Raw genomic sequence first — 144,179 nt, forward strand, 5'->3', positions numbered from 1 at the left:
TGCTGCTTTTTACACCTGTTAAGCAATGGGTTTGCCCAAGAGAAACAGAGGTTATAACTTGACATTCAGCATCTTTACTTGTGATGATTTCAAAAGAAAAGAGCCCAGCTTGACTTTACAGATCCCTGGTTACGCTCACAGGCTGGCAGTTATAAAACGCATCATTTTGACTCAACAGAGCAAGAAACAAATCTGGAACCCCACGTTGCCATTTTTATCAAAATTGTGTATGTGCTATAAAATGGTATTTGGGTATTAATGACTCTTGCACCAATGACTTAAACACGAAAAAAAAATCTTATTATTGAATTAATCTGTATCTCTGGTAACCAAAGCGTACTCATTGCTGCTATAGACTTTTCGGTATTTGTTGATCTGAAACTTGCTTGTTCATTTTGTCAGGAAAGAAAACACAACCAATAGCGATCTAGACACTCCTGCTTTTGCATATCAAATATAATATTTATTTGTGTCATTGACTGTCCTACAGTACAATACTGGCAAAGGAAATGTAAGTACACAATTATTCTTAGGAAGAAATTTTTTCATGAGAGCTGTATAGTTTTTGATGATTAATCAGAGCAATGGTTTTAACCTGAAATGAAAACATCTCTTGAGATAAAGAAACTAGAGCAAAAATGTTTATGCTGACAGCTTTGGGAAGTGACTTGGATCACAACTAATAACAATACAAATCATCACTATGCCCATTCCCCTCCTTCCAAGTCTATAACATTTATTAACGAAGAGATCTGATTTACATGGGAACACTTACAAAAATATGTCAGTTTCAAGGGAAATGCAGTTAACTTTGGTACATGGTATATAAGGGAAAGGTTTTATTCTCCAGTGATTAAAACCAGAAAACTGGTGGCCAGAACTTTGGGGGCCAGATCCTCAACTGATATAAACTGTCAGTCAATGGAGCTCTGGTATTTATGCCATCTGAGGATTGGGCCCTGGGAGTCTACTTCCAGCTCTGTCACTGATTCTTGGTACAACCTTGGGCAAGTCATTTAACCTCTCTTGCCTCATTTTAGCCATCTGTAACACAAGTATAAAAATATATATGTCCTGGAGGTATTAGGGGAATTTTATTAACTAGCAATTGTAATACACTTAAGATTCTTAGACCATGAGAGGTATATAAGAATTATTACTCTGCAAAGTGAAAGATTTAGCTGCAATATATAGCGATGGATGACAGACAAATAATGTAGCTAGATTATCATTTTCTTATTAAACGTACACATGGCAAAGTAAATTCCACAAGTGCACAGACCAGCCATAAACATTAATGCAAAGATATTGAATTCAAAGGATTTACAACAGATGGAGCTATATATTTCACTTTGATCAACTTTCACATTGCGTTTAAAGGTAGCATGTATATCGAGGCAGGGAAAAATAATCGGTGGATAATAGCACTACCCACTCACGGATTGCATATAGTCACTAGGAAGGCATTTTAGAAATGATTGTAATAAGCTCTCTTGAAGATTATCTTTGCAAGTTAATACCCGTAGCAATGCTACAGGAAGAAAGGTTTGATAATCTGTAAATTACCTACATACATGTTAATAATATCTAAGGACAGAGGCGTTGGTCAAGTCTGAGACTGTTGCAAATGTACAAGCAATTACATGTGGCATTACTTTCAGCTCCTAGTAGTCCAAGTCCACCCACTCATACATTCACAGTGCTCAAATCCTGCACTTCATACTCGCATGACTCCTAAGGCCTGTAGAACTTTGGACCTACATTTTTGGGCCTCAATTCCACAGTTAGATTCACCTGATGTCAGGACCCTGCCAAGTCTGCTAAGTACTTAGGCAGTATCCTTATCCACTGCACCACAACAGTGTACTGAAATGCTACCTCAACCTTAGTGCTAAAGGCCTACAGACCCACAGCAGCCATACCGCAGGCCCCTCATTGGATGGACTGGCAGCACGCTCATTAGGTACCAGGACTATTTAAAGACCCCAACAGGAAGAGGATGGAAGCTATCTGAGCAACAGACCATTGCCTGCTGGTTGCTGCCTAGATCGCCTTGCCTGACTCTGCCTTGCCAAACCTCACCTCCCCAGCCAGCTGATCTAGCCCCTTGGATTGGATCTTCTGGGTACAGACTCTTGTGAGAATGCCAACCATTGCCCCAGACTGCCTCTGATACCGATTGACCTACTGGCAACCTGACCACCCCCACACACTTGACTGGTGCTTTGGACTGACCCTAGTCCACCTTGGCCACCAGGCATTACACCTGAACAGTCCTAAATGCAGGATCAGGGCCACATACTGCAATAAATGTTGCAATTTTTTTTTTTGTTCCTAACTCTATCCTTATCTACTGTACTATTAAAAACCACAGGCTGAGTTCCATTGCTGCCAGCATTATATCATATCTAGGGACCAGATCCTGCACTGTTGAAGTCAGTGGAAGTTTTGCACTTACACCACTGGAAGCAGGATTGGGCCAGTATTAGTGACAGATCCCTAGAGATACTTACTACCTGCAGGATTTAGGTGGAAAAGGATGGTCCAATGGTTAAGTACTTCCCTACCTCAGTGGGGTATTGTGGAGGATAACTACATTAAAGAGTGTGAGTTGTGCAGATTCTGCTGTAAGGGGGGCCATTTAAAAGTACCCAAGATAGATAGCCCATTAAACTTTCTGCTCTGATTCCATCTATCACACATTTATTGAAAGATAACCCACAGTTCTCTCTTCCCTATCACCTTCCTTTGTTTATGTGCATGTCTAAGTTTGTCCATTTTAGATTGTAAACTCTTGGGGACAGAGATCCAGGCCCTGGTTCTCTGTGTTTCATTGTGCTTCTGCTACTTCCCCATCGCTGATGTTCTGCAAGAGAAGTGACTGGGGAACACTGTAAAATGGATCCATGCATCAGCTATTCACCTGTTGAGCCACCAGTTCAAATGCTTAAAATCATAAGTGAAAAGGAGCTCGATAAATCTTATTGTAAAACTGACATTTATCCACCTCTGAAAATGCATGATTCAGCAAAATTATTTCTGGAAGCTTACATAAGGCTTGTTGCCCCAATATACCTGATTCTACATGCTGGTAAACCTTCACCTTCCTAAACTCAACATCTACTCCTTTTTAAAAGTGACTGGGAGAGAAAAGTAGGCTCCTGTTTTCTAACAATCACTGTCTGTATGTTTTCGGCTTGTCAAACTGTCTCTTAAGATTTCTTTATAACAAGCAAATACAGTCTCTTAGCATGAAAATAACATTATTCGAAACAGAATGGTTTCTCCTGAAAAAGTAAATGTAGCACAGAAATTTCTCAGCATGGGAAAATATGCAGACAACAGATACGTACAGAAATTTTGTCAGTTTATTTCAAAATTGGAGGTTTTATAAAATAAAATTTTAAACTATTCACTCTTGCATCCTAGTCTGATTACAGAGCAAATTTCCAAAAGTAATCTCTTTTTGCTATTTGTAGCAACTATACACAAAACATTTTAATTTCTCTTAATTTTTCCTTCACAAAAATCAGCTTTGAACGATAATTGCAAACATTCAGGGTGGAGCACTGACCAAGAAAATATTCAGAAGTATTTATATATAAACTTCATTGTCTTTTAAATACATATGTCCTTTTTAATACCATTTATAGTTTCAAATTCTCCTCGCTATTCAATAAAATGCAAGTGTGTGTGTGTCTATAAAACAAACAGGGCCAAGTTGTGCACTCAGTTATCTCCCTGGAACAAGTCAATGGGGAGACGGGTCTAGCAATCAGATCAGTGGAGTTGCATTAATGTAACCAAATTAAAGAATTTGACACAGTGATGCTGCATAAGCTTTGTTATTAGGGGATATAGTTAAGACTTCTCCACAAATACAAACTGGATAATTTATTTATGAGGATCTCCAGCAAAGTATGATCAGGGCCATATATTTGAACAACTTACACAGAGTTGGTTTGATGGTGAGGCAGCAAACACATTTAAATAACCAGCATCCTTGACAATTAGCCAAAGAAAGGGAGCTAATTAAAAATAAATGTACATTCATTTAAGTTTGCTGATGCATGTTTACTTCTGGCACAAAAGTCCCTCTAACTCCTTCAGCAACCTAGCACTTTACATATTAAAATTTAAACTGGAAAACAGTAACAAAGGTAAGTTAAGTAAGTTCATCCTCATTTTACAGGTAAGAGTAAGATAGCTGAAAGTGTTGGCATATCTGAAGCACCAGTTAAGTTATGGCCCGTCAATTATAATGAGATCACAAAAGAAAGAAGATGGTCTGATTCTTATAATTAAAAACAGAAGGGTTTGACTAAACAAAAATACATTATTCCATGTTCAAAAAAAAAAAAAAAAGTGAAGAGACTGGATCACTGATTTCTAAGGATGGATTTAGTCATCGGGATGAGATTCTCCACCCGTCATCGTTTTGAGGGCACCTAACCAGACATCATTATTATTTATTTGTTACCATAGCACCAAGGAGTCCCAGTCATGGACTAGAACCTCATTGGGCTAGGCCCTGTACAAACACAAAACAATGAGTTGGGCCCCTCCCCAAAGAATTTACAAGAAGTCCCACTAAAACTAATGAGGCTACTTGTGGAGTAAGGTACCACAGAACATGAGCAAGGTTATCAGAATCTGGTCCTTGTTCAATGGGCATGTTTTTGTATTCTCGTGAGGTGAAATTGTTTCCCATTCCCCGGCAGTAAAACCACAAATCAGGCTCTTAGTGCCATTTTATTTCCTTCTCATATAGAAGTTAAAAATATAGTAACCACCACTTAAAGGGTGATTTCATATCCCTTAAGCAGAGATAGCTATTGCTAACGTAAGCCTAATGTTTCCTTCAGAGTGTGAAAATAAAGTGTAATTCTCATTTTCTTTTACCAGCAATAACCATTGGCTGGAAAGGGGACAGCAGAAATTCTACAGAAGAAGAAGGACGCTTTTTCTGACAAAGAGTTCAGAGTGAAAGAACAATGCTTTGATGGTCACTCAAGAAATGAACATGGCTTTAGCTCTTGAGAGTAAAGGGATCATCCAAGGTTCCTAAAAATAAGAAGCATGATTCCATTTCCCTCCCATGCCTTATTGTTGGGTTCTGTTTAAAATATGTGGGAAAGTATCATCAGAATGCCTAATTCATTTATATCAAATTAATACCTAAAGATCCACCCCTTCACTATACAGCTTTGGCAGTTTTGCGCTGTTAAAAAAAAAGAAAACAAAACAAAACAAAATTGCAACTCGTATTCTTATTGAAGAGAGGATTATAACAATTAAAAATTAGATGTCATTGAAGTAGCATTATCACTGACACACAGTATTGCTTCTTGAAAAAAAATCGTTTTTACTGCAGTGTTAAGGTGGCAAAGTAAATAAATAAGGACATTAGGAAATGGAAAATGTAAGGTTCCTACAGCAATGCTAACCTGTCCCACCTTCACTCCTGCATTTTGTGGGCTTTCAGATACCCACATAAACTGTGCAATCTTAATATTGCATTTGCACATTTTTGCATTTAATTTCCCTGTTTTTCTTCTCTTGTGGCTGGGGGGCGGAGGGGAGAGAAGAGGTAAAAAGTCTCCATTAACTTGCTTGAAAGACTAAGGTTCTGATCCTGCAACTCTTATTCATGCAAACAAATCATCTTGTTCACACCGGGAGACTCACTGAACTGAGTGAGACTATTAAGTGAATAAGGACCTCAGTGAACTGGCTCTTAAAGTGGCAGGTGCTCTTATTCTGCATTATGGTATATGTACTTAAAATTGATTTAAAGCCACCATAAAGTTCTGATCTTGCAAGCTGCTGAATGCCAACATGTCCTATTGACTTCAATGGAAGTTGAGGACACTTAGATCTCATAGGACACACTCAGTGCCTTGGCAGGATTTAGCCCTAAATCCTTAAAGCTGTCACAGATTAATCGACTATTAGATTACATTGCTAAGTGCTCACTTATAAAAGACCCCCATTTCTTTAAGGTCCTGGTCCTGCAATTGGATCAGTGGAGGTGAACTCCTGCACCTGCGTGAAGTCCCACTGAAATCAATGGGGCACTGTACATCTGTATAAAATCAGAATAAATTCATTGACATCAATAGAGTTATTCCGGATTTACATTTCTTTAGATGAGAGCAGTGTTTTGAGCAATGCATGGAAAATTTCAGCCCCAAAAATGATTATTTTAAAAAGCTAAGGATGCAGTGAAGAAAAGTGGGTCATCACTTAGCCTATTTTGCAACCTTAACAACAAGTTTTACCACAAAACAAAAACTGTAAAGCATCTGTTTTAAAGATTGTATTGTATACAGTTTTATATGCTCATTCACCATATTTTTCAAGACTACTATTCATTGACTCACCTGACTCATATTTGCAGTTATTTTGTCATGTCTGTAAATTATGCATGAAATTGCATTACTTTTTTAATATTAATTTTCATGATTTACAATGATTAATAAGTATAACATTCATACAATTATACAGATACTCAAAATGTTTTTACAGCTTTCAAATATAGATAAAATAAATCACTGTGATACAAAATAATATTTCATCTTTAAAACAGTTTTTCTTAGCTGAACTTTTAAGCTTTCAATAAGATTCTGTAGACACTTCAATTACACTGTAGAAATTCCACTAAAATAAGTTTTAGAGCTCAATCCATCAAAAATATTGATGGTATTTAAAATGGGACTGTATTTTTTAAGGCTACACAAATGAAACTATTATGCATCACACCCATGTTGCTGACCCATTATTATCTATTTGGTGAGGGGTGAATTAATTTTCAGTTTGATAATGTGTATGCCTAATTTTGCAGCTGAAAATGGAGTAAGAATCTGCCAGATAATTTGTATGAAATTTCCTCCTTAAATATCAAAACCTTTTTTATATAGGCCCAGATTATTAAAGGTAATTAGGCATTGCTGCACTCAGCGTCACAATGCCTAATTGATTTAGAGCCTACATATCATTTTCAAAAAGGATTTAGGCATACATGAATCAAAATCTGAGGCCCCAATTCAGGAACACATCCCTGTTCAGGAAGGGCACTTAAGTAAGTACATGCCTAGGTTTAAGCGTATGCTTAAATGGTTCCCTGAATCAGGGCTTAGTTAAGTGCCTAAATATGGATTTGTGTGTCTAACTTTAGACACTCAGATTGATAACTTTGGCATCAGTGACTAGATCAATGTTACACACCTAGGAACAGAATTGAAGAATCCTAGTCCTCTGCTTTAATCACCCACTTTTAATCTCTCCTCATTTCTGCCAACCTACATTCTTACTGTTGCTGACATTGCCCACCAGGTATTAAAACATCATATACCCCTGGCTAGTCCTGCATTCTTCAGGCAAAACTCTCATGAACTTAAATGGGAGTTTTTCCAAAGTAAAGACTTCAAGATCAGCCTCCCAGGTTGCAACATACCAATAGAGTACACAACATCTAATTACAGGTAAAATGCCTTGGTACATTTTAAGTATGCTGCATGTGGAATGATCGGTCAGATAAGGAGTTCCTTAAGGAGTTCATCAGAGGTTAATCACACCAGTAAGAATCACCTTTTGTTCTTTACTCTTGGTCCCCTTATTTAACAGCTGAATAATTTTGTAGCAGTGAAAACAGCTCAATAAATCCTGGGTCCATCTAGAACTGTACACATCCTATTAACACAAAGGGACATAACCCAAGCCCCACCTCTGTTCATGGGATAGCTTTGATAGCATTGTTTAATCTGAATGATCTGTTATTAACTGTATGATGTTTAAGACAACAGCTGCAGACTATATGAGGTTTAATCTGCATGATCTGTTGCTTGAGTAGATATCAATCAGTAGGGTGGAATGGAAAATAATATAGCTGTCCTTGTGGCCATGTATTTCCTGGCAAGGATGAAAGCTTATGTCCAAATAAATGTTAGTCTCTAAGGTGCCACAAGAACTCCTTGTTGTTTTTGCTTATACCGACTAACACGGCTACCACTACGAAAACAGACACTACTGGCATTAAGCTGTGTTATATAGTTTCTGAGTTATCATAATGATCTTTATGGATGACATTGTTTATTTCCTTGAGACATCCAATGAGCTCCTCAAGGTGAGATGAGGTTTTTGGGGAGGGATGTTTGGTTTCTTTGTTATAACAATGCCAGCTTTCTGAATATTTGGGAAACAGGAGATTATATCCAAGTTCCAAGCGATTTCTCTTGACGCTCAAGAGTCTTGGAAGAACCAGAAAGAGCATGATAAAATAACCTATTCAAGAATTTGTCATGAAGAGAAGGAGTCTCCCTGTAGCATTAACCAAATGTTACAGAGAAGTGAAGTCTTTTGCCCTAAATTACTGTATAGTGTTACTGTGTGTGTTAAACAGCTGCTATACTCTACCTCAGAGTTGACTGCACTTCAGAAGTGGGTGCAGTGATTCTCATTGTGCAAAGGGATCCTCTGGGAGAAAATGTACTAGTTCAACACAAGATATTTATCTAAATATGAAGATTCCAGAATTGTAATTGTGTGGGTCACTGAAACCTAAAATGTTTGAGTCAGTGCGAAGTGATGGAAACATATGCAAGCATGGCTATGAGTTTTTCTTCTTCAGACTATCACCAGGTTCAACCATCACTGGAATTCGTGGCCTCTTACTGTCTATTTTTTAAGTATTCAGCCATTTTGACTTCACAAATTACATCTGTTCAGCATACAACTATAGTAAGGCATGTACCTATGCCATGCCCAGAGTCCTAGTCCATTGTGATATCAGAGGTGACTCAACCAATCACTGCCCTTACACTACTGCTAACTTGCATCCAACAATTTGATTGGTTGTATAGGGAGACTGCACAGATGATGGATTACTTGGCCCAGCTGCCATACCCGTGCAACAGCACAGGCTTTTGGCCACCAGTTATTAAATAACCCATCAGACTTCAGGGATAGCTGCATGAAGTAAATGTCACAATACAAAAATCAGTTATTGTCCAATTGTTCAATCAACAAAAAGCGTACTCAGCTCACTGTCTGGTTTGTGGTACTTTTTTTTTCTTTTTTAACAAAGGCAGTGAGACTTTATCCATGATCCCCAGAGTTCCTCCAGAGAAGTGCCAGTTATGCGGGGACTTTTCTCAATTCTGTCATCTCTCTTCTAGAAATAGGCCTGAACCAAAAACTTTGGACCTACTTCCCCTCAAACTTTGGGTGAAGTCCAGATCTGAATCTGCTTCTCAAATTTATGGCTTGGACCCATCTCTACTCTCGTCTGATGTTGGCAAAGGACTAGAAGATCCTTATAATAGACAGACGGGAAGAGCCCAAGGGTGAAATCCTGGCTTCAGTGATATCAGTGGCAATATTCTTATTGACTTAAATGGGCCAGGATTTCACCCCAAGTGTTTAAACTATCATCCTATGCAGCATTATCCTCTAATCCCAATTGCACCTCCAAGATGAGGTGTTACTGAAAGAGGTAACAACAAGCTAATATCAAGAACCTATACAATAGTTTAGTGCAATATGCAACTAAGGAAATACTCAGCAGACAGCAAGCCTTTAACAACTTCAAAGCATATGCAAATGAAGTGCTTAACATTCAAGTACATATATATGCCCTGTCCCCAAAGAGCTTTTATTTAAGATGAGCACTAAAAATAGCATACTGAAAGGGAATCTTAAACATACAGCCTCTAATTATAAATACCTTTTATTCTAACAAAGTTGACTGCATGCCCATGAAACACCTTTTTTTTTTTTATGAGGCACTCTGTGGTCTGATGTATGGATGTTCAGACTGAACCAGCAGCATTACACGTCCTCATCAGGGCATCGTGAAGTCAAAATGTGCCTGTGGTGGCAGATGACTACACCAGAAATACCATGGGTAGAAGTTATTGCTACTGCCAAGTAGGCGACCCCAAGCTTATACCTGATTCCCATTCTGGCTAAAAAGCTCAGTATAAGCTATAAAGGAATCACTGATGTCTTCACACGTTTACTGTCCCATTTCTATGCTGTTTTTGATCAAAAGAATAAGACCAAATGCAAGCCAGGATTTTTGCTTTTTGTCTGGCGATAGGAGTCCCTTCATATGTACTCGAGATTTTCAGAGAGAAGAAATATAGACTGCTGACATTTTTCTGGATCTATTTCTCGAGTAGTCATTTCCCCCATTGATCTCAGTGCTTATAATCCTCATGAGTTGCACTTTCACCTCAGAAGGTGACAAGCTGGGTTTTTTTTTTATTATTTTTGGTGTCTTCACAGGCAGGGTCTTCACATGATCTGATAAGTGCAATTCATTGATGCAGCTGATCCAGAGGCTGAATGTAAAGGACAAGGAAGTAGATAAATCAGCAGAAGAGGCAAGAGATCCAAACTGATGTTTTCCTTCTGCTTTGGAGTGAATGATGAATCCTTTATTTTAGAGAGATGCTCCTTGAAAGATATTTTAGAGGGTGGCCTCTTTGTCCGTAGTGTATAAAAAGAAGAAATGTCAATAATCAAATATCCTCTATCAAAGTCTCTCCTTTCCTCCCTTTAAATCTCTTCTGGTAAGCAGCTACCTTGATCGTTCTTTTTTCACAGCCAATTTGCTAATATAGAGGGTACAATATCAAAAGATGAGAAGACAGCAATAAATCTGAATTCAAAAGAAAACTTGCAGAAAAGACAAACTTCATAATCATCACTTCATCTGTACCAAGGCTCAGAATAATGTTTCCTTGTACTTCGTTAATGGAAATGTATTAGCTCTCCTTCACCTTCATTCCAGACTTGGGGCAAGTTTTTCTGTTGTATATAGAATCTTATTCCTTGCTCATCACCACAGATTCTGAGTGCCTTCCAGTAATGCATGACTATACACCTATCATGTACTGTTTGTTCTCTCATATTATTCCCAGGAGAAGTGTGTGCAACAGAGTATCTTGTTTTGGTAGCATTTTAGGTTTTTAATAAATATAGCAAGATTTATATTTGCAATTCCTCTACCCAGACACAGTAACAATATGGGCCAAATTCTGATCTCAGTTACGCTGGTGTAATTCTGATGCAATTTCACTGAAGTCAATGAAGTTATAGGTGCAACTGAGATCAGCATCTGCTCCCATGTGTTTGAAAAGTCCTTTCAATTGAAAACAAAACACATGATGGAAGAATAATTGATGGAGGAAGGTTAAGCTTCTTCTACCAAAGTATTTCCACTGGAAATACAGAAAAGATCTTATTTCAAGCCCTGCCCATGTGGATGACCAAGCTTTGACACGAAGTCACACATTACCCTTCTTTCACAGCTACATGGCCCTAGGTAAATAAGTGTAGCCAGAGGAACAATTTTTGAAGAACCATTTTTGAAGAGTGGAGCTCTAAATCATCTGTGTCTCTAATAATAATTATCCATTTTATTTAGCATTTTATAAAGCAAGGCACAAATGTACAAAATTTTCATATATATCTATATCTATATATATATCTACACAATGTCACAATATAAAATGTGCTACAACGTTATAAATAGCACAATAGTAAGTTAAGACTAATCTTTGTATCAGCTTTAAAATCAGGCCCTATATTTGTCTGTGCTTCACCTGAAGGAACCGATTTATATGCATACACATGAAAAAATCAAGCCACTGTCTTTTATTATTCCCACACTCACAGAGATCAAAGTTTGTTGCTAACAAGATGCGGAAGGAGCAACAGGCAGTAGACCAGCACCCAGAGGAAAACAATGAAGTAAAATAACTCGGGTTGCTCTACACATGGAGGTTCAGAAGGTGGAATAGCATTCTCTGGAGCCTCTAAGTCTTTTTTCTTCCTACAAAAATAGAAGAGAGAGAGGTTGGGTTGGGGGAGGAAAACAACTGTAAATGTGCAGTAGATTGACTGCAGTTGTTGATGGAAAGATGGGCAGAACTGTAAGGCAGTAGTTCAATTAATCTTACAGTCCAGCCAGCTAAAGAGTGAATCAGAACTGTGAGGCACACAAGGGGGTTGTGCAGTATCACTTCTTAGGAGCCAATGCACACTACTGTTTTAAGCCTCTGACAACTTCGGGCTGATTCTCAGGTAGCATCAATCAGTGCAACTCCCACTGAAGTCACTGGAGTTATGCCAATTTATGTCAGTTGAGGTTCCACCCCTAATTGTAAACACCTATGAATATTGGGCAATGTTCAAATACGGATTTTTAATTGAAACAAAGCTAAGATTTTCAGAAATTGTGAATGACATTGGGTGTCCAACTTGAGACATCTTAAAGGGACTTCATTTTCACAGGGTAGAACCACAACTGATTTTGAAAATCAGATCCCGTTCCGGTTTCTGAAGAAGGGCACTCACAAATCACTAGTCACTTCTGAAAATGCCCTCTGAAAAGGGTCTCAAACACTTGAGTAATGAAGCCATTTATTTTGAAAGTTCTTGCCCACGTAGGTTTTGAAGAATTTAAATATACATTGATAACATACATTGGAAATCTTTTCTTGAGGGCGGGTGGATTCTCTGATGCTATTTGGTCAAAGTTCTCAAAAGTCTGAAATGAAATTTAAAGACTAACAAGAGAAACTCCAACACAGGAGCCAGCAAACAGAGCTGTAAACACGGGAGTTTGAGTGGGAGTTTGCAAGGAAGAATAAGAGAGGCAGACAGAGGAACAGACAGGCTACTGAAGGGTGTGTGGTGTTCTGGCACTCGTTGGGGGTTTGTTTTTGCTCTGGGTGGTGGTGGTTTGGTTTGGTCTGTGTTCCTTGGACTAACAGGACTTAGATGGGAAGGCTATGACAGATACAGAGGCAGCAGTGGTAGTGACCCAAGCAGTGGAAGACACAATGAAGATGACTAGATGTAGAAGCTGCGGCATATACATGATCCTGGAGGGGGTACCTGAAAAGAGTTTCGTCTGCATGAAGTGCTGCCTGGTAGAGCTGATGGAGGAAGAGATCAGAGGATTGGAGATGCAGGTGGAAACTCTGATTGAGTTTAGAAGGAGGTTCGAACAGATATTGGAGCAAAGACATGAGGAGGCTGAAGGGAAAAGCTCAGACTTGCAGATGGAAGCAGGACCAAAGAACTCTGAGGGGAGACTGCTGGGTGAGGAAAGTGGACAGTGGAAGCGTGTGACTAAGAGAAGCAGGCAGAGGAAAAGATGGGCTAGTGAAGGAGAAATAAAGCTCAGGAACAGGTTTGCAGAGTTGGAAAATGAATAAGGGGCACAGCAGGTGCTCACTGAAGGTGAGAGGGCAAGGAAGAAGAGAAGAGCAGATAGTCTTATAGGAAGAGGGGAAGAGTCAATGGAGAAAACACCACCAAATATGAGCCCGAGGAGGATACGGGATGGGTTGCAGAGGATTGCAAGGGAGAATAGAAATCGAGAGGACTTGCAGCCAGAGAGAACAGGGGATAGACCAGAGAATCGCAGCATCACCAGGAAAAGGCAGATCTACATGACTGGGGACTCCTTACTGAGAAGGACAGGCCTGTAACCAGAGCTGATCCAGAGAACAGAAGGGTGTGCTGTCTGCCGGGTGCTAAGATACAGGACGTGGACCTGAGGCTGAAGAGGATTCTAATGGGAGTAGGAAAGAATCCACTGATTGTCCTTCATGTGGGAACAAATGATACGGGTAGATTCTCGCTGGAACGTATCAAGGGAGACTATGCCCAGGCTGGGGAAGACTCTTAAGGAAATGGAGGCTCAAGTGATCTTCAGTGGGATTCTGCCTGTTTCTAGAGAAGGGCAACAAAGGTGTGACAAGATTATGATGACCAACAGATGGCTCAGGCAGTGGTGCTATAAGGAGGGCTTTGGGATGTATGGCCACTGGGAGGCATTCATGGACAGAGGACTGTTCTCTCGGGATGGACTTCACCTGAATAGGGAGGGAAATAGACTTCTAGGATGGAGACTGGCACAACTGATTAAGAGAGCATTAAACTAGAAATTTGGGGGAAATGGTTGGGAGATGTTCAGGTAATCTCCATGCTGGATTTTAACATTGAGAGGGAAGAAAATGAAGTAAGAAAGGATACAGCCGTGGGTAGGAGAATGGACGTAAGGAGGAAGGGTAGTGTAGTGTAGATACCAGTCTAATAGGTGATACTGGCCGTAGAATGTCTGTACCTAATTGGGTAAAGAATGTGAGTGAGGCCAAACAGCAAAAATGAAGATGTTTGTACATCAATGCGAGGAGCCTAAGTAACAAAATGGAGGAACTAGAGCTACTGGTGCAGGAAGTGAAACCAGATATTGTAGGGATAACAGAGACCTGGTGGAATAGTCGTCATGACTGGAGTACAGGTATTGAGGGGTCTGTGCTGTTTAGGAAAGACAGAAATAAAGGTAAAGGTGGTAGAGTAGCATTGTATATCAATGATGAGGTAGACTGTAAAGAAATAAGAAGTCATGAAATGGATAAGACAGAGTCTGTCTAGGCAAAAATCACATTGAAGAAGAAAGCTACTAGAGCCTCCCCTGGGATAGTGCTTGGGGTGTGCTATAGACCACCGGGATCTGATTTGGATATTGATAGAGACCTCTTTAATGTTTGTAATGAAGTAAATACTAATGGGAATTGTGTGATCATGGGAGACCTTAACTTCCCAGATATAGACTGGAGGACAAGTACTAGTAATAATAATAGGGCTCAGATTTCCCTAGATGCGATAGCTGATGGATTCCTTCGTCCAGTAGTTGTTGAACCAATGAGAGGAGATGCAATTTTAGATTTGGTTTTGGTGAGTAGTGAGGACCTCATAGAAAAAATGGTTGTAGGGGACAACCTTGGTTCAAGCGATCCTGAGCTAATTCAGTTCAAACTAAATGGAAGGATAAACAAAAAGAGATCTTCGACTAGGATTTTTGATTTCAAAAGGGCTAACTTTAAAAAATTAAGGAAATTAGTTGGGGAAGTGGATTGGACTAAAGAACTTGTGGATCTAAAGGCAGGAGGAGGCCTGGAATTACTTCAAGTCAAAGTTGCAGAAACTATCAGAAGCCTGCATCCCAAGAAAGGGGGAAAAATTCATAGGCAGGAGTTGTAGACCAACCTGGATGAGCAGGCATCTCAGAGAGGTGATTAAGAAAAAGCAGAAAGCCTACAAGGAGTGGAAGATGGGAGGGATCAGCAAGGAAAGCTACCTTATTGAGGTCAGAATATGTAGGAATAAAGTGAGAAAGGTCAAAAGCCATGTAGAGTTGGACCTTGCAAAAGGAATTAAAACCAATAGTAAAAGGTTCTATAGCCATATAAATAAGAAGAAAACAAAGAAAGAAGAAGTGGGACCACTAAACACTGAGGATGGAGTTGAGGTTAAGGCTAATCTATGCATGGCCCAATATCTAAACAAATACTTTACCTCAGTCTTTAATGAGGCTAATGAGGAGCTTAGGGATAATGGTAGGATGACAAATGGGAATGAGGATATGGAGGTAGATATTACCACATCCGAGGTAGAAGCCAAACTCAAATAGCTTAATGGGACTAAATCGGGGGGCCCAGATAATCTTCATCCAAGAATATTAAAGAAACTGGCACATGAAATTGCAAGCCCATTAGCAAGAATTTTTAATGAATCTGTAAACTCAGGGGTTGTACTGTATGACTGGAGAATTGCTAACATAGTTCCTATTTTTAAGAAAGGGAAAAAAAGTAATCCAGGTAACTTCCTCTGCAGCATGGGACTCGGGTCACTTGCTGGAGGATTTTCTGCACCTTGAAGGCTTTAAACCACGATTTGAGGACTTCAATAGCTCAGACATAGATTAGGGGTTTGTTACAGGAGTGGGTGGGTGTGATTCTGTGGCCTGCGATCATAATGGTCCCTTCTGACCTTAAAGTCTATGATTTGCAAACTGGGAGATTTCACTGGGTCCTGTAATTCAAAACACCACCACCACTTGCAACTTAGATGGAGCTTTTCATCTTCAAAGTGCCATAATTAAATCAGCAGAGACAGCAAACCATCCACATTTTACTAATGTGAACACAGCATCTTCTTCAGTGTGGTTCTTTTTAAATTTTAACTTTGAATAAATTTGCCAGTTTTTCAATGAAATATATCCCTATGTTCTCTTTTGTTTTTGAAGTAATTCTGCAGATTGGCTTTCATTCTTCTTACTGAAAATCTGACTGGATATCAAAGGCAGTAAGTTTCATGCTAGTTTTGCAAACAGTCATAATGTGGTATGTTGTTTACACCATTTTCAGAAGGTCTGGCGCTATCAATCATGTAAGTGAGAACTGGACACTTCTGTTTCCAATAGCATTTTTGCGTGTTTTCCGTAATTAACTCCTGTAACCACTAATTATGAGCCAAATTCTGGCTCCACTCAAGTCAATGCAAAACCCCCTTTGGCCTCAAGTAGAGGCCTTATCTACACTGTAGCTGCACTCCTGCAAAGTCGTCCCAGGACAGACAAGGCCATGCACTGGCTGTAACAGTCTCCTAGGGACCACTGGCCCAGGATCATTGGAGCACATCACATTTTAACTCTACCCTCTCCCATTCTTTCCTTGCCCTGGAATGTCCCCTCCACCAAATGTGGTATTCTGTTGGCTCATGGGGGAATCCTCAGCTGCCCAATTAACACAGCTCTAAGTCTCCCTTGCTATGTGTAAAGATCTAGCCAAGGCTGACAATCTGCTACCATATATCTATCCTGACCAAAGTTTGTACTTCAGACCTGTGAGGAGTTGTGTTGAATCCTATTCCCTGCCAGTGCCTATAATTTTCTAAAGTGTACATCAGTCTCAACCACTGCAGAATAGTTCTGAATCTCACTTTAGAACGCATGTACAAGATTCTAGAAGTCTTGGATGCATTGAAAAAGACACTACCCACCTGATAATTAACAGATTTGTGCTTTCATTCACATCTGTGTTCTTCTGTTTGTTTTCACTAATGTATTCCTAAAATTACATATTTATAAACAAAAATACAATGAAAAAAGTCAAATGGCTCTTAAACAAACATCAAAGACAGCGACAAAGACAGCAGCTGATTTTAAGTTATGTACAAAAATCTTTCTAAATTTTACTCCAACAAAATGAGATTTGGCTTCTAATACATTCCCGTTGCAAAATATTGGAAGCAACAATGCCTGTGATATCAACAATAGTGAAACACAAACAGTCACAGACATTGCTGTTTCCAATATTTTGTATTCACAGTGGGTGAAATCCTCTTTGCTTGCACACACTTTGAGTCGCTGAGTTTTATGGATGAAGTGTGTGCATTAAATCCTGGCTCCACTGAAATCAATGACAAAATTCCTATTGACTTCAGGAAGTTCTGGATTTCACCTTGTGTTTGGGAGAGCCACAGTCCCAGCCCAAAAACGTGAAATGCAGCTACAACACCACCTATTGCCTCTCTGTGCCACAGACATCAATCTAGGGCCCAGTGAGGTAATGAACATCTCTTGAGAGAACAAGACAAACCATGTCTACCACTGTGTTCTACTGTGCTATTAATTTCAGTGGCGTAGGACTGAGCCATCAGTCAAGTGGCATGATGCAACAAGCAATGCAGGTTTGAACCAATAAACCCAATCCTGTGAGGTACTTATGAAATGCTCAGCAATTTGCAGGATGGGTCATAAATGAGGTATTGGGAGGCTACTGCACATAAGATACAGAGCATACATCATGTTCCTTGCTATTTACTGAAAGCAGAAAGTGTCACTGCAGAATTAAAGAAAACTCACTATGCAAAGAATTGCAACCTCAGTGAAGTGTCGAGTCACTGACTGCTTCAGAAATATTGAAATTACAATGTAGTCCCCAAATTATAATTTGTATAATTGCATGATTAGACATTCCTTTGTGGATATTCTTAATGACACAAGGTTTGATTAAAAACAACGAGGAGTACTTGTGGCACCTTAGAGACTTAAATTTATTTGGGCATAAGCTTTCGTGGGCTAAAACCCACTTCATCAGATGCATGGAGTGGAAAATACAGTAGGCAGGTATATATACACAGTACATGAAAAGATGGGATAGGTTCCTGGGTAGTGTTTTTGTTGTGTGGTGTGTAGTTGCTGGTAACAAACCCCTGCAACAAACCCAGTTGCCAACTCTGTCCAAATACTATTCAAGGGACACCATCATAGGACCGAACCACATCAGCCACACCATCAGGGGCTCGTTCACCTGCACATCTACCAATGTGATATATGCCATCATGTGCCAGCAATGCCCCTCTGCCATGTACATTGGCCAAACTGGACAGTCTCTATGCAAAAGAATAAATGGACACAAATCAGATGTCACAAATTATAACATTCAAAAAACAGTTGGAGAACACTTCAATCTCCCTGGACTTCAAAGACAGACAGATTCCAATGAGAAACTGCAGAACTGGAATTAATTTGCAAACTGGACACCATCAAATTAGGCCTGAATAAAGACTGGGAGTAGGTGAGTCACTACAAAAAATAATTTCCCCATACTAATTTCCCCCTACTGTTACTCACACCTTCTTGTCAACTGTTTGAAACAGGCCATCCTGATTACATTGCCCTCATTACCACTACAAAAGTGATTTTTCCTCCCTTGGTATTCTACAGTTGAGAATAGCCCACTTCCACTTTAATTGAATTGTCTCGTTAGCACTGAACCCCCGCTTGGTAAGGCAACTCCCATCTTTTCATGTACTGTGTATATATACCTGCCTACTGTATTTTCCACTCCATGCATCTGATGAAAGCCATGAAAGCTTATGCCCAAATACATTTGTTAGTCTCTAAGGTGCCACAAAGTACTCCTACTTGTTTTTGCTGATACAGACTAACACGGCTACCACTCTGAAAGGTTTGATTAAAAATTGTTTGTGTTTTCCTTTAAAGCTTTTATTTATTCCTAATGTCTTAGTTCTTAAACCAGAAATTCTATGACTTTCATTTAATCAACAGGTTTATATTTGGTTGTGTTTGAGCAATCACATATAATTACTTTTTATAATTAGCAGTCTACCATTTACGAGGCCTGTGATTTTAGGAGATAATTAGAAGTAGTGAATGGGAGACACTACATTTTTCCTCATACTAACCTTTTCAGTGGGATTAGGAATCCTTTTTCGGAGGTAAACATTGGAGTCGCTGTAGCTAACCCTGCAAAGTAAATAAAAATAAACTTTAATTTCACAGAGCCAAATTTTCACAGGGGCTTTTACCTCAACAGATGCTCCTGCAATTTTATGTACGTCATCTTCAGGATATGCAAAACTTCAAATACACATTCAAATCCATGTTTTTATGCGCACAAAATGTTCAGGTGCAATTTCAGAGGCTGCTTTGGAAAATCTGGCCATGATATGAAAAACTAGCGACATTCCCACTTTGAATTATTTCTGAAAAGCAATATCTTGATAGATGTTGAAGGTGCACAAACCCCATTAGCTTGAAGTGAGACTATATCCCTAAACTGTTACCATTTGTGCTCTGTTTTCTTTTTTGAACTTATTTTATCATGAAAGGTACTAGAATGGTGGTTAAAAAGCTTGGAGAAACTGAGTTAATGGGATTCTGGAAGTGGATTTCTATTGAGTTTGTTGCAGCTCTGATTAAACTGTTCACCAAAACGAGCACAAATCCATTTTTGTTCAAATATATTCCCTTGCACCTAAACTAATACTCAAAAGAAACAGGAGTGAGAGTTAGCTGAATGTTTCAATCATATATGTATAGATATAATTTGGGACATCAACCATTAAAGTAGTACAGTGGTCACAGTGTCAGTGGTTTTCTCTCCACTGTAAGTACAGCACAGTTGTGTGTTAAACATGTTTAGGAATCTCTTTGCATGTGTAGACAAATCCAGTTGTGTAATGACAACGTCACATTGTTACTGGTTCCCCCAACACATTTGTGACTGTAACATAGACAAGCCCAGTGGGGATAACATGTACTAGCTAAATGAGATTTGTTCAGAAACATACTACCGAAAAACAATTTCACATCAAGGCATATTGAAGACTCTATAAAAGTTAATTAGTTACCTGGAAAACTCCTGATAACCAGTGATTTCTTCTTTTTGTTTATCAGGTAACTGTGGAGTCCCCGTTTCTAAAGTCTGAAAGTTTTCTGCTTGGATCACATTTTTCTTTTTTTCCTTCCTTTTATTGCTTATTTCTGATCTCAACATTGCTGACGATGTATCCTCCAACTGGTTTACCGTGACCTGTTTTAAAAGAGAGAGATTTTCCATTAGACAATGACAAAAATAAATACAGCTCTGCTATGATCCAGCTTTCAGATGTCTAATGTCTAGTCTGCTCTCCATAGCAATGAATTGCATTTAATGCATAAAGATCTCACTCAACAGGATAAAAAATATAGTGCTTCTTAGTAAGCAAGTTGTTGCTTAAATGTTGAATGGGGCACATAGGGCTACATCATGCTACCAGTTCTTAAATAAAACTCCTCATTTCTTTCAAAGTGGAATTTTGTATAAGAAATCATGGCACAACATGGCCCCTGGAAAGGATCACTTCAGAATAAGTGTGTCCACATCGTGAATTAGATTGGTGTATCACTTTAACTATACCAGTGTAATTATAACAGTATAGCTGGTACAAGCCTTAACTTTACTCGTGTGATTAGTCCCACTCAAGTTAATATGACTACTTGTGTGAGTAAAGTTACTCAAGTGTGAGAGTGTTTGCAGGTGCAGGCCCTTAGATTTATGCGTTTTAGGGCAGGAATTGTCTTCACTTGTATGTTGTATATAGCAAGCATGCCGTTGCCCCTCAACAGCAACAGCTGTAATACCTAGGAGCCATCCCAATGACAGAAGGTTTATAAGCCAATATGATCACAATGTCAGCTAGACAGACACATTAGACAGTTATTTTAAATGCTGGCGGTATCCCATGAAAAATTCTCAATTCGCTAGTAGTATTAGGGCTCATATTATATGGCCTGCAGCTGTTACGAGAACATCACACATGAGCCAATCTGACATTCCATCCAGCAGAGGGCAGTGGTAAACAATGTTTTGGGAGAACAGACATAGCATATTTACTACAATTATTCCAAAGTCTTGTAGTAAAATTAAGGTGTTGGGGCCAACTTATACAAGCAAGTAGATGGCTGAAATTTAAAAATCAAGATGAGTACCTCAGGATTTTCTGGATTTGTAGAATCTTGAGAGTTTGTGGATATACTGGTGTCTTCCTTGAGTTCCACATTCGTTCCTGTTAGGGCAGCCTGTACTTTTTCAGAGAAGGACTTAGTGGGACTCTCAGGATCCGCTTTCTCCTCTTCCGTGTCCTCAGCATCCATTTCTGCTGGAGAGACACTCAGGTTGGTTTGCAGACGTGGCTCCAGAATGCCTCCTTCATTGTTTAGTACCAATGGCTCCCCTTCATGCAAATAATTCATTGATAGCTCACCACAGATTTTGCTGTTTTCAGAAACATAAGAGGCAGGACTAGGCTTAGCAAAAGCTTCCAAAACTGCTGATATGGGAACATTGTAATGTGGATAGTAGAAAAGATCGTGTGGAATTACAGAAACTTTCAAAGAATTTGGTGACATTTTAGCTGAAGATCCACCTTCACTATGAATATCAAGATTCTCAGGAATTTTTGTAACTGGTGGGGTTGAATTTTCAGATTTGCAGGACAAAGATATTTCCATTTGACCTTTGAGATCAGAATCCTTGGGTAAACAACTGGTATCTTGTACTGTCTGAAAAACAGGTGATTGTTTTAGATGTTCATACCCATCTGGAAGTTTAGATATTTCTTCATCTAGTAGACACAAAACATATTTACGTATATCCTCTTCTTTGGAAGCATTTTCCTGTAGAAAAGTTGAAGTTATGGGTTCAGTGTTTTCTACTAGATTTGTTGGTTCATTTGTATGTGCATCTGAAGTGTGAGATAATGGGCTCAAAGAACAACTATCCCATGTTTCGTTGACTAGTGAGTCCTTAATTTCATTGTTGCATTCAGGAGACATCTTTATGGTAAATTCTTTTTTAGAAAATGATTCTGAATCAACTGTGTCAGCAGCATTTTTCTGATCAGTCAAAACAGTTGCTGAAAGGTCATCATTCTGTTTCAGTTGATCATCAGATATGCTCCCTTCATTCTGAATCAGTTTATCACTAAGAACTTCCCAAGAGGAACTGGAGTCAAAACTGACAGATCCTGTAATCTGCAAAGAGGTAGGCCTCTGAAGTTCTTCTGCAGACAACAAAACCAATGACTCCTCTGAGACTCCCTGTGAATGACCTGGTAATGGTTGATTCAATTGGTCATTAACTTCTTCATGTGCAATTTCTGACTGGAGTTCCTCGGGCAAATCGTGGACACAAACCTTTGTAGGAGGAGAGTGGCTCCTTTCATGGTTAATAGTGTACGTACATTCTCCATTTTCATTCAATATCAAGATCTTGCCCTCTTGTTCTGAAGGTGTGTCTTTGATATGGACATATGTGGCTTCAACTGGGATTTTCTTATCAGGATCCGAAAAATCCTCCTGTAAAGGATGATATAGCATTAAACAGTAATTTACATATCACTTTACATTTTCAAATTGCTATAGAAAGAGTCATTAATCAACCCTTGTATCATCCTTTGAACTAGTCAAGTAATGATTGTCCCATTTTGTAAGTCAGGAAACTGAATTAACAAAGTTAAAGTGTACAAGGCCACAGAGCAAGTCCCTGGCACAGCCAGATTAGAATTCGGAGATCCCAGTTCTCAATCATTATTTCAATTCACCTCTCCATGCGGCCTCTATGGGGATAGCTGCTTTAAATATATATTAAATACAGAAACTGGAGTAAAATAAACCCAAGAGTCCACTAAATCTATTGTAGACCATATTGATCTGCTAGTCTGATTTTTTTTATTTACCGTCTGAGCTGGGCAGTTTATCTGAAAAGTAGGAAGAAATTTGAGTTTTTTTTCCCCTCACGCATAAAATACAATTAACGAACCTTAAAAATTGATGGTGTAAAACATAAGTAGCATGAATAATGCAACTGGAGACTTTATTAAACATAAATCTGAAGAAAACTAGTAGCAAAGTAACTTGAATGTGTAAGAGCTGCATTTTTATCTGTATGCTACTTGAGGAAAAACAAGAAAACTATCATCCTGCTTCTCATGGGGAACAAACGTCCTTGGAATCTCCTTTTCATACCAAAAAGGTGTAATTTAAATTAGTGATGACCAACCTCAAGAGGTCTGAGGTTCGGATAAGCCCTGAAATGTCTGGCTGCTTATACAGATCTAAATGTGATCTCCCCAGTTCCTACTTCGCTCTCATTCTTTTCAGCTCTTTGAATGACTCCCATCCTTTAATTTCCTTTCCTCTGTTCCACTACAAACTCCTCTACCAGAGCCCCAGAAGGCCCTCTCCATCCCACACATGAAATGTGCTTATCTACCAGCTCTGTCCCATAAATTCCAAACGGGCCCCTTTATCAAAGGTAAGGTCTGTAGTGAAATCATGGTCCCACTGAAGTCAATTGAAGTTTTTTCCACTGACTTCAGTGGGACCATTATTTCACCTCTGCGGTCTTGAATCTGGCACTATGTCTTTTGAGCAAGATCACCAATCTGAGCTCAGATCTCATGAGATTTGAAGACAGAAACCAGTCCAACAAAGTCTGCCAAATTGTCTAAAATCCGGGGGTAGATTTTAGCACAAGGATAAAGCCTATTAAGGTTCAGGGATGAGAAAGGAGTGGGGTAGTACTTATTTGAATTGATCCTAACTTTTGTAAAACAGCTTTGGGTTTAATGTTTGGATTGAGTCTTATTTTCTCCAAAGCAGTTTAATGGCCCCAACTTAAAACCTAAGGTATCGGATCAGACAAACAGAACAGGAATCATTAAAATATGATATGGCTTTTAAACCACTTGAAATAAATTGTTTGTAATAGTTCTGAAGGTAAAAATGAGAACATATATTTGACTTCAAGGATGCCATGACAAATTATGAAAATGTACTTTATGAAAGAAAAGCGTACCCCTTCTGTCTCTTGGAAATGCTCCAGAAATTGTGCCACATACGTCATAATTGATTGTTCATCAGGTGACTCAACCATTATATCTGTGGAGAAAAAACACAAAGCACTGGACTCTTAAATACTGAAAGAGGACTTGCACAGAAATGGGCCTTCAGAGGCATATCCTACTTTTAGGATTCAAGGTAGAAACATTCTTATGAAAACCCAGACTTATTATTTTATTTTTGAGGGGAGAAGGCAGAATCCTCTTAATTGTTGATGGAACCCAGAGGATGCCTCAGTGTCCTCCACTTTAATACCCTTCCCCCGCTCCCCAAACTCAAACGAGTCCTAGGTCAGGGTCACCCTTCTTAGGATATTCCCATCGTAGCCTGAAAGTGCTGCTCTTTCACCAGCAAGAGGTTTTGTTGAGTGACAGGCAGTGATTTGTTTCCAGTGAGAAAGCCAGGGATATTCTATTCCTCTAAATGGGTACCACTTGCACGCAGGCATCTGTCCACTTGCCATCAATTGCAGGATCGAGGTCCAGCTTCAATTTAGGCTTGAATCAGACAGAATAGGGACAGGTATTACAGTAGAAGTTTCATTTACTCAAGTAGAAAAAAAAATGGAAGAGGCAAGGAAAATTTAAAACTAAATTTAAGACCATTCAAAATAGGCAAAAAGGAAAAAAGGGAATTTTAGAATAAGCAAGGACAATTTAAAAGAAGGAACAGAGAGAAAATAACTGGAGCTAGCAAGACGTATGCCTACCATCCTCCTGATCATTTTGCTCATGTACTGGATCCCTTTATCCCGCCCTTTGCTCATTTTGTCTTTTTAGATTGTAAGTACTTTGGGAAAAGGACTGCTTTTGTACAGTACCCAGCAAAATGGGGACCCAATACTGACTAAAGCTAATGGGAACTATTGCAATAAAAATAAAGAGTCATAAGTTTTTAATTATTTGACAGATGCACCAAGGAAGGCAGCTGCGAATGTGTTACCTTCTGGCTCCAGAAGTCTAGGAACACCAAGTTTATCTTGTGCTATGCTGAAAGCATCCTCTAAGTTTTCCCGGGCTGATTTCTCCAAAGCTCGCTTCATGTCTACCAAGTTGGAATTGATTGCTTTTATTATAGCTAAGAAAGCAAGGCCACTCCGCCAACTGCTGGCAAAATCTTGAACTGCAACACCATATCTACATTTTAAAAAAACGAAACAAATACATATTGTAGAAATATATATTAAAAACAACAACCACCACCACCACCACCCCACAACAAAAGCAGTGCCACCTTCTAAAACTCCTGAATTATAAATAAAGTTGTCTGGCTGTAGTCATTACAGGAGAGAGTTTCTTAGCTTTAGGACAGTAGGAAACGCTTTCATACAATATAAAGATTCACTGTAAGTTGAGCCAACAGTTTGGCTACCAACTTAGATCAACCTGCTTATAGGAAGTAGTTAACAAAAACAAAACCCACAAGTACTTAGCAACCGTATTTAACATTTACAAAACCAAATGTCTGAGTAATTACTGATTTTACTTTGCGATAGTGTTTTAATGCCATAGTATGGGAAAGGGGCCAACACATAAGCATGTTAAAACCTATCATAAATGAGTCACATTTTGTGTATACTTGGCCTTAAGTATAGAAATTTATGCCATGCAGGATAAAAAAAAATCCAGACTTGACAACTTTTGCATTTTCACAAGAACAAAAATGAAATACCACAAAGACAGAGAGTTCTGAAAGATTCACTGTTTAAAATGCTACAACCAAGTTTTCACTATCATTGTACTTTGCTGTTTCTTTCTATGGAAGCTATAAATGATTCATTTCCCAACCACTGATTTCTTTCCAAACTGTATTTCTGAGGAGGCACTGAAAACACTATAGCCTTTGATTGCCTTGTTTATCGTTTCCTCATTGGTACTCCACAGTTATCAATGGTATTGGTCAGCGTCTTAGTTCTAGAAATAGGATTTATTCATTAACTTGTTCTTTCTTTGCTGTCTGGATTGGCAGCAGCTGATCACGAAACAACAGGCCAAATTCATCCCTGGTTCAATTCCACTGACTTCACTGGTCCAAGGGAGAAGATTTTTAGAACTGACCTTTTAATTTTGCATTTGCAATGTGGGCCCAAGTGTTCCCTTGTGTACAGCAAAGATTTGTACATGTCAGTCCCTAATACCCAAATTAATGTAAGTGAATTTTGACCCATATGCCTTATATAAACTCTGGCTTTTTCTTTACCATTTCTTTATGACTCAGTGGGACTATATGAAAAATCCAGAAGAGACCTCTGTACTATAACAATTTTACACTAATTAATATTTTTGGCCTAAACTACTTGACATTGTCCCTGTCAGTAATATTTCATTTTAAATCATGACCTAGTTTTATTACAGAGTATCTTGAGATGCTAAAGTCAGATTAAGATGCAAATGTCACCAAAGTTCAAGGGAGTTTTTAATCCTTCATTTATATCTAATCTTTTGATTTACACAAAACACTCAATAGATTGCAAGCACCTCAGGACAGGGAATGAGTCTGCATCTGTGTCTTGCATACTGCCAAGCATACTGATTGCAGTTGACATATAATGCACAATATCGTGAAATCAGTGGTGGATTAGCTACTGGGCCAACGGGGCCCATGCCCAGGGGCCCGGCCAATTCGGGGGGCCCTGAAAAATGGGAGCCCCTGAGCTCTGCCCCCTCCAACGCTCCAGCCGGGGAGCGGATACAGGACTTGGGGGCTTGCCCCGCTTTACCCCTCCCTGCTGCTCCAGCCAGGGAGCAGGGTTGGGACACGGGCTTGCCCCACTCCATCCCCCCACCCGGTGCTTCGGAGGGAGTGCAGGGTCAGGACGCAGAGGCTTGCCCTGCTCCGCCCACCTGGAGCTCCTGCCAGGGAGTGGCAGGAGCGTTGGGCAGGCAGAGCGGGGCAAGTCCCCGCACCCCAACCCAACTTCCTGGCTGGAGGGTGGGAGAGATGCGGGAGGACTGCAGGTAGAAGGGGTGGGGAGGGGCCCCCACTTGCTCTGGTTCGGGGCCCCATAACATCCTAATCCGTCCCTGCGTGAAATAAGGAAGATACAGGGCCTGATATTCTGCCAGTTTAAGTCAGTCAGTCAGTCAATTTAAACCAGTCAGTCAGTCAATTTAAACCACTGAAGATCTCACCCAAAATATAAAGTGCTCACTCTAAACCTGAACACACTAAAACAAGGAAGATCCTACAGCATGTGTTATTGTCATAGATTCCTCCCATGGACTAGAGGGAAATTAGTTTCAACCTCAGAAACAAACCCATTTGCAGCTGGTAAAACGGAGACTCTTCTAAGCTACCAAAAGGAGGTTGGCTTACTTTCTGGTTTTCCTTTGAACCCAGGTTAAAAGGGCTCTGATTGCTTTTCGCTGATCCTTCACTGAAACAGACATGCTTCTCTCTATATTAGGAGTGCTCGGGTGAGATGTGTCTGAGTCAGCCCCACTGGGCCCAGATGACAGGCTGGACGAGGAGGAGTTCCTATTGAGGTTGCCTGTCAGTTCTTTAATCTGCATTGAAAAAGGTAAACCACAAGGTATTTCAATTCGATACAGACATTCAATCATCCATAAATCCTGCTTTCAGGAAAAGTAACTCTTTTGTTTCCTCTGAAATTCAGTTAACAGTCTAATTATAGGTCTGTGCATTAAAGAATTCAGCAACAACTACACCGACCAGAATAGACCTAACTAGCAGCACCCTTGTTGGCAGTCTCAACAGAGATGTTAAGACTAATGGGCAAGGATTCATGCAGTGTTGTTGTAGCCATGTCGGTATTAGAGAGAAAGTGGGTGAGGTAATATCTTTTATTTGACCAACTTCTGTTGGTCCAAGAAACAAGCTTTCAAGGTTACACAGAGCTCAGGTCTGGCAAGGATACAGATATTAGTTTACAGGCCTGGTTGAAAATTTTAAAACAAAAAAATTGTCCTGTGGGAAAATGCGTTTTCATTGAAATAAAAGATTTCTGTTGGAAAAGATAGATTTTGGTAGAATTTCCTGTTGAGAAAATCTAAATGAAATGCTAACCAGAGGGGATGGGTTACTTTGCTTTTTAATAATGAGTTCTTCAAGATGTGCTGTCCATATGCATAATAGTGCACTTCAGGTTGTGCATGTGCTTCATGCATCCAGAGACAGAAATTTTTCTCTAGCAGTGTTCATCTGGGCCATGCATGGTCTCCCCACACTCCACACCATGGAGATAAAGGAGGCAGCCAGACCACTGCCATCTTAGTTCCCTCTCTGCCACCAGTTCCAGTAGAGGGTGAACAGGCAGTGGGGAAAGAGGGTGGGTAGTACACTGCAAATGCCAAAGAACTCAAGTGGCAACAAGGTGAGTAACTGGTCCTTCAAGTGATTGTTCCTATGTGCAGTGCACAAAGAATGTCTCTTTCACGGAGATGGGTGCCTGAAATCCTATGACACAACAGATTGCAGACTGAACTGCCCTGCCCAAAGTAGTATCAGAAACAGCTGCTTCCACCAGTGCATATTGTCTAGCAAAGGTGTGAATAGAACTCCAGGCTGCTGCTCTTTAGATGTCAGTAGTAGGGACAACTTTAAGGGAAACTACTCATGCTGCCTGAGCTCTTGTCAAATGTGTTCTCACATTGCCTTTGAGAGGGATATTGTTCATCTCATAGCAGAGTAGGATGCATCCGGAGATCCATTATGCCAGCCTCAGGGAGAAAATGGCCTCTCTTTTCATTTGTTCCACCAATGATACAGAGAGCCTAGGAGACTTTTGAAATGATTTTGTCCTTTGGGAGGTAAAAGGCAAGAATTCTAGGCATATCCATTGAGAGTCACACCACTTCTTCCCTGTTACAGTGAGTTTTAGGATAAAGCACCAGTAGCTGGATACTTTGGTTAAGATGAAAGTCCAACACCACCTTCAGAAAGAACATTGGATGCAGTCTCATGGATACTTCACCCTTGAGAAAAACTGTATTGAGAGGGGGGTCTGCCAGGAGCCCCTGATATTCCCTAACTCTCCTGGCCAAAGTGATAGCAACTGAAAATTCTACCTTCATAGAGAGAAGTAGCAGACAGGAATCTAGAGGCTTGAATGGCAACTTAGTCAGGGATGATAAAAAAAGTTAAAGTCCCAGGCTGGTACAGGTTTAGCCACTCTTGAAGAAATGAAAAAATTACGGGGTGAGAAAAAACAGAATAGGTAACTACCAGTGGATGAAAGGTGCTGAGGGCTGGCAGGTGTAATCTCAGGGGAACTTATAGTCATCAGCCAAATAGGCTTTTCGAACTACAACTTCCATCCAAACACCATGCCCTCAGATGAAGCGTGAGTGGGTTGGTGTGGTAAATCCTTCCCTAATTCTCAGTTAAAAGGTGAAATATGCTGAAGATTCCTGACATATTGTTTAATGATTTCTAGGAACCCTTCAGGGCATATTCTGGAGATGGGCATCAGTCATAGTCATTTCCAACTCGAGGATTTGGATTGCAGATCCAGTGGAGGAGCTCTAGATACTGGAGGAGATGGCCACAACCTGCCTCTGCTAGTTGATGGTACCGGTGCAAGTCTGGCTTAACTGCTACTCAAGGTTGGGGGTGAAGAGAGATACCATAGGGAGCTCAGTACTAGCTGAGGTCTCAGTACTTGGTGCTGGGCTCTGGAAAGCTGAAGGGATTCTGGTTCCAGGAACAGCAAGAGATCATCTGGAGCCAAGAAACAAGCCAAAGTTGATTAAGTCATTTCTGTAACCCAAGTCACTGCGGCAGATGGCACCAGCAGCACTGATTTTGTAGATTTTGGTGCCCAAGTTCCAACCCTGGTACTGGAAGGTGCTGCAGTCTTGCCCTTCAAAGAAATCCCAGTATGATCCTTCCCAGTACCAGACCATCCCGCTGTGGAGCATGAAGCTCCAATGACTTGGTTTGGAATGTGGACTTCTGCCTCTTCTCAGAGGGCTTGGAAGGAGAACCTTCCCTCTCGCTGTTGGGGAAGCCCCTGTTTTCCTTCCCACTTGTCTATCCTGACTCTGCTCTCCAGAGTCTCTCTGAGCCAAAAGAGGGGTGGAAGTCTCGGAACCACCCTGGACTGAAGAAGTGGGGCCTCTCCTGCCTTCTTCAGGCCAATACACAGGCAATCTATATGTTCAGAGGGAACCAAACTCCTAAAACTATCCTAAATAAGTATATTAAAAAACAAAACTAAACAGACATTTTTTAAAAGAAACTATTTGCAGAGAGAACCTGAAGAAATCAGCATGGGCACGGATGCTCCATCTCAAATCACAAGAGGTGAGAAGGAACTAAGATGGCAGTACTCCGGCAGCCCCCGTTGTCCCTACATTGTAGAGGAGGAGGAAAGTGGGGGTGCATGTGTGGACCAGATGAATACTGCTAGGGAAAAATGTCCAGTTCTGGGTGCTCGGAGCACATGCATGACCTGAAGTGCACTACACAGAGAAAAATCATTCAAGCAGAACAAAGTGTTTCATTTTGGGTCAACATTAACTTTACCATCTGCCTTAGGCCTGGTCTACACTAAAAATTTAGATCAATAAAGCTACGTCACTCAGGGCCGTGAATCACAATGCTGAGTACTGCAGCTGTGTTGATCTAATCCCTGGTATAGACAAGGCTAGGTTGATGGAAGAATGTTGGCATTGACCTAGTTACTGTCACTCAGAGAGGTGCAGTTCCTACAGTGACGGAGTATGCCATTGTAGCCCCCGTCATGTAGACAAGTCCTTAGCAACTGTGTTGCTTCACTGTACTTGTAGTTCTAGGTCCCTCAACCCCCATTCTCCCCTCTGGGCCCTGCCCCCTGGTTAGGCTACACCTTCTGTGATGCACCAGTTCCCCTCTGTAGCGGAGCTGCTGCAATGCATCCCACAATGCTCAGCCTCAGGGAGAGACCATGGTGCATCTTGGAAGATGAAGTCGGGCTTCTAGACTTGTAGATCACTACTACAGGGGATACCTCTCGATCAGGGTTGTGATACTAGGTATAAAACTGATGTAAGTTAGAGGAGAATCAATCCCCCTGTGCTTTATTTCTGGTCTGTATGGATATAGGTCAGTATTCTGCTGGAACTGAATGATTTTATAGTTGTAGTTTTCTTGTCATTACAGCATATAAATGGTTTTACCTGAAAAAACAGGATTATATTCCATATTAGTCCAAGTACCAGAGAAGAGTTTCCATCCGCTATTTCTGCTGCATCAATGCTAACCAGTTTTACCTACAGAAAAATAGGTTATAAGCTTAAGGGGATGTGTATATACGGATTACATAAGAAACACACTTTAAATGTAGAAAATGCATCAGCTCAAAACCCAAGACAGTCACAGAACCCTTCTACATCCCAAGAAAGAGTCAGTTCTTGGAATGTGCTAACAAAAAATTGTTCTTGACTCGGTAACGTTTTTTTAAAACCAGTCCATAAAGGCATCAAAAACTGCACACAGTCTCCAGAGCTGTTTTGGACACTCTTCGGAGGGGTCTGCCCTAAAGTCATTACAAGGAAAATTACTGCAAAAGTTAGACATCATAAGGAATTTATATTTACTGGCCTACTCCTTTCTTTAAAGGCCAGCTGGGCTGCCAGATTTCTCTCATCTGCAGGGAAGATGCTGTTTTTATACACTCCCTATTTCCCAGCAAGCTATACCAGGAATTAGGGTTATAAATATGGCTGCTGTGAGGGACTACAGGTCCCAGCCCCACCCTGTTTTCATGGAGCTCAGAGAGGAGAGGAGAGCTTGGAACTACCAAGAGCCAACCTTGTCTCTTACCATGAAGGAGATGGGTAAGCCCTAGTCCACACTGCTCATTTCCAGCCTCAGTCCCTATAGCCAGGGTCAGCAGAGCAAGTGTAAACCCAGTACCACTTCCCTGAGACTTTACTTCCTCCCCACCAGTGCCAGCATCTCCTTCCCTCTCATACTGGTATTTCTTCCATACAAACTTGCAACAGGCTTGTTCTGGCTCAGAAGGATTCTATTTATAAGCCTCAAATGATTTGCATATCTCATTAGGCTTTCTACACTTACAGTGAGGAATGAGACCACTTCAAAATTCAGACAGTTTGGATTAAATACAGTATAAACTTGAGGGGAGGGTAATGTGAACTGAAATCACTTTCTGTGCAAAGGAAAATAAAGCTTCCCAAGACTTCACTTTTCTTTTTAACATGCATCTCCCTTCCTCACACTTTACCATATGGCTTCTTAGAGTTTAATCACTGATCTCCGACAAGATCAAATAGAATAATTGCTGGGTTTGCCTTATCCTAGGAGATCCCAAAGTTCCCACATTGTGGTTACTTTCACATGATAACACCAGGATATTATTCATTTAGACAACACTGCCTTGTTGTAGGCAAAGTAGCATAGCAGGAAGCAAGGAAGTTGTCAATATTGCAAATGACCCTCCGACTGAGTTAAAGCCGAATATATAGTCTGTATTTATCACTCAGAAATGTCATTCATATGAATCACTTTATCCCACTATCCTACAGAATTGCAGACTGTGACAGGTTCCACCCCATTTGTGGTTTAATAAATAAACTTCTAGTTCCATATAGCCAAGACATTTTGCCAACATTTTCATCACCACCCTTCACTCCCAGTTTGGTTTAAGCTGAAATAAGATTAAAATAGCATTTTAACCTGTGGTATACAGAATAGTTTGCTATCCCAGTAAGAGGACTCCTCTAGCTGTCATACTTCAAGATTCAGATTTGCTTGCAAGCCACAAAATAGATGGTATGGGACAATTTTTTAGACCTATTGCATTTTTTAAATGTCAGTTTGTCTCAGCTGGGATCTCTCAACTGGCGTTTACTGTTGGACTGCTTCCAGTATCAGCTGCTGTCTATCACTGCTGCTTACCTTTGCCAACCCATCCCTATACAGATGGCATTCAGTTGTAAAGTTTTAGCCACCTACGCTCTTATGGAAACAATCAACATAGATTGGACTGTCAAATTGGTACTCAGTTAAAAAGGCAAATTGTGCCTCAGGAAAGCTCTCCCCACTCTGCTCTGCCTTTAGATTCTGTACGTGGGTTACAGACTATGACATAGAATGACCCTTAGCAACAGGGAGAGTGTAGAATGTGACGACAGCAGCACACGTAGAATTTAGTGCTATCAATGGGTGGAGCAACATGGGAAGAGGGGTGTTTTCAGTCCGCCCCTGGCTGCTGACTGGGTTTGTGACTGAATTGTAGGGCTTGTGGGGGTGGACATTAGAAAATGTGTGTCTGAAACTGCTGCCCAAGAGTGTACAGTTTCATAGAAATCCCAACATTTCTCAGTGTTTCAACATCTGAGATGTGGAGCAGTATATTTATTTTAGGGCCAGACCACCCCCTGATGCAGGGTTTTCCTCTGTAGGGGACTGGAACACCAGTGAATTCAGACACAGTTTCTGCCTGACAGTCCCCCCTCACATCCTATGGAGTAAGATGGAGGTTTGCCCACCAAACCCACAGATCTTGGGAAATCCACTGAAAGCTATGTGCCTCCACCCCCAACCCAGGTCTCCACTGTAGCTCCTCTCCCCCGCCCATTTCTCCATCTGGAGCGGTTTTGGAGCACAGAGGAGAAAGCAAGCAAGATACTGTTGTTAGCCAGGATGGGCTTACTTGTGTATTTATTGCAAAGCTGGAGAGGGATGACTTCACAAAGATGGGTAATCTCACCAGCCACCCCTCTTTGTATCCGCAAAGCTTAAAACCCTGAAGAGACATCACCGAGGAGCTGCCATGGGGTCAGTGGCAAAGGAGTATACTGCAGAAACAATGTTTTCTCCCACAGCCCAGATCCTCTCTGTTCATGGAAGTGGAGGTGACGGTCTGCAGATCTAGCAGTCCTTACTGAGGCAAAATACTCATGGGCAACAAATCCCACTAAAGGCAATAGGATTTTGCCTTAATAAGAACTAAGGACTGCATGATTTGGCCTTTCACTTTCTCAATCTAATCACATTCTGTGGTCTGAATAACGTACATTAAACACAGAAGAATTAGGGCACTGAATTTACTGTTTAAAAACGGTGTTTGTTTTAAGAAACCTGTTGTACAGGCTTCTATTATCTCACTCTTCTTGTATACACACTGATTGTCAAGAGCTCTTTCCTTTCACCCAATGGCCTGTGATGGGATGTTAGATGGGGTGGGATCTGAGTTACTACAGAAAATTCTTTCCTGGGTATCCGGCTGGTGAATTTTGCCCATATGCTCAGGGTTTAGCTGATTGCCATATTTGGGGTTGAGAAGGAATTTTCCTCCAGGGCAGATTGGAAGAGGCCCTAGAGTTTTTTCGCCTTCCTCTGTAGCATGGGACACGGGTCACTTGCTGGAGGATTCTCTGCTCCTTGAAGTCTTTAAACCATGATTTGTGGACTTCAATAGCTCAGACAGAGGTGAGAGGTTTTTCGCAGGAGTGGGTGGGTGAGATTCTGTGGCCTGTGTTGTGCAGGAGGTCAGACTAGATGATCCTAATGGTCCCTTCTGGCGTTAATATGTATGAATCTATAATCCTCTGAGTTCCATCACTTAATAGGAGGCCACATAACTCCATATTAATTTGTCTAATCTCATGCCTACTACTCTGTGCGTATAGCCACTGGAAGAGAGTAACATGGGGCTCAGGGTGACAAGGTGATTCCTGTTTAATTTCTTTTTTTTTTTAATGAAACCTATTGCGCATGCTACTAATGTGTTGTCTTTAAATATACAGAGCCTGATCCTGGTCTCAGTTACACTGCTCTAAATCTGGAGTAGAATATATTTTTCAAACCAATCGGGTTACACTAGCATAAATGACAGCAAAATTTGGCCCAATATTCAGGAGTGGGAGATTTAGGGAAATGGCTCCTGGGCAGCAGTGGAGTGGAACAGAAGAGACACAGTGTCTGGGAGAGCAGAGGCACAGAACAGCAAGGTGAATTAGGATGGTGGTTGTCATAAATATAAAGGGAAGGGTAAACCCCTTTGAAATCCTTCCTGGCCAGGGGAAAGCTCCTCTCACCTGTAAAGGGTTAAGAAGCTAAAGGTAACCTCGCTGGCACCTGACCAAAATGACCAATGAGGAGACAAGATACTTTCAAAAGCTGGGAGGAGGGAGAGAAACAAAGGGTCTGTGTGTCTGTCTATATGCTGGTCTTTACCAGGGATAGACCAGGAATGGAGCCTTAGAACTTTTAGTAAGTAATCTAGCTAGGTATGTGTTAGATTATGATTTCTTTAAATGGCTGAGAAAAGAATTGTGCTGAATAGAATAACTATTTCTGTCTGTGTATCTTTTTTGTAACTTAAGGTTTTGCCTAGAGGGGTTCTCTATGTTTTTGAATCTAATTACCCTGTACGGTATCTACCATCCTGATTTTACAGGGGGGATTTCTTTATTTCTATTTACTTCTATTTTTATTAAAACTCTTCTTGTAAGAAAACTGAATGCTTTTTCATTGTTCTCAGATCCAAGGATTTGGGTCTGTGGTCACCTATGCAAATTGGTGAGGCTTTTTATCCAACATTTCCCAGGAAAGGGGGGGTGCAAGTGTTGGGAGGATTGTTCATTGTTCTTAAGATCCAAGGGTCTGGGTCTGTAGTCACCTAGGCAAATTGGTGAGGCTTTTTACCAAACCTTGTCCAGGAAGTGGGGTACAAGGTTTTGGGAAGTATTTTGGGGGGAAGGACGCGTCCAAACAGCTCTTCCCCAGTAACCAGTATTAGTTTGGTGGTGGTAGCGACCAGTCCAAGGACAACGGGTGGAATATTTTGTACCTTGGGGAAGTTTTGACCTAAGCTGGTAAAGATAAGCTTAGGAGGTTTTTCATTCAGGTCCCCACATCTGTACCCTAGAGTTCAGAGTGGGGGAGGAACCTTGACAGTGGTAGACCAGTAGCAGCTGGCTTCTAGCATAAAGTTAGCAGCTGTAAATTAGTAGCTCCACTTAAATTAGTGACATTGCACTAGTGTACGAGTGGCATGAGAAGAAAGTCTGCTCTTATACTGTTTTGATTGCAAAAGTTATGTATTTATTATCTAATTTTTCCAGATTTAATTTTCTCCTGCCTTGGACTCATGATCAGCTGCGGCTGCAATTTAGTAGAGAAAGGCAGAACTTGTGATACTTAAATACTTTTAATCAAAGAAAAAAAGAAAGAAGTCAATTATTACCTTCAAAGTAACTGAAATCAAGGCACTTAGAATCAATTCAGTAAAGCTTACTTGAATTTCTAGTTATTTTCTTTTAATATTGGTCTCCTGATCCTTTAATCCTATTGAACTTTTACGTTATAAAATGAAAACATAATCCTTGTTTTTTAGACTCTGTAGGTGTTCTTCTGCATTTTTGTGTGGTATTTTAGCCTCGCTGTTGAAAAAAGCCACAACTTTTTTCAGTCAGTGCACTCCTCCTATGGACATGCTGCATAGAAAATTAGGTGCAATTATATTTACAACAGATACTGAGGAAAGTACGAAATTGAGACCAAGCTTTGGAAATACTTACATTACTATCCTCCAAAAACTTCAGTGCTTTAGCTATGTTGTTCAACCGAAAAATACGATGGGTTGAGGACTTATATTCATGAAGCTAGAAAACAGAAATACACTTTGTTTTAAAATGCAGACTAGTGATGAACACTTCGGATTATTTAAGTGATTTGTTTAACATGGAGAAACAAAGCACAGAGCCGATCACAATGGTCCCTTCTGGTCTCAGAATCTAAGAATCTCTAAGACATTGTGCATGTATAAAAACCAACCACCGCCGCCACTTTCCCCCACCCCACTGTCTTCACTTCAGTGGCTGGCAAAGTGATAGAATCAGTCATGAAAAAAGGCCAGTGCATAGCTTAGTGGGTTAATCATTTAGGCTTTGTCTGCACCAGTGTTTCTCCATGACTGGTTAGTGGACTAGCGCCAGACCCTGCAATCTCCCTGACACAGTTTAGGAACGCAGTGAGTCAGTCCCCGGTATCAAAAACGTTGAGAAAAACTGGTCTACACTATATCTTTTAACCAAGTTTATAATTAGTTAGTGGCATGACTGGTTCTAAACAGGTTTTGTCTGAACATGACATGGTTAAGACTTAGTTAATAATCATCGCAACTAACAGCATTTCACCCTTGCCCGAGACCTATGGCTTGTTTTCACTGCTAAAAAAATCCCTAACTTTTACCTTGAGGTAACTAATGAGCAGGAGCCCAAGGTAAAACACATGAAGCCCAGGCACGGTAGTTTTACCATGAGGTAAACAGCCAGGGGTTGACCTTGGCACGTTTATCTCATGACAAAACTAAATGCCTTGTCTTCACTGTATTTTTACCACACACACATCAGTTACCTCAAGGTAAAAAACCCACCTTTGATAGCAGCGAAGCATGAAGGCAAGTCACTACCTGCCCCATGGCCTTGTAACTCCAGTCTGGTGCACTGTTTTTTGTTATGTGGATAGACTTCTGCCTGTGTAACCAGTTTGGCCAATTCTCTTTTCTCCAGGCTATCTGTGCAGTAGGACATCCGAGGATGCATTGCCACACAGGTTGCTCACGCCATTCTGTGTGCATGCCCTGAGGACCCCTGTCCCCTGCTGAGTCAGTGTGAGAGAGCGGCACACATTTCCCCAGGCTGCACTAATACATACTCAGTTAGACAGGCTGGTAGGTGTGGACACACAAAACTGGTGATGCACAAACTTCAGTGTGCAGACAACTCTCATGCTTCTGTACCCAATTCAGATGGAAGTTTCACCAGCTGATTATGAGAACACAATTACACCTGTAATGTGGAGTGGATCATGGGGCCAATTTCTACTCTCACTTACGAAGCAGGGTTTTATCCACATAAGAGGGGCAAATCTGGTACTTAGCAAGTATGAACAAAAAGACCTACCAAGCAGTTAAAATGGGCAGAGGATTATCATCTGTTATTGAATAGAGACTGGGAGTAGATGGGTCATTACACAAAGTAAAACTATTTCTGCATGTTTATTCCCCCCCTCCACCCCCCACTGTTCCTCAGATGTTCTTGTCAACTGCTGGAAATGGCCCATCTTGATTATCACTACAAAAGGCTCCCCCTCCCCCACCCCGCAGTTTTCCTGCTGGTAATAGCTCACCTTAAGTGATCACTCTCTTGTTACAGTGCGTATGGTAACACCCATTGTTTCATGTTCTCTATGTATATGAATCTCCCCACTGTATTTTCCACTGAATGCATCTGATGAAGTGAGCTGTAGCTCACGAAAGCTTATGCTCAAAGAAATTTGTTAGTCTCTAAGGTGCCACAAGTCCTCCTTTTCCTTTTGCGAATACAGACTAACACGGCTGCTACTCTGAAACCATCTGTTATTGATTGCTCATGTCTATAGCAGATGTTTCTATTTTCCAGGCACTGGGAACTTTGTACACAGTTTTTCAAGGGAATAAATGCCAGCAAGGTCAAAATCTGGAAACACGTAGCTCCACATACCAGATGGATTGAACTAATCTGAACCAAGGTATCAGGGCTGAAACCAAGGGCTACTTCAGAAAATAAATCACATGCATTAAGCCACAGATCTTTTGGTTTAGTGAAATCTACAAAAAAATAAAACCGTAATTTATAAATTAAAAAATACAGCTCTACCAAAAATACTTTGCCCCTTCCACAGTACCCTCCATTTGAAGATGATCTCAAGGCACTTTACAAACATTAATAAAAGCTTCACAAAACTCCCGTGAGGTAAAGGAGTTTATGCTGGTCCCTTAGCAGTAGGGGTAAGTTAGACCACAGGAGGCCAACCCACAGATAAGGGAACTGTATTGGGTTCACTGATGTGACCCTCTCCCCCACTCTGTTGTGCAAGGAAGAATCTGGCCTATTATACGTTCACACATGTACCCACACAAGGATAATTCCATACTATGAACAGGTTTTTCACCCTTGTATACATACCAGATTTTGCCCTGACAGGACCTCCAGCAAAGCCATCAAGATTTTCCCATCTTGAATATCAACAAACAAATCTTTCACTTCCAGAGGAGGATTGCACTGTGAGGAAAGGAAGCAGTGTTACCTGGACAGTGCTGGATAATCTTTTAAGAACAGCACTTGGTAAATCATCATTATTTTTGAAGGAAATATGTGGCACTTTACAAAACAGGATGGTTCTTCTTCTTTACTATTTGTATTACTGTAGCACAAGGAGGCTTCTTATAGAATCACAGAATCGTAGGACTGGAAGGGACCTCAAGAGGTCATCTAGTCCAGTCCCCTGCACTCAAGGCAGGACTAAGTATTATCCATCCCTGACAAGTGTTTGTCTAACCTGCCCTTAAAAATCTCCAATGATGGAGATCCCACAACCTCTCTAGGTAATTTATTCCAGTGCTTAACTTCCCTCGCAGTTAGGAAGTTTTTCCTAATGCCCAATCTAAACAGCCCTGCAATTTAAGCCCATTGCTTCTTGTCCTATCCTGAGAGCTTAACGAGAACAATTTTTCTCCCTCCTTGTAAGAACCTTTTATGTACTTAAAACTGTTACCATGTCTCAGTCTTCTCTTCTCCAGTCTAAACAAACCCAATTTTTTTAATCTTCCCTCATAGGTCATGTTTTCTAGACCTTTAATCATTTTTGTTGCTCTTCTCTGGACTTTCTCCAATTTCTCCACATCTTTCCTGAAATGTGGCACCCAGACCTGAACACAATATTCCAGCTGAGTCCTAATCAGCGCAGAGTACAGCGGAAGAATTACTTCTTGTGTCTTACTTACAACGCTCTTGCTGATACGTCCCAGAATGATGTCTGCTTTTTCTGCAAAGTGTTACACTGCTGACTCATATTTAGCTTGTGATCCACTATGACTCCCAGATCCCTTTCTGCAGTACTCCTACCTAGCCAGTCATTTCCCATTTTGTATGTGTGCAACTGCTTGTTCCTTCCTAAGTGGAGTGCTTTACATTTGCCCTTATTGAATTAATCCTATTTACTTCAGACCATTTCTCCAGTTTGTCCAGATCATTTTGAATTTTAATCCTGTCCTTCGAAGCACCTGCAACCACTCCCAGCTTGATATCGTCTGTAAACTTATAAATAGGATATATTTCTACCCACTGTGGGCTCTGCTCTGAAGTTCTTCCTACACTTCAGTCAAAACTCTTATTAGCATCTATGGAAGTTTTACCCAAGTAAGGACTGAGCTAAAACTGAGGGCCAGATTCTGATCTCATTACACCAGTATGTTGGAGTCAATAGAGTTATTCCAGATTTACATCAGTGTAACAGAGACCAGACTCTAGCCATATAGACTTCTGGGCTCGGCCCTACATAAGTACTGGATAGGCCAAGGGCCAGATTCTGATCTCTTATGCTTGTGTCACTCTAATAGTCATCAGTGCTGTTACTCCTGCTTTACTTGGGATAAGGAAGATTACAGTCCAGGCCAATGACAGTATTAGGTTGCTTATGCTGTAAAGTTTCCCTCGGTGCCATTATATTTCCCAGTATACGGAATATATTTAAAATGACATGGCAACTTCATATATAGCAGCTCTCCTTTTCCTGTAAAGCCCTCCAAAGGGAACCAGCTATTCCACCCTCAGAGGTGTCTCATGATGTGTGCACTGTGAGGCACACAGCCAAATCTGCTCACTCCTTCAGAGTCAGTCCCAGCTGCAGAAATTACCCTCTGTTTGGGCGTCACTTTCTCATTCATCCCTAAGGAGCCACTTCTTTGGTTGGCCTGCATACTACTGTTTGATTAAGCATGGCTTCTGGCAATTTGGAACTGGGTCTTTTTGTGAATAGTCTTCCTCCCATGCAGCCAAAAAATACTATTCAACTCTACCCATGGGTCAGAGAAAGATATTAGTTTTTAAAGCAATAACCCACTTTGAACCAAAACCTTCTTTTATAACTTCCAACACAAGAAGGATCAAAACCTGCAATGTGCGGAGCATCCACAACTCCTCCACTACGGGGGTTGTGAGTAACCAGCTGCTCCCAAAACTGGGCACATACCAAGGGGAGCAGTGGGGGGAAAAATGTTTAACTGGCTTCAAGACTGAGCTTGCTAAGTTTATGGAGGGGATGGTACGATGAGACGGATTACAATGGCATATAGCTGATCTGCAACTGATAGCAGTGAATATCTCCAACGGCCAGTGATGGGACACTAGATGGGAAGGGCTCTGAGTTACTACAGAGAATTATTTCCCAGGTGACTAGCTGGTGGGTCTTGCCCACATGTGCAGGGTCTAACTGATTGCCATAGTTGGGGCTGGGAAGGAATTTTTCCCTGAGTCAGATTTTTCAGAGACCTTGTTGTTTTTTTTTGCCTTCCTCTGCAACATTGCTCATGGGTCACTTGCAGGTTTAAACTAGTGTAAATGGTGGGTTCTCTGTAACAAAGTCTTTAAACCATGATTTCAAGACTTCAGTAACTCAGCCAGAGGTTAGGTGTCTGGAGTGGTAGGGTGAGGTTCTGTGGCCTGCAATGTGCAGGAGATCAGACAAGATGATCATGATGGTCCCTTCTGACCTTAAAGTCTATGAATCTGCACAGTGGAAAATAAGGACACAACAAGTCACAGAAGACACTTGAAAGAAGTTTTTTGTATCTGTAAATGCAAAGCAACAAAATATCCATCCTTTAGTGATAATCCCAGTTTCAGGAAATCTCACCATCATCATGAAGTGTTCTGGCAATGCTATCATTCAGTTAAATATGTTTACTTTGACAGTTTCAGCAAACCTAGCATCATCAACAGCAGACATTGGCTGTTGTCAAAGAGCATTTTGCTCTGTTGCAGCAGGGGAGAAAAAAATTGTAAGTAATCCAGAGAAAACACTCCACGTGCCTGTAACGTTCCTAAGACTTCATGTGCTTGGTATGGCAGAATTAACAGCACCCCGCAGCCTTTTCATGATCTAATTCCTTTTGTAAATTAAAGAACTTTTTCAGAAGCCAGATGCTCAGCAAGCGATTCTGACAGCCTTCAAATTGCAGTTAGTTAAACTCCTAAAGTCTAATTCACAAAGGAATTACACATTTTCTATTTATAATGTGGATTGTTCCCAAAGATCTTTCGGTCAAAACATCACTGCTAATCTTATTCTGTATTTCCAATGAGATTTAAGAAGATCCTTTCATTTCTTCAGTAACATACACTGCAAAACTCTTAAAAAATAATATATTTAGTGACTTATCTGAAAACTCTTTACAAATCACATACCTACACCACCATTGAAATGCAGCCACCTCTGTCAGGAATTGTGGCAGCTGGACCAAAAACTGCACAAAAATACAGCACAATCCCGCACTTCCTGAAGTTTGGCCATTGACTCCAATGGGGGTAGGATTAGCCCCCTCAGATAGACTCTTCAGGGCAAAGACTTAGTTGTGTGTCTTGTGCTGCACTGAGCACATTGTTGCCACATCAGTAATAATAAATTCCTTTTCTGCAACCTTCCCACATTGAGTAGCGCTTACTCCTGAGAGTAGTCTGACTCTCAGTGAGACTACTCAAGTAAGAAACTACTATTTAAATGTGAGTAGGAATTGCAGAATCAGATCCAAAGCACAGTGTGCGTGTCGGGGGGCGGGGAGGGGGGGCGTGAAGAGACACAGAGGAGACTGAGACAAAGGGCTTAATTATGAAAAATACCATGGGGTCTTTAATATCTACAGAGCACAGAAAAGACTTCATTTTAAGGTCTCATCTTACCAACCCTCAAATAATAAAATATGAGGAACTTAAATTATCAACCTGAGATGAAGGGTTAAGCCATGTTCCAAGGAACGCATGTATCTTAAACCTGGCATTTAGAACTCTGATTTGCTAATCCAATTTGAAAAGGACACTGTCAAATTCCTATTTTGTATTTCCCAATGTGATGCCCAGAGCAACCAAACCACACACATTTATTTCTCCGTTATTTCTTTAGATTTAAAAAGACAATAAAAATCTCCCACAAAGAAATTTCCGTGTGCCCGAACGCTAACAATTAATTACATTTAATCACATAATGACCACCCCGCAGCATTAAATAATCATACACATGTAACAAATAAACTCAGTCAGCCAATGAATCAAAGCACCAGAAAAGTGCCTTTTACCCACACAGGAACATGCCCTCAACTTTCCCCACAAAATAAAGAAAAATTTCAACTTTGCTATTTATTTTCTTTTAAAATCAGAATAATCCTGAATTTCCAGAGTCTTTAATCTGACACCTTTTAAACTCTTTTTGCACTGTGTTGTTCTTACATATCAGTATACAGCCAGTTTCCACTTTTCCTTCGCACCACAGATGTGTAATTTTAGCTTTAACTCTTCTTTTGTTGACAACCATTTTCTTTTCCGGAGAATCATTCTTTTCAGGGCTCCAATAAAGTATAACCTAAGGAACCAGTCCCGCAAAAGGAATGTAGTAGGATCAGGCCTATATTTTATAGAGGCACACGCTATCCTAAAGCTCTTTACAGTAATAGCATATATAAATAACACCAGGAGGTACATGAAATCAAGAAATATGCCTGGGTAAGGCAGAAGTTACGTTTTCAGCAAACGGGTGTGTATATATCTTAGCATGGAGATATTTATGGAAGATATATGAACAGTTTTTATTTTTACAAATGGACAAAAGTATTTGTTGGCCTTACCTTCTCCAAATGTAGATTTATCCACCTGGTAAAGGTTCTCTTCTGCACGTTTTCCCTCTCCACTACAAATAAGAAAGTAGGCGATTTATTTTTCAGAAGAGGAAAAATTCACAGCAGTTTCTAATTCATTAAAAAATAATAATCAAACCCCATATAATAAAGAAGTTGTGTGGCCAGTGGATCACACACAGTACTGTGAGTCAGGAAACCTTAGTTTGATTCCTGGCTCTGACATGGGGTATGTCTACACTTTTAGTTGGGGGTGTAATTCCCAGCTCAAGGAGGCATACCTGTGCTAGCTCTGATCCAAATAGCGTGCTAAAAATAGTGTCACTACAGTGGCATGAGGGGCCAGCCGCTGTGAATACAAAGCCATTTGAGACAGTAGGCATGTACATAGGAAAGCTACAGCTCTTAGGGTGACTAGACAGCAAATGTGAAAAATCGGGACGGGGGTGAGGATTAATAGGAGCCTATATAAGAAAAAGACCCAAAAATCAGGACTGTCCCTATAAAATCAGGACATCTGGTCACCCTAACCCCTTTTGCCACTCAGAATGAATCCCATGGACTCGGCATGTGACCCTGGGCAAACCACTTACGCCTACATTTCGAAGCATATGGGTGCAAAACCACATAGACCCAGATTCTAGCAGCTGATTCATAAAGGTAAACCCTTCTGTGTGCACAGAGCTCCATTTCAGTTAATGGGGCTCTGCACAAGCACAGTTCCACTCACACAGATCAACTTGTAGGATAATCAGGACCCAGACACACTCAGGGTGGCATATGCTCCAAGGTGTTTGCATGCGCAATTTGAAAATAGCAGCATAAAAACCTCTCTCTGTCTTCCCATCAATAAAAAGTGTAAGGATAATTATATTTAGATCTATGGATGAAAAACACTACAGCCTATGATGACGATGATATTTTTTTCTATTATTGCCATGATGAGATGTTGCCTGCTGCTGGAAGTACAATGTCAGCCTAAAATGGGTGCAGTGAATATAGGCTGTCTAGACACTTTATATGAGTGACAAATGGGAGTTGTTGACATGGTTCCAAGATGGGGAATATTGCAGTTTCTCTCCATTTTAAGCTTTCATGCCTGGGGTTAAGTGAAAGACTAGCCATTGCTACTTCAGTTATGAGCTAAACGGCTTTAAAAATAAGAATACATGCAACTGCTATGAAGAGGGAATTTTTGGTTTTGGTGAATGAAAGAATTAGAATGAAGCCTTTTCCCCTTTAAATATACTTTAGAGACAGGCTTTTGGCTAAGATCTACTGTAGTATGAGTTTATTATCTGACATTGGGATACTAAATCCTGCATGCAGTGAGAGATGTTCTTGATTACCTAACAAGTGTTTTCCATTTCTAAATACTAGAAGACTAAGTAGTCTGAAGGTTATTAACTTTAAATATTTAAAACCTAAATTAACAACATGAACTAAATCTATTTCCATTAGGATAAAAGCAAATTTTAGTGGCTAAATTTAGCAGGAATAAAGATAAAGAGCCAGCTGGTGTGAATCAGCATAGCACCACTGGCTTCAACTGAGCTATACTAATTGACATCAGCCCTGGGTTTGGCCAAAAACTAACAGTAGTAGTAGAACCTAGCAGCCCGAGCCATGGACCAGGACTCCATTGTGCTCAGCAATGTAGAAACAGAACAAAATGATGGTCCTCGCCCCATCTCATAATTTAAAGTATAAAACCAGAGACAACAGATGGGGGAGTATAAAGAAACAATGAGACAATATCGGTCACCATGATAGGCTATGGTAGGAGTCTCATTATAAAAAGTTTGATTTACACATCTTTTAGGGAAATGTTCACATCTTGATTTATGCCATTGGATAAGACTCCTCTTCCTAACCTCTGAACTATTGTATTTTGCATCGAAATGCCAACTTCCCTCAAAGAATTAATTACTATTTGTATTGTACTAGCACCAACAGGCTCCAATTAGGATTAGTGTCCCATTATGTTAGGCGCTGTATAAGTACTTAGGAAGACACAGTCCTCGCCACAAAAAGAATTTACAACCTAATGTAAAAGGACTCAGCAAATAGTACATTTCCATATTGAACTAAAGGGACAGCATAAAAAAAAAAGTTATACTTTTGCCTGATTTCTATTTACCTACATTTCATTTAACTGAAAGAGATGAAAGAAAATATTTTCATTTCAGACATACCGTTATTCTCAAGTGGTTCTCAGCTTTCACTTAAATTAAGGAAATTTGACAACTTGATAACAAAAATGCCATATTAAAACTAGTTATGCTGTGTTTCAACTTACTTGAAGAGCATATCACAAATGTATTTAAATTATTTTATTTCTTTATGAATAAGAAAATAATAGCTAACCTACCTCCTGGGTAATCATGTCCTGTAGAAGTCTGAATTGTTTTTATTGGTCAGCCTAATTATGGGTTAAGAAATAGCTTCCATAAATCACATTTAAATATTGACCTTTTTGATCATTATAATTCAAGGGTCAGCAACCTCTAATGATACATACATTTGTTTTATTTTGATGTATAGGAATTGAGCTTTCAGTGAATTGTTTCTGTCACTGCCAGCCATTCAAGCCTTTTAAATCAGCTTATTTCTGTAAAAACTGATTTTATGTAGGACTGAATAAAAGAAATTCATTACCCTTTAAGTGCTTTAGAAATCACAAAAAATGCCAAACCAATTATTGTTATTGGCTTTTTTTCCCAAAAAAATATTTCACAAAGTATGTGCACAGATTTTAAACAGCTCCTTACACATGAAACTGAAGGGTCACATTTATGGATTTAGAATATCAAAATACCATTTACTACCTGCATGTCTCAATATAAAGTAGGGACAATGGCACATGCTTCCAGTGCCTTCCCCGCCTTTTGACAGCTAGTCAAGCACCAGAAATGGCATTATATATGGTCAGGAAAATTAGTCAACCCAGGCTATGTGCTGTCTGTCCTACATAGCGAGGGATGTGTATCTTTTTGGTTTAGAAAAGAACTGGAGATATCAGGAGACTAGATTAGTATTTTTCAATTCTAGTTAGGAAGACAACACTGTCAGAACAGTATTCCAGAATTTCTGCCCCAGGAAGTCCAGAAGCATACAAAAAGTCAGAGATGGGAAAAGGGCAGTTAACATTTTCTAACTCAGAAGAGGTTTCATTTAGGTCAGTTTCTATTTTATCCCAATCAGTTTGGGAGTCACTATTTCTAGGGTAAATAAAAGGTATTCTGCAGGCTGTATGTTACAAATGGGTACCTGCAAAAGTGAGCGTACAGTATGGTATACACCTAATTTAGCTATATAAATCCTGCGATGCATGCAAGTCTGGGTTACACATATACATGCAGGTGTGTGCACACAAATCCAGCTCATACATCAGATGATTTACATACTTAGGCATGCTCATGCTTTTGCCCACAACCATATGAAAATTCAGGACATAATTTCTACAGAGAATAATCAATGGGCACAGAACTGCTACGAGGAAGAACAGTGACCCTGACAGAGACACACTAATCGCCTATGTGATATTCCAGTGCTACAGCGTAGCAGTAATTGGACTGGGAAAAGAATATAACAGCTTATGCAGTCCATATGCTGATCTGGAGAATTAATGGGGGAAAGTTCCATGCAGGTATTTACGGACATGTGCCTTAGCTGTTTTTCTCCTTTAGTTTTGTGGACCTCCCAGTTTTGGTGCAACCTCCCCTCTATGAGCCTTCTTCATTTGTGAGGGTTGTAGAGACTCTATAAACTTTATACAGTTTCCATAAATCAAATGGAATCTTTTTTCTTTGCACCTACCATTGCGTAAAGGTGCAGAAAATCAGCCAAGTCTAAGATTTCTGCCCTGATGTATACAGTTTACTGAAATTGTGCTGGGTTTACTGGGCAACTAGAGAGCAATAACAGCATTATAAAAGAATAATTACACACACCATATGGCCAGCCTGCACACAAATCGAGTGCAAGTGCTGGAAAGGAAGAATGCCTGCTGTGAGGGCTGAATTTAGGGATATAATGTTAGATGGTAGTAAAGCTATAACATTCTGGTTTTGGTTTAACATTTGAGTTTCAGGGGTCAAGCTCAGCTTTGACCTTATCATAAAAGACAAACAAAAATTCAAGATGTGAAACTTTGACCCGCACAAGGCAGTGCTTGTGTTTTCAGAGAGCCAAATCTTGAGTCCTTTCTCAGGCAAGACCTCTATTCACCTCAGTGGGAAATGTGCCCAAATGAGTACTGACAGACAAATGCTGTACTCTAATACCATGTCCCAGTACACAGACTCAGTGCAAATATTATGTGCAATAACTGAAAGGGTAGGAAAGTCCCTAGAGGCTACAGAGAAACAGTGGTGTTATTGTAACCTTGGGAATTCCTCCCTGGCCTACAGCTACATCCTAGAGGATGGCAGGAATTTGATCAGAGATATTAAGTGTATGTTAATTATTTAAAACGTGTTGTATCTCCTGCTACTATGAGCCAGAAAACACATGCTACTATGGTGATATCTGTCAGATTGCCATCTTCCTTTTGCTAAACTGCATTCTGGGGTTTAAATCTTGATTCCAGTAGGAATCAATCAATGCAATTTTTCTGGTTCCCCTTGTCTATTAATGGCAGCGCCCCCATCCCCATCTTCTCCATCTAGGATTCCAGCCTTGAATCTATTCCTGTACTAATGTTTAAGGCCACTACTTTCTCCTCCTTCAAATCCCTCTTCAGAATCCACCTGTGCTGTGATGCCTACAAGAAATTCGCCCACTAATGGTGGCAACTGGAGATAGCTGTTTTGATTTGTTTTAAGTCCTCTTCTGTGTGGTAAAGCCAGCTATAAAACAGTCCTCTGATATATGGTATCAATGAGTTGGGCACATTGATGAGTTGTGAAACATGGAGAAATACCAGACCCTCTGATTTGAGAGCTAAATGCTTTTAGGTGTAATTAAAAATCATATTCTTCTATAAGACTAATTACATGTCCAATTGTAAATTAGGAAGCCCATAGGACCAAGTGAGAAAGTCACTAAGAACAGGACTGATGGCACCAATCAGCCATCAGGTGACAACTACCGATCTGAGCTGTAGCTGAATCAGCAAACTAGAGGTGAAAGGATCCCACTATCAGTCTCCTGCACCACCCACTCCCCCAAGCTCCGCTGAGGTATACTTTCATTTTGTGGATTTTATACTGTTTCACGTGAGAAATAAAATTAAAAAATGCAAATGGCTGTGCTAATGAAAGAGGCTTTGCTTTTTTTGGTATAAACAGAGAATACCCTACACAAGGAGGTCTGGTTAAGGGGACTGTGGGAGCTTTAACCTTTAATGGATTTAAGGTAGAGTTGTAACATGTTTTTAATACACTCTAGTTGCATGTATTTAATTTCCTTTGTTTTGTTTTTTTGAATGGCAGCATGACGACCACGGATTGACATCATGTCATGACCTGGCCTTGATTATTTTCACCCTAATGACATATTTTAATATCATATGAACTCTCCATTCAGGTGAGGTAGTCAGGGATGGGGTGATGGCTGTATAAGCATTAAACACAAAGCAACAACACTGAATCCTACTCACCCTCAGTAGCTATTTCTGTTTCTTTGAAACTCTTTTCTTTCCTGTGTTTTGTAATGTCTGTGAGTGACCTTCCAACTAAGACCTGGCTTCAGTAAACTTCCCCTGTGCAGAGCACTCAGCACACCTGACTCCTAACTTGTTACACCCCTTGCAGTTCTAATCTAGGGCTTCTTTCCATGTTTTGTCATCTGGGCAAATGAGGACTAGAAGCAACACTTAAAGTGGTCTGCAAAAAGCATATGTATGGGCGGAATTGATCTTGATCTGGGAGCAGCAGCCTAGGTAAGGCCGTGCTTAAAATCTCAGAGACATGGCTCAATTTTTTAAAAATTTTGTGTCGTGTCTGCAACCCCTTCCCGCACATGTACACACCCCCACACACTTGTGTGTGTGTTGACTCGGATTATTGTTTGTTTAGGTGGTGGTGTCTTACAATGATGCTTTACGGAACTAAAATGCATGTGCAAGAACTATAAGATCGGTGTGGGAAGGATCCATGAAAAAGTAGCTTTTCAGAAAGGATTTAAAGGAAAAGAGAAGGCGGGAACATGGAGAGTGGAAGATTGATAAAAGCTGTACAAGACACCGTGAAAGAAGTTACAAAGGCAAGTGTGGGAGGAGCTGATGAAGAGAGCGATGAAGAAAGATTGGATGGGGGAGGGTAAAGCAGCGACTAGGCCTAGGATTATTACATTTGTTTTCCCTTGTGATCCAATCACATTTGAACTCCATGCTCTTGATCTACAGATTATTGCACTAACACACTGGCACTCTCCACCCCTGGATTGCAGCTGTTATATATAGTCTTTAAAATCGCTGTCAACAACTAACTCACATGACAATATATAGGTAAAGTTCTCCTCTCCAATCTGCTTGGTGGAGTCCAACCCTAATATTCTGCCCTCCTTCAATTTGTAGCTCTCTCATGGACATGAACAGCAGCTCCATATACAGTACGTAGGAGTGCAGATTTGAGCAGCGGAGCCAAAACCCCAGGGAAGAGTTTTATTCAAACTGCCCACAGAATTCATTTTTATAGGCTTCAGAATTCCTGAGAATTGTATTTTTTGTGTGCGTGTTTGAGAACTCACAACCGCTTAAAGCATTAATATCAATTTTCTTTTTGAAATACATCTGGGCTAGAAACTTTCAGCTTGATGAGATTTGGAGCACATGAAATATTAAATCCTTAAAATACAGGTTTATAAAGGAAACATTAACTTCAGCATATAAATGTAGAAACCAATCTCAAATTACCTACTCTGAAATAGTGCCACTGAACTTCCAGATGAAGTCGTTAATTTAATTGTTTGTTGAAAATGACCCACTTACAGGGCTACTTATTAAACTTCTATGGCAGGTGTTGAACATTTGAGGCTCTTTTGTTTCAAGGAAAGTTGCAGAGTTAAAACCTTACTGCAGAAATTCTTAATGCTCAGGCTGGTATTACTGTTGTACAGAGTACAGACACCCAGAGGTCTCACACAACACCAGATTTTCATTATATGACAGGACATTTTTTAGACAGAGTGCAGATTTTGGTTAGGACCGAATTTGCAAATCAGTAATCAAACGTTCTTTTTAGCTGCTGAAGGATGAATCTGAGATTCCCAGACAATTTTACTTCACATTTTTGGGAGTCCTCAGTACATCCGAGGCTCATATCTTCTCACCAGCTCCCATGAAATAGCGCTGCATGCGCCTTTGGAGGACAAAGCTAAACTCTTCTACTCCAGGACTCCCCCTGAACTTTTTCTACCTATTCAAAGATATGGGGCCTGATTCTCCTCTCACTTACTCCAGGGTAGATCAGGAGTCATTCAGCTGAAGGCAATGGAATTATGTCAGTCTATATGAATGTTCCATCAGGCCCATGCTGTACAGTCACCAGGGAGAAACTTATTACCCCCAACTTCTGATAGTTAAAACAATGGCACTGGACCCACCTCAGCCTAAACACTTCTATTCTATTGTCCCATGAGGCAATAGGCTTCATTTCACTTTCCCTCCTGTTCACACCTCTATGCCTCCTTGCATGGACATACATTCCAACACCTCTATACCAAACCACCACCTGCTCTTCATTCAGAGCTCACCTAAACTCACTTTCAGTGCTATGAGTTTAAAAAGATTACAAAAACTTCAAGATGTTCACTGTCAACTCTTCAGAGCAGGGACTTGTCTTTAATTTGTTCTGCAAAGCGCAGACCATATTTATGCACTCTGAAAAATATATACAATACCACCATCCCATGGGGGTGGGAAAAAAAATCTTTTCGCTGACCAAGGTTGTAGACACACACTAAAACCTGAAAAGTAATAAGATACTCTCCTGAATATTGTGCATCAGCTCTCTGAGAAGGAACGCAGTGACAACCATGTTAAAAACTGAACAATTGGAGACAAAGAAGCAAAATCAGAGAGGCTAACAGAAGGATAACAAAGACAAAAAGCTGAATATTGAAGTTGCTTGGATTAAATAAAGCATTTTAAAAGAAACTCTGCTCTCTCAATCAAGCATGATATTGCTGGGCTTTCAAATCCCAGACCTTAATAAAAGCAAGCCACAAATTTAAGAAGGAAAAAAGAACTGCTGATTAAAAAAAAATAGGGACATTTCTCTTGACATTAAAAGACAGTTGAGAATTATTCTGCGTGCTTATGTTTGCTACAGCTCTTATCTTAGCAAAACTGATGAAATAGTGACTAGATGCATTTTTATATATAAATACGCACTATAAATGATACAGTTCAATAACATGAGCGAGAGTGTGCGTGTGCCCAGCACATATCTGATATGATTAAAAAAATAAAACTACATTACAGCTTTCTGAGGTGAATTTCAGATGTTAGTACAAAGCCCAGATTTAAACAAATTCTGCTTTTGACCTCTTTTGCCTAGAGCAGTAGCTTCAAGAGACAATGCAAGGTTTATGGGACGCTTGCCAAAGAGGCATAAAATATAGCTAGGTCTTTGCCTTTTGTGTATAGGAATCCTGTGCTCAAGAAACTGCAGTTCTGACTTACTGTGTAGTCAGAAAACAGGTAAAGTACCCACAGGATGGGAGTGATACGGAGTTACTTTTCTGAGCCTGTCAAACAAGCTAAGGTTTCCCTGCCAGAACTATTTTTCACTATGAAAGACAGCAGAAACAAAAAGCATCACCCAGCTTATATATAAGGCAGATAAAAGATTTATGCTACAACTTTGAACCACAACATCCCAACACCAGAGGAAATGTACAGAAATGAAAGGAGCAAGCTAAAGCCAAGTCATAGATGTACACTATTGTAGGTCCAGTATTAAAAGCTGGCTGTCTAAACTCATTAATTGCCTAGGTCCCCGACGTGGAGCTGCCACTGCTAATGTGCTCGGTCAATAAACTTAAGGAAGAGGCTTCAAAGCTATGACTGCACTCCATGATGGCTGAGTCACAAATCACAGTGGGTTCCAATTTTTTTCTCCTGCCTCTTGAACTGAGTTTAATGGCCTCTCTAAACTACTAAACAGTTCAGAGGAAGGAGAAAAAAGCGTGAAGACAAATGAACATTAAAAGCATGTAAAAAGTACATGCAATTCTAAAATAAAAGCTTGAGAGATTTACTGAGATTAGTATTAACTGGAACAAAATCCTGCAGCTTTAGAGAATAAGCAGATGTTTTGTGCATCATGGGTTAAACATGTGATATGAGATAATGGGTTGCAGATCATTACAGAAAGAGAAAAATCAAGTGCTCTAAGACTTGAGCTACAGTCTGATCTGCAATGGGAGAAAGGGCAGGCCAACAGAATCAACAACAATTGCAAGTACCATTTTAAAACTTATGAAACTGTACTGTACACTGGAGTGATATCACTGCAATTACCACCACAAGCTGAACTATAACAGTGGCCCATCATCAGATGTATTCATGCACAGGCTAAAATCTAATGGAACCCAGTGGTTATTCTTTAAAAATCTGCCAGTTTCCTTAAATGACGTGATCTGATTTTTTGCAGTATTCCCAAGCATACATTCAGAGAATACTGCAAATACTAGGATTAGTAGACACTGTAGAAGAAGCTGCATACAATAGAAAAAAGAACAGTTACTTAGTGGACAGAGCATGGAACTGGGGAGTCAGTAATCCCGACTATTATTCTCAGCTGAGCGACTGATTTGTCAGAGGTGACACAGCAAATCATTTATTTTCTCTGGACCTCAACTTATTTTTCTGCAAAATAGATACACTTGTTAGGATATAGATATTCAGGCCGGTCTGTAAAGGCCTGTTCTCTAAGAATTTAGGTGTATTCTTATCACTTAGCTAGTTATAGAGGTATAAAAGAAAGAATCAAAATCACTGTCTGCCGGTGTAAGGGCCTTTTCTTACTGTGACAGTCTGAGGCCCCGTTCTTTGGCTAAGGCCTTTGGCTAGGCAGCAGAGGCAGCCATAAGCTGGGAAGCGACCGGTCACATCCTCACCTTCCAAACTAGTCACACTGAAATAAGGTTTGTGAGAGTACAGAGCAGATGAGCAAATTGATTAACAAATATTGTATTACAAAACGTGAGGCCATTGGCAGAATAAAGGATCATCAAATCACTATTATATGCTATGGAAAATGCAATTTTTGTTTAAATCAAAACATTCTGAAAAAAAGTGTGTCAATTTCAATAACCATTCCCACAGGAAAAATATATTTCTGAAAAAAAAAATCAGAGTAAAAATATATTTATTCCATGTGCAGGCTTAGGCACAAAGTACTGCATAAGCAAAGAGGAACAGAGGTAACTGTTGGGAACAAATCATAATTATTTAGGGTTAGGTTTAATTTAAAGAGACGTGTGTCTCAGTCCACAGGCCACTTCAGTTCTTTGGCTGACATGCTAATGCAGGGGTGGCCAACCTGTGGCTCTGGAACCACATGCGGCTCTTCAGAAGTTAGTAAGTGCCTCCTTGTATAGGCACCGACCCTGGGGCTGGAGCTACCAGTGCCAACTTTCCAGTGTGCTGGGGGGTGCTCACTGCTCAACCCCTGGGTCTGCCACAGGCCCTGCCCCCACTCTACCCCTCCCCTGAGCCTGCCATGCCCTTGCTCCTCCCCGACCCCCATCACCTCCTGCACGCCATGAAACAGCTGATCAGGAGGTGTGGGGAGGGAGGGCGAGGCGCTGATCAGTGGGGCTACCAGTGGGCAGGGGGGAGCTGATGCAGGGCTACTGATGTATTAGTGGTTTCAGAGTAGCAGCCGTGTTAGTCTGTATTCGCAAAAAGAAAATGAATACTTGTGGCACCTTAGAGGCTAACAAATTTATTTGAGCATGAGCTTTCGTGAGCTACAGCTCACTTCATCGGATGCATTCCTGTGGCAATGTACATTGGTAAATTCTGGCTCCTTCTCAGGCTCAGGTCAGCCACCCCTGTGCTAATGAATGAAGAGAAGTTGAAGAAAACTACTACCAAGGAGACTTTATGCAGAAGTAGGAAAATCAGTGAATTCACAGACAACATTGTGTAGCAGTCTAGAAACAGACATTGTTAGAGAGAGGGGGCAAGGGTTCAGATCTCAGAATACAGCAAAACTCCAAAAGCATGTCATCTGCTGCAAGAAAGGTATATAATCAGTCCCCAGCTGGGCAGAAAGGGAAAGCATGAAAGTATTTAGGGGGAAAACAAATTTAATTTAGGAGTAGATTTAGAATAAATCTATGCTAGTGATAACAGAGGGCGTGACTGTACGAACTTGTAGATCTACCAGTTAAAATATTATTATCAGGCCCCATGAGCCTTCCTCTATGGAAAATAAATACTAGTATCATGATCAGTGCAGACAGCACCTCTACTAATAGGTAGTTCTAGGTCTTTATCTGAGTGTTAAGTTGTCTCGTTTTGCTATGCTGTAGACTTGGTTCAGGGGTAGAAGGCTAGGAAGAAGTTCACTCCTTCCTTTGGGTGCTGGACTTATTTCTTGCAGTGTTCCATAAATCTCTGTGGTTCTATAATGACTTATTACAACTGGTGGCAGCAGCTTCAAGATGTAAAAAGCCCTTTTTCCTGAGAAGTTTACTGGTCACGCTGATGAGACTGAAATCAGTGTGTACTTGGCAGACTTTGAGCTGTTGCTCTCTGTGACCGAGTTGTCTGGAGAGAAAGCAGCACAGTACCGAATAGTGTTTTTGGAGTATAATGCCAAAGCCTTTTTCCAGTAGCTTCCCAACCCAATGTGGACCATGGATTTTACAAAGAGGGGCCCATGCTCAGTGTCAAACCATGAGAGAATCCTTTGTAAAAAGTAAGTTTATCAACAATTTAACAGAGGAACTTTGAGTATTATTATAATAATCTGAGAGCATTAGGATACAAGGGGCCATGCTACCAGTTAAACCGTATACCCAACTGAATGCAGAAGTTACATGGGTAAAATGTGAACAGAATATAGTTCATAAAAAATATAGTTACATTTTAGTGCAGTGCTAAAGACTAAAAAGAGATCTAATTAAGTCTCTCTCAATGCAAATGCGACCTACAGAAGAGGTAGCTGATCTTTGCCAAAAGCCAAAACCAAACCCAAAGCACGCTCATTCAGATTTTGGACAAGAACAGTTAAGGCTTCAGACTCAGCAGCAAGCTGTACCTAAAAATCTGAGGTATGGTCCCGGGAAATTCAGAAACGTCTTATTTAAGTTAAAACAGAGGTTTTTTAATGAGTTAAATGTGAAAATGAATAATCCAGATATTACTGGTATTATGTTGATGTTAAACTGCATTTGCATCATGATGTCATAGACTAAGGTCAGAAGAGATTATTGTGATCTAGTCTGACCTTCTGTATAACCAGTATCCATAGACCTTACCCAAAAAGATTCCTAGAGTGGATCTTTTAGAAAAAGATCTCTTGATTTAAAAATTGTCAGTGATGGAGAATCCACCATGATAACTTGCTCTAATGGTTAATTACTCAGTGTTAAAAATTTATGCCTTATTTGCAGTCTGAATTTGTCTAGTTTCAACTTCTAGCCACTGGATTGTGTTAAACCTTTCTCTGCCAGACTAATGAGCCCATTAGTAAATATTTGTTGCCCCATATAGTTACTTACTGACTGTAATCAAGTCACCCATTAACCTTCTCTTTCAAAGAGCTCAATATATTGAGCTCTTTGAGTCTATCCTTTAATCATTCTTGTGGCTCCTCTCTGAACCCTCTCCAATTTAATCAGCATCCTTCTTGAATTGTGCACATCAATACCAACATGGTATTCCAGCAGCAGTCTCACCAATGCCATATACAGTTGTAAAAGAATTTCTCTATCCCTATTCAAGATTCCCCTGTTTATGCATCCTAGAATGGCATTAGCTCTTTGGCCACAGAGTCACATTGGGAGCTCATGTCATCTGAGTATCCACCACAACTCCCAAACCTTTTTCAGAGTCTTCCATCCTGTAAGTATAGCCTACATTCTTTGTTCCCAGATGTATAGATGTACGTTTAGCCATATTAAAATGTATATTGTTTGCTTATGCCCACTTTACAAATCTATCCTCTTAATTATTTACAAATCCCACAAATTGTGTCATCTGCAAACTTTATCAGTGATGATTTTAGGTTTTCTTCCAGATCATTGATAAAAATATTAAATACCATAGGGCCAAGAACCAATCCTTGTGAGACCCCACTTGATGACAATTCCCCATTTACAGTTACATTTGGAGACCTATTAGTTAACCAGTTTAATCCATTTAATGTGTATCATGTTGGTTTTACATCATTGAAGTTTTTTTTTTAAATCAGATCATGCTGTATAAATCGAATACGTTACAGAAATCCAAGTATGTTACATCAACACTATCATCTTTATCAACTAAACTTGTAATCTTATAAAAATATATATCAAGTTAATTTGACAGGATCAATTTTCAATAAACCCATATTGATTTGCATTAATTACACTACCCCCTTTTGTTCTTTATTACTAGAGTCCTGTAACATCTGCTCCATTATCTCGCCTAGGATTAATGTCAGGCTGACAGGCCTACAATTACCTGTGTCATCCCATTTCCCTTTTTAAAAATTGGAAAAGCATTAGCTTTCTTCCAGTCTTCAGGAACTGCCCCAGTTTTCCAAGACTTACTGAAAAAATCAACATTAAATAGGCTAGTGACCTCCTCAGCCAGCTCTTTTAAAACTTTTGGATGCAAGTTATGTGGACCTGCTGATTTTAAAAATGTCTAGTGTTAGCAGCTTCTGTTTAACATCCTCCTGAGATACTAACGGAATGGAAAGAGTGTTATCAGATAATGAGACTTCATCCCAAATATTGGACAGAAATATTTATTGACTATTGCTGCCTTTTCTGCATTATTATTGATAATTCTAACATTTCCATATAGTAATGGATCAATACCACTGTATGGAGTATTTTTGTTCGTAATGTACAAAAAAAAAACCAACACCCCTTCCCCCCCCCCCCCCAAACCTTCTTATTGTCCTTAATGCTACTGGCCATAGATTATGCCTTGTGCCCCTTGGTTTCCCTTATCAATTTTCTACAATTCTTAACTTCTGATTTAAATTCATTAGTCTCAACTTCACCTTTCTTACATTTGTTTATTTATTTTTGACACCTGCCTTCACTTCCTCTCTTATCCAGACTGTGCTGGTTTAAATGACTGACATATATACATACATTAAAAAAAAAAAAATGTCAGTCTTCTTCCTCAGTTGTGGGAGTGTGGCAACTAGTAAGGTACTCTTAAATGATTCCCAATCATCATTCATATTTTTCTGATTAAATTTTTCCTCCAAGCTGATGTGTCATAATTGTTTTCATCTTTGTGAAACTGGCCCTTTTAAAGCACTAAGTTTTTATTTTATTAAATGTCTGGACCTTATTCTGATCACACATTGTAAACGTGATCAAGTCATGATCACTTATTCCTGAGCTAACATTAACTTTTATTTCTGTTATCAGTTCCTCTGTTAGGACAAGGCCGTATACAAAATTCCCTCATATTGGCTGCAACTCTTTTTGTGTTAAAAAATTGTTATCTATAATGTTTAGAAATTCCAAGGATGTTTTAGTACTGGCAGCATTAGATCTCCAGCATGTGTCACTCAAATTGACCTCACCCACGATCACACAGTATTTTCCCCCTACACATTAGAGACAGGTCTGTAAGGAGGTGGTCATCCTATTACATAGTGTGATTTGGTGGTCTGTAGCAGACACCAACTAATACCCCATCTTGCGCTTTGTTTGTTAGGACATTGATCCATAAGCATTCAGGATTATTTTCTTCCAAGTTATCAGTGACTTGGAAACAGGTAATGCCATTTTTTAACATGGCGCACCACTCCCTCTCTCCTTTCACTCACACAGACCTTCCTAAATAGTTTATAAACATTGACTTTAACATTCCCGTTGAGTGAATCATCTCATCAGGTTTCAGTAATACCAACTAGATCAAATGTATGCTCATAAATGAGCAATTCTCTTGTTTGTTAACCAGGCTCCTAGAATGCCCCAAGGGTCGAGTGCCCCAAGGGTCGGTCCTGGGGCCGGTTTTGTTCAATATCTTCATAAATGATCTGGAGGATGGTGTGGATTGCACTCTCAGCAAATTTGCGGATGATACTAAACTGGGAGGAGTGGTAGATACGCTGGAGGGGAGGGATAGGATACAGAAGGACCTAGACAAATTGGAGGATTGGGCCAAAAGAAATCTGATGAGGTTCAATAAGGATAAGTGCAGGGTCCTGCACTTAGGACGGAAGAATCCAATGCACCGCTACAGACTAGGGGCCGAATGGCTAGGCAGCAGTTCTGCGGAAAAGGACCTAGGGGTGACAGTGGATGAGAAGCTGGATATGAGTCAGCAGTGTGCCCTTGTTGCCAAGAAGGCCAATGGCATTTTGGGATGTATAAGTAGGGGCATAGCGAGCAGATCGAGGGACGTGATCGTTCCCCTCTATTCGACATTGGTGAGGCCTCATCTGGAGTACTGTGTCCAGTTTTGGGCCCCACACTACAAGAAGGATGTGGATAAATTGGAGAGAGTCCAGCGAAGGGCAACAAAAATGATTAGGGGTCTGGAACACATGAGTTATGAGGAGAGGCTGAGGGAGCTGAGATTGTTTAGCCTGCAGAAGAGAAGAATGAGGGGGGATTTGATAGCTGCTTTCAACTACCTGAAAGGGGGTTCCAAAGAGGTTGGCTCTAGACTGTTCTCAATGGTAGCAGATGACAGAACGAGGAGTAATGGTCTCAAGTTGCAGTGGGGGAGGTTTAGATTGGATATTAGGAAAAACTTTTTCACTAAGAGGGTGGTGAAACACTGGAATGCGTTACCTAGGGAGGTGGTAGAATCTCCTTCCTTAGAGGTTTTTAAGGTCAGGCTTGACAAAGCCCTGGCTGGGATGATTTAACTGGGAATTGGTCCTGCTTTGAGCAGGGGGTTGGACTAGATGACCTTCTGGGGTCCCTTCCAACCCTGATATTCTATGATTCTAATTAGTATATAGGAAATTCAAGCATTTCATGCCCTTTGGTTCCTTGATTGATTTTGTTCTCAACATCTCGATTTTGTGGTAAATGAGTACTCATATTGTCCCCCCTTTTAACCCTCCCCTTTTGCTAGTAGTTTTATCCCCGACTGACTACTCTAGTCAGTCTGTCCACAAGGAGATTGGTCCCTCTTCTACTGAGGTGGAGGCCATCCAAACTATACAGCTCCCTCTCCCCATAGGAGAGGTGGGCCAATGTTCCACAAAACCAAAGCCCTACATCCTATGCCACTTACCTACTCAGTGACTCACTTCCAGAATCTTCTGCATTCCTTTGGTCATGGGATGGGACAGATCTCAGAGAAGATCACTTGGACATTATTCTTCTTCTCCATGATTCCGAGTTCCCTGAATTCATCTAGTATCTGAGATAGCACTAATGACACTGTGTTATGGGATGATATGAACCATCACCAATGGATCCTGGCCTGTAGACTTCAGAAGTCTATCCAATCCTAGACAGACATCTGGAGTTTTGGCTCCAGAACGGCAGCACACTGTCCTGTTGTCCACCTTTCCCTGGCAGGATGTTCTTTTGGTTCTTCCGAGTACTGAATCTCCCACAAGGGTCTGACTTCCTTGGATAGTTAGAGAACTCTTTTCAAAGGTAAGCTTGATTTTCTTACACGTTAGACCAAGCTGCCATCCATGTGTGTGTCCTGTACATCTCTCCATTCCCTTGGACCTGGTGGATCTTGAAAGGCCTCTTCCATAGTTTCCACATTGAGGACCTGGTATTGATTTGAAAGGTCTAGAGCTGTGTGGAATTCCTCCTGTTTCTCTTCTTTCTGGTGGCCATAGTCTACCTATCCTCATCTGTCTCCAACCATGAAGAATGTTGCCATGACCTCTTTCCTCTAGTGGTTATAAACTGCTAGGCCTTCTCTTTGACTCCCCCTCTCTCCCCAGTTCCCTTGTGGCCGGCTCCATTCTTCCTGAGACCTGGGGTACTGGTGTTTCCTGAATCTGGTTGTCTAAGAACTCCTCCAGTTCTCTTATTAGAGTCTTAACTTGCCCCTCTAATCCAAGAATCTTTTCCTCCAACAGTCACCAACTTGCACTTCATGCACAGAAAATCCTTTCTGTCCTCATGCAGGAAAGAAAGCATGGCACATCCATTGCAGGTCACCACCACTGTTCTGTCACAGGCCATCTTATCACATATAGTGCTGAACCAGGAAGGAAAGCTTCTCATACTCCTTCTGTTAACTCCCTCTGTTCACAGCTCTCAAGTTCACCTAGCAAGTGATTTTTTATATTAAGTCTTCCTTGCTTAGCTCAGTTCTGCTTTGCCCCTCACCACCAGAGAGGTGATTAATCACTCAGAAACTTCAAACAGCTGATCAAAGCTCTAAGAGCTAGAGCCTCATAGTCTTTAGAAAAGTACTAATCAAAGTTCTAAGAGCTTACTTAGGGGCCCATGACCTGGCTACATAGTCTGTACCCAGAGAACAAACAAACAACCCACAGATGGGCCAAACACACCACTCACCAAGTCCTGCTACCTCAAAACACAGTCTGGAGCTACTCCCTCCTGTTCACTACCTTTGTTCACTGCTCTTGAGTTCATCTAGCAAGTGACTTTTTATACCACGTCTTCCCTGCTTTGCTTAGCTCAGCTCTGCCTCTTAACACCAGGGAGTGATTAACCACTCAGAGACTTCAAACAGCTGGGCTGACGAAAGCTCCAAGGCATAGAATCTCGTGACCTTTAGCCAGGCACTGATCAAAGCTCTAATGTCCCCACATTCAATGCAAAACTGCATTGCACAAGTCATAGATTCATAGATATTTAGGTTAGAAGGGACCATTATGATCATCTAGTCTGACCTCCTGCACAACGCAGGCCACAGAATTTCACCCACCACTCCTACAAAAACAACCTCACACCTATATCTGTGCTATTGAAGTCCTCAAATCGAAGTTTAAAGACTTCAAGGAGCAGAGAATCCTCCAGCAAGTGACCCAGGCCCCATGCTACAGAGGAAGGCGAAAAACCTCCAGGGCCTCTTCCAATCTGATGTGGAGGAAAATTCCTTCCCGACCCCAAATATGGCGATCAGCTAAACCCTGAGCATATGGGCAAGATTCATCAGCCAGATACTACAGAAAATTCTTTCCTGGGTAACTCGGATCTCACCCCATCTAATAGCCCATCACAGGCCATTGGGCCTATTTATGAATATTTAATTACCATTTAATTAAGTCATCAAGCAACTGAAGGTTTTGGCAGCTGCAGTGTTGTCTACTCAGGATTTTACAGCAAGTCTTATAATATTTAATGTTTTTCTTAAAATCCCAGCTCCTGAAATCATATAATTGCATGAGAATCTCAGTTTTCCTTTGTGCGTGGGGGGCTGGGGGTTGTTTGTTCAAAGTAATGATTGCAGAGAAAAGATTGAAACTGTGATGCAAATGCACCATAAAATATTCAAAAACCAGAAAGCCAATTTAAAAATGAATTATGGGGGTTTAAAAAAATCACGATGATGTTTAATCCAATCTCAGGATGTTTGGGTCCCATCTCATGATTTTTAAATGCTTTGTGTTGAAAATAGTGCAGCTCGGAGGGGCTTTTGATAGGGATTGTCTGACAGCCCATTTTCTAGATGTTTCTATTAAACTGCTCACCAGCGAAGTATTAACAAGTAAATTACCTTCCAGCTTTCTCAGTTAGTGACCCAGTTAGATTAATGTGGGTGTGGGGGTAGGGTTTGCACCTTTTTACAGCGACTGTTTCAGACCATGTCTGTAGCAGACAAGCGTAGGATCAGAAGATCACTGTCTACAGCTGACTCAATACAGCATCAGTTAACCTTGAAAACATCAACCCAGTGTAATCTTCACAATAATGTAGGCATTTTTTTGTTTTTAAATAAAGGTTTAGGGTTTGTTGTGAGAGTTAATCCAGAATAACACATGAGAGTTAATCCAGAATAAAGTAGGATGCAAATTTAAAGCAGACTAACTATTCCTGATTAATTACATGTGTGGATGCTCTTATTCTGGAATTATTATTAGTTGTATTATCACAGGCCTAGGAGCCTTAGTCCTGGGCTCTATTGTGCTAGGTGCTGTACAAACAGAACTAAAAGACTGTTTTTGTCCCAAAGTGTTTACAGTCTGGCCTCAGTATAACACAAGACAACAGATAGGCAAAGACAGAGCGGGGAATACAGGAAACACTGAGACAGTGTTGATCAGCAGATAAACAATGGCCTCAGCACACCAGGAGCCTAACTATGGAGAGTTTTTTGTCTCTGAAGTTTGCAGTGGAACATCCTCTTCTCTTTTAGTTAAAGGTAATGGTTTTGGGGTTAAAGCACTGGACTGGGGCTCAGAATATCTAGTTTTGATTCATAGCTGTGCTACAGATTCCCTGGGTGACCTCAGGCAAGTCACATGGTCTCTCTGTGCTTCTGTTTCCCCATCTTTACCAGGGGGATAATTCGTGTCACTCATGCATGTCGTGAGATTAAATCCACAAATACTTGGAAGGCACTCAATCAGACCTTGCAGTGACAACTCTGGCTTGATTCTGATGCCAGCAAAATTGATAGAAGCAAGGCTATAATCCATATGATGGTTGTTTCTGTGATATATCTGGTGTTGCTTCTGTGATAATCATCACTACTTCTCCACATTATTGCAACGTCTCTCAAAACCTTGACCTAGTAAGACTTGGGGAATGCACTCTGCATTCCTTGACTATCTTTTAAAAAAATAATTACATACAATTTTGGCTGCCCTACCACTGCACAGTGCTTTAGCAGTAAATGGCTGCAATACCCTTTCCCCCTGTATATACTGCAAGAAATAGATCAAGCTTAAATATTAGACAGACAAAAATTCTTAAAATGAACTCTAAAAACAGACCATTCTTCCCTTTCACATGAGTAAATATTTGCAGACAGATCATCACAGAAGCTGGGTGGGAATTTTTGTTCCCATATAGGATTGTGCAACTTTGGAAAAATGCGAAACTTCTCACATTTGTACATTTCGGTGGTGTTTTTCTTTTTAGTTAATTTCTCCATTAATAAGAATGACTGCAATTTAGCTGCAATAATGACTTTGAAAATATGCCCCATTTGCTTCAATTTATTTCCACAGCTGCATAGTCACTTTATTTTAACTTTTTTTGTTTTTTAAGTGGATTTGCTTTGTCTTTGCCTCCCATTTAATGAAGAGATGAGTTTACTGAAAACTGCCTTTCCAGTTTCACTGGATTAGTAAAATAAAGCCTAATTTGATTGAAAAATAACTTCACCCCATGTTGCTTTACTGCCAATCAAATCACACCATTGCCTACAGCTGTGCTTGGCCACAAGACCCATTGGTTTCACTCATTTGTTTGTTTTCAAATGGTCAGCAATAGCAATCCAGTCATATCCTCACACACACACACACACACACACATATGCAATTCAGTGCTGAGCAGAGTGTTCAATTCAAGGTAAGTAAGAACTATCAAACTGGAGACTAAGCCTTCAGAGAGAGATTCTTGCTAGCCTTGGTTTACTGTGGGTCAGTGACTGTAGCTTAGAAAATTCTGGACCAATAAAAAATAATGCAATCATTCACTAAGCGATATACACAGATGCCAGATCATTTTTATCCATGCTTTATAATGTGGCAAAAGCCTGCCAGAAAATCCCAGGAAACAGGATTTGATGCTATGATACTACAAGGTGTTGAATATCCTCAGCTTCTACTGATATCCCAGACTGCACTCAGCTGCTTGGAGAGTTTGGCCGAGAGAGAGCATACATGTGCACAAGGGCAGGCCTTTTTCTTTGATAAGTCCCACAAGTAGAGGTAGGGCCAAATCCTGTTCCACTCCCTCACTTGAGTGGTTAAAGCAAACAGTTATGGCCCATAGTCATTTCCCTTGCAGACAGGACCACAGTGCCGAATCAATTTGTTTGACATCTAACTACAAGGTTTAAAAGATGGTTTTGGATGCTTGTGGGGTTTTTTTGTTTTTTGTTTTGGTCAAGTCCAAAGAGTACCTTTTAAAAAAACACCATCTGTGCACACAGACTGTCACATTAAACCAGTAACATATAAAAGGTTTTCAGCTCTCCTTTAAAAATGTAGTTTAATTCAAACAAAACAAATATAGACCCTCCCTACCTCTTCCTACTTGAACTGATGTCCTAAAAATGGAGAGCCTAGGTGCAGACTTTAATAGATACAGGATCTACCTAGCACAATTGTTTGTGTGAGAAAGCCACTGCTCCATTGATTTCTGCTGCTGTTGGCAACTGCCATCACACTGCATAATTTATTTAAAGTCTAGTAAATCGTGGCATTTATATCACTTCAAAACCATCAAAAAAATACAATCCCACACCCTTATATGAGTGTTTGTAAATGTCTTTTTCTTATCAATGACTGAAAAGAAGAACCTGGAATTAGTGAATAAGAACATTACAACTGACTAGATAATTATAGTATTCCTTACAAATGCACAGTATTAGCAATTTTAACAAATATTTATTGCTGAAGACCATCATCTCTACTCACTTAGATATAAATAGGGCCCTACCAAATTCACGGCCATGAAAAAATATGTCATGTACAGTGAAATCTGGTCTTTTGTGTGCCTTTACCCTATACTGTACAGATTTCACGGAGGAGACCAGTGTTTCTCAAATTGGGGGTCCTGACCCAAAAGGGAGTTGCAGGGGGGTCACAAGGTCATTTTAGGGGTATTGCCACCCTTACGTCTGCACTGTACTGTGCAGCTGTTGGCTGGGTGCCCAGCTCTGAAGACAGCCCAGAAGTAAGGGGGGCAATAGCATACCGTGCCATCCTGCCTTCAGTACAGAAGTAAAGGCAGTAGTACTGCAATCTCCCTACAATAACCTACCATTACAACACCGTGAAATTTCAGATTGAAATAGCTGAAATCATGAAATTTACGATTTTTAAAATCCTGTGACCATGAAATTGACCAAAATGGACTGTGAATATTTATATAATATTCCAAAATACCTTATATTTAAGTAAGGTCCTAAATATAAACAAACATTCTGTGGGTAAGTTCTTATTGTGAGAGACTCATACCAAGTGTCTAACTAACAAGAAAATTTTGTCTCCGATTTCAGTCAGAAATCAAGTCAAAGAGAAAACTTTTACACTGATTTCTCAGAGGATCTTTTATCTTAGAATCTCAACACACTTTACATATATTAATGAATTACTCCTCAATTCAGGGAGGTAGGTAAATATCACCATATTCATTTTACAGAGGAGTAGCATGAGGTAGAGAGAGGTTAACTGACTTGCCTAAGGTCACACAACAAACTGAGCACAAAGCTAGGAATGGAATTAGGAGTCCTAACTCTTTAGTCCATAAATCACACTGTCTGTATCTTGTATACTATATGGAGGAAGATAACAAATGAATCAAACAAGTATCTTCCAAACTTATATAAAGGGACAAAGACTCTGAATTCCAAATACTTTAAGCCCTTTTCTTAGTGGCGCCCCATATTTGTTTATTTGCTTCAAAATTTACAGTAAAAACCAAACCAAACCAGACCCCCAGAAGAATGTTCTTTCTATAAAAAGGAAAGAAAATCTTCAAACCTCCCAAGAGCCACATAAAAATCATGTCCCATGGTTAACTTCCAAAGCAACTAATGTTTCCCTGGAAACATGTTTCTAAATCAAGTTGCTTTATTCATATCTTGTACTAACAATTTGTTCAGAAAATGCAAAGACAGACTATGCAAGTACTGAGGTTAAATCCCCAGACTTGCCTTCTGTAACCAAATCGCACTGTCCCTAGAACACAGAATACTCTGGGTCTGTTTATTTTAATTGCTAGATGTAAAAAAAACCAGAAGGTAAAGAAGTATGACCTAAGCCACATCTGAACACACTAAAGTTTAACTCTAGCTTCTAAAGTTTAACTCTAGCTTAGGCCACAAGTGAACTGAATTTGTTTTCATCTTAGTAGGTTTCAGAATTCTCATCCTGAATGTATATTTTTTTCATTTGACAAAACCATTCTACATTATGATGATATGCAATTCAACTGGCATTCTTCTCAGAAAAGGCTCAAAGGTGCTGCCTGACAGAACTGAGATGCACTGGCCAAGTTGTGTGGGAGTCCAGGACAGAAATAGCTGGGGTACGGCCAATCAGGATTGAAATTCATTACAAGAGCTGTGTGGGGGTACAGGATGGAAATAGCAGAGGTGATGTAGGTTAGATTTCATAGATTGCAAAGACAGAAGGGACTATTATGATCATCTATTCTAATCTGACCTCCTGTATAACACAGGCCAGAGACCTTCCCCAAAATAATTCCTGGAGCATCTCTTTTAGAAAAAGACCTCATCTGGATTTAAAAATGGTCAGTGATGGAGAATCCACCACAACCCTTGGTAAGTTATTCCCGCCCTCACTGTTAAAAATGTATACCTCATTTCCAGTCTGAATTTGTCTAGCTTCAACTTCCAGCCATTAGATTGTGTTACAACTTTGTCTGCTAGACTGAAGAGCCCATTATTAAATATTTGTTCCCTATGTAAATACTTTAAGACTGCAGTCAAGTCACCTGTGACAAAGTTCTTCCTCTGTCTCAGTGGGTCCTGCGCTTATTGGCGGATTTGCTTGCCTCAGAGATTCATGGCAACCCTCAGTTTGGCCACTTTTGCAAGTGGTCAAACCTGCCGTTCACTCAGCTAACCTCATCATGGGCCAGCATGGGGAAAAGGAAGGAGAACAATCCCCACAGTCTCTGCTGGTCCACCTAGTGGATCAGGGGACAGGCCACGGACCTTCCCCTCTCGTTGGACCCACAGTCCAGGTCATAGAATATCAGAGTTGGAAGGGACCTCAGGATGTCATCTAGCCCAACCCCCTGCTCAAAGCAGGACCAATCCCCAACTAAATCATCCCAGCCAGGGCTTTGTCAAGCCTGACCTTAAAAACTTCTAAGGAAGGAGATTCCACCACCTCCCTAGGTAATGCATTCCAGTGCTTCACCACCCTCCTAGTGAAGAAGTTTTTCCTAATATCCAACCTAAACCTCCCGCACTGCAACTTGAGACCATTACTCCTCGTTCTGCCATCTGCTACCACTGAGAACAGTCTAGATCCATCCTCTTTGGAACCCCCTTTCAGGTAGTTGAAAGCAGCTATCAAATCCCCCCTCATTCTTCTCTTCCACAGACTAAACAGTCCCAGTTCCCTCAGCCTCTCCTCATAAGTCATGTGTTCCAGTCCCCTAATCATTTCTGTCAACTCCTCCTGTATCCAACAGGGAGTTGGGGGGAGGCGGGGAACCCGGGCCCGCCCTCTACTCTGGGTTCCAGCCCAGGGCCCTGTGGATCACAGCTGTCTGCAGTGTTTCGTGTAACACCTGTGTGACAGCTACAACTCCCTAAGCTACTTCCCCATAGCCTCCTCCCAATGATCCAGTGATATCTGCCTGAGTCTGCAGACAGCTTGAAACAATAGCTCTGAGAAAGTTGGGAATTGTCCCATCCATCTCAATGGGGTGATCTGGTACAGATAGAAAAGCAATAGGAATATGGAAGCCAGGATGCCACAAAGTTTGTAGGAGCTCAAGGAATAGCACAGCTATTGAGTCTTTGTGTGAATGTACTGCACTTCCATCTGTGAATGGCAATGGGAATTACCCATGAATTTCAGGTTTTCTGTAAATTAGAAGGCTATGCCATTTGCCTGTGTTGTGAGCAGTAAATCCCAAACTGATGGAATCATAGAATAATAGAAGATTAGGGTTCGAAGAGATCTCCGGAGGTCATCTAGTCCAATGCCCTGCTCAAATGACTTACTGGAAACTCTTTTCCAGCAAAAAGAAAAGGAGTACTTGTGGCACCTTAGAGACTAACCAATTTATTTGAGCATGAGCTTTCGTGAGCTACAGCTCACTTCATCGGATGCATACCGTGATGAAGTGAGCTGTAGCTCACGAAAGCTCATGCTCAAATAAATTGGTTAGTCTCTAAGGTGCCACAAGTACTCCTTTTCTTTTTGCGAAGAGAGACTAACACGGCTGTTACTCTGAAACCTATCTTTTCCAGCAATCTGCTGGCATTTCCAGGGGGGCAGGAGGAAGATGGTAGGATTGGTATGACAAACCTTTACCCTTACTTTGCATTACTCCAGTTACTCCCTATGCTAGATTTCAACAACAGCCAGAGTATTTGCAGAACTTTCTTTAAAATATATCCCTGCCCTTATCACACACACATCATTTACACTTCTTATCTCCCAGACCTTTCCTAGCTCTACAGCACAAGAAAAGACAAACAATTAGAAACAGCATAAAATTGAGTCCTTATAAAAAAAAATTGTACCTATGTGATTAGAGAGAAAATATCTAGTTAATTTTGGTCCAAAAATGTAGGTTTTGTAAAATAAGACTTTTCATACATTAAAACAATTACAAATATTTTCATGAATGTTTGTTCCTTGGTTAGAAAAACTGCCTCAGCTGAAATCAATCTCCTAAAGAGTTTACAAAGTGAAATTAATTAAAGGATGAAACTGACTAGTTCAGCAGTTCTCAAACTGTGGGTCAGGACCCCAAAGTGGGTTGCAACCCCATTTTAAGGGGATCACCAGGGCCAGCATTAGACTTGCTGGGACCCAGGGCTGAAGCCCGAACTCCATCCCCAGCCAGGGTGATGGGGCTCAGGCTGCAGCCCCCTCGCCCCCAACCCGAGGCAGCAGGGCTCAGTCTCTGCCCCCCCCACCCCCCAGGGTTATGTAGTAACTTTGTTGTCAGAAGGGGGTTGTAGTGCAGCGAAGTTTGAGACCCCCTGGACTAGTCCATTTTCATGATCCAACTGGGAAAAAAATGCCAAAAGTAATTTAAACGGCAAAAAGTAAATTCAAAGTTTTAAAATTCTTTCAATGTCAATAAACTAAGACATTAGTGTGGTTACCCAGGAAATTAAGATTCTTTTAAATATAGCAGCCATTATTGTCAGTTACCCCATTACTGCATCAGTGCAGGGCCCAAAGGGAGGAACAAAGTTAGCTTAAGTCACCTTTGCACTTCCTGTGTTCTGGGGCAACTGAGGCTTGCCCAGCCCCCAGGGTAAGTTAGAGCTTCTCTTACAGTGTTCCCCGTGGTGCCTGGGAGGGCCTAGAAGCAAAAAATAGTCTTAGTACAGCAGGCTTCGGTCATAATCCTGGCTTCTACCTTCAACTCCTTGCCCCTGATGCACCCCCTGTGCCAGGCGCTGGAAGAAGGCTACAGTCCATACATGAGTTGTATGCTGGCTGGGGAGGGTCCCTGAGCAGGGAGTATTCTTAGGGGTCTAATTCCAGGAATTCCACCCTCTTTGTTGCTAAATATGTCTTTATACTGCTCTAGCAACACAGAGAATCAGGACTCTTGTTTTTAACCAGGTAGTGCCCTTTTCATAGTTTTATGCCTCATTTGTACTTTTTTTCTTACAGTGATCTGGTCTTTGATGCAGTGGCCTCTTAGTTACTACTAGTCAGCACATTACATCCCTTTTTATAGGTTCCTTTGTTAATGTAAATGGACTTCAAAATCTTCACTCCTGAGGTAAGCCCTGAAGCAGGCACATGCTATAAACTAAAAATATTAACCACCTGTAACATGCTTCACCATCAACATAATATGTTCATTTCACGACTGCAAAAAGCTAACCAGAATACCAATCAATACCTTATGGAGAGAGGGGTAAAAAAACGCTACAAGATGGACTGCTAGAATGAGAACTTAGACACATGCTTTGTATTAAGCCTTTCAGCACCATATGACTAGCCTGAATCTACAATGCCATATGTTCTTTTCTAGTTCTATCACTATATCACTGCAATTTACATACCATCAGAGGGCATGCAGATATCCTTTGTGCAGAGATTTGCTTAACATTCAAGAGCAGTGAAAGGACTAAAGTGGTCCAAACTTCCAGGAACAGAAAGATTTGGAATCCTTGATTTACTCTATAATTCAGTCTCAAAAGTCCAAGGAGAAAACCATCTGATATTTTATTTAACAACCAACTACTCAAAAGTATCTAAAATATAAAATGCAGTTGTAACCCAAAATAAAAATTTAGCAAAGCATAGTGGCATAAGGATAGATTCTCCCCTGGGTATACACATTTAGCTGCTAATTAGGACTATGCATAAGTACAAAAGGATAAATGACCCCTATTCTATTTTACATTACTCATTCTTTCCCATTTCAACTTTTTCCTTTCCCGGATTTTTTTTTCTTTCATTTTATTAACATGTTAAAATACAATACAGAAAAGGAACAATGACTGAAACAAGCATGTTATGTCTTTCATTTTTAAAAAATGAATAATTGTTTTGTTTCCTTAGATTCTGGGCCCAATCCTACTTCCCCAGAATCAATGGCACTTTCTCTAATGACTTTACTCGGAAAAGGATCAAGATCTTTCACTGTTATTCCTTCTCTTTCCATTTACTATGTCCATTTTTCTGTGTACTGGTGCTAATTAGTTTCTGCCTCAGTCTTTGGTCTCTTCTTCCCCCCGCACAGAGCCTTGTTTGTTTCTATTTCTGTCTCTGTACCCATTTTTCTTCCCATTGCTTAGATCCCTTTGCACAGAAGCTGCAGAGTTCGGTGTCATGCTAAGCAGTCCTCACAAGACCCTAGCAGACAATCAGCTGGTATTGATAATTATTCATAGTTCTAAGGCTGCTCTGAGACCCAGATGCAGTGGAAGGGGGGTTATCTATTTCAAATCACTTCAGCTGTGACACTTCAATCAGGACAAAGACTGTTATGTTGCCCAGCAGCAGCTGATGCAGTGTCCCAGGCTGCTTGGTAACAGGATTTGGTCCCTGCACACACATTAAAAAGCAGCATCACAAGGGACCAAGATCTTTGAATATAATGTATCCTGTCAGTTGCTCAGGCATCAAAGGATCCTGTATAGTGATTATTGGAAGGTCTGAAGGCATGAAAGGATGAATCATTTAATGAACCAGGTAGAATGTACAAATACAAAAAATAAATTGAAATCCATTAGATATGGTAATTGAGACTTCTTTTTTCAAGCTTAAAATCCTTCAGACTATTAGAAGCTGAAACACAGAGTTTTCAATGCTCTGCAAACCAGCGTCAAAGCCTGAGGTCTCTAGTCTAAGCTCCTATGGATTTCAATGAGAGCCTTGCCTTGGTAAGGATTAATAAAAGGCAGAATAAGGAGTTCAAGACTAGGCCCATAACAAACAGGTAAGATTTCTACTTCAATCAGACCTTCAAACAGGAGCAGAATTGAGAATAACAGAACAAGCCTTCTGTATACAAGTTTGACTGGCCCTTGACTTCTAACCCAATTGTAAACTAAACATACTTTAGAGAGAAAAAATATTCAGACCTATACACAAAACACTGTCTAGGAGTATCCTGAGAGAAGGAGAACTACTAATCTGGTGGTATGAGGTCCCATGTCCCAACCACATGTTGGATAGTCCTGAATTACTACTGCTCAGGGACTATGAATTAGATGAGATGCTCTTCATCCACGGTCCAATGCTGTTATGCAGCGTTGTTATGAAACAGTAGCAGCGTTTCATCTAAGATGGTTGTGTTTCATTGGTGGTTGAAGATTCTATTGCAGTTGAACATTAAGAAGAGTTCCAAGATCCTCCAGAATCAAATGCACGACATAAAGTTAGAGGCAGCTCAAAGTGCTATTTTTTAAAATTACTGTCTCAGCTGTAAGATGTGTTTTACTAACTGAGATGGAATAAATGGGCCAAAGGTGTTAACATAACCCAGTCACTGTCCAATATTAAACAATGTTGGACAAGGTTTGGGACTGGGTATACAGAGACCTCAGCCTGCTTAGTACCATGGTAAACACACCATTAAAAATCCTTTTAATATTTTATTAAAGATAAAGAAAAGATGGAAAAACAGTTAAAGCATTTGAAATGTAAAGTATTAAGTCAGGCTTTTCATTTTAACAACACCCCTTGTTCCCTCTCCCTTTAGCTGGAGACTGTTTTTGAAAGGAAAAACACATTATTTGATAGTCTCTTAGATGGTATCAAAGATGGTAATAAGTATCCTTATGGGGAAAAGAGAAGGTGTGGTGGTTAAAGTTCAATCCTGTTTCATCCCAGGTGGTTTTTGGGATTCAGCTGGAGCTGGTAGAGGTAGCAATGTCATCGTGGTCCCTCTCTGTGGCTTGGTCTGGTCAGGACATCTCTCAGGCTCAGGATGACGAAGGGCCCAAGTCCCAGGGGATAGTGGGGTGCTAGCCATGATTATGAAGCTTGCTCAATTAGCAAATTTTTCTCCCAAAGTCTCTTTCTTTAAGGATCCCAAAAGGGAATAGGTGGAATAGCCCATTCCCTCATTATTTTGTCCACCAATTAGGCCTAGTTTCCAACACACCAGTTTTGGTATACTGATTTCTGGTTCAACACTCTTCTTGTTTACCAAGCATGATCTTAACACAGTCCTGGATTTATATTAGTAGACCTTTTGTTTGTACTAATTCATCCTGTTTCCCTGATCTGCTTCTCCTCTGGCTATTGGGTGAACCTAGCCCATTTCCTTTGCTTTTATTTTTGTAAACGATTTGCTTCAGGGAAAACTAAACATTTTGTTTGACCAGAAACAAATTTGTGTCGACTTCTTTGATTCACCAAATTTTACTGGAATTTTTAGTTTCCATTCAAACCTCCAATTTTTTAAAAATGTTTTAGAACTGCTGGTGATCTGAAAAAATCAGTTATTCACCCAGTTCTGTTTGCAACATGTTCTCATTCCATTTATTAAATTGTCCCTGTGACTGCTCAAGGCTTCCTTTCAGAAGGTCAAAATCACCTTTAGAGTTACCCATCTACTGAACATCAGGCTAGTCATGAAGCAATATTGAGACAATGAAGGCAGGTGGCCAGAAGGTCACTTCTGTTTACTCCTCTAGTTCTTTTGAAGGGTTAAGATGGCTATCTACCAACACTGCGCTCACTGTTATATAGAAAGAAAAGCCATTGTTTGAACGATCAATAACTACACATTAAGCTTTTTCTGTCTTGGAATATTAATATTCATTCACACACCCCTTGGAAGCATAAACAGGCAGAATTAAAACAGAACTATTAGAGAATAATAGGAACTTGCCAAGTGGGTGGGGGGAGTTGTCATTCCTCAGGTCATGCAAATATATGGTGTGTTGTCACCCACCCTGAGTGTCTCTAGACTTATGCTTTACAGAGGGTGCAGCAGCACCATACAGCAGACTGAGACCATCAGAATTCCTCCAAGAGACTCCCAGACAGAACTGCAGTAGCTACATCATCCTTGCCCTTGCAAGCACCTCCTTATTGCCCTACAGGACTTTAGTGATCCACTAGGGGATAGTAGAGACTACACCCCACCCACTCCCAATGGCCAGATCTTGAGCAATGGTGCAAGAGAGAGAGGCAAGTCTCTTGTGCTTTCTACCATCCTTTACCAGGGCCAGATTTACACCTTACATGCCCCTAAACACAGCATCTTCAGCACCCCCTACCCCCCCACCTACAGCTGACCTTCATGTTTCCCATAAAAATTAAATGATAAGAAATATAAACACAGCCTCCGCGGGAAAGCTCAAGACCCTCCATCACACCCGGCACTCCCAGCCTGAGACAGGGCACAGCACACCCGCCCCAGGCGAGGTGCAAGTGTGGGAATGCATCTCTCTCCATGGCAAGCGGTTCCCGGGTGTCTTCTGTCCCTCCTGCAGCCCAGTGCGGCACTCGTGCTCCAGCTCTGCCCATGCAAGTGAATGGGGTGCTGGCCATGCCCCTCCCTCTCCGACACGGGGTGGAGGCAGCGGGGTGACCAAGACTGGGAAGGGTCTCCCAATACCGTTAGCAGCCGCCCTGCCCGGCCATGCCTCACAGCACCCCCAGGTGGGCTGACTCAGACGCTCACCCTGCTCCAGCCCCAGACTCTGGGTGGCCTGGGTGACCAACCCGCACCAGGAGACCGCCCGCCCACAGGGGAACTGTATGTATTAACTTTTTAACTTTTCACCCACTTTTAACTTTTAGGTGCCCCTAGAACAACGGCACCCCTATGCACGTGCCTAATGTGCCTAATTGAAAATCCGGCCCTCTCCTTCATAGCCCGTCAGGAACTAGCCAGAAGCTAGCCCTTGGTATTTGCATGTAGCCCTGTGTAATTGCACAGCACCCAAAGCACAACATTAAATTCCCAATCAAGTTTAAGTTAGAAGTATGTGAAATATACTGTGCATAAGATCTTTGCATTTCACAATAATATGAACAGATAAACTAAACATATCCAGACCCAGACCTTTCCCTGGAAAACTTCCTGTTGATTTCGAGTAATCTACCCTGACAGTGTTTCCTGACTTAAAATTAGAACTGCCCAGTTCAATCTAGTCCTGTTTCCTGGTTTCTGTTCTCTCTTACACACTTATGAAAATTCCAAGGCAAGCTTATTGTTGCTGCCCATAGCAAACCAAATGCCCTTTCTGAACAGTGCTCTCTGTGACAAACTGGATGGAAAAGCATGGTGCAGTTTGCCTAGCTCAGTCTTGTAATCTATTGAAATATGAGTGACAGACAACAGAAATCAAGCTTATAAGAACCCAATTACTTCCCTCAGGAAAGTTTCAGCCTAGTACAATTCTAAGGTGATTCTGTAACAGAGACCATTTGTCTGTTTGTTATGCAAGGGCCTGATCCTGTGAGTCAGCCTTCCATTCTGCAGGATCAGACCCCCCAGTTTGGGCAGCAAGATTTTGACTATGGATTTTATCCAAATGTAATCCAATCAGAGGAAAGCAAGGGTTTTTTTTTTTTATATTCGCTCTTTGTTTTCTGGGAAGTGATGTCATCAAAAGCTTATCAATTCTAATTCCTCAAGAAAAGATATTGCTCTTGTCACAGGCCCAAGTGTACCCACTGCTTCCTGGCTAGGCACCCTCCTGTGGCCAGACATACTCTGTGAAAATATTTGTTGCCCACAAATAACACTTAGATAGTAACAAATGAGGGACACATCTGGTTAGCCAACCAAGTTGTGAAAATCTCATTCAGTGTTGTGGATTATATTAAGACTGTAAACTGTTCAGGGCAGGGACTGGCTACCACTCTGTGTCTGTACAGGGCCTAGCACAATGGGGCCACATTTTTGGTTAGGCTCCAGTCACTACCATAATAAATGCAAGGAATAAATAATAGTATTTTGATGGGAACTTTAGTTAATGTTTATGGAAGACTGACCTGTTTCTAGGTTCTACACACGTTGCCTTTATTAGTCAATGTGAGCAGGCATAAGCCCTAACACAGTAAATGATCTACATGACAGGATCACCTGGATTCCTTAAAATGGGGCCTTTATAGCTCCAGTTCCAAAATAGTTGCCCTGGGCTTCCAACCATGCACCCTGGTTCTTACGATGAAGGACAGAAGCTCTGTGATCTACTTGGAAATCTGTTGTTGTCTCTTTCCTGTTCTCCCTCACCTGAAGTTTGACACTCCAGTGAATGGAGTTCCAAGACCCAGCTCCTTCCTGAAGAGCCCATTCTAAGAATCCCCTTGAACCATAAAGTCTTGCAGCTATCTCTAGTAATGAAGTCCTTTGCCATCCCTGATCAAACAAATTCACTCTAGACAGAGAGAATCGCCGTAACTGGAATTTGTACTTTGCAGTGCAAAGAAACAATTCAGGGCATTTACACTTTTGGAAGCCAAGCACTCTTGGGTTCTAATCCCAGCTCTGCCTCTGATTTACAATGTAGCCTTGGGCAAATCATTTAACCCCTTTCTCTCAACCTCCCCATTGTACAGTTATGGAAGCTAATACCTATTTACTTGTTTCACAGTAGTGTTCTGAAGATTACTTAGTGTTTTTGTTATTCCCTATCTCTCTCCCACAGCACTTGGAATAATAAAAAACATTTTACAGTATAAGTATTATCTCAGAATTCATTATAACCAGATTCCACTGCACTGGGAGTTGGAAAAGCCAGAATGGAAGAACAGGTCCTTCAGAGCAACTGACACCAAGGTGCATGAAACAGAAAGGAATTTCCCTCTAGGGATGAGGTGCAGAGAACTACCTGGTTGCCTGGAAACAAGAGACTAACTGCAGCTCAATTTCCCCCTCCCTCTGCACTCAGGAGAAGGTCTTGCTGCTCGGGAGACAGAGAGGAGAGACTGTCTGTGAAGAAAGACCTAGGGTTATAGCACTGGGTCAAATTCCAAGGTGGGGGAGTTTTCTCTTACTACTTTTTATCCCTTATGCTGTCTTGCTTTAATTTCTGAATATAAACATTATCTTGTAAAGAAAACCATTGCCAACTACCTCTGTGTTTTGTCCACCAGATAGAGACACTAATTGGAGAGCTCAATCACACAGTCACCGGTGAAAAGTCAGCAGTGGCATTGCTGCCTGCTGCTCCCAACGTGTGTCATTGCAGACAAAACTTTGCCAATTCAGTGAGGGAACATAATTAGGGGAAAGAAAATAACCATTCAATAAGAAATGTAATTTTGTTGTAAATCATCATCTGTTCTTACATTAATTTCTAACATGTGTTTGTTAGTCATATTTTCTGTGTATGCTGCCAAAGTGTTAGTAGAAATAACTGTGTGCCTGTTGCTAAAAATGTTATAAATCTGATCTGAGTTTGAAAAGTAATAATGATGAGAAAGAGAACCTAACAACTGCTCTGCTTATCCAGCTTCATGTAACAGAGCAAAAGACAGAAGACTTAAGCATTTATTTTGGAAAACTGTATTGTTAGAGACCGAATATGATGAAGTGATCTATTTTTATAAATATTTTAGTAGCCACCAACAAACTCCTGAGGGCTCCACGCTTCTTGTGGAGTGGTCCTGACATATGTTTAGAGCTATTTTTAGCAATTTTTGAGTTTGAGGTAGATGTCCAAAAAATGGGGGTTTTCAGGCTCTCCTTATATATATTGCAGTGAATAATGTCTAATATACACATTACTCATTACAGTAAAATATACTGTAATGAGGAATCTCTTTATAATGTTCCCCAGTGCCCTTCACATACTACTGTTCCAAACAGCACTACATTAAAGAGCAACTTAGTGTGCACCAGCAGGGTCTACATGGATCAATTAATATGCACCACGTTAGTGCACTTTAGAAATCATACTTACTGCTCAATGTAGACAAGCCATTGTGTTTATCCAGTAAACAGTATAAATAGATACTTTTATCTATTTCCTTTTTTTTAAATCGAGCATGTTTTATCTGTGTTTATTGGTTGAAATATAAAATCAGAAGCCCTATTTATGTTATATGCCTAACCCCTTGCAACTGAAACAGTGGAAATCCTGGGGTGCACCATGGAACTCTGTTGTACTCAAAGGGTACTGCAATCTAAGGCAGGGGATGGCAACCTTTGGCACGCAGCCCATCAGGGTAATCCGCAGCTACCAGTGGGATGTGCTGGCCGCCGCTTCTTACAGCTCCCATTGGCTGGGAACCGCGAACCGCAGCCACCGGGAGCTGCAGGGGGCCGTGCCTGCGGACGGTCAACATAAACAAAATGTCTCGCGGCCCGCCAGCGGATTATCCTGATCTAAGGGTTAATAATAATTGACTTTTAGGGCCTATACTGAGTTTAACATATACAAGTCAATGTACAAAGTCTCTGCCCCAGGCAGCTTACAATCTAGTTCAGGTCCAGACAAAGCAGTTCAGATATGTACTACACAGCACGTCAGGTCAAGATCCAATCTTAAGTGATGCAGAAACCTTGCCTCGGTCATGGCTGAAATGCGTTGGAATGGAAATGTTTTAGGATCTCCTTAACTATTCACGTCCTTGTGATCGAATGCTTGAGTACAAGATGTGACAGGTAAACATATCGTTGTCTCTGTAGCAATCGTAACTAATTTTTGTAACACAGTGTTTGTTTTGGGAATTACCTAAGTTTTGTCTAAAGGCAGGTCTACACTTAAAATGCTGCAGAGGCACTTCAGTAAAGATGCTACTATGTCAGTGGGAGAGCTTCTGCTGTTGGCGTAATTAATCCACCTCCCCAAGAGGCGGTAGCTATGGCGACGGCAGAAGCTCTCCTGTCCACATAGCGCTGTCTACCCCAGGGGTTAGGTCGGTGTAACTGCGTTGCTCAGGAGTGTGGATTTTTCACACCTCTGAGCGACGTAGTTATACCAGTGTACGTTTATAGCGTAGACCTGGGCTAAGAGAATTGTCTTTATCTCAGATGGTAGAGGCCTGTGTCATTAGTGCAGCCCAACTCTCCTCTTGTATGTTTTACTATGTAGTAAAGTTAGTTTATCCAAGGTGAAGGTTGCAAACAAAGTCCCTTGGTAAGTCTGATTTTGATAGCTTTGGTAATTTTTTTTTTAAATACAAATTTATGCTCTCAAATTGGAAGGGAAACCAGCATCAGAGAATAGATTCAGACGACATTCAAATTGGCTACTTGTCACAAATGAGAGGAAACTCCAACATTTGGAAACTCCCCCTCCTCCATTCCCTATAGCAGAATGCTCCCTTGACCTACCGGCAATGTGCACAGGTACTTTACCAAATGGAGTAAATGAGAAACAGAGAGTTTAAGTCATTCGGTGACTGTTCCCTAAGAAGTCTGTGGCAGAGGTGGGAAGAGAGTGTTGATGTCTGAGAAGGCAGAGCCACTTCTTGTTCAGTAGAAGACACTGTCCCACATGCAAAACAGCTCAAATCTCTGGATTAGGTACACTGTAAAATTGGGATGATGATGTGCACTCACCTTTATAATGTGTTTTGAGATCTACAAGTGAAAAAAGCGGTAGGAAAGTTAACCCATCTGAATAAATGTGGCTTCTAATAATTATACAGCTAGTACTTCCAACTGGTTTCCCTTCTACTGGATGGAGAATACATAGGATACTGGTTGTCAAACACATTTAACCCCTAGTAATAGGGTGACCAGATAGCAACTGTGAAAAAACGGGATAGGGGGTGGGGGGTAATAGGCGCCTATATAAGGAAAAAGTCCCCAAAAATGGGACTGTCCCTTTAAAAACGGGACATCTTGTCACCCTAAGGATGGGTGTAATAGATTGGAAGCCACTCCCTGCAAATGAAAATATAGTTTTAAAGTCCATTTAGGCAGCTTGCAAAGGAATCAGCCCCAAAAGTAAACAAGGCTGATGCATAAAGCCAGCTGACCTGATTCTAATAAGCACAGTTTTAAAAGTTTATAGACATTTGGTACTGAAACAAAGATTTGGCAAGAAGTTAAGGAACTAAAATGCACTGAAAACAAACAGAGATCACAGAACTTCAGAAAAAATGTTGGAATGTTTGAAAAAAGGGTATGTCTCTGTTTCAGTCACATGTACATGTCACAAACCTCCCAAAACCATGCACACAGGAAGCTTCCAGTCCAGACATAGTGAGCTTGAACCCCATATGATTAATACATGGACTATATCATCTTCTATAAATGCCACAGAAGAGTCAGGAATTTAGGCAGCTAAAATGAAACAAAAATAAATAGCAAAACTGCCTAAACAAGGCTGCATTTGTATATAGTGGGGTTAGATCCAGCCCAAAACATTCTACTCTTTATTTGTTTGCACACTGCATACTGTACATAAACACAGGCTGACTAAGTGCTCCCCACAGAAGGAAAGCAGCTTTCGTTTGACAGAAAGGGATTAGTGTCTGCCAACTTTGTCACCAGCAAAAGAAAATCAAAGTGACCTTTGCCTTCCCACCCCAGAAGCAGCAGGGCTTAAGCCTTAGCTATAAGTATTTAAGTCAATGGGTCTGATTTTCCTCTCTGTTACACTGGTATAAATCTGGAAAAATCCCACTCAAATCAGTGGAGTTACACTGCTGTAAATGAGAGAATTCGGTCCCATTTCTAAATCAGTCTTCTCACCCTTCACTCCTTTCCATTTGTCTGCCTTAGTCTTTTGCTTTCCTCACTCACTCAAGACACCAAAGGCCAGCTCCTGCACCCATGAAGTTAATAGCAAAAAACTTCCATCAGTTTCAACTGGAGGAAGATCAGACTGAGAATTAGTTTTACAAAAATGCATTCTTCCATTTCTAAACTTTATACCCCTCTGATAAACTGATTAAAATTTAAAGAGTGTTTCCTTATACGTTCCCCCTTCCACCGACAACTACGTCGAGGATTTGGGCTGGATTCTTAGCTCAGTTACACTGGTGTGAATCCAAGCTAACTCCATTGTCTTCCCCTGAGTTACACCAAATTTATACTGGCATAACTGATATCAGCATTTGACCCCATTGTTAGCCACAGATCCTGCTGGAACAGAAAATGTATACACTTTATTCTGTTCTTTTCCACAGTTACTTTGAATATATACCAGAATTTGACCCATATCCATGCACTTGTATCACCATTTATCAACAATGCAAAATATTATGTAGCTGAAGTACACTGTATTACAGGACAGTATTGCAATGTATTACAGGAACAACTTGTAGCATTGCCTATAATTAAGTTTGTCCAACACTTTCCATTATAAGACCCTGTTTTCAGTTGCTTATACACTTTGCTAAACTTAAACCATTCAGGCTGAAACTTTCCATGCTGAGTGTCTGCCTCAGACTTTTTTTGATATTTTTAGGGCTGTCAATTAATCACAGTTAACTCACACAATTAACTTAAAAATTATTCATGATTAATCGCACTTATAATAATAGAATACCAATTGAAATTTATTAAATATTTTTGGATGTTTTTCTACATCAAAATCAATATTGACAATTACAACACAGAATACAAAGTGCACAGTGCTCACTTCATCTTTTTTATTACAAATATAAGCACTGTACAAATAGTGTTATCAATTCACCTCAGACAAGTACTGAAGTGCAATCTCTGCATTGTGAAAGTGTAACTTACAAATGCAGAATTTTGTTGGTTACATAACTGCACTCAAAAACAAAACAGTGTAAAACTTTAGAGCTTACAAGTCCACTCAGTCCTACTTCTTATTCTGCCAATTGCTAAGACAAACAAGTTTGTTTACATTGACAGGAGATAATGCTGCCTGCATCTTATTTACACTGTCACCTGAAAGTGAGAACAGGCATTCGCATGGCACTTTTGTAGCCGTGCATTGCAAGGTATTTACATGCCAGATATGCTAAACATTCATATGCCCCTTCCATGCTTTGGCCACCATTCCAGAGGACATGCTTCCATACTGATGATGCTCGTTAAAAAAATAATGCGTCAATTAAATTTGTGACAGTACTCCTTGCGGGGAGGATTGTATGTCTCTTGCTCTGTTTTACCTGCATTCTGCATATATTTCATGTTACAGCAATCTCGGATGATGACCCAGCACATATTCATGTGCAGCAGATTTGACAAAACAGAAAGAAGGTACTCATGTGAGATTTCTAAAAATAGCTACAGCACTCGACCCAAGGTTTAAGAATCTGAAGTACTACCCAAAATCTGAGAGGGACAAGGGGGGGAGCAGGCTTTTAGAAGTCTTAAAAGAGCAATACTCTGATGCAAAAACTACAGAACCCAAACCACCAAAAAAGAAAATGAACCTTCTGCTGGTGGCATCTGACTCAGATAATGAAAATGAACATGCGTCTGTCCTCACTGCTTTGGATCTTTATCAAGCAGAACCCATCATCAGCATGGAAGCATGTCCTCTGGAATGGTGGATGAAGCAGGAAGGGACATATGAATCTGAAGCGCATCTGGCACGTAAATATCTTGCAATGCCAGCTACAACAGTGCCATGCAAACACCTGTTCTCATTTTCAGGTGACATTGTAAACAAGAAGCAGGCAGCATTATCTCCTACAAATTGTAACCAACCTTGTTTGTCTGAGTGATTGGCTGACCAAGAAGTAGGACTGGGTGTACTTGTAGGCTCTAAAGTTTTACACTGTTTTATTTTTGAATGCAGGTTTTTTTAACATAATTCTATATTCGTGAGTTCAACTTTCATTATAAAGAAATTGCACTACAGTACTTGTATGAGGTGAATAGAAAAATACATTTTTTTGTTTTCTTACGTGCAAATATTTGTAACCAAAAATAAATATAAAGTGAGGACTGTACACTTTGTATTCTGAGTTGTAATTGAAATTAATACATTTGAAAATGTAGTAAGCATCCAAAAATATTTAAAATAAATGGTATTCTCTTGTTAACAGCATGATTAATCACGATTACTTTTTTTAATCGGGTGATTAATCGCACTTAATTTTTTTAACCGCTTGGCAGCCCTAGATATTTTGTTTCATTTTCGTTTCAGACAAAATGGGTCAGTCATTTCTGAGAATGAGGCTAGGGAAAAATATGTTTTCGCCCATGCTGAAAAGCTCTAGTTCCCACATCCTTTGGAGTGGGGATTTGAAATTTAGCACGGGGTTCCTTTTGTGTTGGGGAATGCGTGTTTTGACAGGCCCATGAAAATCTGCCCAAATTATAAGCCTTATAAGGGGTCATATGGAAAAAATAGTATGTGATCATGTAATTAAAGACAGACAATGCTAATTCAGGCAATCCCTAACTTGCGAGTGCTTGACTTTGCATCCTTAATAGCATTCTTTTAATGTCGTTTTTATGTGTAATATTGATATGCAGTAATACTCTGCACTTCTAAACATCTTTTAGTCTAAGACCTCAGACCATTTCACAAACATCAAATTAATTCTCACACAAGTGCTGTGCAGAATAAATTTACACTTTACAAATACTGTAAAATGTTATGGATATGGAAGACACAGATATGTTTCGAGCAAAATTTTCCACATTGTGTGGCTAAAGGCAGGAACCTAAATCCTCAAGTTGCAAAATGTTGGTCTTAGATACGTGTCTAAAATATCGCAGAGAGACAGTGGCAGATCTGGGAAAAGAACTCAGTCGGCCTGACACCACATTCTCTGCTCTAACCAGTAGCTTAACACTACTCCAAAGTAATTGATGTATCATGGGTAAGGCTGTTCATTTGTCACTGCAAAACATTTTAAAGAGGCATAGGCTCATATTACTGTAAGCAAAATATCCTTTATTTTCCAATAAGCCATTTTACACTGCTTAATTAACTAACAGATTTAAATGACTTAAAAATTGGAAGACTCTCTCCCAAATCCATAACATTGATCATTTATAGAACCAAACTGTAAAAGTTCAGGGGAGTCCTGAGAGATAGAGTGGCTGTGATATGTTAGGAAAAAGCCCTAAAAGTCAAGGTCTGTCATTAAAGTGATGGCCATGGCAAACATATAGCTTTAACGAGAACTAAGCTAATGCTGGATCTTGTAAGCCCCTACTCATGTGAGCAGTCCCAGTGACTAGTTGCATAATGTAAGGACTACTTTGAGTAAAGAATTGCAGGAACATATCTCTAGTCAGTAGCCCAAACAACTTCCCACCATTCACAATGAATGTCTCCCAAGTGGAGCTGGCCTGTGAATTTAGAAAAGGAAGATCCAAGTTCCATTATTCTTCTTAAGAACACACAAAAAGTAAATGTAACACTGCACAATGCAACTGCTTCTGAGGATATACAATCCCACTATGATAAAGTTAACACTGCGACTAGTGATAGGGAAGCAGAAGTCTCAAAAATGTCTCTGTCTTCACTGCTATTTGGAATGCCTTTCTGAGATTTTCATGCATAAATAAATTAAGCTACAAAGGACTTCAAATAACAAACACCCTACATAGTCAGATAAGCCAGAGGAGATATTTGGATAGTTTGTCTAGTTTACACTAAAGCAATGACACTGATTTTGGCATATTACACATATTTGTATAAACTGTGCATACAAATTCTGCAGCCTTATTGAGAATAAATTGCTGTGCTTCATGTAAATTATCTCTGTAACTTCTTTACCTAGAAATCAGACAGACTGCCCAAGATCCAAAATACGGTGGCATTTCTAGCTAAAAATGTCCTGCCTATGACCTCTTAGACAAATCTATTCAGTTTTATCATTCTAACCACTATTAAGACCCAGCTGTCTGGTTAAAAATGGCGCATGTAGTTTCTTTACATGTTATCTTCAGTGATATAGTATATTTGATTTCATGATGTTGAAGCTTCATTAAGAGATTAAACACACAAAATATTCTCTGGAAAATATATAAAGCTGAACATGCTCCAACTATATTAGGATAGTTGACCAGAAAACAAAAGCAGGTTCAATACTGAGCTACTAGTTTAAGAGAGTACATAATCTTGATCTTTAAAAATGATCCTGAAATTTGTTAGCTTCACAGTTTATAGCTTCTGGAAATGTGACCATTCACACTATATTTCCTGAGCCAAATTCACTAATTTCTATAGATGCGTTTGTTCAAAGAAAGGCATACTATAGAATACGTGTTTACCATCTCTTCTCTCCAGAAATCTCCATAAGTAACAAAGCCCATTAAATCACAACCATTATAAAAAGAAAAAAATCCTACAGTATTTCCAAACCCTCTAGTAACCATGGGCTAGCTACATTGTTTTACAGTAACAGTCCAATGCAGTCTCGTGATTTTTAGAACGGATGGACAAAAAAGAAAAAGAAAAGAAAACCCCAGTGCTGGACTAATGGCATTGAAGCTCTACCTTGCAGCGTAAGCAACAATTCTGCAAACCTCCCCCCCACACACACTACTGTACCAGCAGTATGCCTTAGCACTGTTATCTACAGAGAGTCTCTACAGGATGAACACCATCTCCACGACCCATTAGATTACTTGCCTCCCTACTGAGACTGAACTCCAACCCCCGAATGATGGTAGCTTCTGCCACCCTCACTGCATCTACATTGGGGGTTAGGTCGGCAGAGCTACAGCACTCCCAGGTCTGGATTTTTTCACGCTCCAGAGTGAAGCAGCTATGTTGCCCTAAGTTTTAATGTAGACTAGGCCTCTCGGTCTTAATTAGTTCTGCAGACCCCTTCTGTGGCTGTGGGCCCGCTCCGTCCACTGCGGGGGCAGACAGAGATAAGGGGGATGCAACCCTGAAAAGTTTGGGGACTGCTGCTTTACGTTATATTACCTCATATAAGGAGCACGACGTTAGTAAAGCAGGCAAGACAGAATGATTATATTGCTTATTCAGTTAGGTTACATTTTGACCACACTATTTACAAAGCAGACAGGAGACAAATACCAAAAGCAGGCAGACTGTTCATTTCCCAGGGTCAAAAAGAAGAAAAACTGGAACGACACAGGACACTGCGGGACAGGTGAACAAGAGAACTTCTGAGAATTAAAGACAACCAGCTCTGGTGGAATCCAAATGGCACATAATTCTGGAAGGTGTAAATAGAGCTATCAAATGCGAGGGGAGAAGTTATTCCAGGACACAAAGAAAAGTAAAGCCACACCCTGAACGCTTTGTGGAGTTATGGTCACAGTACAGGAAAGAGACAGAAAATAAACTAATAATGCTTTGCACTATTGTGTCCTATCCAAAAAATCTTCATGCATTTCACAAACAATTAGTTTAAGTCTCACCACCACCCCTTTGTTTTACTTACATTTGATAAATTGAGGTAGAGGATTCAGTGACTAACCCAAGGTCACACAGTGAGACAGCAGGAGGAGGAAGAGAAGCGGAGAGACCTTAGTTATTCAGTAAGGTTAGAATTAATCTATTTCCTGGAGAGGAGGAGACCGGTTTTTATGCTTTGAAAACAGATGTTATAAGGCTATTTGAGCTAATGTGTAATACTGGAGCAACATGGCCTAAAATAAGTTACAATCTATTTATTCGGCTTTCTCAGAGTTTTGTTACCTCACCATAGTATCTGAATATCTCCCACTTTAATTAAATTGGCAAGGCACTTATTTGCATAGGACCAAAATTATGTTTTTCACTTTATAGATGTGCAAGATAACAGTTCACGGCCATGAGGGGCATTCAATCAAAGTAGGCAAGGTCCAGACAATGCCTGGAAGAGAAGAGAGCAACATAAAATTAAGAAATTATGTTTGGCATATATCTTGTTAGTTCCACCATTTATTCTTTTCACGGATGGAATTTCTTTGTAGAGAGAGGACTAACCTACAAACGACCTAAGGCTACAGTAAGTACTACTGGGACACATAAATAAAGCGTTAGACAAGCAGTTGGGGTGCAACTGCACATTCCAAGAAGAAAATGCACTAGCTAGCAATTCTAGATTCCTATCTTATGTTTTACTCAATTGATCTGGGGCAGATGAGTCATTTCATAAAGTATAGTTTGCTGGTCCACTGCAACTGCAGCACAAAATGCAGTTATAACATTAGGCATGATCTTGTTGTACAAATAATACATATCCAGATGGCAAATCAAGCCTCTATGCGGAAAATCTATGTTAATGAGAAATGGTCGAGGGGAAGATAGTATTATATCCTGTAGTCATTACATTAGTGGTGATTTGTTGCACAAATGTATGTGTCCAGATGGTACCAAAAAATACCCCAAACTTTCTACACAAAAAAATCTGAGCTTTTTCTTATTAATAATGAGAAATGGCTTGAGTTAGAAGACTTTAACATATTTGTTTCCCCACTAACTGCCTAATTCTTATCTCTACCGACTGAGCTTCACTCTATATTTGTACAGTATGTCCACACTACTGCATGGGAGTAAATCTATTGGAAGAGTCACAGGTGAGCCATGCAGAGGGACGAAGTGGTCCTGCAGGATACTTATGTGCAGTCACCTTTCCAGCACTACATAACATTCCACACTCAAAGTGTGTAAAATGTCACAAGCACCTAACTCAGTCCCATAAGAAACACCTTAGCCTCCTGGTTCCCATTTGTGCATTACTAAGCAGAGACAGGCACTTCCCTGCAACCCAGACTTCGGTGCCAAGCCCTGAGAAAGGGCCGACGCTTAGCACACACCCCTCTCATCAGCATCTCCCATTGGCTAGCTTAGGAGCCTCCCCACCTAGCATTCTGCTTTTGTGTATTGCATTCTCAGGTTCCTGTTTCTCCCCATTCATTGTATAGGGAGCCTCGGTGCCTAACTTGGCCTTGTGGATTGCAATTAGGGTGACCAGATGTCCTGATGGATAAAAATCAATTACTTAAAACACAAAGAAAAGAAAAATCATATTCTTGTTTAAATCAGGTTTTCCTTTTTTTTTTAACAAAACTATTTAAAATTAAACTTGAAACTATGTTAATTCTTAAACTTAGTATAATCTATTAAAATCAATTAATTTTTTTAAAAAATTAAAGTAAATGTTTGCTGCTGAAGTTTTATAGAAAGTAAAAACCACTGACCCAGTGGAAGTGACTGGCTAAGTGCTAAAACTGCTCTTAACAGTGGTAGCCTCTTCTGCAGATACAGAGAGAATATTTTCTTAATTTGTTTATTCAAATAGTTTATCTCAATAACTAGTTCATTCAAAGTTAAGAAACTGATGGAGAGTTGAAAAAGCAGGAAAGTTTGATTTCCTCTTCCAGTATATGAATAAAAATGAGGTGTGAGGGGATAAGATCTACTAGTTCTAAAGTCTTGAAGGACATGGTGACCAGAAACTGTTCATTTCATGAACAGTTCATATCATGTAATAATAGATAATACTTCCTTTGTTTCATAAATCAGTTTTAAATGCAAAACAGATTTTGATAAACATTTCCTTTTCTTATGTATCCAGCACATTTAAGGATACAAATTGCTCTGTAGACGATCAGGCTCGGGCTGGAGCCTGGGCTCTGGGACCCTCCCCCTCACAGGGTCCCAAAGCATGGGCTCTGGTCCGAGTCTAAATGTCTACACAGCAATTTACAGCCCTGCAGCCCAAGCCCCACAAACCTGAGTCAGTTGACCTGGGCCAGCCATGGGTGTTTAATTGCTGTCTAGACAAACCCTTGGAGGCCATGGGCCTGCCTCTGTAGAACTGTGTGGGTCCTTGGGGCCTACCACAAGAAAATGGTCACTCCCAACGAACTGGTTATAAGCTGAGGCACAGACCAGACTCTGTGGATCTGTGATAGTCAGGTAACATCTTCTAACGTTTAAACCACAGTTGGCTCTTGCAGCTCAGGTGGGATGGAGAGCCTACCACCTGTTGATAATTTTATCTGACTACCAAATTCAGGTCTGGGCCCTGACATAAGTCCACAACTATTTAAGGCTACCTCCAGATCCACATAGATTTGTTCTCTCTCTCTCTCTCTCTCCAGGAAGCTGACGTGCAGTACATGGCCCGCCATATGCACAATGCAACCTGCAAGCCAAAGTTCCTGTGGGTGGCCCACATGAGTATTTCTGTCATGTGTAAATCATGTTTACACCCAGAGTGTAATGTTTTCAGGCAGCTCTTGAGATGAGGTCTATGGTTGGGATCCAAAGCAGATAATTATTCTACAGAGCAAGGTGAAGGCAAACTTGTTTCCTTTGACTCTGCCTGGATAAAGTGGAGCAGATCTGGAGGAACTTTAGTTTGTTATTATGCTAAGTTTTGGTAAGGAAATGAGAATGTAATAGAACCATCTGAGAGCTGTATTTATAACTATCTTAACCAAGCACCCATCTCTCCAGGTTGCCTGGTGGCTGGAGTGATAAGATGTAATGGTCCCAGCCCAGTTCCTTGTAAACAGGTGCCTACACCACAGTAATGACCTCTGCAATAGGCACTAATTGGCAATTTCAGCATAAAGACCAAGGATTGAATATGCATGGAAAACAACCCACTCCACAGCCAGCTGTAGGACAGCCAGCAAGATATTCTTTGGGCTCACAGAAAAATCAGAGGATGGTCAAGGACTTCACAGGCCTCAAAGCATAGCAGCTGACACAGCCAGAGCGGCTGAAGCAAAGTCTTTGAATGAACTCAGAATGATATTATTATTTCCATTGCTGCATTTGAGGGAGGAATGGACATAATAAATTCCACAAGTTTTAAGAAATTGCGAGAAGTGTTGGATCATATTAAAGAAGTTCTGTATTAAAATCACAAATGAGTTTGATTCCCCATAGTTTAAATTCCAGGGTATTACTAATTAAGAGGTCTCTTGGTTTTTGGTACTGTTTCTCTCCCTCTATGTGTGAAACTTGCAAGCTGCTAATTGTGTTAGTACATTCTTCTAAGGCAGAGTCTGTTCTCAAAACAATTCTTTGTAACAACAACTACTCACACAGAGAAAGACTCAAAGCAATACTCTGTAACAATAGAAACAGCACCCAGAGACTCCCTGCCCTTTTGTTGTATTCATCTCGCTTTGTTAACAATTGTGATTAAAATAGAGATAGAGGATGTATGTGGATGGTTGCTTGGTGTGGATAATAACTGAATGATCAGGGAGGTGCCAGCCTAAGAATCCACTGTCCATCGGCTGAAGAAGGCGTCAAGTGGAAATAACCAGAGAACCCCCAGAGGCCAGACTGGAATCCACCCAACAGCCTCAAGAATGGGAGAACCAAAGAACAAGATAACATCTGGCAGCACGGAGCAGTCAGGAGTGTGACATCTGCTGATTGATTCAGCAACAGCATGATGAAGCAATTCCCATAGACTGGCATAGGAAGAAATTCCTATAAAAATGGACTCTAGAAAGTGAGAACTTTGGGGTCTGATTCTGCAAACCAACTTCCAGGAGCATCAGATGTGCATCTGACGAGGCCCTGCTCCCTCCTCATGTCCAGGCCACCTGGCCAGTGGCTTGGCATGAGCAACTCTAAGGCTGGTAACTATGATAACAATCTTGCAGAACCTCTGTGTGTGTGTGTGTGTGTATGAATGAATGTGTGAATAAATATGAGATTGAATGGAATGTTATAGCTATAACTAACTGCTTACTATGATTCTGTCTGTATTCACAATAAATGTGGTATTTTGCCTTTTCGCCTTTAATAAGATCCTGCTGGTTTTTAATTTTATTGGTATAACAGAAGAAGGAGTTGGCTACCATGTTTCAAAGCCCCACTCCTTCCCCCGTACACAGAACTCACTGACCCTTCTTTGCAATACAGCATATTAATGCCCATATGTGGCAAATATTTGCTGTTTACTTAGCCATTAGTGAACCTTTCCCTTTCCAGAAGTTTTCTAAATTCCTCCTAGCAGTTCCTTACCTGTGTTACAATTGCAAAAACAGAGGCTTGGGGTGGAGAAACTTCATGATGTTTTAACAAGCAAAGTCTCAAACAAGCAGCCACATCCATGATTTTTATTTCGAGTGTGCAATTCAGTGCTGTCTTAGGACAACGCAGCAGGAGAGCTCTTTTAAATTCTTTTAGTTTTGTGGTTAGTTTTTGTCAAACAAAAACTGAATTCTACACTGAAAACAAGTTTTAATCAACATTTACATTGCATAGTGCAGCTCTGCACGGGTTAGATTCAACCTTCCCTCACATATGCGACAAATCAATGAAATAAGTGAGTCAAGGGACATCCCTCAAAATAAGTGATGGTTGGCCCTAGGTGTCATGGTCACAACATTTATTTTCCTTGTGTAAACAGACCTTGGACAGATTGCAGAACCCAGCTAATTATTGATTCTGTTAAGGCAGAGCTTCAAATTAAAGTCAATTTCAATTGCACATGTAAAAAGAGTTTTATTAATTGATTTTACAAAACAAAGATGGAATGAAATGTACTAAAGTTGATAATAAGTATCATTTTAAACATTAAGTTGAAGCTTATGATAATTGCATTGTATACCTGAGTGGAGTAGAAATGTACACTTGAGAGAAAAATACATGGTATGTTAAGGGAAATGGTGTTTCCCTAAAATATCCCTTAAAATAAGGCACTGTTCTTTGTTTTTCATGTGGTTTTTCCAAAGGCTGTCACCCTAATGCCACCACATATGCAAGGGTCTCAAAAGTCAGGAGACACATGGACACTGGCTTTGAAGGTCTCGAGAGCTGGTCCCTCCTGGTCAAGTTGCCAAGTATAGAGGATGTATGCAGTGCTATCCTTTCTCTTTAAATATAGGATATCATCCCCAGGGCGTGATTATTTCCTGACTTACAGTAATGGAACTGATGCAACCTTGAGATTCTGAAACTACAATATATTTATGATAATCGACATTTCTACCATCAAGTGAAGCATTACACAGTAGACATTTAACACTGCTGCCTAGTTATATTAGCAACCAAAACATGGCGCCTCCTTTTGATATACATTTTTTGAAGACAATTAGATCTCCCCTTCCTTTTGATCCTTCTGATAAATGCATAGTATTTGCAAGTTTTGAAAGGCCAGAATTAAATACTTCAAAGCACTGTCATAGGAAGAAGAAATTCAGCCTACCAAGCAAAAATTCATACTCAATCCTGTCTCAGCCAAGGTCAATAACTATCAACTCCTATAAGGGAACAGAACAAAAACTCTTTTTAACCTTCCAACTTTATGTCCTTCTAAACAAATGTGTTTCAAAAACTGAGAAAAAAGGAAGAGCTCTTGCAAGAATCCCAGTGTTTCAAAATGATGCCTTGTCCTGCCATAAGGAAGGGTCTTTTTTAAAGAAAAAAGCAGGAATTAAATATTATTCAATGGAATTCACCATCAAGGACAGGAAATCCCCTGCTGACAGATGGCATTTTAAGGGCAGAGGCCAGATTCTGCTCCTAGTTACACTGCTGTAAATTCCAACTTACTCCACTGAAGCCTCTCAGGATATACAGTAGAATCAGGCCTGGTAAATCCCTGGCCAAACAGGTGGAAATTTAAGGGCACGAAATGCCCTGCTGGATGGGTGGAATTTTAAGTCTCCAGGAGTTATACTTCAGTTATCAGATAATGTTCTACTAGAAAATAAGAATCGACATTTTGCACCACTCACCAAAATCTCTTAGGAATAACGTTTAGTGCAGTGCCTTACATCTTCAACACGTTTACAGATATTAACTAACTAATCCTTACAAAACCTCTATGAGGCAGGAAATAATAATAATCATATTACAGATGGGGAAACTGAGCCAGATAAGTACCCAAGGCCACACAGCAAGTCACAGCAGAGCCTGGACAAGACCCCAAGAAGGCTTCCTGACTCCCTTGCTTGTGCTTAATCCACTCGACTCTACACCATCTCAGAAAGCCAGAGATATTTTGGATATTATTTCAATAGCCTAAGCCAGAGGTACTTAAGTGTTCACTTCCAAAATCTCCTTTTCTCCCTAAAAGCCACCACAGGTCAGTGGGTTATCCATCCTTACTGTCCCAGTATTCTATCTGAAGTGGGCAGGGTCTTTTTCATTCAGAGACCTTGTCTATAGAACTGAAGGTGTTGAGCTTTCTTCAAGCCTGTGACTAAGGAGGCCAGAATTAAATACTGTGACTCCTGTTGGAGTCAGCAGAAGCATTTTGGTGAGCCTCATCTTTGTAGTGGCTCTTCTCTTTAAGAACATTTTTTTCCTGTTTGCCCACTTTGTCTTGCTACTGTCTCTGGGCACTCAGCCCAATTACATTTAATTTTTGCTCCTTACATTCAGAGTCCCAGATACTATTTCTGAAGTGGCGACTTTATAAATTAATAAATATATAACTTTTATAAATAAAATATTATAACCACAGTTCATGTCAAAAAGAAGGCATTTATAATGAATGCCAATAAAAGCTAGAAAGTGCTGTATATTAAGCACCATTCTAATGGGGAATCAGTTTTTTAACAGAATTAACCATGCACCAATGGATATTTCTATTTTTAAAAGACTTTGAACAGTGGGGACCTGGTTCTCCTTTCACTCACACTGATTTTCCATTGGTGTAACCCAACTGATAGTGGAATTACTCCATCTTTACACAAGTGTGAGAGAAGAATTGGGCCCTAAGCATATTCTACCCTCACTCCATATGCAGAATACCCACTGATATCAATAGGGGGTTTCTTTACAATGATAAAGACAGAAATGACATAGGGTTATAAGTACCCTTCACTGCAGAAAATGAATAGAATCCATGCATAAGAGCAGTACGTACACTTTGGTTGCACACACAAAGCTTAATCAAAAGCTCCTTGAAATCAATGGAAGTAGCAGCTGTGACTGAATTGGAGCTGCTCTGTAGTAATTGATTAATACTTTATGTTGGGATTGGGCCATTGGGATGTTTACTGAATGAATATGTGGTTTTTCTTAATACAGGACCTAAGGGGAAAAACAGGCATGAAGGAAAAGGAATGGCTCAAACTAAGCCATCACTCAGCAACACGAGAGGGTTGTTAAGAGACAGCACCAGGATAGGAAAAGGCTTGCATACACATAAGGATATTAAAATAACAGGCAAGTTTTAAAAAAAGAACATTTTCTCAAGAGGGTGGGGAAGTTGTTCAGGGGAACCAGCTGAAGACACTCGACACCCGTTTGAAGGAGCTAGGTTACCACCAGGAGGAAATGGTAAGCCTTTGGGGAAGATAGAAAACCCATGTCAACCATTGGTTGTTTTCAAATACTTTGTTCCGACTACGAAATAAACCATACTTTGTTTTAAGAAGGCTGTCTGATCACCGTATTCACCGCTAGTCACAGACTCCTGCAAGGAAGAACCACAGGTGCTACAACTCAGTAAGCATTGTCAGTACAAAGGGTACTGTGACCCAGGGCCTGGTCTAAGAGTGAGAGAACTATGGAATTCTACCACAGGATAATAAAGGCACAAGGCCCGACCCCAGAGGGGGTACACTCAGACAGACCAGAAAGAGAAAGAAGTGCAGCTAGCCTGCAACTGCAACAAGGACATTGAACCAGGCCCACAGTGTCCAAAGTGTCAAAAGTTGAAGAATTTTACTGCCTGGCACAACCACAGGCCTGGTACGGATAAGGGAAATATAATAACTTGGGGCTGAATGCTCATACAGAGTTAGACTCCTAACTGCCCACCAGACAAGGTATTGACCTTGTATTGATCCTGTGCATATTGAGGCCTCAATGCTACAATCTACCTCAGCAGGGCCCTATGCCTGTGAAGAATTCCATTGACTTTAACAGAACTCAGAAAGGGTTGATATGTGTGGAGCCCCATTGAAATCAGTGAGGCTCCCCACATGTACCAGAGTCCACGCGCCTGGATCAAACTGCAGGACTGCGGCCTGACTAACCAGGAAATTCACCAGAGGCTCAATGAAAAACAGGTGTTCCACCTTACTTTCTTTGTAAATGATACTGAAGAGCAGAAGCGAAGGATTTGCCTGCTCAACCTGCTAGTTTGCAAAGCTCCTCCTCCACTCACATGGTTAATTATGTCAAGGTAAAAAATTGGGACAACTATATATATATATTTTTGGCAGCTGACCAAATCTGAGATCCAGGCTATCCACAAACAAGCCACCTTAAAAAGAAAAATACCTACCCTGAAATACAAATATTTCAGTTTGATCATAATCTTGTGGGGGAGAGGTTATGCAGATATTTTATAAACAAATAGATCTGCAAGACTGCAATACGAAAGGCACAGAAATGAATTCAACATTCTTCAGATCTTATAGAGTCACTCGGTCTTATTATGCTCTGAGCTATACTAATGTAAATCAGGAGGAACTCCAGAGTTATGCCAGTGTAAAAGCCCTGTGAAGCCAAAATCAGGCCCTTAATATTTTTTGTGTATGTCAATATTAGTTTAGCCCAGCTAGCAGCATCCCCTAAGCACTATACTATTTTAATGATTACATCTTGAGTCCTACCATCAAACAAAGTATTGTGTGCAGAGATCGCAATCCCCTTTCAAGTATTATTGATCACATCTTTTCAGGTTCAGCAGGATCTCTGATGGGATTTCTGACTGTGGAATTAGAAATCCCGTCTACTTCCAGAATTACACCCTCATAAGCTCTCATTCTGCAGAAACCCTGGCTTTTGCTGTTATGAGCTGCATTGGAAGAGGATGATTAAAGTTGTGACTGTTACTTTAAATCCTCAAACAGAGCTCTAAAATGTAGCTCAGCTGTTTGTATAGAAAAATGCAACAAACTGATGAGTCAAATCCATCCTACAATTCCAGTGATCATTATAGTAACCTGCATTCACTGTATTTAACTGGAGATAGATAAAAATAGAACAACAGATAAGCAACCATATATAATAAGTCTGTTCCTTATCTAAATGTTCCAGTGATGTCATTTACCCCACCATCCTTGATACATACGTTACAGCTCATCTCAGAGATGGGCAAACTACAGCCCGCGGGCCACCATCCTGCTCGGCCCCTGAGCTCCGGACCGGGGAGGCTAGCCCCTGGCCCCTCCCCTGCTGTCCCTCCGCCCCCGCAGCCTCAGCGCACTGTGCCACCAGCGCTCTGGCCCACCGCTCCTGCCGGGCAGTGCGGCTGGCTCCGGCATGGTAAGGGGGCGGGGAGTGGGAGGTCCTGGGGGGCAGTCAGGGGACAGGGGGCAGTTGGATGGGGCAGAGGTTCTGGGGGGGGGTCAGGGAACGAGGAACATGGGGGGCTGGATAGGCATGGGAGTCCCGAGGGGCTTGTTAGGGTGCGGGGGTGTGGACAGGGGTCGGGGCAGTCAGGGGACAGGGAGCGGGGGAGAGGGTTGGATAGGTGTGGGAGTCCCAGGGGGCCTGTCAGGGGGAGGGGGTTGTGGGTAGGGGTCAGGCAGTCAGGAGACAGGGAGAATGGGCAGTTGGATAGGCATAGGAGTCCCAGGCGCTCTGTCAGGGGGCAGGGGTGTGGATAGGGATCGGGGCAGACAGAGGACAGGGAGAAGGGGCAGTTGGATAGGGGGTGGGGTCGCAGGGAGTTGTTGGGGCGGGGGTCCCTGGAGGGGACGGTCAGGGGACAAGGAGCAGGGGGGGTTGGATGGGTCGGAGTTTCTGAGGGGGGCAGTCAGGGATCAGGAAGTGGGTGGGGGCCAGTCTGTTTGGGGAGACACAACCATCCCGACCCGGCCCTCCATATAGTTTTGCAACCCGATGTGGTGTTCAGGCCAAAAAGTTTGCCCACCCCTGACTTATCTGGTATTTTTTTCTCCATAATATGTGAATTCTGAAAATCCATTTGACTTATAAACGAAGCAAAAGATAATATTCTGTGGCTTTTTTTTCCCTCCCATTTCTTCTATTGATCTGTCCTTAACATCTGCCCTATAATAGTATCAGGGGGGTAGTCGTGTTAGTCTGTATCCACAAAAACAAGGAGGAGTCCAGTGGCACCTTAAAGACTAACAAATGTATTTGGGCATAAGCTTTTGTGGGTAAAAAACCTACTTCTGCATCTGAGGAAGTGGGTTTTTTACACACGAAAGCTTATGCCCAAATAAATGTTAGTCTTTAAGGTGCCACCGGACTCCTCTTTGTTTCTATGATAGTAGTAACTTTGATCATCATTGCACATAATCACACTAGTATTTGAAAGGACAATGTTAGGTCAAATAAAGCACCAAATTTAGGGGCTTTCCCTTAATTCCAACTGAAAGGATTTTTTAAACGTTCCTTTTTAGTTTGCAAATACAAATACTGTAGAGCTTCTGAATACTTGCGAACATGAAAGCAAAATAACCTTGCAGTTATCTTTAAATGTAATTGAAATTCACTAGTCTGTATTTTTGTCCAAGCTAACTAAAAATGCAAAAAAAAAAAAAAAAAAAATAGCAGAAAGAGTGACATGTAAATTAGCTTTCTAAATCTGTTTCAGTTTTAATATGGTGCTTTGAGTTTTGTAACTACATTTGTTGTTAAAAAATGTGACTTTTAAACTGACACTGTCCTTTCAACTACAACCAAACTACCTAGGTGTGTGACCTCACCAGGTCTCATAAGACAAGTGAGTGGGGTTGGGCCTTGTCAAAATTTGTATGGAAATCTACATGGAAAGAAACAGGACATGGTGTTGGTGACCGTCATCAGCAGAATATCCTCATGCTTAAAGTTAGGCACATCCTTAAGTATCTTGTGGAACTGGTGCAAAAGCAGGTGACATTTCTCTTTGTGAATAAATACTGAATCCATGGCCCAGCACAGAAGACACTACACCAGTTTTACATGTAACTGAATGGAGAATCAGGCCCTCTGTCTTTTGGATTACTTGGAACAAAGAGGTCTTGACTTTGTCAATTCCTGGCTAATGAGTAATTAAACATGCAATCTTACCGTTCTCTTAACTCACACTGCTTACATGTCTCTCATTTTGAGAGACTTCACTCTTTTTAATGCCATAGTTTCCTACATTCCATACAGATGTGGTCTTCCTTCATGTTTACTGCTGAAACTATGAAATTGAGGATACAGAGATATTTACATTAGAGGAATTAATCTGCTAAACTTTATGTTTCCTGCCTTAACTTTTTTTTAAAAAATCTCTCAATTTGGGTCTTTGTCATACACTGTGTTCCACATTTAGGCCTTCACAGGTTGAGAGGTGCATCTTAACATTATTATTCTGTACAAAAAACTAAGTTAATTCGCAGTTCTACACTTTTCATCCAAGGTTTCCCATGCACTTTACAAACATTAAGTCCCAGATTTCTCGCTCATGCTGCATACTTTACTCTGCAAGCAGTTACTCTGAAATCAGGTTTATTCAATCTGGAAAAGTTCTATCCGTTTGAGATATATTCCCTATACCTGAAATGCACACTGCTATATCTAGTAATAACTACAAAAAGGCAACTATTTCTTAAGTGTGACCATTGTAGGTATTATTATACCCAATATACATATTGGTAAACAAAGAGACAGAGAGGTCAACATTTTCAAAAACAATCCACTAATTCTGAAAATCTGTTGTTTTTAGGTGTCTGACTTGGGACACGTATGGCCTCATTATTTAGAAGAGCTGGGGATTTGAAGCTCATATTGGCTACAACTGGGGTTGTGGGTGTCCAACACCTCTGAAAAGCAGGTCCTTGGTCTTAAGTTGAGTACCCAAAACATGAGACACCCAAAATTAGTGGACACTTGAAAATGTGGCTCTAAATGACTTGCCCAAAATTAGACATTGAGGCCCTGACCCAAAGCCTACTGAAATCAACAGAAAGATTCCCCTGGATTTCAATTGAATCAGAACCTGAATCAGTGGCACAGTGAGGAAAAGGACCTATGCATTCAGATTCTGGTCCACTCACCTCACAGCTTAACAACAACAGAACCATACTTCCCAGGTATTGAACAGAGTGTTAAAATCATAAGAAATGAACAGCACAGTTTTCAATAACTGCTATAGTACTAACTTCCTAAAGGTGTATAAAACCTCTGACTACAGAAGTGTCCTTCTCTACATATCTCATTCTAACTAACGTAGGGAAAGACATGTACAGTATAATATACATTACTCAGACTATTACAAAGGACTGGATCCCAGTCAAAAATATTCTTTCGGGAATTATTTTCTTTCACAGATGTTGCTTCATGCTAGTGAATAAAGCTAGGCAAATAAGCACACTCACTCATATGGCCATTTTTGAATATGCCTAAACTAACCTTCCTGTTGGGAAGATGTTAAAATATTCATACGTTGTAACAAAATGTTCTTGCTGTTATTGTGATAAAAATAATCTTCTTCTCTTGGCTGAAAATTAATTGTTGAGCGTTCCACCACTTTATGATGTACTCAGATATTCAGTGCATTTTTTCTTTTCTTTTTGGTGTTTAGAGGAATATGCTACAGAGAATTTATTAACCGAGCAAGTAGCACAAGAATATAAATATATCAAAGGCACCTAGCTGCATTATAAAAAAAAAAAAAAAAAAGGAGAGAGACGCTTCAGTGGTTTCTATGTCAACAAGCCTGGTACTTATTCCCCTTTTCTTTCCCTTAGATTGTCACTCTTCTGAATCTATGCCCTGAAATCACTCTTGGTTCTCTTATCTAAAATGGAAAATGTCCTTGTAGCTTTTAGCAGCATTTACCTGAGATGGCCTTTTACTATCACTTCCTATTTTAAAACATTGAAAATAGGACTTTTTAATAAAAAGGGAAAGTAAAAACCCATCCGCATATGGCCATGTCTAAACATCCAGCTGGCAGTTCCATTTTTAAAACTGGCATTTATTTTCTTATATACCATGTTTCAGTAGTCGCAGTAGTTAGCAGCTTTCACCAATGGCTATGCGAGTTTTAATCTTTTAGTAAAAAGGTGAGAATGTTAGCACACTATAATCTACCCGAATCCATTTTTTAATAAAAGTGTAAAGTTATCAGGCCTAATTCTGCTCTCATACCAATATATAAATCGAGAGTAATTATTGGAACCACATCACTGTAGAAAGTTGTGTAAAAGGAGAGCAGATCAATTCCAGTAACTGGCAAGACCTCAGTGCTTAATTTATGCCAGGGCTAAGCCCCAGCATCTCTAGGCTTGGCAGTTCATAGCCCCGGCACCTCTGGGCCTGCCGCGTCAGTTATGAAAGTAAAAAAATTGCTTGAGCCCCATCACCCTTTTCATTACAAATTAAGCACTGCATGGCCTACGAGCAATTTTAACTTACACAGGGATTTTTAACATGTAAATTACATTACAGTTAATTATAAAACCAGAGAGAGATAGAGATTCTGATGAAATCATAAACTAAAAGTGCAGAGTTTAGATAGTTTGTGGGATCAAAATTTCACCGTTTAGTTACAACAGAACTACAAAGGTTCAAAATAAAGTTAAATTGCAAGAATTACAGTATCTATTTCAAAAAAGAAAATAACTCTTCAGCAGCGAAACAGCAGGAGAGGGCATTTCAAGTTAAGGGCAAAACTCCCACTGACTTCAATGAAGCCAAGATTGGGCACAAAATATTTCAAATCATTTTTAAGCCTTGTTACAATAAAAGCATGCATCCCAATGTGAAAAAAAGATAGGGCCTACTGAAATAGACAATAGGTGTATCAATACAGTTTGAAACAGTGTATCTACTCCACAAATATTTATAAATATTCATAAACTCTTTAAAATACTGACAGGAGTCTTTATAGATTCTGTAACTGATATAGTACTGGTGCTTTAAAAAAATTTTAGATTTGGATAGAACTAAGGAGATTTATAAACGGAGAGCCAAATTCTGTTCTCAGACACGTGTAACTGAAATTAACATCTTGGCCTTTTAAAAAAAATGTATTCTCAGCTAGAGGCAGCATGTTGCAGTGGATATGTTACTAGACTGAAAGGCTGGAGGCTCAGGTTCTGATCCTCAAAAGTATTTATGCACCTAACTCCCATTGAAATCAATGGAATGTAGGCACCTAAGTATCTTTGAGAGTCCAGGCCTTGGGCTTTATTCCTGGATCTGCCACTGAGTTCCTGGGTGATGCTGAGCAAGTCTCTTAAACTCTCCGAGTGCCACGTGCCCCCACATCTGTAAAATGTAGATAATAATTCTTATTCACTTTTATAAAGTTATATGAGATCTATGATTTAAAAGCGATATATAAGTGCTAGGTATTATTACTTATTCTAGAACTACACCATTGTATATATTCACATCTGATGCTTTTTCCCCCTTTAATAGCTCAGGTAAGACATGACACCTTATACTTATGTTTTCAAACACCTTATAGTGGTACATGCAGTGAGATGACAATTAATATTCAGAATTCCTCTTATATTGTAAGAAGGGAATGTGGTTTTTCATGAACTCAGTGTTATCCAACGGAATTTGCCCTGCAGGATAGGCTATTCCTCTGCAGGACTGGAGGAATTTTAAGAGAGAGGGCTCTCTAGAACAGTGTGTCTCTGTATCTTTAAGTTTCACAGAGGGTAATGAAGTTCAATTCATTCTTAAACAAATGATTAGGAGGTAAAGAAAAGAAGGAGTGATACATTTTTAATTCATTCTTCTTTTATGGAATCTTTTCCTCAAAAATATACCAGTGAATTATAGGGTAAAATCTTATTGTATATAATCAGTGGATAGTTATAAAATTGGGTAATTTGGGGGACTTTTGAGGAATGGGTTCAGACAGTCCATGTTAATCATCACTGAAAGAGAAATAACCAAGAGTAGGTGAAATACTGCAATTATGTCATAATGAAGAATTGCTAAAACTAGAGACTTTCTCAACCACAGCCCTTCAAAATTTGAATATGTTCAAAGTCTGAATATTAGGGTGTTCAAGATGCAGATCAACATTTTGCGAAATGAGCCCATCTCTAATTAACATACACCTGCACTTCCACAAATGGACAGCTAACAGAAAAGCTGATTTTGGTCTCCTCCCAGGTAAATTAAATATATTATGTAATAAAACCATCTTCCAGCAAATGCAATGTCTCTTCCAACATGTATTACTTTCATATCATTAGGCATCAATAGCATGAAATAACGGCCTATAATCCAAGCCTTTTATTTTAATAGGAGATAGAGTTTATATCTCAGTTTAAAGCAAACTGTTGATTAAGATGATCGATAGGTTACATTAAACAAATTGTTTTCCTATCCCTGCACACCAGAGCTGCTCTTTATTGTTACATCAGTTCACATTATCTCTGCCAACCATGAGTAATTGGAGAGGGGCAAACATAACTTTGGAGAAAACATTTTATCGGGGCTGTACTATTTAATGGTAATAGTTATATCTTGGTGTAGCAAGTATGTCCTACAGAAAGATAGCAAAAGTACCTGATAGTGTATCAGCTCTGCTTATGCTCATTCAACAGTAGCTCACAAGGGGATATGTCGCCTATTTTAATCAGATGGTGGGCTAAATTCTGTACCGTTACACTAGTGTAAATCTGAAGTGACAGTACTGACTTCAGCTGAGTTACTCCAAATTTTACACAGGGGCAACCGAGCAGAATTTGCCCCAAAGTGGGTAAAGCACTTTGAATACACTCCAACTGAAGTCAAAGGCAAAGCTCACACATACCCCAACAATGCAGAATCAGATTTTGTGTTATGATCTCTGGCCTCCCAAAACACAGTGTTGGCTCACAGTTTATTAATAATTATCTAAATGAATGACTTTACATTAAGGTTAGGGCTATCTTTATCCAGAATTAAAACAAAAGAGCCCCAGAATTCTGTCAGGGTGATTCCCTATGTTATCTTTCTGCAGCTCAGAATGTGGGCCTCTCCTTTTGGGTCTTCACGCCCTGTTTGAAACCTTGGCAGGCTGAGACTTCTAGCCCTTCTCAAAGGAAGAGGACATTAGCCAGCTGTTACTCCTTCAGGAATGTGACTGGGCAGCGAAGGAGGCATGGCCTGAAAGTAATCACCTACTGTAACACCTCAGCAACTTTCCCAGCCCCCTTCCTACCTCTTACACACACACTGCCCTCCCTTTCACACTTGGTTCCTTCCTCTAGTGAAAAGCCTGATCGTTTCTTGCTGTGGGTTTTCTCCAGGCTGTCTTTCGTTTAAGGAGACCCCTGAATCACAGCACCAGGCTGAGTGCCCACTGCATCCTGCTGCACAGACTTCTCCACCGCCCGCCTTGAGACCTCACCCCTGCCAGGAGTGCCATAACACTGCCCCCATTGGTACCGCACCATTGAGCTAACCTGTCTGAACGTGAAAGTCCAGCACGAACACATCGTTGCCCTCCCCTTCCCCCCTCCAATACAGAGGCTCCTCTGCAGGTCCCAAGCAAAACAGGAAAGAGAAGAAAATACAAACCTGACCCCCCCCCGCCCCCGCCCCGCAAGCAATCACCCCTCCCCTCCCTGCCCAGCCTGCGAGGGAGCCCAGTGCGCGCCCCGATCCCACGCCCAAATGCCACACACACGTTTGTCTCCCAAGCCAGATCAAAGGAAGCGGTGAGGGCAGCGCACAGCCGGGACGGAGCAGGCAGGAGGGAGGGGGGACGGAACCGGGGTTTTCAAAGCCCCCAGTCGAATCCAGCTGGGAGCACAAGACTCGGGGGAGAGGGGGGCGCAATATAGGGATATTTACCTTGGAGGTTTTGCACTCGGATGTCGCTAATCTGCCCGATCAGCTCCTCCCGCTGAAACCAGTCCCACTCGTGCCCTGCCATGGAGGAGCAGGCGGGGTGGGGGCGGACACGGCGCTGCTTGGAAAACGGGGATCCCCCCCCCTCCCAGGCACACGCACCGCAACCGGGGTCTGGAGCCGGGAGAGAGGAGCGAGCCGGAGGAGAGGCTGGGGGCGGGGGAGCAGCCGCCGGCTAGGGGGGCAGGGAGACAGGCAAGGGGATCAACAAGGCGCTGCGCGCACACGGCAGCGGGGGACCAGCCGAGCCCCCAGCGCACGGGGGAGGGGTCCGCGGAGCCCAGCAGAGCCCCCCCGCGCGGGACAGGGCGCAGGGAAAGGGGAGCCCGGCGCAAGCCCACAGCGAGGGGGGAAGCAGGCGACGGGGGTGGCAGGGAGCCCAGCCGAGGCGCCCTCTCCGCCAGGGGCCGGCGGGCGGCTCTGAGCAGCCCGGGGGCCGGATCAAGTTTTTATGGCTGGCGCTGAAGTCGGAGGTCTCTAAGTTGCATATTGTGATGCCGCCTTGTGTCGCTGAGCTGACGCAGCCGCAGGTTGGGCAGCGGCGGCGGTGGGAAGCAGACACCCGCCCGGAGAGAGGCACCTGGTTAGGATCTGCTGGAAAGCAAAGCAGGCGCGGGAGCCGGATTTCACAGAAACACCTTCCAGCCCCCCACCCCCACGGGGCTCCCCCCGCCTCGCCGGGCGGCCAGCCCCTACTTGGTAATGGGCACTGGGACTGAAAAAGGAAGTGAAAGCCCGGGCTCGAGGAGCTGATATGAACACACACCCCTGCAAACACACCCACGATAAATAAACCCCCGCGGGGCATCGCCGACCCGTGGCGGAAAACCCGCACCGACGGGAAGGATCGGGGAGGAGCGAACGCAGGTAACCCTCCAGCCTGCAGATACTGCGCTTCCAGGGCTGCATCGGACACAGCAGTTACCCAACTGGTCTGGGCCAAAAGGGCTTCTGCGGACATCTTTGGGAATAGCCATCAGGAAAATCCCTTTGCACTGGTCACATGCTGTCTCCTCTCTCCTAAAAAACTCTCTTGATCTGTGCCATTTACTGTAAGAACAACGCCGAGTCTCCACTACATCCCCCCTCCCCCCCACACACACTCAGACACTCCACCCTCAGATACACAGAAATCAGATGGAAAAGACCTTGGACGATCATTAGTGGTCCCGCTCCCCCGCTAGACACTGGACAGTTTACAAAAGTCAGTTTTCTTGCACTGGCAGCGGGGACCTGGATAAAACGTAAAAGGTCTTTTCTTTTTCTGATAGTGGGGAGGATAATCCTCTAAAGTAAATTGCACAAATCAAGAGAGATCTGCACCAGAAAAGGAAGAGAGAGGGAGTGACAGGCAAAAGAATTCCCCCACCCATCAGTATTAAATAAATAATCACCACTAGTAATTAAAATAAATAATTGTTATTACAATTTATGTTTTGTGTTCTGTCATCTAATCTGGTGAGCTTTATTTGTGGTCTGGTGTGACATGTATGGCCTTTTCCGTGTCATGCCATGTGGCCCCATATTTGAATCATTATTGGACAAGGAGACATTAGGATTATTGAGGTGTTTAATTACTACATTGATGGCTGTGGCATAAAAACCTAAATAGATAGTAAAAGCATGTACATTTTCTTTATATACAGTTATTTAATCCGTACATTGCATTGTTTTTATTATTATGCTTTCCTTGCAAATCCACAAGATTAAATCATAAAAAAAAGAAGAAGAAATTACTAATATAACCAAGTACTGTATGATTAGTTGGACTAATAAATGAATTGGAATCTGCAAATTTTAATATCAGGGCATTGGAACTTGCATATAACTGAACTAAGGTCTGCAGGTTGTATCATTTAATACTTTAAAGTGCTTGTGAGAGGCCGGATAGAAACTGATGCCATGCTCTCAAGCTGTTTCACCCAGTTCTGGAATGGACTCAGACTGTTCCCAGAACTGGTCTAACAACTTTTCTGCTCCTGAGTCAGAATCAGATGGGGAAAGAGGGGAAGCTAGATTATGAGCACAGCAACCAGTAAGCAAGCTATTTATCACAAGAATAAGCAGTACCAAGAAATTGCTCCACACTTGGGCCTAGAATCAGCTCTGACTACTAGCATAATTATTATTTAGATTAGAGTAGGTGAAGACACTGAAGAGTTTACAAATAAAAAGGATGAAGAACAGAAGTAGTGTAATAGGGAAAAGGATACATACCTTATGTTAGTTCCATTTTTAATTAATTAAACATCTGACTCATTTCTTGTAGGCATCCAGGAAGAAGGGGCTCTTCGGGAAGGATCATGATAGTGGCCTGGCATAACAGCTCTGGCAAAATACACAGTGTTTAGGGATGCAACTGCAAAGAGAGCAGAGATGGTTGTGAGAGCAGTAGATTGTACGGGGCATCAAGGCTGACATAAGTGACTTTGTGGAGAGGGTAGAGCGTGACATATAGGAGACATGGTCAGATAAATTGGGAGTGGCAGAGCTAAGTGGGGTCTTCAAGGATAAGATATTTACTACTGATATGGCAGCTCAGGGGAGCAGGATTCAGAACAACATGGTCACTAAAGACCCTGATATTTAGCACCAGAAAGTATGTTCTATTTACATGGGAGAAAAAAAAAAAGTATTGCCAACCCCAAGTATTGAAAAATCGTGAGTCAGGTCCCAAAAAATTGTGAGAGGGGCTTAAAAATAATGAGTTTTTTAAAATAAAATAATAATAATAATAAATGTTGGCTTGTTATTTGCCTTTTGCTCTTCATCCTTTAAGGGTCATATTTTCACATTTTCCCCCACAACCATGAGAGCTAGAAACTTATGTAATCACTGCTTGCTCAACGTGGCATTCTGTCCCCCTCTAGTGGTGGCTAGGCTCTCTAGAGCAGTGTTTCTCAAACTTTTATATTGGTGACCCCTTTCACACATTGCAACCCCCCTTACAAATGAAAAACACATTTTTTTATATTTAGCACTATTATAAATGCTGGAGGTGAAGCAGGGTTTGGGGTGGAGGCTGACAGCTCGCGAACCCCCCATGTAATGACCTTGCGGCCCTGTGGGGTCACCACCCCCAGTTTAAGAACCTCTGCTCTAGAGATTGATGAGCCTGCTATAGCTTTGGCCAAGAAACACCCATTTTTTAGCTCATGCATCTTTCAGCGCATGCAGTAGAGGCTTGTGCATTAAACTCCAGAGATCCCAGGTTTGATCCCCACCTTTGACTCCCCTGCGTGGGTCGGTGTCACACTTATTTTTTTAAAAATATAAAAGCAGAGAGTCTTCCATAATCACCACTCCAAATATTGGAGACTCACGCTCAAAATCACTGAGAACTTGAGGAAGAGAAAGTCTATGAATGTGCTACGTGCTTACTAAACAAGTAAATGATAACATGGAATGAGGACTGGAATATTTCTTTTGGGCAAATAACTGATGAAGTTTTTGATTAATAAGCTTGATTGCTTATTTGATTTTTAAAGCACCAGTTTACTGGTGCTTAATTAAATCCCTTGGCTTTTGCTGATTGCCCAGGGCAACACTGTAAACACCCAGGGAAGAATCTGAAGTATAATGTCAGGTTTATTTTAAAAAAAGATGGCACATTGGAAGGTGGGGAGTCTATCAGTTTGTACCGCACCTTGCACAGTGGGGTACTGATCCATGACTGGGGCTCCTAGAACTATGATCAATAATATTAACAACAACAACAACGTGTTCTTGGTGAACTGATGTTACTGAACATCATTTCAATTTATTCTGCAGTCTGTTTATGCATAATTCAGATATCTGTAAAGTTAATTGATTAATATTGGTTACCTATGGATGAGTTGATGGATTATATTCTGCGTTAAAGATAATTGTCGATATTTAAAGGTGGCCTGACAAGGAAAAAGAAGCAGAGAACTTGCAGCCCAGAGTATCGAGGGTGGGGGGGTAAGTCTAAGGTGGTTTAAACCCCCTTTGTGCCTTCCCAGTTCTAGGCTGCTCTATGGCTTCTGCTGTAATATAGTCATCCCTGGGGTAGCGGTGTCTAAGGGCTTGTTTACTTGGAAAGTTATATCAATATAATGATATCGGTATAGTTAAACCACTGTATTTATATTTGTACAACTTTCCTTGTTGACACGCAGACTGTATCCCTGATAGCTAGGTTGGGGGTGGCTTGTCTGCAGACTGCTGATGGAGCTTTTAGTGGCTTCTGCATGTTCTATGAGTTCCTGTTGTATGTGATATGGATGGGTGACCAGGTCCACTGATGCAGGAACCTAGAAGCTTGTGGGCAGCAGTGGGTGGAAGCCATAATTGGGCAGAATGGGCTCTGCCAAATGGAGGCATGGATCACATTGTCGTAAGTGAATTTGGCAGATGGGAGCAGGGAGACCGAGTCATCCTGGTGGCAATTCAGGAAGCATGGGATGTACTGTTTGAGAATCCACCTGCTTATTGGTCTGAGGATGATATGGAGAGAAGGTGAGGCGTTCTACCTCCAAGAGTTTGAAGAGCTCTTGCCAGAAAGGGGAGATAAACATTAGGCCTCAATCCAACAATATGCTGGTCAGTAGTCTGTGGAGCTGCAAGATGTGTTCAAGAAACAGGCAGTTTCCAGGGCAGTGGGAACTGTGCAAGAGGGGATAAAGTGTGCCATCTTGATCAGAAATTGATGGCGACCAAAACAACTGTACATCCATGGGAGTGGGGTAGTTTTACTATGAAATCCAGTGTTATAGTAGACCAGGGGTGAGACGGGGTGCATAGGAGCTGAAGGTTACCTGGTTTTAGTTTGGTCCAAATTGACATTATTCGAGAACTGTGAGTCTGGGATGGCCATCTGGAACATAAATGCACTCTTGCAGTGGAAAATTCCATCCCGTACTTGAAACTCCGAAGTGGACTGCATCACCCAAGGTCTGGCAGGTTTTAGTGGTGAGGGTTGCAAGGCAACAGGAATTGAATGAGTTAAGTCCATATTCACTGTTCAAGTTGGATGGCTTAAAGATGGTTGAACATGGTGTCATGCAGGACTCAGCAAGTTTATCCTTGTGTGACAGGCCATCCACCATGCTATTCCTTGTACCTGGGCAGTATGTCACAATGAAATCACATCAGGCAAAGAAAAGGGACCAACAGGTCTGGCATTGGTTTAGGTTTTGGGCCATATGAAGGTAATCCAGGTTTTTATGGTACATAAGGACCTGGACTGGAAATTGGGCTCCTTCACAAAAATGAAGCCATTCCTCAAAAGTTGCCTTAATTGAAAGCAGCTGCTTGTCCCAGATGTCATAGTTCTCCTTGGCTAGGCTTACTTTTCTGGATTAGAAAGCAGAAGGGAGGAATTGGCTACTGGGTCTCACTTGGTGGGATAACACTGCTCCTATGTTGAAGTTCAGTGCATTGGCCTTCATGATGAAAGGCTTGGTAGGGTCAGGATGGAGAAGGGTGGGAGCAGTAGTAAAGACCTTCTTCAGCTGGTCAAAGGTGGACTGGGCCTCAAAGGATCCGACGAACCAGCTCCCCTTCCAGGGGAGTGCTGTCATGGGAGCTACCAGCAATGACCAGGGCATTTGGGGGTCATGCCTAGTGTTTGGAGCAGGAGTCAGGCCTAATGGGCAGAGCAGAGGATCAAAACCAAAGACAACATCAGGTACCAAGCTGAAGCTCAGAGCCACGATGAAGTCAGGTGCCAAGCAAGGGGTCAGAGATGGAGACAACATCAGGTACCAAATCAAAGTTCAGTGATAGAGACAGCATCAGGGGTAAAGTGGAGGAGCAGGGGCCTGGGAGGACAGGAACCAGGAGTAGTCAGAGAAGCAGGATCCAGGAGCAAGCAGGAATGCAGGTTCAAGAGTCAGGTAAGCAGGAGGGGTCCATAGCAGCCAGCCAAGGATTCCTCTAGTTGCTCAGACAATTTCCTGTTGTTACTTCATGATTTATACAGTACTCCTTAGCCCGAGGGCCTGGATGTTTCTTCCCAATCACGAACTTGGGGCAGCGGGGGGAGGGGGGGCTTTTTGCGCTAGCCCTCCCTGGACCCTTCCCTGATTATTCAGGTGAGCTACTGGGTGGCAGGCAGTCATGGCCTGTGTGCTGCCTGGAGACCTGTGGGTCTGGGTTTGAGGTCTGTGATCCCTCACACTACCAGGTGCGGAAACCCCTGGATGAAATGCCAATAAAAGTTGGCAAAACCAAGCAAGCACTGCATCTCACACATGTCACTTGGAGCAAATCACTCAGAGATGGCAGACACTTTGCATGGATCTATAGTTTACACATCAGGAGATATTACCTACCCAAGGAATTCAATCATGTTATGATCAAATTCACATTTCTCTAATTTACAATAGAGGTGGTTTTGGCAAAGCCTCTCCAGAATGCAGCATGCATGTTGGTCATGAAGGACCTGGCTCTCAGAAAAGATACAGATGTCATATAGATAGATCACTACAAATTGGTCTGATGCATCCCTAAATGCATTGTGGATAAAGTGCTGAAAGGTTGTTGGAGTGTTACACAGACCAAAAGGCATCACCAGGTATTAAAAGTGCCCACAGAGGCTGGGAATGCCATCTTCCATTCATCCCCTACTGGGGTATGGAGCAGGTTGTAGGTCCCACAGAAGTCCAGCTTGGTGAAAATCCTTGCAGAATGAAGTCTCGTGAAAAGTTCATTAGTGAGTGGCAAAGAGTATTGGTTCCAAATAGTAACCTTATTCAGAGCCTGATAATCCACTCAAGAGCACAGAGAAGAAAGTTAGGGCATCTGAAGGGGGTGGGGATGTACAGATGAATGCTTCAGAGTTCAGTCTCAGAGTGCCTCCAACTTGGGCTCCAACAGGGAGTAAATACAGCCAAATAGAATCTTGGGCCCTGGCTGGAGGTCTATGGGGCAATCGTAGCGACAGGGATTAGGGGGGAAAAGTCCATCATCCCCGTGTAAAAAATGTCTGCAAGGTCCTGGTATTTCCCGGTACTGTTTGGGTAGCCAATATGTTTTCATAGAGTATTTCCATTGTTTGAGTGCCCCAAAGGGGCCGTGCATCCTCAGGGTCAAACTGTGAATAGCTTCCAATTTGAACCTGGGTTCAGGGAGGCAGGACTGTTGGCAGAATGATCAGCAGAACCAAACCTCACTAGCCTTACAGAGGATATATGGGTCATGAGGGGTAAGACAGGTGATCCCGAGGAGGATGACCAGAGAATGTAGGGATGCACCAGACCAAACTGCAGGGTTTCATGCTGTCTCATTCATGACAGGACCCAAGAAGAGGAGTGACCTATCAATGGATTTGCCCAGGTTAGGGACCTCTGACATGGCAGAACATCACAGACAAAGTGGGAGTAGAAGGTGTGTTGGATGTTGATGGGCCACTGCTAGGGTACAAGTGGACAGATATCGAGACCATATGTAGTCTCGAGGGGAAGATAACCAGCCCAGCCTGGACCCATCTATTAGGGCTGGGAGCTGGTGTTTCCTGACCGACATGTAGACCTGGCTTTTGCCAGACAGAAGGCCCCCCACACAGTAAAGACAGAGGCCTGATGCTCAGTGCTGAGCCTTCTTCTCAGTGTTGGAGAGATGAGGCCAGGCTGTGTCGACCTGCATGGGTTCAGGCTATGGAGATGGGGGGTACTGGCAGTCAGCTGGCCAGGGAGCAGGTGTAGAATGGGTGTTTCTCTTTCTTTCCAGTGTTATGATAGCCAGTCATTGATCTTAATACATAGTTCGATAAAGACATCCAGGCTGCTGGGGTTTTTACCTGCGCCAGCTTGTCTTGGTGTCATTATGCAAGCCAAGCCGGAAATGGTAGTGCTGAGTGGCCTTGTTCCATCTGGTAGCTGACACAAAGTGCCAAAAGAACACAGAATAGCTGGTCACCAGCTGAGCATCCCGTTGCAGGGTCAGGATTATGGCCTTGGCTGTTTGCATATGGTTTGAGTCATCAAAAACTACTGACATAGCCTGGATGAACTCAAAATGGCCCAGGAGAGAACTAGACTTCTCAAGCAAAGGAGATGCACCTGGCAATGTTTCTCCAGACATTAGACTACAGATAAGTGCCATCCTGGTACGGTCGGTGGGGAACGTCTGTGGAAGCAGCAGGAACAGGAGCTGGCATTGGTTTATAAGCCCACAGAAATGTCTGCAGTTGCCATCAAATTTGTCAGGTGTCATGAGCTTTGGTTCATAATGGGTGTGTACTGCTGGTGGTATGGCGTTTACATGCAAGGCTGCAGCCTGTGCCTACAGGGACTAATATGAGTCTGTAGTCTCTGAAGAACCTCCACTAGCTCTGTCATGGGGACATTGGCCTTCATGGAGTCCATCCCAGCAGCACAGCCTGCTTTTTGGGCTGCTCAAACTGTCATGAACTAGGATGTGGGTGATCAGACCTAAGGGTTGGAGGACAGGCAATCATACCTAGTAGGGTCAGAGCTGGAGTTAGAGGACAGGAACAGTGCTGAAGGTCAGAGCCAGAGTCAGGGACCAGAGCTAAGGGTCACAGCTGGAGTCAGGAACCAGGAGTCAGAGCAAAGGGTCAGACCCGGAGTCAGAAACCAGGAATCAGAGCAAAGAGTCAGTCCCGGAGTCAGGAACCAAGAAGAGAGCAGGGCTGAAGCAAGCCTAGGAGCGGACAAGGCACAGAGAAATCACTGCTGTGGGCATGTGTGTTGAGCAGCAAGAGATCAGTTGTTGTTGTTAGGCTTTAGAACACACTTGCTGATTTCCTTGGCCAATTCAGGAGGAGTGGTCAATCAGATGGCCCTGCTGTGGTTCAGCTGTGCTCATAGACTGTCTGGAGACAGGGCAGAAACAGGAATCCTCATTCCTGACTGTGAAATAAAAATGTTTTAAGACTTTCTTTCAAAGTGGAGAGAGATGGCTGCTATATCCCTACAGCCAAAGCCCAACAAGCAATGATGACATCCTTGAAAGGGGACTGCTGTGTAAGCACAGATACCCATCAGTTCTTGAATACAGTGAGGGCCTCTCCTGATCTGTGCATTAGTTTGGAAGATAATGGAGTTACACCCAGGAGGACATTTTGTGCCACATCTCCACATGGTACTGCAGCAAGGCACAACCCTTTGTGCAACCTAGTCTCCTCCGCATTCCACTCCACCCTGTCCCACCATCCTTCTCCCGCGATCAGAAATTCAACATTCGGGCAATGTGGATGAACCACACTGTGGTTAACATTCATGAAAATTGTTAGTTTGTTAACAATCGGATAGCATTTGTGGAGCTTGCCGTGGGTCTCTGCTTGCCATGGGCATGTGGCAGTTTCTTCACAGGACTGCTAGAGAAGTGTCAGGAGTTGCTGTTGCTGCCACCCTGGATATATTAAACTCTGCCTGTCTTCTCAGATTGCTGCAATTGAGCAGCAAATGCTAAACTCCCATGTGGGCAGCCACAGCTGCAGGACCGAGTATTTTCTGATGGAAATATGAATTCCATAACTGGAGAACAGGACCTATTGAACAGGCTTGTAGGGGGGCAAGGTGGTATTTCTGCAGATATTATGCATAAATGTGACGGGTGTGACAAACTTGGAGTTTAGAATAAGGGCTGTGTTTTTTACAGCTATTACTCATTCTAGTCTTAGGTGTGATTTACATTAAGGTGTGTGTTATTTAAAGCACTGGTGGTGGGGAGGAAGAGGTTCTGCTCTAGTGTGGATGCAGTTTATTTTGTTACTCAGAAATTTTCAGGCTGCTTGAGGATGGAAGGCAAATAGTGCTAGTTGTATAAACTTATTAAACACTTTATACCTGGAGTTGTTTTCACTGGCCCAGATCCTGAAGTCCATACCCTTTACATAGGCAAAATCCCTCACTGACTTCAACAAGTGTTTGACTGAGTCAAAACTGTCTAAAGAGTTCAGGATTTTGCCCATTACCTTTTTTTTCCTGTGGAACTGTTAGCAATAGCTGCAGTTGGCCAGATCCACACAATGGCTTTGATTACTTGTTTACACTTTGGCCTGATTTTTGTTGTCACTCGTGTGACTGGCTGACTCGATGACCCACAAGTCTATTTCCTTATGTTCTAGAATGGCATAGGCATTAGGAATAGGACAAAGGTTGCAAAGCTTAAGGAAAAGAGATCACTTTAAAATATATATTTTTAGGAATAATATTTCATACGCTATCCTGAAAGCCAAAAGAAATGACAAAGGCATAGGAAATAGGGCCACAATTTTGAGAGTTGCTGGGTGTCTCCTAGGAGATATTCAAATTCCACAACCACTGGGTCCCACCATGTAATTTTCAATGTCTTAATCTATCCTGCTTGATCTTAACTTGAAGGGGCACAGACACTCCCAGCAGGAAACAGAGGGCTGAAATAATAATTGAGGAAACAGATTTCAGAGGTGATGCATGTGGGGGTGGAGGTGGGGGTGGGGGGGACATGACTGTGCCCTCTCCCCCCGCCCGATTTCTGCCAGGGTTTATGCGCCCTGCACCTTGCTGCATACCACCAGAATCTTTAAATTGTGCCCCTCCACTGTCAACAGTTATATGTTGTCTCTGTGTGGAGATGAAAGAACCTTTATTGCCTAATGGATGACCAACACATAGAAAATAAGTGGGGGTGTAGGAGAGGGAAAGTATAGTGGGGATTTTTAAAAGACACCTTTGGTTCTCTATGGTTCATATTTCTGAGAAGAGCTGTAACTTAGCCCTCTGAAATACTTGTGTCATTGGAAAATATGTTTCTAGCCATCTTAAACAAAGCCAAATATTTAACTTCATTGTCACTCATAAAATCAGAGGAATTGTTGAGCTGGAACAGCCCAATCATCCTGTCTCCAACACTGACCAAAACTGGATGTTTCAGTGGAAGCTGGAAAAGCCCCACAATGCATTTATGGGGTATTTCTTACTGACCTCCATGAACAGCTTACAACCTCATCCATGAGGGTGGGTAGACATTACAATTCATAACCTGTTTAGTGTAACCGCACATGCTATTCTAATCATAATAATCCCTAGTTCATATATAGCACATATAGCACTTTTCATCAGTAGATCTCAAAGGGCTTTAAGTATCTATGTTTTTCTTTTTTTTTAACATTGCAGTTTTGTGCTATTTCTTGGTTTATTCAATTTGACACAAAATCTATGAGCCCTTTAGTAACAGACTGCAGGAAAGGAGGTTGTGTGTAATTTATGCTTGGCACTTCATTGTAATACAGCAACATGCACTGGCGTGCTATAACATTATGTGCAAATAAACAAGAAGGTTCCCGTTAAACTGTCTGACCTCTGTAACAACACTGGAAATGTAAAATATTCTCCAAATTGCCTGTCATTCATCTCACTTCAGAGGTAACTCAATCTCTCTCCTATTTGTTTCTTTCTATTTCGAGATATGGGGTCAACTCTGCATCCAATGTCAAAACAACTCGTTTGAGAGCAAAAGAGTAAGGAAAAATTCCTTCCTTCTTCCATTACCATAATATTAACTGTTCTGGTAAGAAAAATATATACAGATATGGTTGTGGGAGGTGCCCGTTATCTGATAACAGTGCTGTCTGGTGAGGAACGTTAGAGGTGAAAGCTGATGGACTCTGACATCTATATTGCTAAATTGGGATTCTGTAGCATAAGATACAGTGTGAAATGACTCCATATCCTTCAGAGTTAGGCATTTGCAAGCCATACATATATTTCAGAAGCTTTCCTTCCGGAAACCAGTGTCAAATAAATTTTTTTTAAAAAGGAGAAAGAACTGGGATCAAATTCTGCAGTTGTTCCTCAGACAGAACTAACTAGTTAATGGAGAATTTTGCTTTTAATGGCTTTTCACCAGAAAGCGAAGTCATTTTAGAGCATGATCTTGAGGGGTCGAACTAACTAACATGATGTTTACCGTGACTTTGCAGCTAATGTAGGCTGCAGTGTAGAAGTCGTGGTTAACATTGTTTCAGCTGGTCATGGTTAACCCTTATGCTTTCATAGGGTTTGCTAGCTGCTACACTGTCAAATACTAGTCCTGTTTAACCTCCTGCTATGTAACACACAGCTGCAATCTAACATGACCTAATTTTCTGGAGTGAAATCCTGGCCCAACTGAAGCCAGTGGGAGTTTTGCCATTGATTTCAAAGGAGCATGATTTCATCCCGATGAAGACATGTTCTACATGAAGACTGATGGCCGGATTCCTCTTTACACTGGTCTGTAAAGGGGCCTGTGATGCGGTGTCCACTCCACACAAAGACTGAAGGGGTAAATTAGGCCAATTAACCTATAGGTCGCACCTGTTGAGGAAAGCCAGGGAATGCTAAAGCCTAATTTGCTGGGGCAGGAGCTGGGCTGGGTTTATGAAGACAGGAAGCTGGCAAAAGAAAGGGGCTGTAGGGAAGTAGGCTACAGTCACTCCCTGGGAGTAGGGAGGTGTGTTTGAAGCAACAGGGTTCAGTAGTCTGTACTTACTCCCTGGGAAGAGGGAGTTTGAGCTAGTACACCTGGAGGGACCAGAAGCTATAGGAAGGAGTCCAGGGAAGGAACAACAAGGTCTAAGGGAAAGCAGACCACAGTTGCCAGGACTGGAACCCAGAGTAGAGGGCGGGCCCGGTTTCCCTTACTGGCCCCTGGAAAAATGGTGCCATCAGGGCAATGCATGAGAAGAATACCTGAGACTGTTGGTTCAGAAGGACTTTGATACCTTGGAAGGGGAAGACTATAGCGACCTGGCTGACTGGCCAGGGCACAAAGACAGAATACTCTGAGTTGCAGGGAGTGAGGGAGAGACAACAGGGCATGCAGAAAGCAGCAGAAGGGTGCATCAGACCTGAGTGGAGCTAATCCCCAGACGCGGCCACAAGGAGACACCCTTCATGGTGAGCAGAGTGACCCATCAGAGGGTCTTTGCTTAAGCAAGAATCAAGTCCCAAGAGATGACTTCAGGATTTGGCCTTTAAGTAGGAAAAGCAGCAGAGAATATCAGAACACTGACATTTGCACTTTCAAATGTGGGTGTAACAAGGGCAACCTGTCAAACTGTATGTTCAGGCTAAGCCCTTGGAGGTCTGTAAACAAACTGGCATTTGTGTATGAATGATCCAGTTACTGTGGGTAGAAATAATGTGTTGCCAATATTTTAACAGGATCCCATTCAAATTCCACCCTCTCCCTCCTTCACTTTTAACCAGTATTAAACTCCATGTCCTTCTGGTAGATGTGCTGTAGAGAAAAGAGTTGAGGGGCTGGTGAATTTGTTTTCCCCATTAACAAAACAAAAACATTTTTTATAACAAACATCAGCTAAGGAGGAAGATGACACCATTTGGCAAAAGACAATCTTGAAATGCACTCTGATGAAAAGGTTATTTTGCTCTCGAGAAATGCACTGGAACAAATTAATCTCTGCTGTAACATCATTGATTTACACTGGTCCAGAGGGCATGTTGATATTGTAGAACAAAGTTCAACTTGTGTAATTTGAAAAGGAGGTGGGCAGAAGACCTTGTAGGGAGATTCTGGGAAATTGGAAATTTGGTGAAAATACCCAACTCTAGGTGAAGTCTGGTGTATTCCAAAGCTGAACTATTTCCTCTTCAGGAATACTCTTAGGAGCTCAAAGGGATAAAAATCATCTCTGGCAGATCTAGCAATCTGTATAGAGAAGATAAGCTCCATTAGAGGCAACAAAATTGCTCAAATTCTACCCTTAATGGAGTGGTGGAATATTAACCTAAGTCCCTCTATTTTTGACCCATTTTATAATTACTGATATAAAAATGCCTTTCACCAACATAAAAATTTGCCAAGGAAAACTCACAGCCTTGATGATATGAGGCCGTATCCCTGATTGTCCAGCACTTGGAATTTTAAGAACTTTGTTGTATTTCCAACATGTCAATACAGTTCAATGGTTTATCATTTTACATGTGCTTTTAGAGATTTCAGGCTGTGGTGAATGTGTGCAAAGCTATCAAGCCCTTGATCTTCAGCTTATCTCCCAATGTACCTTAAGTATGGTGATCTTACAACATTGCCATACCCGGTTGTGTCTTATTTCACAATTATAAACTGAATTTAAGAAATATTTCATTTGCACTGATCTGGTGTGATATGGTGATTGCTGAGATGCCATTGAACTGGGGGGGAATATGTTCATGGATCTGCATGTTCACTGATTGCAGTGTACAAGTACCTTTCCAGGGATGAAAGATTGGGTACTAAAGGGTAAAAGGCCTAACAAGAACCATGACTGGAAGTTGAAGCTAGACAAATTCACATTAGAAATTAGGCACAAATGTATAACAGTGGCAGTAATTAACCATTGGAACAAACTACCCAGAGAAGTGGTGGATTCTACATTTCTTGATGTCTTTGCATTTGCCAAACACAAGTTATGCTTCAGTCCAGCACAAGTTATTGGGCTCAATACAGGGGTAACTGTATGAAATTTATTGCATAGGCCACAGAGCCAGGGAAGGGGGGTACCTTGGCCATGGTCTGACCAATTTCTCTACTCTCTTGGTGGCTGCTGGTCAAGAGATTTAATATTTTTCTGTTTGCACATGTGACCACAGCCATAGTCATCACAGCTGTATGGGCTGTGGCGGGCACCCAGGTCCTGTTCTGCATGCCACACGCTGAGTGTTGGGCCCTCATTTGCTGGCTGCCAAAACTGCAGCAGTTCTGTCAGTGCTGGGGACTGTCCAGGAAATGGGACAGACCTGTCATCCAAGAGCGAGGCTTGCCAATGGGGAAGGGTAAGGTAAGGAACAGGGTGGGGGGAGACTGCCTCCTGGGTGGGGACAGTAGTGGGGCTCCCTTGAGGGCTGAGACTCCTGGAAGGGGGGGTGGAGTGGATGTAGGGGCTCATGGGCCAGAGGGGTCAAGCTGCTATTGGAGAACAGGGGGGCTGAGAGGTGAAGAGGAGGGTCAGGTGGGGGGGCGCAGTAGCAGCACAGACTGGGGGATAGCACTATGCCCTCCCCCCGCCCCCCCGTTTTAAATTATGCTTTGCAGCCCCCTGCACTGGCCTGTAATACACATGGGACCTTATCAAATTCACTGTCCATGTTGGTCAATTTCATGGTCCTAAGGTTTAGATCATAATTTCGGCTATGTAAATCTGAAATGTCATGGTTTTGTAATTGTAGGGGTCCTGACACAACAAGGGGTTAGTGTGGGATGGGGAGGTAGAGGTTGCGGTACTGCTACCCTTACTTCTGTGCTGCTGCTGCTGGTGGGGCGCTGCCTTCCAAGGTGGGTGCCCGTCTCACACAAATAACCTTGCGACCCCCCTGCAACTCCCTTTTGGGTCATGACCCCCAATTTCAGAAATGCTGGTCTCTCCCATGAAATCTGTATAGCGTAGGGTAAAAGCACACAAGACCAGATTTCATAGAGAGAGACCAGATTTCTCAGTTTGTGATGTGTTTTTCATGGCTGTGAATTTGGTAGGGCCCTAAATATACAGGAGGTCAGGCTGGATGATCTAATTGTCCTCCTCGCCTTCATGAAACGATCTTAAAAGTATCGTTGTTGATTTTGTTGGGCGTTGTTGTTTTTTTGCATGTTTCTAACTTAGCCAAAGAAATAATTTGAGTTGACACTGTCTGCCTACGTCCATTTCTTACAGACCTGTACCTTGGCAAACGAAGTCTCTGCCTATATGAGCCATAGCAGCAACAGCAATCTCCTCTTTATTGAGGAGATTCTTCAGGGTCCTTGACCTTTTCCGCTAAAAGTGACAGTTGTTACAGTTCAGGGCAACTGCACCTGTATTCCCCAAGGGCACCCACTCTAGGCTCCCAGCTTCTCACCTGTCACCTCTCATCTCTCTCCTGCTCTGGACTGGGGTTTTTCCGGTAGCACATTTCTTTGCCTACTGTGTGAAATTCCCAGAAAGCCAGACTGCCTACACAGGCCAGCATCTGCACTTTGGCATCTTTCCAGAGAGATTATGAACAGTGTATTTATCTATAGTCACAAATTACCACACAGATCTTTCTAAGCAAGCACATTTATTCTTAAAGTGACAGCATTGCAGAGACAACATATTTAAAACAATAAAAACCTACACATGCTATAAAGCTTACCAGGTCACCCCAACTCCAACCTCAGGCTCTGCTAGGTATCAGTCCTTCGAAACCCACAACTGGGGTTTTCCCTGTGGTTATAGGTCTATGTTTCAGATTCTGAACAATTTATGGTTGTTCTGGTTCCGTCTTTCTTTTATACAACTTGCGCCTATGATCTTGGCCTCATGTAACAGGTGATTAGTAAAGAATGTCCCACTCCTTAAGGTGTAGTTTTAAAAGCCTGGGTTTTTGCATAATCAAAGGTGGGGAATTTGCATTCACCTCTATTACATTGTGGGGTGCAATTCAGACCAGTGAGGGGCTGTGTACGTACGTACTATGTAGGGTGTCTCACAATGTTTTGCTGCTGTAGCTCCCAACCCTCCCAATCTCTCAAACAGCATGCAGGTCACACCCCGAGTGTCTGTGTATAGCTGCAGTCCTAGTCCAGCAACTCTGTCAGCCACACACCAGCCACACTCTGGTTCCAGCAGCTTTGGATACTACTTGAGGGTGATCTCAACACACTCCCACTCCTGGATTTTCACCCAAAATGGATGTTCTGCACTGCCCAGTCCTCTCCACAACAGTTCAGATATTAAAGGTCTCTTGCCTCTGTAATGGATCAATGAATAACACTTTGCTACTCTAACTGGAGTTACCCAAATAATTAAGTTTAAACACAGCACCGGAATTTGATTCAAGAATAAAACAAGTTTATTTAACTACAAAGCGATAGGTTTTAAGTGAGTACAAGTAGAAGGCATTAAAGTCAGAAATGGTTACAAGAGAAATAAAGGTAAAACACTTCTTAGCAACTAAGACTTAACATACTTCACTTGATTCAAGGTAAAATCCTTACCACAGGCTCCCAGAAACATTGCTGATCCAATTTTCAAGTCAGGATCTCTCAAAATCTGAAGGCTGGTTCCTTTGTCTTCTTGGGTGAGAGAGAGTTTAGCTGGGGTGTTCTTATCACTCACTTTTATAATTCAGTCACCTTTTCTGAAATGCATTTTCCTGAGGGTTATCCCTAAATAAAGTACCTTCCAGATGTGAGAATGGAGACATGCAACCTCTTTCACCATGAGACTCCATGTTATTATTTGGTAAAATGCAAATCAATCTGCTCCTGCCCCCTTCGCTGCCAAAGAATGGCCATCAACTTCGATGACAGCTGGCTAGAGGTGTCAGCTTGTCTTTTGTCTTTGAGATATCAGTTTTTCCTCCTCCCCAGACTTGTCAGTAAACACATTTCAGTCACCATTTCAACTTATGTTCATAACTTTACATATAACGTTGCTACATACATTTGACCATATTATTAACCAGTAAGTTATTCATTTTCAAATTATACCTTACAAGGCATATTTTGTATAAAGATCATTACAATGGTCTGTAGGGTGTGAATAGATGGTGCACTCGGTCACAACCTCCCCCTAGATATTTCCCAGAAAAACTACTTAACACTTTTTGTTCCAAAAGTTCACTCATCTGGCACATTGTTCAATATGGTCCTTTAAATCGCCAGGTCTCACATCTGTCACATCTCCCCGCTCAAGAGGTTACACACAATCCCAGCCCAGAATAATGCATAAACCATTCATTTAATACATTGGACCCTAAAGACACGTAAACTGATTCAGTAAGGTCTCCCAAGGCTATTGCAGGAAATTGCCATATCTGTCACAACAGGATTGTAATTAGTGCCAGCACTGGGAACTGAACTATGATCAACACATTTCATATAAACCATCTTGCTGCCTGCAGAACTTTTTATCACTACCAAACAAGGCCACATTTGAAACGGTGTCCTACAGATGAATAGCTTAACAATCAGTACTAATTGATAATCTGTTACCACTCCTCTGAGCCCTCCAGTCTCCTAAACACACCAATTTTTTTTAAAATCTGCCACACTTTTTCTAGGTCCTAATGTATACATAAACAAAAGCCTTGTAATTCTTTTCAAGGTATACCTCTATAGAACATTTAGGATGATTTTGTTTGCTAGTAGATTTGGTTAAACAGTTGTGCTTCAGTCCCTAAAAATACAGAAATATCACGGAAGACTGGTGTAAAATAGAAAGGTGATCATTGTAGTCACTATCCAGAGCATCCTCTTTCTCCTGACTCTGATCATATATATTTTTTACAGACATTGGTCCAGATTCAACTTTGCTATAACTTCAGTGAAGTCATACATATTCACAGATTCAGCACCACCGTGATCATCTAATCTGATGTATAACACAAGCCATAGAACTCCCCCAAAGTAATTACTAGAGCATATCTTCTATTGGCATATTATGACTATCTATACAGTGTGTGGAGATTTTCAAAGGCACCATCAAGGCTAATTCCCCATGCTGACACTTTGAGTGCAGAAGGTGGGGGCCCACAAGGATTCTAAAAATTAATACTGGCCGCTCCAGGCTTGTGTTAAACTCTCAAGGTTACAGCTTTTCTCTGACCTTGGATTGGATTGTCACCACCCAAGTGCAGAACCCCTTTGAGAGCCCAGAAGGAGCAGTTGGGAATTCCTTCCTGTGCGGTACCCTCAAGCCCTTTCACCCCCCTCTGAGGAAGAGCTGAGAAAGGGGGAAAAAAAAAAGAAAGAAATCAGCTGTTGCCACCAGCTAATTAAACATGTGCACAAACCTCTTAAGACACAAAAATCCAATTCTGTTCTTTAAAAAGGTAAATTTTATTAATAAAAAAGAAAAAATACATCTGGGAAATCAGGCTAGATTTTAAAAGAGCAACTACCAGAATTAAGCACCAAGAATAGCTTTCTTGAGGTCCATCTTAAAGGTTACAAGCAAGACAAAAGCACCTAGGATTAGCACAGAGGAGTTCACAAGCCATGAAGAGTTAAACCTAATTGCGTCTTTCTAGACATTTCCTGATCTACTTACTTATCTGGGGTTTCAAATGAGTAGTTTCTAGGTATGATACTGATGACTTTTTCATACCTGGCCCAAGCGTCTTACAGCTGTTGCCCTGTCTGCCTCTCCCGGGAGAACAGACAGACAAAAGGGGAGTCTTTGTTCAAGTTTAAAAAGTTGTAGCCTACCCATTGGCTCTTTTGTCCAGGTGCCCACTCACTTCCTTTTACCTATTCGTAGCAGTGAGACTTAACTCTTTACAGGTAGAGCAATTAGAGAACAGCTACTAAGAGGGAGTTTTTAGCTACTGGCTGGCAGGGTGTCCATAAAAGGGAGCTACCCCCTCCATTTATCCCTTCATTTATCACAGGCACATATGGCAGTTTAACTTCCAATGGGAATTAGGCACCTAACCGCCATATGTGCCTCCCTCTGCATGTGCAGGTATATTTTGAAGAAAATATTTTGAAATATATAGTAACCTATGGGAAGGAGACACTGGTCTACCATAGTCTGAACACTGGACTGGGATTCAGGTGGTCTAAATTCTAGTCCTGGCTTCAACAAAGAGTATATTTGATCACAGGTAAGTCACTTATCTTCTCTGAACTCAAGTTTCCCCAGTTACACAATAAGGTATTACTGTGTATCATACTGCCTTGAGTGCAGTGACTGCACTAGAAGACCTCTCAAGGTCCCTTCCAATCCTACGATTCTATGATATCTACTTGACTGAGGTATTGTGAAGCTTAATAAACTAAGATGTCCTCAGGATGGAATGTGCTACATAAGCTCTAGGTATTATTATTGTCACCTATTCAAATTCAATGTTGCTGTTGGATTTCGACTAAAGTTGTCACTAAATGGATTCTTTATTTGAGAAAATTTAAAACATATCAGTTCCACCTTCTTGTAACTCTTCTCCATACTTCCTCTAGAATAATCCAGTGTGTACAATATTTACTGAATCCCACTATTCATTTAGCATTGGTTGATGGGGGTCAGGAGGTCACAAAGACAGTGTAGTCACTTCTCACAATTCCATCATGAGGGTTGCTATATTTGATATTTTCTCAAAGCTCCAGCTCCAGGAGTCATGAGAATGTTTTCATTTTTTTTTTAAAAGAAGTACATTTCTAGCTCTCCTGTTGGGGGTGGGGGGCAAAACAAAACACAAGATAGAAAACAAGACTTGGTGCACCCTAGAGGCTACAAAACCAGAAGGTGGGGAAAAGAACCCAACTGTGACACCCCCCCCCCCCCCGGCCGCCCTTCCCATATTGCTGAATCAGAGGGGAGCTTCCTGCTAGATCCCAGCTGGATGAGAAGAGGATCCCAGTATGGAAAAGGATAAGAACCACTGCATTCAAGAAAACAATGGCTTTAGTAACAACTAGATTTTATTTGCATGAAAAACATTAAGAGCAACTCATTTCTCAGGAATGTAAAGGAAACAATGTATGCAAAATGCCTGAAACTAACATACATTGGATTATGGGGGAAATATTCCTCATAATAATGACCCTAAATTTATAACCAAACATAGTGTCAAGTCTTTCACTGAAGAGAATATTGTATTTTAAAATGCACAAGCTTTATTCAAGTCCTAGTTTTCAACTTCTGGCATTTCAGTTTTGTCCAGAGACTGAAGAAGCCGCTAACAAAGCACAATACGACACGTCTCTCACTGCATATTTCTTCTGACAAAACAGCCATTGAGCATTGATCAGTGGCCATTAGCAGCCTGTTAAAATGAAATGTAAATTCCAGGAGAACTCATTGTTTTTACAAAGATCACATGCAATTTGTTGCCAAGCAGCCTACACAAATATTTAAAGCCTGCCTTTTTGACCAGCACAATTTAAAAAAAAAACAAAACAAAAACAACAGGATCTTTTCCTTTGTGCAGTCAAGATAAAGAGAGAAATTTACCCTGCACAGAACCCAGTAACTGGCTTTTCTGAGAGCAGCTGAGTAGGAGTGGGATAGAATTAATCCCTTCAATTTGCAGACAAGGCACAGGGCTGCAGTCTAAACCTTTGGGAGCTGCTGTTGCAACCTCTGGGCTGGAATAGCAGCTGTTGGCCCTTTCACCACTCTGAAAGCTAAGGTGCAAAACCACTTACCTAGTCTTTAGCTGAGGCAGGATTAGAAGTTGGACATTCTTAACTCCCAACCATTTTCATTCCTCTAGACCGGAGTCTCTTAACCTTTTCAGTGGTCCCTTATTTGAAGTAAAAAATAAATCTCACAACCCCCCTACCTAAGAGTAAACGTACCAATGAGAAGCCTACAGAATATATGTGCTTATTTCCAGACGTTGACAGAGAATACTTGACCTTGAAGGGTAAGCGTATGAGGGAAGTGGGAGAGCAAAAGTGTCTTTGCTTTAGATTCCAACAACATTTTCAGTGCCTCACAACCCCCCCTCCCCAATTGCCTTGTGACACCCCTGGGGGAGGGGGTCATGATCCATGGACTAAAAAAATCCACTGCTCTAGATCAGTGGTTCTCAGACTTGTTCTGCCACTTGTTCAGGGAAAGCCCCTGGCAGGCCGGGCCGGTTTGTTTACCTGCCATGTCCACAGGTTCGGCCGATCGCGGCTCCTATTGGCCGCAGTTCGCCGTTCCAGGCCAATGGGGGCTGCAGGAAGGGAAGCCAGCACATCCCTCAGCCCGTGCTGCTTCCCGCAGCCCCCATTGGCCTGGAGTGGTGAACTGCAGCCAGTGGGAGCTGCAACTGGCCGAACCTGCGGACACGGCCGGTAAACAAACCGGCCCAGCGCGCCAGGGGCTTTCCCTGAACAAGTGGTGGCCCTAGTTTGAGAACAACTGCTCTAGATCATGCTGTACCTCACGATCCCTCTCCCTAACCCAGCCCTGATTCAACAAAGCACATAAGCTTGCAGGATAGAGATCACACATAAGATCTTTGCTGACTTGGGGCCTCAGACATGAGACAATGCCCAATGTATTAAAATGAGGTGAAAATGCCAAATCTTTGGATTTTTGGTGTGGAAGCTTGATGAAAACAGTGAGATTTTTTTTAATCTCATGGCACACCTTCAGTTTAACCAGTACCAGCTAGGGCACCACGATTCTCCCTCCAAACTGGGACAACCCGAGTACTCTGGGCTGCCTGGTCACCCTAAGTAATCACTGGCATTGGTGTCATACAGTATAGGCCTATTACCAAAGGCAGAGTGACTAAATATAAAACATCAGCTCTGCTTCCAGATACATTTTTTCCAAAGGACAAGCACCTCATACAGTGTACGCACACATCTCTGTGTGTAATTATAGTACTCAAACAGAATCATTTCCTAGCCAAATGAAAGCATGATGCCCTGGATCAATGAACGCAGCATCTGAGATCTAAGGACACACTTATGATCTGTCTTGGGTCAGGATTATTAAGCCCCGAGTGCTGTGACACAAAAATTTGCAAAGCCTCGCTGGCCAACAGCTGCAGCAATCCTATTTCCTGCTCAGTAGAGGCCTGTGTTATGAAGGGGAGATTAACCAATTGCAAAGCAGCTTTTAAAAAGCCTGATGATGTCACAAAGCAGCTGTGCTACATTCAGATTGATACCACAGAACATTAACCAAAGTCACCTAATAAACAATGATCAAGAACATTTTAATGTCCAGTTCTTATATACACATCAAATAAATGGTCAGTTGCCAAGTTCTAATGACAAGCACTCAGCAGATCGCCTTTCTTCTTTCCTACATTTGATCTGATGGGTTCTCTTGTTTTGATCTTTGATACCACAGTTCAAAGGCACTCGTTCAGGTTAAAATCATACTGTACAACCTTATTGATTTAAGGGCTTGTCTACATTAGTAAATTTTTGAACCAGTTTTAAAACTGGTCCTGCTAAACTGATTTTAAAACTAGTTAGAGGCATAGAATAAATCCAGTTTTGTAGTTTAAGGTGACCTGATCTATTTTTGCTGAAACCATTTTAAATTTAGAGCATTTCCACAGCATACCCATGAGCTAGAACTCTGTTACCCAAACCATGGTTATGTGCCCCAACAGCGGTTTATTACATTGGACATTTTCTCAAGTACGTAAAAGTCTCATTTATTCACACTCATTCAATACCCTCTTTCTCCACTATTGGTAGAATTGAGGTCATGCTGTGTATTGCTCATCATATCTTGGGCTCCAGTCTTGTAAACACTTATGCACATGCTTAACTTGACTACAGTGAGTGTTCCATTGATTCCAGTGGAATTATTCAGTGTAATAAAGTGTTAGTCTGTATTCGCAAAAAGAAAAGGAGTACTTGTGGCACCTTAGAGACTAACCAATTTATTTGAGCATGAGCTTTCGTGAGCTACATCTGATGAAGTGAGCTGTAGCTCACGAAAGCTCATGCTCAAATAAATTGGTTAGTCTCTAAGGTGCCACAAGTACTCCTTTTCTTTCAGTGTAATAAAGTTAACCATGCGAGTCAGAATTTGCAGGATCAGGGCCTTAGATTGTTAGAACTAGATTTATAGAGTTGTCTTACTTTACGTTATATTTTGTTGCCTTTTATTTTTTGCATTTTCTTCAGCTAAGGGCTAGTCTACACTGGCAATGCTAAAGCGCTGCCGTGGCAGTGTTTTAAAATGGCTTGTGTAGTCATGGCAGAGTGCTGGGGCGGGGGGGGGGGTCTCCCAGCACTCCAAAAAAACACCTCCACGAGGGGCGTAGCTCCCAGCGCTGGGAGTGCGGCTCCCAGCGCTGGTGCACTGTTTACACTGGTGCTTTACAGCGCTGAAATGTGCTGCGCTCAGGGGGGTGTTTTTTCACACCCCGAAGCAAGAAAGTTGCAGTGCTGTAAATTGGCAGTGTAGACAAGCCCTTAGACAACGTGGATAGACTAACACCCAATTTCTAGTCTGTTTCACCTTTGGTTTCTCATGCATTTGCACAATGCTGCAATGTTTGGGTTGCAAACATTATAGGGGAATATTTAAATCCATGGAAAAGAACCAGTGTCACTGACATAAATGGTTTGGAAAACGTTTCTATTAATACTAGTTGTTTTTTTAACTTTTCCTTTTTTTAAAAAAAAACCAAAAACTTAAGTTGTTTGGGCCTAATCTACCTGGCACTGCCTCTTCAACCATTATAAGTCACAGCTGAATTCCAGCTCTCTTGCTCTAGAGAATATCTTTGTCAGAGACGATTCTTAAAATATAAAATTAAAATAAGTAAATTGAATGGGTTAGGGCCCAAAGCCTATGCTTGCATTATCATGTTTTTCCTTGTAAATACAAGTACATTGAAACTTATCCTCAGTGGCCACTCAATGGCTGGACATAATGGGTTCACTGACAGAGCGCGCTTCCTAATAAAGGTAAAGCAGCATTATAGTCATCATGGGCACAACCCTGCACACCCTTACTGCTGCGCATAATGCTTGCTACAGGTTAGTCCCACAATTTGATTTGACACCTTTCAATTTCATTGAATGTCCCTTTGCTCTTGTGATATGAGGCAGGAAAAACAGAAGTTCCTGAGTGATCTTCCCCAATAACATTCATCATCATGTCCCCTTTTAGGCTCTGATCCTGTATGCTGCTCTGAATGGATAGACCTCTCTGCTTGTACAGAGCCCCAAGAATGGTGAGGACAATCTGTGGCTTATGTTAAGCAGGAGACCATGATCATGCCTTCTAGCCTTAAACAAAAAAACAAAAACCCCTATGGATCTTTACAGAGCAGCTTGTAGCACAGAAGTTCCCCCTTTAATATTTTCTAGATTGTTAATGATTAATATTCAGAGTGCATACCAAAGAAAACACAGGGCCTAATCCAGCAAAAATTCACCAGTACAGCTGCAGGCCTTGTGGGTTATGCAGATAACACTCCCTATTTATTGGAGGGAAATCTAGATTCCACAGCCATTGCAGAATGCCAGATTTGTCAGTCCTGCTTCGTAACACCATGCCATCCAACTCCAGCCAGACCCTAATGAAGTGATCGCAAGGATACTCTGAGGATGCACAGAACATCCCTTTAAAATGAATTGCCTTAGTTATGAGCACCACTGCCCTCTGTTGGCTGGAATATATATCAGTGGACCTGCTCTGAAATTGCTTTGAATGATCTTTGCACATTTAAATGCAGCGCATTATTCATTATATTCAATACAGTCCCAACGGGTGTACTAGGTGCTTTAAGAGACATGGTTCCCAGCTTATGAAGTGGGTTAGTCATTTACAAATAACTGTAAATGTAAGAAAAAAGGGTAAGGTAACTTTCTGATCAATGCACCTTTACAGAGTCTCTGTAAATTAGGGATGAGCATGAATCAGCAGCCCTCCAGGCAATCAGATATTTTGGGGGGAGTCTGATGGGGATCCTACAAACTGAGGAGTGCAGAAGACAAGCTGAATACATTCAAACCCTAGAATCTTTCACATATGAACACATTTAATGAAGGGCTTTTTCACAGCTTAGAAACCTTAATTTGGTGAAGGTGTGAAGCATTTCCCCACTCCTGCAGTTAACTTGAAACCACTAGCACATATACTGCCAGCCTCCTCTTTGTGGAAAACTAATCCTATATTCAGAGCTGCCAAGTTCCAGAGAGACATCAGGGAGAATTTCGCAGTACCAATCTGAAGGGATATATGGGGTCTGGTTCTCCCTTGCCCTGCACCTGGTGTATTCATGTGTGCCATTGCAAAATGAATGTAAAAAACTCTGCCATTCTCACTGCATGCTCACTTTGCACTGATGCAGTTGACTCCCCAAGGTCCAGCGAAATGGAGAACTGAGCCCTCCAAGTTTGTACCTTCTGTTTCACCCCTTTCCATCAGTTTTGGTTTTTTTGCACTCTCTCCCTATTCCAAAGCTCTCCCCAGTTCTGCTGGTGGTCTGAGTATGCTCCACACCTGCGAAGTGACATGCCACCCCTTTTCCTCAGTCAGGCTAGTCGTGAGTGCTCCCTGCTCTGCCCTGCCCTGATTAGGGTGACCAGACAGCAAGTGTGAAAAATTGGAATGGAGTTGTTGGGTGATAGGAGCCTATATAAGAAAAAGACCCCCAAATCAGGACCCTCCCTATAAAATCGGGACATCTGGTCACCCTAGCCCTGATCCACAAGGGGGTCAGAGCACGAAGCCATGCGCTGGTTAAGAGAGAAAGGAACGCTCCCTTAACTGGCACTACAGCCCTGGGTTTGAGAAGACGGGGGAGAGAAAGGGGAACAGGTCACAGCAGACGGAGCCAGAGCAGGGGGAGCTAATGCAGTCGAGAGAGATTACAGGTGGGTGAGTGGGAGAAATACCCCAAATATGGGACACTCCAGTTTCAGGGAAGCTTGACAGCCCCACCTATTGCTGAAGGAAGAAAATTCAGCATTCAATAAATGTACAGCTCTTTTAAGCAACTTAACATAGATGAAGGATGACAAGAAAAAGAACCATCTTAGAAATTATACCACATTCATCCCCCTTTTTGTTTCAAAAAGAATCCAATTTATTAAGCAGTAATACCTGAGATTATACTCACTGAGCAAAGTCGCAAAGGAAGCCTCCCCATCTAGGTGCATTTTTCATTACATGCTAAACTCTGAACTCCACCAAAGGTGTTCTCATAATGTTAAACTCAGAGCCTGACAATTATTATCCAGCTCCATTTGGTGCCAGAAGTGCATTCAGTGGAGGAGTAATAAATCCTTTCATGCTGTTTAATAAAACAAGAAAATGTGTTGCTCACACTTGGATGCTAAACTTTATTACACAAACACAGCTAAAAAAATAAATGGAGTATTTCCTGTTTAGAAGTGCCTACAGGTCACATGATGTTGATTTTCTCCAGGTGTTGCAATTTTAAATAAAATTTGCACCGTAGTTATTCTTAAAGAAATAAACTAACTTTCTTTTTTTTTAAATTAAAAACCATGTCATTAAAGATGGAAAAGCAATTGTAAAAAAAAAAGCATTCAGTGTACTGTAATGAAAGGTAACAGTGCATGATGGTTTCCAAATTATACAGGAATCTTGAGAGACACTACGCAATCCATTTGAGCCCATTCCTGACCAGAACCCAAATTATTTATGATTTGTTTCCAATGACAAAAAAAAAAAAAATGAAGAAAGATCCTGCGAGTTTCTGAGCACCTTTTTGTCTGTTGATTTTGTTGGTCTTGCCTATTTAGATTGTTGACTTCTTGCAAGTAGGTAGGAACTGGTTTCTTCTGTTTGTGTAGTTCCTAGTACAATTGTGGCCTGGTCTTGACTGAGGCCTCCAAGGACTGACACAAATAAATAGTCTGACATCATTTTGATGTTCAGCATCTCTCAGAATCAGGTTCCTAACCTGTAGTAATTCTCCTCTCTGTTTTCACAGTCAGCTTCAGGAGTAAGATAAACCTACTTATGTATTCTGTTCTAGGTTCTTTTACTGATATCACTGTAGAATCAGAGCACTTTACAGCAGTGCATTCAGTGACATGACCAATATCGGTCACATGTGATTCGTTCTTTGTCTCTCATCCTCTCCCCAGGAAAGATTTGTGTGTCCAGTGCAGAGTTTTTGGCAGGGGGATTTTTTTAAATGTACGTGCTGCACTGTTTATGTTAGAGATGGCAAGATCAAAGAAGTGCACCTTGCACTTGGAGCAGAAGGTGGTGAGGCTTGAGAAGATCCTTAGGTCTTTTGGGAGTTTATTGCAGATTCTCTCCTGGGCTCCCAAGAAATGTTCTGTCTCATGCCCAGTTGAGCTTTACCCTTTTGGTAGAAAGTTCCATTGTGCCTGAGGAGTAAAATTGTTGACCATGGTCTTCATCCTGGAGCTTTAGGCGATCTTTCAGATATCCTGGGGGCATGGTATTGAGTGCCTTGAAGAGAAGGACCAAGACTTTGAACTTCACCCAGTAGTCCAGGGGAATCCAGTGTAAAGAGTGGATGACAGATCTTATGTTCTTACCATAGACTGTGTTGCTGAGGAAATGCACCGCAGTGTTCTGTACTAACTGGAGTTTCCTAAGGGCTGATGGCTTCATGCCCAGGTATATCATAATGCTGTAGTCTGAACAGCATAGGCGCTGACTCCATTAGTGCTCCAGGGCTGGAGCATCCATGGAAAAAATTAGCAGATGCTTAGTGCCCATTGGCAGCCAGCTCCCCCATGTCCCCCCCCAGTGCCTCCTGTCCACTGGCAGCCTTGCCAATCAACTCCTCCCCCTCCCTACCAGGGCCTCCTGCCCACTGCAGATCAGCTGTTCCGTGGTGTGCAGGAGGCCCTGGGAGGGATGGCGGAGGAGCAGGGATGGAACGCGCTCTGGGGAAGGGGTGAAACTAGGCGGGAAGAGGCAGGGTGGGCATGAAAAGGTGGAGTGGGGGCAGGGCCTAGGGCTGAGCGGGCGTTGAGCATCTCCGGGCAAAGGAATAAGCCAGCGCCTATGCCGGACAGAAGGTGATGAAGGTATGTATAACTGAGGCCAGGTCACAGTGTGCCAGGACAGGACAGAGTCTCCTTGCCCACCTGAGATGGTAGAAAGTGTTACTCACGGTTCCTGCTATGTGGGAGTTTAGTGTCTGTGAGGAATCCAAGAGTGCTCCTAAACTATAGACTGCATGGAGCAGTTGTGGATGTCACCTTTGACCAAAGGAGACTGCACTGTACTTTATGAAGCTTTCCTTATTCTGGTTTCTCACAAAAGGCCAGAATTTAAAAAAAAAGGGGGGGTTTTGCCTTGTCTTCCTTTAATAACAATGAAAGTGACAGGAACAGCAAAATCTATTAATTACCAGAAGTTGAACACAAGAGAGTTCAAAACAGCCTGTCCATTCAGAACTCATGTTACCAATAAACAAACGAACTTGCTGTATTCTCAGTGCCTCTTCTCTTCAGTGAAACTTTTTTGCAGCAATGAAGGCTGAAGAAGCCTGTCTTGGTCCCTTAAGGTACCTCTGATACATACTGTAGACAAAATTTCTGCTAGCTTGGAATCTTGCAGCATAATAAATAAATAATAATAATAAATAATTAATATCTAGTTCTTATAGAACACTTTTCAACAGTACATCTCAAAGCACTTTATAGAGGAGGTGGGTATCATTATCCCTATTTTACAGATGGGGAAACTGAGGCAGAGAGTGGTGAAATGACTTACTCAAGGTCATCCAGCAGGTCTATGGTCAGAAGGTTTTGTCCTAAACACATCTGAAGATAAATTAATATTGTCATCTTAATTGGTTGTACTTGTTTATATTTTTTATAAACAGGATGAAGTCTGTAGAAAAAGTGCCTTCTTGATCAATACTTTAATTGACTGGAAGACTAATAAGTCTGCAGACAGTGATTGCTCTTCTCCATATTAATTACTGCATAAATAATTAATACCAGAGTTGGCTGTATACAGATGAGCTGTAGCTTCACAAAAACTTAAAAAACTGATTTTCTGAGAGAGGTGGGTTTGTATAAATTAAACTTCCTACCATGAAGTTATTTGTCTTGTTAGTTGAGAACAGATTTGTTCACCTTTCTTTGTACTGATGGTAACAGCTTTTCAGTCTGAATGTACCTTTGGAATTCTAAACTTTTTCAGTTAACTCCACTAATGGAACTTGTGAATCTCTTCCTGGCAAGGGTTCTTTTGCTAGGCAGCATTGCTATTATTGGCCAAAATTGTTCAACCTAGGTGCCTCAAGCTGGGCTCCCAAATCCATATTTAAGTACCTAAATAGAAGCCAGCCTTGTTTTCAAAGGTGCTGAGTATCCCATATAGCTCCCAGTGGGGTCAACAGGAGCACCACCTTTGAAAATCTGGCCACTTCTGCAAGGGGAGATTGGAGGTGGCTACTCAAAATTAAATTCTTCACTTTCACTCTTAAGCCAACAGGGGCTCAGAGCAATGCAGAGGACATATCTATATCCTGTCAGAGGGTTACGTTAACATCAGATTGGGGGTAGTGATAATAATATGGAAAAAAGCTGGTAATACTCAGGGCTCTGAGACAGACTTGGAGGATGCTCCATGTTTAGTGTTCCTGGAGTATCACATGATTAAATGCATGGATGCTGTAACAGTTTTTATGGGGGGAGAGCCATTGAACCAAACTGTGAACCCTGTATATGATGGAATCTACTTCAAGCTAGGGGGTGTGGCAGCACCCCAGCATCCCTAGTTTTAGCACCTATGATTAAATGAAACCTTTTGCTGACATTAAAAAAAAATCCATCTGCCTGAGCTGTCAGTTTGGTGGCATGGTCATTACATTATATAAGCATTCCAACTGAAAACAGAACATCCACAGAACTTAACTTCATAAAAGCATTTTTCCACATGTTGAAACCTTTACCTGAATTTGTTAGTCCTGCGTGGCAATGCTGGCTTTAAACTTAGCTTTCGTGCACACGCTACCTGGTTAAAACTCAGTAATTTTTACAGCTCATAATACTTCACACCTGCTGGAGACCCAGACCAGCAATCCTCTTTCTGGAATCAGTTCAATTCACTGTTGGTTTTTTTTGGAGTGTAGACAGGACCCCTAAATCACACTTTCCAGTCATTCTCGTATCCCTGGATGCATTGCCCCACAGGCCACTGCGGCCACTGTATGTGCATGTCCTCTGGGTGCTACTATGTGGTGTCAGATGTAAGCAAGATATATGGCAAATGCAGTAGATAAGCCTCCAGAATCTCCTGAATCTAGGAGGGAATGTGGCAGAAAACTGGAGGAGGAGGTTGCAGCACTTCCAGTTTTCCAGACAGTAAAGTTTTGGCTACCCTGAGAAATTAATTCAGTTTAAGGTAGGGAGTGAATTTAAAGCAGAAAAGCTATTCCTGCTTAACTCCCTGTGCAGATGCTCTTTTTCTAGAATCACACTGTCTTATTCCAAATCAGTTTAATCTACTTCTAAAGGCATTCTTATCCCAGAAGAAGAGCGTCCACACAGGGAGTTAATCAGGAATAGCTATTCTGGAATAACTCCCCACATAGCCCTGGTCTACACTAGGACTTTGGGTCGAATTTAGCAGCGTTAAATCGATGTAAACCTGCACATGTCCACACGATGAAGCCCTTTATTTTGACTTAAAGGGCTCTTAAAATCAATTTCCTTACTCCACCCCTGACAAGTGGATTAGTGCTTAAATTGGCTTTGCCGGGTCGAATTTGGGGTACTGTGGACACAATTCGACGGTATTGGCCTCCGGGAGCTATCCCAGAGTGCTCCATTGTGACCGCTCTGGACAGTACTCTCAACTCAGATGCACTGGCCAGGTAGACAGGAAAAGAACCGCGAACTTTTGAATCTCATTTCCTGTTTGGCCAGCGTGGCAAGCTGCAGGTGACCATGCAGCGCTCATCAGCAGAGGTGACCATGCAGCACTCATCAGCAGAGGTGACCATGATGGAGTCCCAGAATCGCAAAAGAGCTCCAGCATGGACTGAATGGGAGGTACAGGATCTGATCGCTGTATGGGGAGAGGAATCCGTGCTATCAGAACTCCATTCCAGGTTTTGAAAGCCAAAACCTTTGTCAAAATCTCCCAGGACATGAAGGACAAAGGCCATAACAGGGACCCGAAGCAGTGCCACATGAAACTTAAGGAGCTGAGGCAAGCCTACCAGAAAACCAGAGAGGCAAATGGCTGCTCCGGGTCAGAGCCCCAAACATGCTGCTTCTATGATGAGCTGCATGCCATTTTAGGGGGTTCAGCCACCACTACCCCAGCCGTGTTGTTTGACTCCTTCAATGGAGATGGAGGCAACACGGAAGCAGGTTTTGGGGACGAAGATGAGGTTGTAGATAGCTCACAGCAAGCAAGTGGAGAAACTGGTTTTCCCAACAGCCAGGAACAGTTTCTCACCCTGGACCCAGTACCCCCCAAACCCATCCAAGGCTGCCTCCTGGACCCAGCAGGCGGAGAAGGGACCTCCGGTGAGTGTACCTTTTAAAATACTATACATGGTTTAAAAGCAAGCATGTGAAAGGATTAATTTGCCCTGGCATTCGCGGCTCTCCTGGATGTACTCCCAAAGCCTTTGCAAAAGGTTTCTGGGGAGGGCAGCCTTATTGTGTCCTCCATGGTAGGACACTTTACCACTCCAGGCCAGTAACACATACTCGGGAATCACTGTACAACAAAGCATTGCAGTGTATGTTTGCTGGCATTCAAACAACATCCATTCTTTATCTCTCTGTGTTATCCGCAGGAGAGTGAGATATCATTCATGGTCACCTCGTTGAAATAGAGTGCTTTTCTTCAGGGGACACTCAGAGGTGCCCGTTCCTGCTGGGCTGTTTGCCTGTGACTGAACTGAAATGTTCCCCGCTGTTAGCCACGGGGAGGGGGAGGGTTGAGGGGGTAGCCACGCGGTGGGAGGAGGCAAAATGCGACCTTGTAACGAAAGCACGTGTGCTATGTATGTAATGTTAACAGCAAGGTTTACCCTGAAAGAGTGTAGCCACTGTTTTATAAAATGTGTCTTTTTAAATACCGCTGTCCCTTTTTTTTTCTCCACCAGCTGCATGTGTTTCAATGATCACAGGATCTTCTCCTTCCCAGAGGCTAGTGAAGATTAGAAAGAAAAAAAACGCACTCGTGATGAAGTGTTCTGAGCTCATGCTGTCCTCCCACACTGACAGAGCACAGACGAATGTGTGGAGGCAAATAATGTCAGAGTGCAGGAAAGCACAAAATGACTGGGAGGAGAGGTGGCGAGCTGAAGAGAGGGCTGAAGCTCAAATGTAGTGGCAGCATGATGAGAGGAGGCAGGATTCAATGCTGAGGCTGCTGGAGGATCAAACCAGTATGCTCCAGGGTATGGCTGAGCTGCAGCAAAGGCAGCTGGAGCACAGACAGCCATTACAGCCCCTCTGTAACCAACCGCCCTCCTCCCCAAGTTCCATAGCCTCCACACCCAGACGCCCAAGAACGCGGTGGGGGGGGCCTCTGGCCAACCAGCCACTCCGCCACAGAGGATTGCCCAAAAAAAGAAGGCTGGCATTCAATAAATTTTAAAGTTGTAAACTTTTAAAGTGCTGTGTGGCATTTTCCTTCCCTCCTCCACCACCCCTCCTGGGCTACCTTGGTAGTCATCCCCCTATTTGTGAGATGAATGAATAAAGAATGCATGAATGTGAAGCAACAATGACTTTATTGCCTCTGCAAGCGGTGATTGAAGGGAGGAGGGGAGGGTGGTTAGCTTACAGGGAAGTAGAGTGAACCAAGGGGTGGGGGGCTTCATCAAGGAGAAACAAACAGAACTTTCACACCGTAGCCTGGCCAGTCATGAAACTGGTTTTCAAAGCTTCTCTGATGCGTACCGCGCCCTCCTGTGCTCTTCTAACCGCCCTGGTGTCTGGCTGCGCGTAACCAGCAACCAGGAAATTTGCCTCAACCTCCCACCCCGCCATAAACATCTCCCCCTTACTCTCACAGATATTGTGGAGCACACAGCAAGCAGTAATAACAGTGGGAATATGGGTTTCGCTGAGGTCTAAGCGAGTCAGTAAACTGCACCAGCGCGCCTTTAAACATCCAAATGCACATTTTACCACCATTCTGCACTTGCTCAGCCTGTAGTTGAACAGCTCCTGACTACTGTCCAGGCTGCCTGTTTACGGCTTCATGAGCCATGGCACTAAGGGGTAGGCTGGGTCCCCAAGGATAACTATAGGCATTTCAACATCCCCAACAGTTATTTTCTGGTCTGGGAAGAAAGTCCCTTCCTGCAGCTTTTGAAACAGACCAGAGTTCCTGAAGATGCAAGCGTCATGTACCTTTCCCGGCCATCCCACGTTGATGTTGGTGAAACGTCCCTTGTGATCCACCAGAGCTTGCAGCACTATTGAAAAGTACCCCTTGCGGTTTATGTACTCACCGGCTTGGTGCTCTGGTGCCAAGATAGGGTTATGGGTTCCGTCTATGGCCCCACCACAGTTAGGGAATCCCATTGCAGCAAAGCCATCCACTATGACCTGCACATTTCCCAGGGTCACTACCCTTGATATCAGCAGATCTTTGATTGCGTGGGCTACTTGCATCACAGCAGCCCCCACAGTAGATTTGCCCACTCCAAATTGATTCCCAGTTGACCAGTAGCTGTCTGGCGTTGCAAGCTTCCACAGGGCTATCGCCACTCGCTTCTCAACTGTGAGGGCTGCTCTCATCTTGGTATTCATGCGCTTCAGGGCAGGGGAAAGCAAGTCACAAAGTTTCATGAAAGTGCCCTTATGCATGCGAAGGTTTCGCAGCCACTGGGAATCGTCCCAGACCTGCAACACTATGCAGTCCCACCAGTCTGTGCTTGTTTCCCGAGCCCAGAATCGGCGTTCCACAGCATTAACTTGCCTCATTAGCACCATGATGCATGCATTGGCAGGGCCCATGCTTTCAGAGAAATCTGTGTCCATGTCCTGATCACTCATGTGACCGCGCTGACGTCGCCTCCTCGCCCGGTATCGCGTTGCCATGTTCTGGTGCTGCATATACTGCTGGATAATGCGTTTGGTGGTTAATGTGCTCCTAATTGCCAAAGTGAGCTGAGTGGCCTCCATGCTTGCCTTGGTATGGTGTCCGCACAGAAAAAAGGCACGGAACGATTGTCTGCCGTTGCTCTGACGGAGGGAGGGGCGACTGACGACACGGCTTACAGGGTTGGCTTACAGGGAATTAAAATCAACAAAGGGGGTGGCTTTACATCAAGGAGTATTTCAGGCAGGACTTCATGGAGGGTTCCAATAAGAAATGGTGCACCTAAGTAATTGTTCTTATTGTAACAAGCAGGTTGGTGTGGCCTCTGATTTATACATGGCTAGATTTACCTCGCTGCACCTTCTCTGTGAGTGACTGCAGTGTGACCTAGAGGAATGAGTCCCCTAGACGGGGGAGGGGGTGAAGCAAATGAGTACAAAACAAATTTGGTCTATTTCTTGTTTTGATCCACTCCATCTATCTTTTACATCTTTGGCTGGCAGCAGACGGTGCAGAAGGACTGCAAGCCATCCACATCTCATGGCTGCTCGGCAGAAGATGGTACACTACGACTGCTAGCCATCCTCATCTCTTGCCTGCCTGGCAGAAGATGGTACAGTAGGACTGCTAGCAATCCATATTGCCTGCCTGCTCAGCATAAGATGGTTCAATAGGACTGACTGCAGGACTAAAGAGAATGACCTGGTCAAGTCACTCCAAATTTAGTCCCTGCGCCCATGTCTGCCCAAGCGCTCCTGGCCGACGTGGCCAGGAGCACCATGGACATGATGATGACAGCTACCAGTTGTACTGTAGCATCTGCTGCCACAAGGCAATGGGTTGATGCTGCTGTGTAGCAATGCAGTACTACATCTGCCAGCACCCAGGAGACATACGGTGACGGTTACCTGACCGGGCTCCATGCTTGCCGTGGTATGGCGTCTGCACAGGTAACTCAGGAAAAAAGGCGTGAAACGATTGTCTGCCCTTGCTTTCACGGAGGGAGGGAGGGAACAGGGGCCTGACAATATGTACCCAGAACCACCCACCACAATGTTTTAGCTCCATCAGGCATTGGGATCTCAACCCAGAATTCCAATGGGCAGCGGAGACTGCGGGAACTGTGGGATAGCTACCACAGTGCAACGCTCCGGAAGTCGACTCTAGCTTGGTACTGTGGAAGCGCTCCGCCGAGTTAATGCACTTAATGCACTTAGAGCATTTTCTGTGGGGACACACACACTCGAATATATAAAACCGATTTCTAAAAAAACCAACTTCTATAAATTCGACCTAATTTTGTAGTGTAGACATACCCATAGACAAGATCTAAGTGGTATTGCAGAAACGTTGCAGAGGGTAAAATCCTCCACGTTGTTGTATGTGGCAGACTCATAAGCACTGAAAATTTACAGAATATTTCAGAGGAAATATGAACAAATTCAAAAATACTGTGAGCCACCAAGAATGTCACATTTCCTTTTCAAGAAATCATTTGCAAGGTGATGCCACTGACCATTATGCTACAAACATACATAACAAAGTGAAGCCATGTGATTTTAAACAGTTACAGATGGACTAATTAGTGTAGTGTAACTAACCACTAGGTCAAAGTAAGGTTATTGCAAGAAACAGATTTGACTTGGCAAATGACTTGGAAAAAAGTGCCCTACTAGGGCACTTACTTAGCATTGTTAGAACATTGCAACACGCTAGCACGGGGTGTGACTCACCACTGCAGCACCTCCTGCTGGCTGTCCTGGGAATTAGCTGTGACTCACCAGTGCGCCTTCATCTAATGGCATCTTGCCACCATCACTTCTGCCATCAGGACCCATGTCACTCACAGGACCACAGTGTCCTCTTCTAGACACAGCCCTCCGGCTGTGCCCTACTCAGTTCTCTCCCCCACCTCTTCTGGGGGGCAGCAGTCCTCTGTCCAGCCACTTGCCTCAGTGGCAGGCTGCTGTCCAGGGTCTAGCCACCTGCATCAGTAGCAACTGGGGCCAAAGGGGCAGGGAAGACCAGCAGTCACTCACTGCATCACCTCCAACCCCCGCCATCTGTTTCCCTGGGTCACTTCCCTGTAGCCCTAGCACCTTCTCCATCCTCAGTCTGGCAGCAGTCAGCCAGGAGCTCACTCATGCTCCCCTAACCCCACCCAGCACTGCTCAGACTATGGTGCTGTCTCTTTTCCCTCCTTCAGGGTAGCCAGTTCCTCCTCCTTGAACTCCATGGAGACTGAAATGGCTCTGTTCAGCAGCCCTTCTTATATGGCCCAACCTGGCCCTGATTGGCTGTCTCTCTAAGCCTTCTCCCGATTGGCTGTGTCTACAAGCCCTTTCCTAATTGGCTGCCTCCTGCGCAGCCTCCCTGGGCTGCTTTAACTCCTCTTCTGCCAGTGTGGGGAAGACAGCCCACCAAATGGCTTTATAGAATCACCAGTTCAGAGACCTGTAGGCAAAAGGATAAAAACTTTACTGCCAACTTCTAAAAAAATTCTGAGCCAAATAAAATTCACCCTGACATAGTTACAAGAGAAATTTATACAAGAGATATTACGATGAGAGCAGAGGTAGGTCAATTTTTTTCAAAAATTTTGACACCCTCGCACACACACACAATTACCCCCATTTTTCAAACAGCTGTAGACAAGAATGCCAGACAGACCAATTGCCAAGGGGAGAGAACGTTGCATTTCAAACAGAAGGTGGCAGGCAACTTGCCAAAGTAAAAGCTATACCATCTCTATCAATGGTATATATTATTACCACCCCGGAGAGTCTGCTCCCAGGAGGAGCAGAAAACATCTAAACAAAACCAAGAGGGACCCTGTTGCTTATTTATAATGCTACTGACCGCGCTCACAGAGACAGAACTAGCATACGCCCACCCAGTCATGAACAATGAAAAACAACAGAAGCAGGAATTATAGATTCCACGTGACACAACACAGCCACAACAAGTCATTGCAGATGGAGCCGCTTTAAAAACAAAAAGTGGTTGTGTGATCAAAAAGTCATTGAAGTGCACGGGTTACTGTCAGATGTCCAAATACCTCGTCTCCATCCTAGACATTATTAGTGTGCTCAGTGACATGCTCTATGATTGCTAGATTTTGTTGCTATTATTATATTTGCATTTGATTTTCAAAAAAATGGAAGATGTTACAGTAGCCAGTCAAATCAGTGTTTACTGACCTCTGCCAAGCGCCAGGGATATAATCTCTTGTAACCCTGATGCAGGTCATATGATCGAGGTCAAGTAATGAAGCTCACCCTTTTACCAGCATTGTGTGTCGTCTCCTTAGCACAAGGAGGATCTTTATTTCTTTGTTATTATTATTATTATTATTGTTTGTTCTAATTTTTAACAATAATCAAAAGCCATCCTAGGTGCTGTTACCATATGCTAAAATTCACATTATCCAAGCACAAATTCAGCAATACGAGCACACAGATTGCATCCTTAATTAATTTTTCTGCCACATTTTTAACAGACATCTCTAATCTCTTTCTGCACCTATTAGAAAAGTTGCTTTGTTGCCTAATTAAAAACAAATCCCCGTCATAGACAAAGATCAGAGGTCAGCAATGTGGGGTTTTCTATTTAATACAACTCTCTCTCAAACACACACACGATCCCTGGGAGGCCTCAGTTTGTCACCTTTTACAGATTTGTCTCCTAGGTATCCTCGGAGTTTACTGCAGCTGACATTGCTTCCTGTGGACTTTCTCCTACGTGCTTTCTTTATGTACCTGCAGGAGTTGATGGCTTTGCAGTCATTATTCTTTTCCTATTTTCCCATGTGCTTTTATGGCAACCTGAGCTGAATTTCTAGACCAGCTTATGTATCTGGGGCTTCTTTGTGCTTTTGTTAGATGTTTTGTTTTTCTTACTCTCTCCCCAATGGCAGTTACTTTATTGCATCTCAGCCTGTCCCTCCAGGCTTTATGCTCTGGGACTCTTGTTTGGTTTTCTCATGGAGCAGTCCTTTTCCCTTACCATTTCCCTGATGTCTTGTATTGCATTTTTATTACAACAGAGGCTATGTCTACAGGTCCTTCAGGCTGTTTGTTCTGAAGCTTTTATTGAATTCTCAATAAATATGTGTTTGCCATTGGGGGTCCTTAGCTGGTTTCCTTACCTATTTTATTGAAGCTGTGCTTCCAGACACAATGTTAAGCAGCTATTTCAACAGCAATCTGGTTTCTCTTGCACAGTTTCTTACATGTTTGAGTTGGCTGAGCTACATCTCCTGGCTTCTTTGATTTTTCCCTCATGTTCAGGTCCTTTGTTAGTTGTTGAGGTAGCGTAGGTGCTTTTCGTCAGTCATTTCCATTTTGCTTGGTAACACACACACACACCTTTGTGTCAAGTGGCAGGTGAAACGAAAACAGGTCAAGTCCCTTCTGCAAATGCAGAAAGCTTCTAGATTTGGGGGAGGCAAAGAAAATCAGATAATAAATATGCTCATGGAAACTCACCTCTTTGATAGGTAAGTCTGATGGCTTTCGCTGGAATTACATCATGCTCCATAGGGGATGCATGTAGCAAAGAAGGAGCACAGATTTAACGTCTGATAAGCTGACAGATTTAATATCCTGAGGAAGCGCTTGCGTTGAGAAACCTCAAAGTAGCCTAGCATTTACATTAGCACAATACTTTCCTTGGAAGTACCCCATACTCTGAACATTTAGAGACAGGCCAGAGTCACAAAATTTGGATCTAGATGCTAATCTGAAATTCAACAGAGTTGAGAGCAATTCAGATCTGGATTTTGGTTTGGTCCCATTTCCATCTATCAGAAATAAAATGTGATATTGAAAATATATAATTAGACCGTAAGAATGGCCATAGTGGGTCAGACCAGTGGTCCATCTAGCTCAGTATCCTGTCTTCTGACAATGGCCAGTGCCAGATGCTTCAGAGGGAATAAGCAGAATGGGCAATTTCGAGTGATCCATGCCCTGTTGTCCAGTCCCAGCTTCTGGCAGTTGGAGGTTTAGGGACACTTGGAGTATGAGGCTGCACTCTTGACCATCTTGGCTAATAGCCATTGATGGACTTATTCTCCATGAATTTATCTAATTCTTTTTTGAACCGAGTTATACTTTTGGCCTTCACAACATCCCCTGGCAATGAGTTCCACAGGTTGACTTTGCATTGTGTGAAGAAGCACTTCCTTATGTTTGCTTTAAATCAGCTGCCTATTAATTTCATCAGATGACCCCTAGTTCTTGGTTATGTGAAGGGGTAAATATCACTTCCCTATTTACTTTCTCCACACCAGTCATGATTTTATAGACCTCTAGCATATCCTCTCTTAGTCATCTCTTTTCTAAGCTGAACAGTCCCAATCTTCTTAATCATTTCTTGCACAGAAGCTGTTCCATGCAGGTAATAATTTTTATTGCCCTTCTCTGCTGTTTTCCCAATTCTAATATAACTTTGAGATGAGGTGACCAGAACTGCATGAGGTATTCAAGGTGTGAGCACACCGTGGATTTAATATAGTGGCATTATGATGTTTTCTGATCTGTCCCTAGCGGGTAGATGGCAAATGCAATACTCTGGGCAGACAGCCTTTTATCTCTGATTTGACCATTTTAATCCAACAAAGCAGGATAGTAACTGAAAATTTTTCATTTCTGAAAGCTATGTGATGGTTGATATATAATCAGTTGGCACCCTTGTTTATCCTCAGCAGACAGGCCAGATACTGAATAAGAACAGAGACTGACCTCTGTCTCAACCCTAGGAGCAGTCTCTAAAGGTGACTTTTATTATTGTTTTGCTTTTAAAAAAATGTATTTATCAGTTAGTTATAGGCTTTTCTATGGTGCTCATCATTTTAGTAGCTGTGCACCTCACAAACATTAATTAACTTATCTTCATAGTACCCCACAGAGGTAGGCAAGTGTTAATATCCCTGATTCATAGATGGGGATAGAAATTAAGTGACTTGTCCTAGGTCACATAGGAAATGAGTGGGAGAACACAGACTATAACCTATATCTTCTGAGTGCTAGTCTATTGCCTGAACCGCAAGACCATCCTTCCTTCAGAATGAGGTATGTTGCCAGGGTTGATGTAACATGCATAGCTGATAGGTAGGGGCAAGATTTTAAAATCAATGGGAGTTAGGCTCCTA

The 144,179-nt window shown here is 41.7% G+C and overlaps 1 protein-coding gene across 2 annotated transcripts; it reads right to left on the reverse strand.

The window, feature by feature from the left end:
- Positions 1–3,387: 3,387 nt before the first annotated feature.
- Positions 3,388–104,320, reverse strand: CLMN (calmin). Of its 2 annotated transcripts, XM_073349564.1 has the most exons (14): positions 103,591–104,320; positions 43,686–43,747; positions 38,977–39,072; positions 36,547–36,630; positions 31,174–31,266; positions 27,371–27,561; positions 24,998–25,191; positions 24,012–24,094; positions 21,143–22,510; positions 20,023–20,204; positions 19,075–19,135; positions 16,864–16,931; positions 11,681–11,839; positions 3,388–10,616 (listed from the first exon to the last, which is right to left on the reverse strand). In XM_073349564.1, the coding sequence occupies exons 1-13, from the start codon at positions 103,670–103,672 to the stop codon at positions 11,686–11,688; spliced, it is 2,718 nt and encodes a 905-aa protein (XP_073205665.1). In that variant the 5' UTR covers positions 103,673–104,320; the 3' UTR covers positions 3,388–10,616; positions 11,681–11,685. The 2 variants fall into 2 exon arrangements, with proteins under 2 accessions (XP_073205665.1, XP_073205663.1); XM_073349562.1 differs by having other exon boundaries at positions 3,388–11,839.
- Between the last annotated feature and the right edge of the window lie 39,859 nt (positions 104,321–144,179).

This window comes from Lepidochelys kempii, chromosome 6, assembly GCF_965140265.1.
Source record: "Lepidochelys kempii isolate rLepKem1 chromosome 6, rLepKem1.hap2, whole genome shotgun sequence".
Taxonomy (NCBI): Eukaryota; Metazoa; Chordata; order Testudines; family Cheloniidae; genus Lepidochelys; species Lepidochelys kempii.

Bases quoted from the DNA above. Each gene is read 5' to 3' on its own strand.
- CLMN (XM_073349564.1), bottom strand. From the start codon at position 103,672: ATGGCAGGGCACGAGTGGGACTGGTTTCAGCGGGAGGAGCTGATCGGG. The intron at 36,631-38,976 runs GTATGTATACAA...TCTGTTTTCTAG, and splicing joins TCCTGTCAGGGCAAAATCTG to CTTCATGAATATAAGTCCTC. The intron at 11,840-16,863 runs GTGGGTAGTGTC...CTATTTTTGTAG, and splicing joins ACAAATCTGTTAATTATCAG to GAAGAAAAAAGACTTAGAGG.